The sequence below is a fragment of the Bos grunniens genome, chromosome 12 (genome assembly GCF_055505025.1).
Source record: "Bos grunniens cultivar Pamir isolate PY7600 chromosome 12, Bosgru_T2T1.0, whole genome shotgun sequence".
Classification (NCBI taxonomy): domain Eukaryota; kingdom Metazoa; phylum Chordata; class Mammalia; order Artiodactyla; family Bovidae; genus Bos; species Bos grunniens.
In genome coordinates, this window is record NC_141176.1 from 33,133,742 (window position 1) to 33,277,920 (window position 144,179).

General features: G+C 46.1%; 1 protein-coding gene and 1 long non-coding RNA gene across 9 annotated transcripts; both read right to left on the reverse strand.

Moving 5' to 3' along the window:
* Positions 1-9,356: 9,356 nt before the first annotated feature.
* On the reverse strand, positions 9,357-85,830 carry WASF3 (WASP family member 3). 4 transcript variants are annotated; one of them, XM_086329659.1, is made up of 11 exons: positions 85,693-85,830; positions 49,497-49,589; positions 40,967-41,109; positions 29,554-29,688; positions 27,359-27,512; positions 23,352-23,469; positions 19,329-19,504; positions 16,094-16,260; positions 15,020-15,283; positions 13,219-13,586; positions 9,357-12,426 (listed from the first exon to the last, which is right to left on the reverse strand). In XM_086329659.1, the coding sequence occupies exons 8-11, from the start codon at positions 16,168-16,170 to the stop codon at positions 12,269-12,271; spliced, it is 867 nt and encodes a 288-aa protein (XP_086185785.1). In that variant the 5' UTR covers positions 16,171-16,260; positions 19,329-19,504; positions 23,352-23,469; positions 27,359-27,512; positions 29,554-29,688; positions 40,967-41,109; positions 49,497-49,589; positions 85,693-85,830; the 3' UTR covers positions 9,357-12,268. The 4 variants fall into 4 exon arrangements, with proteins under 4 accessions (XP_086185785.1, XP_086185783.1, XP_086185784.1 ...); XM_086329657.1 differs by lacking the exon at positions 16,094-16,260 and adding an exon at positions 56,820-56,977 and having other exon boundaries at positions 85,693-85,817; XM_086329658.1 differs by lacking the exon at positions 19,329-19,504.
* Positions 85,831-125,843: 40,013 nt separating this feature from the next.
* On the reverse strand, positions 125,844-133,368 carry LOC147361646 (uncharacterized). Of its 5 annotated transcripts, none has more exons than XR_015138175.1 (4): positions 133,204-133,368; positions 127,185-127,373; positions 126,617-126,780; positions 125,844-126,165 (listed from the first exon to the last, which is right to left on the reverse strand). It is a non-coding gene; the product is annotated as an uncharacterized LOC147361646 (long non-coding RNA). The 5 variants fall into 5 exon arrangements; XR_015138174.1 differs by having other exon boundaries at positions 133,096-133,368; XR_015138177.1 differs by lacking the exon at positions 133,204-133,368 and adding an exon at positions 129,755-129,828.
* Positions 133,369-144,179: the final 10,811 nt, after the last annotated feature.

The following is a 144,179-nucleotide window of genomic DNA, read 5'->3' on the forward strand; positions in this document are numbered from 1 at the left end:
CTTGGGGGAATATGTCCCAGTTTCCTCCCAACGGTGGTGAGTGAGAAACACACCAGTTTGATGGAGGAATGAGAGATGGAAGCAAAGAAGGGGTGCGGGGAGGGGCCGCAGGAGCGCAGCTGTCCCACCACACAGCCGCTAGGGGGCGGCGCTTCCCCGGAGAAGCGCAGGGCGGTGCCCTCCGAGGCCCGGAGGCCCCTGGTGACCGCAACGCGCTCTAAGAGCGAGGCCAGACGCTCTCTGCATCCTGTCCGCCCTGCGGGCTCACACCGCGTGGGTGCCTCGGTGGACGGAAGAGGGGAGGTGGGTCAGAGCCGTCCGTCTCCCGAGCTCGTTCAGTACAGCGCTGTCTGGTCTCCCTGGAGACCCCATCCAGGGACTCCAGCCCGACCATCCTCCACAGGACTCTGGGGTGATGCAGTTCCATTCAAGGCAGGTTTCCAGATGGCCTCAGGGTTAAGTGCCAGCGCCCGGCTCACTCAGTCCCCAGAGGAACAGGAGATGCTGCTGCGGTCAGAGGTCGTGCTGATGCTGAGCCCCAAGCAGTGCTCCTGCCCAGATGACTCCAGGGGTGATTGTCTCTGATTCCACCTTGCTGAACCCTCAGTCACTTCCAGGGACCCCAAGACCACAGCCCCTGGGACTGAGGCTCCTCCATGGCGCTGTGAGGCCCCGGGTATGGCATGGGCGGGGGGTGCTGGTGGCAGCACCCGCTCAGCAGCTCTCTGTGCACGAGGTCTGAGATGCAGGTCCGCCTTGGGGTCATCATTCACACAGACCCACTCCCACCTCCAGCTCCCATGAGTCTGCCCCGAAAATGCCCACCTTCCCATCTTCCTGCCTGGCCTAGAGCACCAAGGGGGCCTGTCCACTGGCTGTGAGCATCTCTCACCAGCCGAAGGCCACCCGTGGGAGGGAGGGGTCAGTCCAGGCACCCGCACCAATCCCCAGGGAGGTCCAGGCCAGCTCCCTGCCTACACACGGCTCCTCAGACATCAGCGGGGCCCAAAGCAGGATGTCTTGACCATGAACCTTTGATGCCAGGATGGTTCCATTGTGCATAAACCTTCCAAACACCAGTGAAATGGGTGCGTGGACCCCCTACTCATCACCCTCCCCTCCACACACCATGTCCCTCTCCACCAGGGCTCTGGGGCTGGTGGAGTCGATTTGCTTGCAGTCCAAGCAGGCGACCAGCAGGTGGACCAGCAGGGCTTCCCAGGTGGTGCTAGTAAAAATCTGCCTGCAAATGCAGGAGACGCAAGAGACGCGGGTTCAATCCCTGGGTCAGGAAGATCCCCTGGAGAAAGGCATGGCAACCCACTCCAGCACCATCGCCTGGACAATCCCATGGACAGAAGAGCCTGGTGGGCCACAGTCCACGGGGTCACAAAGAGTTGGACACAACTGAGCGACTAAGCAACAAGGGGACCAGCTGGCCTGCCACCCACCATGACGAGGCCGTGTTGTCATTTTGCCTGGGTGGACTCATCTACCTCTGGGGTGCATTGGGGCCCCGACTTTCACTTTCCACCTTGAAGTCCTGCCTCAGCTTTCTGGCAGAGCAGCGGCAGCAGTGGGGTCTACCAGCTGCCCACCGAGTCCTCTTGCAAATTCCTGCTAGTTCTCCTGGCCAAGAGAGCAGAGTCCCACTGGGACGCCTGGTTTGAACCGCCGTCCTGGGACCCCTGGGGAAAACAGGTGGCCTCACTTTTCTCACCTGTGAAATGGTCACACCCCACTGCAGAGAATCGCCGTGTTCAACCTGACAGCTCACGCAGCTGTCCTAGTGTGGGGCCGGGCACGGGGAACTGGGGGTGGGGGTGGAGCCTGTTCCCATCACCCTGATTCTGTCCTGCTCTTACAGCTCCGGGCCCAGCACCTTCATCCCAGTGGGAGAGGCAGGTGTTCTGGCCACAGTCAGAGCAGAAAGGGGTCAGGCAGAGACTCAGGCCATGCGGACCGGGGGTCACGGGTGTCCCTTTAGCCACCCCCTCCACAGGCTTTCTCCATCTGAGGTGGACAGGCCCTCGGGGACACTCAATTGCTTCCCCCGTATCACCCTGCAGCGGGGGAGAGGAGCAGTCTGCTTGCCAGGCCCTGAGTGCCCCCCCCCCCAGGGCCCCGCCCCGCTGACTCTCTGCTGGACTACAGGGGACGCTTGACCTCATCCCAACTCCCGTGCCAGTGGCCCCAGGCCATGGTGTGGGGCAGGGGCGTCCTCCTTATCACAACCTAGCAGGCCTCTCACTGCCCTCTGTTAGCATCCACTAAGGAGCCAGAATACAGGAAGCCCCACCTCCAGTCTCTCTGCTCCGAGGAGGCCTCTATCCAACCTGCTTTTAGGATGGCTTCCTAGCCGTGGCCTTAGGATAGATGGTGTTGCTCCCTCCTTCCGGGCGAGGCTGGAGTGAGTTCCACGGCAGGGCCCTGCAGGGGTGGGCAGGCTCCAGCTGGCTCAGCCCCTGGCTCCCTGGGCCCCCAGGCTGAACACAGTATTCCTGATGAGCTGAGAGCCCACCAGTATGTAGATGAGTCTCTTTGGCCACTCATCTTAGCAGAGGGCAGATAACCATGTTATCAGGTGTGGGATCCAGCCGAGAATCTTTATTGTTCCCCATCTAAAGTGTTAGTTGCTCACTCGTCTGACTCTTTGCAATCCCATGGACTGTGTACTCCACCAGGCTCCGCTTGTCTATGAGCTTCTCCAGGCAAGATTACTGGAGCGGGTAACCATTCCCTTCTCCAGGGGAACTTCCCAACCCAAGGATTGAACCTGGGTCTCCTGTATCGCAGGCAGATTCTTTACCATTGCAGCCACCAGGGAAGCTCTTTCCCATTTAAAGTCAGTTACCAAATGGGAAGGGACACCCTAGGGCACCCCCCACCCTGGGACCAGCTAGGGGACCCACCTGCAGTCAGTCCTGCACCTGCAGACCAACTGGACTTAGGGAGACGAAGCTGCTTACCCCACTTCCCACCCCACATGACAGACCTCCACCAGCCCCGACAGAAGCATCTTTTGTAAAACATGTGACTCTAGAAAACCAAGGCAATGCTTGGCTTCCATTCCTGTTGCCGTCCCCCCAGGGCTGGGGGTTAGGGCCCCGTGCCTCTCATCATAAACTTGCCTCACATACCAGTTCTAAGGGCCGTGAAAGGGGGTGGGGCAACTTTTAAAAAATATATATATATTTTTAATACACCTTTATCTTTTGTCTCCACCATGCAGGGTCTTAATTCCCTGACCACGATTTGAACCCATGACCCCTGTGGTGGAAGTGTGGCGTTCTAACCACTGGACCACCAGGGAAGTCAAAAGGGGACTTTTAAGAGCAGGGTGCTCACACCTCCAGGAGAGAAGTCCTGGGAGCTTGGGGCCAATTCACACCCCTAAGCGTATCACACCAGCCCTGTCCCCACCCCAAGGACCCTACAGTGGTAGAACTGGAGCAGAGAATCAGACTCATCTCCCAGTCTAGCCAGGGCAGGACGAAGCTCTGTCCAATGAGTGGTGTCAACGGGGACAGCCCCTGGACAAGAGTCAGGTCCTGGGATTTTGTCCTCCAAGGTATTAAAGCCAAGAGTTCAGAGGGGCTCCTAAATTACCTGCTCTGCCCAGAACCATAAACTCTCCCAGGTGCTGTGTGCAGCCAAGACCCATCAGTACAAACAAACAAGGAGCTTGGGGGTGGGGGGGCGGTGATCAGCAGGCAGGTTTGGAGATTAGGGGACAGCCATCCTGCAGGAACATGTGAAGTTAGGATGGCCACTCTGCACCCCAGCCCTGGGGGTCCAAGATGAAGTTGCTTGGTGGGGGACTCTGCTTCTCCATGCACACCAGGGCTGCACACTTCCCTCCATCGGGCACTAGTGGCAGACAGCCCTGGACTGTGGGAGGGTCTGAGCTCCACGTTGAATCCACTTGGTGCCTCAGTGGGCTGGCCTGGGTCACTGTCAGAATGGTTGGGTTCTGATCAGTCCTGTAAGGGCAGGTGCTGAGCTCGTGTTTCTTGAACTCTGGTGTCCCCAAGCATCACTCACCTGGTGGGGTGAACTGCGATTCCAGGGTCGCCTGCACGAGGTTTGGGATGGAGCCCAGAAACCTGCATTTTTAACAAGCATCCCCAGGTAACTGTGGTGCAGGTGGAGTGGGAACAACGCTGGGAGAAAACTCAGACTCTTGGCTGGTAAGACCCTGAAGGGGACATGAAGGGCTCCTCCGGCAGCATCCAGGGACATCCTGGCTCAGACGCACTGGCTCCTTTATTAACTGCCTTGGGCCTCAGCGCCCCCAGTATTGCCTCAAGACCCGGTGGTGTGGCAGGGTCTGGACACAGAGGGGAGCAGAGCAGGGAGCTGCAAGCCAGCCACTGGAGGTTGGGGCAGTGCTCTGGAGGAATCCAGGGGCTCAGTAGTGACTCATTGCTCAGCTCGGCCTCAATGTAGCTGCCATTGAAAGTCTCTAACTTGCAAGTCAAACGAATGCCTAGGTTCCTGAAATGTTCAAAGACGTTTCAAAGCAGCTGAGAGGTAGCACCCTAACTTAAATCAAGATCGCAGTCTTGATTCCAAGAGGGTCCATTTCAAGCCACGATCACCTGCGCCCACAAAAGGCAACGCATGATCCACATAAATGCTGAGTTACAACTCCCATCTGCAGGACGGGAAGGCTGCATCCTCTCAAATTGCCTGACTTCGATTTAAACCGGTTTGGAGCCAGAACTGCCAGATCGCAGCCTAGAATGCTAAATGCTTTGAAATGTCATTTCATGGAAAGTACCACCGCTTGGTAGTTTTAAATTACTCTCAGGGGGCCTATTTTCTTCACGGTGAATCATCCACCAGTTCACCACCTCTAATCACGGTGCTGTGTTTGAAGCTAATTACTCAAATCACAAGCACGCAGATGAATATAGTGGGGACTTAGAAAGATGACATATGCAAATATTCACCACAGAGCTGCTGTGTTTTGCACATACACGTCCAGCAGGTGTCAGCTCTGTGAAGAAAGTGTACTTTGAGAGCAAATCTTTCTCATCTAAGTCCTTGTCAAGACACCACTACAAGTTACTCGCACCTGCAAATACGTTAGTCTGCTCAGGCTTTGACGAATCGGTGTTGGCACTGCCTTTGCTGAATATACAATGAGAGCACAGGGCAAAGCGGAGTAACAGTGTGAAACCTTCTTGGTCTAAAGGTAAGAAAATCAGAGAGTGATGATGTCACGCAGTGGTTCTCCAGCTTCTGAGTAGTAAAACCAGTGTTTCAAATGAACCCCTAATAACAGAATTTACATTTCTAACAGTGAAAACATTAAAGTGCTTTGGGGAACATAAAAATTTGAGACTGGGGTTAGGGCTGTGCAATTTATTAAAGTAATCTCAATTTCCACATTATTTATGTGCTGTGTTTTGCTTACAGCTTAGAGACTATCCTGATTCATAGACATAAGGAGATGCAAACAGCGAGTGTTTCAGAGCACGTTGTTCCTTAGTCACAGCCACGTCTGACTCTCTGTGACCCCATGGACTGTAGTAGCCCGCCAGGCTTCTCTGTCCATGGGATTCTCCAGGCAAGAACACTGGAGTGGGTTGCCATTTTCATCTCCAGGGGATCTTCCTTACCCAGGGATCAAACTTGCGTCTTCTGCATTGGCAGGTGGATTCTTTACCGCTGAGCCACCAGGGAAGCACAGCATGCATGCAATTCCTCTACACCGTGTACATATAAAGAGACCACACGCCTCACCACAGGGTCCTTGCAAAAACAAGTTTGCTTGGTAGAAAAATTGAACCACTGATCTTCTGTTATATTTTGGTATTTTAAAATGGTCTGCATTTTTTAAAATTACACTTAAAAATATTTTTTAAATAAACATTGCATCAGATATTTACAGAATGAGGCTCCTGGGAATGGAGGATGAACCCATGCCAGGCCAGTTCTTTACAGAAAACAATTATAAGCTGGACAAACTACACCACACAACTATTCCAGGCACTGGAGAGCAGTCAGAAAGACACTAGAGAAAGCTGGTGCTTGAAAGGAGAGAAGTTTGGTGCATTTCCTGTTTTTTAACTGCCTTTTTTTTTTTTTTTTTGGCATGAGGACAGACTTCATCCTATCAGGCAGGGCAACTAAATTTGAATAGAAACCCTGCAGGGACTTTCCTAGCGGTTCAATGGCTAAGATTCCAAGATGCTCTCAATGCAGGGGGCCTGGTTTGATCCCTAGTCAGGGAACTATATCCTACATGCATCAACTAAGATCTGATAAAACCAAACTTAAAAAAAGAAAAGGAACCCTGCAGCCTTGCTGGCTCACTCCAAAGTCTATTGGCTTAAAGAATAAGAGAACCAAATTCAGAGTGACCAGAGTAGACAGAAAGTGAGGGGGGATCCAAGAAAGAAGAACTGGAGAGGGGGCCCAAACGTTGTGTGTAAAACTGCACATCTGTGGTTGAGCCTGCAACCAGGCATGCACCAGGAAAGCTCCAGGCAGCCTGGCTAAGCTGAAAGAACCGAAAAGATTTCTGCTGCTACCCATTGTAAGGCCATTGAGGAAGCATTGGCAGTTTAATTCTAGCCACATAAACTCTCTTTTTAAAAAATTAGCACTTTTCAGAGGGACATAACAGAATCCAGAGTCTCTAAAATGTGTTATTCACCAAGTTTACGATATAATCCAATGCTGAGTAGTTTACGATCCAAAACTACTAGGCATCATGCACTCATCAGTATCAATAGAGACTGATCCTGGGAATAGCCCGATGTTGGGGATTAGCAGGCAAGGGTTTTTTAAGAGGTAGTGTACATACAAAGATATGAAGGAAAATGAGCTTTTAGTACATGAGCAAGTAGGAAATCTCAGGAAAGAAACTATTTTTTAAAAAAGAACAGCAAATTCTAGAATGGAAAAAAATGAATAAAAGATTAGATGAGCTTAAGAGCAAATTATCGGAGAAGGCGATGGCACTCCACTCCAGTACTCTTGCCTGGAAAATCCCATGGACGGAGGAGCCTGGAAGGCTGCAGTCCATGGGGTCACAAAGAGTCGGACATGACTGAGCGACTTCACTTTCACTTTTCACTTTCATGCGTTGAAGAAGGAAATGGCAACCCACTCCAGTGTTCTTGCCTGGAGAATCCCAGGGACGGGGGAGCCTGTTGGGCTGCCGTCTATGGGGTCACAGAGAGTCGGACACGACTGAGGTGACTTAGCAGCAGTAGCAGCAGCAGCAAGAGCAAATTATAGATGACCGATAAAGACTCAGTGAAACTGAAGATGGATACATAAAAATTATCCAACCTGCAAAACAGAGAGAAAGAAACTTTTAAAATTGAAACAGTCCCAGGCAACTGTGGGCCAGCACTAAAAGGTCTAACATATGTAGACAGGCAGACCTCAGAGACACTGCAGGTTTGGCCTCACATCCCTTGTAAGATAGTAAATCATATGAATTTTCCCAGTGTGTTCCCAGTGTTTATGAAAGTCATGTTTACACATGCTGTAGTCTATTAAAGTGTGCAATAGAATTATGTCCACAAAAACAATGTACTTACCTTAATTTAAAAATATTTTATTGCTAAAAAAAGCCAGAACAATTACAACAGTAACAACAAAGATCACTGATCACACACCACTGTAACGCACCATGAAAAAGTCTAAAATATTGAGAGAATTACCCAAGAGTGACACAGAACATGAAGTGACCAAACGCTGCTGGAAAAATGGCATCAGCAGGCACGCTTGAGGCAGGGGTGCCGCAGAGCCTCAACTTGAAACAAAACGCATCATCTGTAAAGAGCGATAAAGCAAAGCATAAAACAAGGTCTGCCTGTAACAGAGGGGTAAGAAGGTAAGTGTGGAAAGGGGCAGAAAATGTATTTAAAAAATTATGCCCAAATAGTCCCCAAATTTCATGAAAGACATACCTTTACAGATTCAAGATCGGTGAACCCCAAGCAGGATAAATACAAAGAAAATCCCAGCTAAGGATGTGACAGCATTTACCGTCGTCTCTTTAGATGAGACGCTCCCTGAGGGCAGAGACTGCCCTGTTTCTGTCTCTAGCAAGTAAGTGGCCTGCAGATGCCGATGGCTAACAGTCCCCTCTGTCAGCTAGGCGTCTGGCACAGTTCTGTGTTTCACACGGGTTATTGCATTTACCTTCTTCTTAAGCCTTCAAATATGTGTTGATGAAGACTCCCTTTCTGACGAAGCTCTGTAAATAAATTAGTCAATAAATATGTACGGACCCCTATGAAGCGCCAGGCGCTGTTGCTTGACAAACAGGCTGTAACAGTAAATATGATGCCCCTGCCTGCCCTGCTGAGGCCCAGCTGCTGGAGGACGCAACGTAGAGTGGGAGCCAGGCATCTAGGGACAAGTGCTGGAAATACGGAGTACCTGGCAAAATGCTTCATATTTAAAAAATTGCACACAGCTAACTTTTGGTAACAAAGTAACTCGGAAATCCACCATCTATCCAATCACTCCACGAGGAGCTGTGGAGGAGTCAGGGCCGACCTGGGGCTCAGACACACAAATGACCAGAGTCCTCGAAGAACACAGCACGTGGATAGCCAGCTTGGAGCAGCGGCCGCAGGAGCCTGGATGCCAGCCTGCTCCCCCTGAGGTGGCTGCTCTTGCCCCCTGACCTCAGCTGCCACAATCCCCTGCAGTGCTGACCCCATGTGCGGTGCAGGTCCATCAGAAACCTTCCCCGGCCAGCAGCTGAGCTTCACTCTGTTCTCTCCCACAGGAAACAGGGAGAACGCCCCCTTTCAAAGGATCATTTTAAGGAGTAGACGGAAGCATCTCAGAAGCTATCAATGCTCCAGAATATCAGTCACTACAATTGAGACTAGATGTGGTTAAGATGCCAGAGCATGCCAACCATGCCTGGGCAGGTTGCTTCCTGCTCCGGGAATGGCGCTTTCAAACTATACCAGTCCTTTCTCAAGTTACTCACAGAACCAACCTCAACTCTTATCTACACAAAAATTGTGTAGAAATTTAAATGGCATCCGAGCAGTATCTTTTATTATCTAATAATGGAAAGTGAAAATGAAGTTGCTCAGTTGTGTCCAACTCTTTGCGACCCCATGGACTGTACCAGGCTCCTCCATCCATGGAATTTTCCAGGCACGAGTACTAGAGTGGGTTGCCATTTCCTTCTCCAGGGGATCTTCCGGACCCAGAGATAGAACCTAGGTCTCCCGCATCACAGTCAGACACTTTACCATCTGAGCCACCAGGGAATAATGGAAAGGCTAATTAAAAACCACACCAAGCCCCAATTTCTATCCCCACCCCAAAAGGTTAACCATACAACACTGCAATAAGCAAAACTGTTTAGGGTTAAAAGTGTAATTTTATTTAGATGTTACTTGTACATAATCTATAGTAAGATATACAAACAGATAAAAATTGTTTACCAGGAGTTTTTTTTTTTTTTAATACCACTTTAAATTCAGTGTACAACAGCATTGGTAATACTGCAAGGTGACAGACTCTTGTTTAGAAAACAAAAATTACTTGCTACTCTGGCTGATACATTCCCATGAGTCTTCAATGGATGAAAATGTATCGTGAATTTCAGCTGCAAATTATTACAAAACTTTCACAATCTAGCCACGTGGTGCTCAGAAAAGATTTCGACATTCTAAAATTTTACTGAAATGAAAATGCTAATTCTCCAACAGTATACTTTTACTGAAGAAAAACATAAGTGACCAAATCTTATGGTTTTAGGGCTAAACAACAGAAAACTGACTACATCATATGCGTGCAGTTAATGGGTGGTTCTGAGTCGTCTTCTCATCCCTCTACCTGATCCATAACATGAGAAAAAGCTTGTAAGAAATTAGACTAAACAAAAAAATAACCTTACAACATAGAGCTTACTTTAAAATGTAAAATCCATAGACAGGAAGTATGCATTTAAATGTTTTTCTCCATTTCTCTCGTAAATATTTCTTGAAAATGAAAATGGACAGTTCAAAATAGTCACTTTTTCCTTTTCGTGTGCTATCGTATTAGAAAAAGTCTGGATTTCATTTTTAGAATAAATCAGTGCTGAGAAAAATACTGCGAAAAATAATCTAAAATGGATTTTAGTCCTTTTCCATTCTCTTAGAGGCTACATAACACATCAGAGCAAAAGCGTTTTCACTGGTCAGAACATCAAGTTGAAAATAACTTGTTGATTAAACTACAGGAAGACAACCAATACTTAACAGGCTCATGAATATGTATAAAGTGCCACTAATTTTACTGTGATAAGATATAAATAGAAGAAATCCTGACACGGATAGTAGCTTTATGCATTCTCTCCATCCTGAGGACAGAAGGGACATTACAAAAAAAGAGACAAAGAAGATTTATCAAACATAGGTTCTAGAAGGACACAGGTGCTTCTGTATCCAAAAGTAACACTAAAGACAAAATACTGTAAAGAAAGACAAAATATGACCACAACTGGTAAAAGTCCCAAGAAAATGCCAACATAGCTGGCCTCTGCACTGGAGAAAAAGAGAAATTAAAAGAGAGGAACTGAGGCGTTCATTATAACTACTCAGAGGCACCACAACGTGGTGAGGAGCACCAACAAGCATGCGCCTGAACAGCTGGTTCTAGCTGAAAAGACTCAGACAATCTGGCCTGGGCGCTTGGAAACAAGGGTCATACAGATCTGAGGCTCTTCTCGAGTTCCAGCCCAGGGGACTCAAGGCCCATCAGGCAGCCCTTACAGGATGACCGGGACCTTCCACAGCCCGTGTGTGTCCCTCAGGGACAGAGACGTGATGGTGGAGCAGCAGCTTCCTGGGGAGAACTCAGCAACCACACCCCCCACCCCCAGCAGTCAGGGTCCTGCTGACACCCTACATCCACCCAAACATCTCTGTTTTAGCCACAGATTCCTTGGTCACAACTGAGCATCACTAGGACCCGAGTTGCACACAGCAGAGAAGTCAGAACTGCTCGGGGGTAAAGCGTCTTTGTACATCTGTGAAGTTACACCTGAGATTAAAGCCTGGGGTGTTTTTTTCTTTCAAACAAACAGTTCACCTCCACCCAGCATTACAGAATCTAAGTTCTCATTCACAAGTTTCCTAGCAGTTTGTCTGGAACAGGAAGGCCCGCTCGGGGCTCACCTGTCACCACGTGGGAAGGGACAAGGAAGGGTCGACCTTCCCCTGGGGTACTTGGTCAAGGGTGGTGTGCCGACCACCAAGTGGAAGAGGAACCCGTGTGCTTCGAGGGCTGGGTCCCTAACTGGCCACAGCACCAGGGAAGGCGAAAAAGATGCGACAGTCTCCTCTCACCTAAATGAAGCTCTCAGAACTCAAGATCAGTTGGGGCCAGGTGCCACCTGGAGCCTTCTCTGTGGCTCCAAGGCCTCCACGTGGGCCCACCTGGGACGTGGTTCTGGGAGAGAGGTTGTACGGGCTCTGCTCCCAGGTCCGTGTGGGCTGGTTCCCCAGCTCCAGAGGCCGCCAAGGGTGCTGAGTGCAACCCCCGTCCCGACGACACCAAAGGAAAAAGGGCCGTTCTCCACTTTCCTTCCTACTGTGCTGCTGAAACCTCCTACAGAAACCACCAGCAAGCACTGACTCCATGAACGCCCGTGAGGGATCCTGCCTGAGAAGGGCCAAGTTCACATTTCACAAGGTCAGCAGAGAAAATGAGGTTCTTCAGCAGAGCCTCCAGAGAGACAGAGGCCACCAGCCATGACAGTGCAAGCTCAGACAGCTGAGTCTCCTACTTGTCAAATCTTTCTCTTGAGAACCAACTTCTTCTGAACACATTAAAAAAAAAAAAAAAAGTGGAAAACAGTATCGCTTACTGATCGGAAGACACTGGTCTGTCGCACAGTCCTGAATCTTGCAGAGACCTGACAACAGGCAGCTTCACAAACACACAGCAAGTCTGCAGGATTTTCAAGATTAAGGAGCGTAAACCCAAACAGCACTAAACGCGTTTGTGGCCGAGAGAAAGAAGCAAGAGGCTGTTTTCAGGACGATGCAATAGTTACAGCATTATTTCCTCGTGTGCAGCATGGTTTGCTATGTTTAGTGGCACTTAAGTATTACACAGTAAATACTGAAAAAACCCAGAAGTTTTGGATGTGCAAAAGCAATCTCACATTATTGATACAAAAGTGGCTAAGCTACGGGATTATAATACCACTATCTGGGTGCTGGGACCACTGACATTGTCGACACGCTCCCCCCGGCCCGGCCCGGCCTGCTGGGCGCCCGTCTCAGTCGGACCAGTCGTTCTCATCGAACTCCGAGTCGTCGTCCGAGTCGCTGTACTCGACGGCGATGCGCCGGGACAGGATGGTGGCCACGTCGTTGCCCACCGGCTCGCGCTTGGCCTCCTGCTCCCGCTGTTCTTGCACCTTCTTCAGCTGAATCCCTAGAGACACGAGACGCGGCTCAGAATGCAATCCCTCCGCTCGCTCCGATTTAAACAGAGATGGATCAACAAGCCTATTAGACTTTTTTTGGCCTACTGACGCTAGCATAAAACGTTTTAGAAACTGGATGGGAAATGCTTGGGAAATAGATGTTACAGGACCAAGAAAAAAAAAAAATGTATAGGAGTCGTGACATTCCTTAAGTGATGTGTTGAAATGTAAGATAGTTACGATTCCAGCACACATCAGCACCGAGAAAGAACATTCTAGAGCAGCACAGCCCAACCAGGGAGCCACCGGCCACCAGAGGCTGTTTCAAGGTTTCCAGTGGCCCCCTGTACTGGGACAATTGTGCCAACACGAGTGTTTCCGTCATGAAGACCATACTCCTGGTCGGCCTGCAGCTCACTGGCACATCAAACTAAAAATACGAAAAGGCTAAGACGTATCCTAGATATGAAAAACTAGTCTGAAAAACTAGATCACTGACAGGAGCTCATTTTCTTTAATTTATACTTTTGACCTTAGAGTAAGATGCAGTGAAAAAAAGAAGATCCAATTAATTGATGATCGTTTTTATAATCTATTCCTAGTCAAGTAAAGCTTTCCTGAATTCTCAGTGCTTTATCACCGTGTTTACTTGGTGCTGAAAAAACACATCAGCTGTTTTTAAAAAAAAAAAAACCGAGGCTCCTGTCACCCTCTCCTAAACGCCATCTGGTGGAGGTTGGAGCTGCTGGAAACCGAGGAGGCCATGGCTGGTGGGCCGCTGTCCTGGGACGGGCACTCACCCATCCGGATGGCGGCGAGGAGGTCGCTGCGGGCGTCGCTGACGGGCGGCTGCACAGCCTCCTGCCTCTTGGCTTCAGCCCCCGGAGGGGCGTGCATTGGGGAGGAGGAGAGCGAGGAGCCGGCACCTGGAGGGCCGGGCGGGGGCGGTGGGGGGCCTGGGGGCGGCGGGGCTGTGACCACAAGCCCACCGGAGGGAGGGTGGGGAGGGCCAGCGTAGGCGGATCCGGCGGAGGCCGGGAAGGGGGGCTGCAGGGGCACCTGGAGGGGGCAGACGAAAGCAGTTTGTGCGGAGGGGATCACGGGTGGGGGCGGGGGCGGTGGGGGTCCTGAGGGGCTGTAATACTCCGTGATCTGAGCCGGCAGCATCCTGTCAGAGACAGGAAGCAAAGAATCACTAGAGAGCAATGGCTGGTCCCATCCTCAGAGGGTATCCCCCACCTCGGAGACAGCAGCCCCACCCCCCAAGACACTGCCCACGCTGTCATGTGAAACACTGCAGGACGCAAACAACCATGTTTTGGACCACAGGTCATCACAAGTCACTGTGATGGGATTCAAGATGGTCTGCTGACGTGCACCAAATGATAACCACTGGAAAAGGTGACGTCTGCAGAGCGCTGGACAGCTGACTGCAGCACAAAGAAGGCAGGACAAGGCATTGTTACACGGGGGCATCTCAGAAAAGGTGCTTGGAAATCTGTCTTATAAGGGTTCTGAGGCCAATCAGATTGGCAAATTCTGTATTTTACATCCCGTCCCCATAGAAATTCCCCAAAGCCCACAAAGCCCATCAGAACATCCAAAGCTTCGAAAACCCCTCCAGCCAAGAACCTGCAGAGTTCTATTTAGCTGAGGGTTTTCCAAACCAACTGGACCACAAACTCTCTCTGCCTGACACTCAGAGCCTCAGAACACTCTGTGGGAACCCTGAGTTACAGATAACCAAATTGCAGGGACCGTCTAAGACCCTGCGGTCGGAGAGAAAACCTCTGGGGGCTGAGGGATGTACGTTTAGAGCGCCACCCTCGCTGCTCCAGAGTGGAGAAAACCCTGTCCGTGGAAACACGTGTTCAATCCCCTGGGTGCCAACTGGGAGGGACTAAACTCTTGAAAGACTGAGCTTAAGCCAAAAAGACTGCTTACCAAAATACAGGCAGTGCTTAACTTAATAAGCCCTTAACATGAGGATCTTTTTTTAGGAGATGTTTGAACCTTTCCCAAAAGACACAGAACAACAGGACCTGGAGGCAGAATGACATTTGGGTGCCCAGAGGCCAGGGCTACGTGCATCCACGTCTAAGAAGTCCTGTGTTGCTTATTATCGTTGTCTCCTTTGAGATTCGGATTCTCTGGAGCATTTGGGACCCGCTCACAAAACTGGCACGTTGTCCTTTGCCAAGGCCCTGGCTTGGTCATTCAAACACAAAGATAATGTGTGTTCACGAACATAGACACAAACCTGAGGCTTATGTGTAATAAAAGGGGAGCGGCGTGACCCTGCCTTTCCTAACAGAGTTTCTCATAACGGATGGTATCTGCACCCGCTCATTCCTGGCTGCATCCTAGCCTCCAGAGTTTGGCTCAGTGTTCAGTGTTAGTCCCTCAGTCATGTCCGACTCTTTGTGACCCCATGGACTGTAGCCCACCAGGCTCCTCTGTCTATAGACTTCCCCAGGCAAGAATACTGGAGGGGGCTGCCATTTCCTTCTCCAGGTTATTCAGTGACAATTCCTCATCACCCACCCGCAAGACCCCCATGCAATGGTGAGCCCCAGAGTGAGCCCAAGATGGGGTATTTACCCGTAGTCGGCTGGGGCCATGGGTGCGGGGGCCTGGGGGCCCTCCGTGGCCTGCGGTGGGGGTGGTGGGGGCTGCTGGGGCCTGTTCAGGGCCAGGTGCCGGGCCGAGGCCGACGGGGGCCGGAACTCGTGCTCGGGGGCCTGGGCTGCCGGCCCGTGGGACGGGCCGTCACCTGCTCCGTAGGAAGGGGTCCCAGGCTGCGGGTGCAGAGAGTGATTGGGGGTGGCCGGGTACGAGTAATCCGTGACATCCGATGCATGGGACCTGCGGGCCAGAGCCAGGGGTGGGAGAAAGTGGCGTCAGTTAAGAAGACTTCCCCCACCCCGGCCACCAGGCATCAGCGTACATTTAAATCAGAACACGGCAAGGCACAGAAATCACACGCTTATTCCCTGTACTATCGACAAGGTCGAGGCCCACAAGAGCTTCCAAGCACAATGCAATCATGACTTTAGCGGCAAAGCTCCAGGGTTACGAGGTTTCAGAGCCACAGCTGTGAAGTGCGTGGTCAGACAGACGGACAAGCGACAGACAGCACAGCCCCCTTCACAGCATCGCAGCGGACACGTTTGTAAGACAGGAGCCTCCAAGACAGGGCGCTGAACTTGAAAACGGCATCCAAGGTGGAAGATTTCAGCGGCGATTAAACTGAGAGCATATAACTAGACCTTAACAAATGGCAGATGAATCGGGGGGAAAAAAATGAACGGTAAGAACAGAGAAAGAAGTCAAGAATGAGGTGAGTGGTAGTTTTCTTGAACAGGAGAGATGTATTTATGGCCAAAAGAGAGAGAAGGAACACAGTGCCGCAGGCAGAAGCCCTCTTGCTGCCTCCAAGGCTTGCGGGAGAGAGAAACTCTGAAAGGGTGCACGCGTCTCCGTGTTAGTTGGCAGAGTTCAGAAGAATGCTGGGACCCTGGGGGTACCGCTGGGGGCGGGAAGGGCTGGGCAGCGCCGCAGGGCGTTAGTCACCCGGGTTATGGGACGTGTGGTCAGTACAGGGCAGAGCATCCTCTCGTGACGCCGAAGCAGGGGGCCGTGAGGGCGGGGACCGGAGCAAGCGGAAGCACAAACCCGGCGGGCGTCCTGTGCTCTGCCGCGCCCCCCGCCTGCTGCAGCTTCCTCGCGTCACTCATGAACTCAATGCCCATCTTCCTTCTCTCCCACTCTTCTCTTCTGGTCCTGACTTTTCTCACACTTATTTGCTGGCTTCTGTTGGGATTCAGCTTGTGTCTCTCTCTCTGAAGGGAAGAGGCAAACACACGTCGGGTCTTTGGAATTCAGACAGCAGCTTCCCCAGGACATCACTGCATAGAAAAGTTCTCTAAATGGCAGAAGACTACTGTTTTTGGTTTTTCTTTCCTTTTTTCTTCCCTAATTTCAATATAAACATAATTTGTAACTCACTTCCTTTTTCCCTCATGTACAGTATGAACTGTACATTATGGTGTGCATATGACTGTCTTTTGAACTATGCCAACTGTTGGCAAGGGAGTTAAAAATATTTTCAGTGGGGGAAGAATCTGACCTGTTCTTAGTTTTAGCGTATTTTAAAAATGTAGATACCTGAAACTCTGGATTCCCTGATGATGGGAGCGTGGCCCCGTGTGGGTAACTGTGTCATAGCCGGGGTACAACTTTCAAATGGAAACAAACTTATCTACAGGCTACAGAGTGCTTCTGATGGGGTGAGGAGCCGGGGCTGGAAATATCATGGCACGATTCAGAGCTCTGTTCTGTAAGGTTCGGGGTGATGGAGGGCCGAATGGAGGCAATGGAGGACAAAACTGGATGGAGGACAGATGCGAGCAGGGCATGCCCAATGTCGGGAATTACAGCAGGAGAGCCTGGGGGGCAGGGCTCTGTGACGGTGGTGGGGTGGAGTGGAGAGGGGGCTGACTGGTCACTCGAGGTGTCACTGCCCCTGTTCAGGGGACACTGGTAGGCTGGACAAGAGATGAGGAGGAGGGTGACTGCTGAGCGAAAAGGACCCCCCAACAGGAAGGCAGAATCAGCCCCAGGAGACATGGCACTCGTGTGAGCCCGGGCGGGTGGTCCTGAAGCTGCAGGGGCACCAGGAGTTATCTGTTAGGGGAAAGAGAATGTGGAAGAGTGAAGAAAAGATGGGACAGGAGGAAGTGTCAGCAGTGGAGACTCAGTGGGAGAAGCAAATGAAGCCCTCGGGGTTCTGCGGGAGGGCAGGGTCGAGTGGCTGCGACCCAGGGTCAGGCAGCTGCAACACCCAGAACAGGGCGAGGAAGGGGGAAGCACAGGGGCCGGGGGGCACCCTGCTTCCCGACTGATGTGGGGAGCCAGGGACAAGCATTTGATCAAGGCCCATCCTAAACGTATGCTTAGAATCAAACCATTCCTGATGATCTACAGAGTGAAAACTTATCATTAGTTTGTGTGATGAGCTGAAAATGTATTACTTACAAGAATAAATTATATACATACCATCAAACTTAATGCTCAAATTTCCCTCAGTTACCCTGAGTACATCCATTAAAAACCACGTTTCTAAATAACACTTAAAACAGGAACGTGCGAAAGTCGCTCAGTTGCGTTTGAGTGTTTGCAATCCTATGGACTGTAGCCCACCAGGCTCCTCTGTCCAAGGGATTCTCCAGCAAGAATACTGGAGTGGGTAGCCATTCCCTTCTCCAGGGGCTCTTCCCAACCCAGGGATTGGCCCAGGTCTCCCACACTGCAGGCGATTCTTTGTTCTCTGAGCTACCAGAGAAGCCCAGGAATATGAGACATTATAAAATCAAAAGGTAAATAACACAGGGCAGACTTCAATTTCATTAAGTAAAAAATATACACACGTACAGAAAAAAGACCAAAAAGAGAAATACACTAAAATACAAAAACAGTGGTTTCTCTGGTAATAAGATTATGAATAATTTTTTCCAAATATAAAAATTTAATCTTATTTTATAATAAGAAAACTGTTATACTTTCATAAAATAAAAAGTATCCAAAATAATTTAAGGGCTATAATCCATCAATTTTATACCCAGCATGGCACGTCTAATCTCAGATTCCAGAATGAATATCGATTAATTCAACTGAAAGATTTTTAAAAACTCATTTTTCCATCTGTACCTATGGAAAGACTTATGTATGGATTATTACAAAGTGTACGTTTTGCACGAATAAACAGTCAGAGCTTAGCTGGAGAAAACCGAGCAGCAGATATGACATCCTGGGAGCTGTCAAGTTCACGTACTTCTCACCCAAAGAACTATGAGCGGAAGTGTATCTTCAGTCTTACTTTCTACAGAGATAAACTGACACAAAGACTAAAACTTGAGGCTACAGCTCAGTTAAAGCTCCAGGAATTGTCAGATCATTACCTGATAACAGCTTGTACAGAAAAATCTAGACCCTGCGTCAGTCAGTGACCGGCAGCCCTTGTGGGGAAGTGTATTTATGGGAACTGTACCCACCGAGCACTAAGCATCTTCTGTACATTAGTCTGAGCTAAACACGGAGGTTAATACGCATTTTTTAAAACACAGATTTACTGCAAGGTCCAGGTTACTGCTGATGTAAGAATCCTCTATTCACGTTTTTAAATGCTGATGGAAGAGCCCACCTTTACAGAAGCAGAAATACGAAATTAACTGTAAATTACAATTACTGGTCAGTTCTTCCTGTCCAGTGAAGCCCTTTTGGGATAGATGCTGCTTAGTGACCATGTCTTTCACATCTGCAAGAAAACAGTTTTACTGAATTGCTAACAATTCTTAAATTCCTAAGAGAATTCTCCTCCTGCAATTAGAATACGTAAGATTAGCAAACTGAAAGGGACGGGGGGAAACTTTGTTCATCCCTTTTGGAAAGGTTATCAAGAAGAACAATGAAGTTATTCCTTGATCACATCAATCGCTACCAATCATTTCAGATACCAAGTGGCAAAGGAAAAGCAAAATTCTAAGCAAAAGAGGCAGAGAAAGAATGAAATGATTATCAAAATGAAAATGCCAGTTATGGGCAGGTACTAAGCCCAAATTCAGAATCAAGGTTAAAATAGTACATCTTGATTAGTAGAATGATTAAGTGAAGTCACAGATGGAAAATGATGCAAAGTAACCCAACACCAAACAAAACTAAAGTATTATTTCAAACTCAAAACATATGCAACACTCATCTTTAGGGAAAGTTTGGAAACACACTGTGGTCCATATAAACACAAAGCCGTGCTACGCTTCCACTTACAGGGAAGCCAAGCCCCGCTCACCCTCACAACGCATGCATGCACACGCGCGCGCGCACACACACACACACACACACATACACACACCTAGTGTCTGGGGACAAGGATCCTTCAGAAGACGCTCCGTGGTGTGCGCTCTGTGATAACCTGGTGTCAGGTCTAAGCTCTTTGTCATACGCCATCATATTCCATTCTTGGCGCCTGTTTCTGGCTTTTCTAACCTTTTTCACCTCCCGGGTTGTGCCATCTATACGCTTTTGCTCCTGACGTCCAAGGAGGAAGGCAAGCGTGCCGAGACAGAGGGAAGGAAAAGAGCAGGTTAGTGCGGTTGCCACGGCAGCAGTGAGCCTGGGGTGCAGACAGGGCGGGCCCCTTTCCATCACTCCCGGGTCGAGAACCTAACGCCCTCACCCAACTCAGACCCAACCAAGAGAACAGACACTGATTTAACACCAACAAGTAAAAGTTACTGTGCTGCAGTTTCAAGAGTTGCTTACCATCATTTTTGGTCAAGAATTCTCACCTCACTAAGATTTAGCTTCTTTTCAGTGTACGATACTTCTAGATCTATTTTATACACATGAAATACCTGCCTGCTCCAGAGACATCGTTTCCCACCCTTATACTGCTCTGACTTGTTAATGTGTAATTATCTGTCACAAAATAATTTTAAGTGTTCAGTTTCAAAAGGATTATTTCAGAATATTTGAGTGAACCCTGCAACTAGCTTAACACAAACTAAAAACAAGGTTAAGAACTTACCTTCCCTCTCACTCCTGCTCCAGATCTACTTTGCCAGTAAAAATGTCTTCAATAAATAACTTGGGTTCTATGCAGGTGCTTTTTTAAAGGTGAGGACCCTACTTCCATATGTGTTTATATGTCCTTCCTGCTCCCCTCGTGAAATCTGATGATCTTCGGGAAACCGATCTATGAGCCTTTAAGTCCTACGCCCCCCTTACAGCCCCTCCACACGTGGCTCTGCAATGAACAAATCCAGGTAACAAGATGTTCACTATGGCTGGGGCACCTGCCAAGCCCGGAAGGTATGAATGGAAACCAAGAGAGGACAGGTGTCTGCCCTCATGGGGATTGCGATCTCACCCAAGCTGAACTCCCAACTGTCAATGGAAAGGAACCATTAAAAACTACATTTTAAAATTTTAAACAAATGAAGATAATGCCTAATAACAATAGCGATAATCTTCACAACTGGAGGAGTCCTGTTAGGGGCATAAACTGGTCCAGTCCTGAGAGGGTCAAGAGCAAGAGGGTGGCACCTTTCAAAATTTTAAGTCCACACTGCACTGCTGGGAACTGACCCTGAAGAAATACCTGTACCTGAGTACAGGTACCCCTCCAGTGCTGTATCAGGGACAGTTTGGAAGCAACCTAAATACTCATTAATTCATTAACTGGTAAATAGCTCACGAAGTATCCAAACTTTGGAATATAATACAACTATTAAGAAGAACAAAGTACATCTTTATTATATCATGATATGGATATGTCTGTATCTATTGTACACCTGTATTATGAATGCACAGCTGTTACCAGAGGGCAGTTATGCCTGGGAAAGGGAGACACTCACCTCCAAATTTTCTAAACACATGTGTTTACTTCAGGATGGGTTGGGCATTTTACAACTGGTGTGTACTGTCTGAATGCTTTTAAAATCAAGAGAAAGAAAAGGAGGGAGATTTCTCCGGATTCCAACATACCTCCTGCTTGAGAGTCACTGTCTTCGACTAATTAATAGCTATCACCCTTACTTTTAAGAGATGAATGCTGAGCAGGTAGGGACAAGTGTGGTGGTATCTGCCACTCTCTTTACAATGGCTCAGCCTCCAATCTACCCATCAATGCACGGCCGACACACACACACACACAAGCTGACTATGATGTAACACTGACCCTGACACATCTGCACCTGGCTACGCCACCTACATGAAGACCCCAAGGCTGTCCCCAGCTCCTTTTTACACCTGGATGATCTCAGCTGCTGCTATTTAGAACGCTGCTCCATCCTGAAGCCCCACCACCTCCACGCACACACTCCGCTCAGCCAGCCTCTTCTATCTGCATCTCAGGGACAGACCTCCTCCCCTCTCCACATCCTCCCCCACGGTCACCTCGCCTCCTGCTGCCCACCCCCAACAAAGCCACCCGATCCCTCACTTTCCAGCTCTGCAACTTCAGCCTGACACCAACGTCGTTATTTGCATGACTTAAAAAAATGTTTTTACACCAGCAAACGAAGGAAATTTCATGTTCAGAAACAACGGATGTCTTCTCCCCAAATTTTCTAAACTAATTCTTCCTTCCCATGGGCTTGTCTGTTCCAAATAAGAGTGTGACTCCTGGGGTTTCTAGAATCCGGGGAAATGAAGGCTACCTTGCCTCGTTTTCTGTTCCTATAGAAAGCAGATTTTGTATTAAAAATGTCAAATTTCTTTCCCTCCTTATGAGTTCCAGAGGATGGCATGACTTTTTTTAATGTTTGTTTCCCCCACTCAACTCTCATCTCCATGAGGGTGACAGTCCTTTCTTTTACATCACAGCCTTTAGAAGGCATTCAAAAAAGAACCACTATACAAATGAATGAAGGAGAAATTCTCATCAGAATTTTATGTGTTTGAGGCACACAGGATGAGACAAAACCACCAAGGAAATGACAAATAATTCTGTACAGAGGGTAATCACACACAGTCGACAAGACTGCTTTCCCCTGAAGAACAGTGGTGGAAAAGTTAAATATTTTTGCCAAAATGAACACTGCTGCTTCGAGGGAATTCTGGGAGGCCATCTGAAAGGAGGCATGCTTTAAAGGAGAGAACTTGTAAAGTCTTGGGATTCTGCCCTGGTGCCATGAAGAGGTTTGGGGATTCAGAGCCATGGGCCTTCAAATCTCCGTTCTTCTTTGGAGAGATCAGCATCTTCCCATTCTGCACTTCAGTCCTTAGCAGTGTCTTTGCTTGAATATTGCTCCACTTGAACACCCAGCAACCCTTCCAAGATTCCCCATTAAATCGCTCCAACGGGATTCTCCAGGCAAGAATACCGGAGCAGGTTGCCATGCTGTTCTCCAGGGGATCTTCCCGACCTAGGGATCGAACCTGGGTCTCCTGCATTGCAGGCGGATTCTTTACCATCTGAGCCCCCTGGGAAGCCCCGAGAAGACCACACAGATGACAATCTGAGATATTCCCTCCCAGGATTTGAGGTACGTTTCACACCTGCAGTCTGCGACTGCCGCGCTCCCTTTCTGAAATCCTGTCTTCCAGTCTCCAGTCCTCTTCCATCCTGAACTGTCACTCCTGCGGCGCCAGCACCTCCTAGTTGTCTCAAGCCTCCAGGGAGCCGGCCCACAAAATGCTAATGAGCTCTTAACTCACACACTAAATGGTCATTTTTTAAAACATCATTCATATATAAAAGGCTTGGCAACTAATTGCCTTTGGAGAATTAACTGATTTTCAGTCATTTAAGTCTAATTTCTGGGCCCCAAAGAGACAATTTTCAAAATAGAAGTTCCTGAACCCGAGGGTGGGTTTGTCCCTCTAAGAGTGTTTGCAAGGCAGGCACCTCAGTTCTCCTGCCTACGACCACCCCACCAAAGGGAAGCAGCTCATTTTCAGGAAATACTATCCTCTCAGTGTGCTGACCACACATGCTTTTCCATCCGATACGAACCTCTCTCACCAAGGTCTTAATTACAGTTAGGTGGCAGCCCAACAATTAATAATGTTAAAAATGCCAAAAGCAGATAATTCTAACTGATATGGAAGGTTGACTGCTTTATGAAATTTGAAAGTGCAAGAGAAAAGTTATAAAATGCAGTGACAAAACTGAAATTTTTGCCACTACTTTTATGAAAGCAAAGCAAGTTTTAGAGAATAAATCAATAGAATTTATTGCCAGTAGTACTGTATTACTGTGTTAGATTGAATGGTATCTTCATGTGAAGAATGCAACCTCTAGAAAAACTTCAGCACAAAACCCAGCATCTCAACTGTTTAAAAAAATGTACGGATCTTTAAATCTCTAATTTCTAAGTCAGCATCTCAATTACACATTTATATGAACATTTCCCATACTTGAATTCTTTACCTTTTGACGTCTTTTCTCTTTCCTTTTGTCTTCCGTGTCCTGTAGCATTTTTTCTTTCCAGAGGTCAAAGAAATAGGAAGGATCAGTATAGAACTTCAGCCCATCCTTCTTATCATCTCTGTAAATCAATGTGTTACAAGTCAGGTGGGAAAAAAAGGTTGTATATTTTCATATCAGAGAAGGCAGTGGCACCCCACTCTAGTACTCTTGCCTGGAAAATCCCATGGACGGAGGAGCCTGGAAGGCTGCAGTCCATGGGGTCGCTGAGGGTCGGATGAGACTGAGCGACTTTACTTTCACTTTTCACTTTCATGTGTTGGAAAAGGAAATGGCAACCCACTCCAGTGTTCTTGCCTGGAGAATCCCAGGGATGGGGGAGCCTGGTGGGCTGCCGTCTATGGGGTCGCACATATGGGGTGATTATTAATGTTCATTTAAACTCACAAGATAACATCTGCATGAGGAATCTGAACTATCCTATACTCTCTGAAGTCTCCCAATTTTTCTTATTTGAAAAAAATGTGTGAACATGCAGTAACAGCAGTTTTTTCTAGAATAATTAAGTAAAAACTACTCTTGCATATTTAGATTTAGAAAACTGCTACCCCAAAATCACAATATGGCTCATAAACAGCAATATTTAATACCACAATTATTTCAAGGTATGTTCTGTTTATTCTAATGGGGGCTACATATAGAGATGGATGGATCTCTTAGCACATATATGTTCACTTCTATTCTGGAGCAACAAGGCTATTTGGATAAAAATTAGCAAGCACTCTGCCTTTTTTTAAAAATCAGGTTTGCCCAACATCTATAATTCAATTAGGAAAGGAGCAGAATATTCATGGTGCATACACGTAACTCGGATAGAAAGTGATGACCTAAATACTTTCCAAATGGAAAGTCTTAGTCACTCAGTCATGTCATGTTGTGACCCCTGGGGCTGTAACCCACCAGGCTCCTCTGTCCATGGAACTCTGCAGGCAAGAATACCGGAGTGGGGTGCCATTCCCTTCTCCAGGGTTCTAAATGGAAGTAACTCACAAAGAAAATTCACTTGCAGCTATTTAGTTTTCAAGAACTGCTATAATTACTATATATTAAAAAATATTTCAAGTCTTTATATGCTACTCATTCATCACAAAGTCAATAAAATGCAGCCAACATGGACGTGGACCCAAAGTTGTAATATACATCAATAGACAGCAAAGCTCAAAATAATCATGTTAAGAAGTGAACACTCTATCTGCTAATGCTTTAAAAACAGTATGTGACCTATATATTACCTTCAAGAGGAAGCAAAACATTTTCACTTAAAGACAGCATTTCAATTAGTCATTTGAGGCATACAGAGAAAGAAAAAAAAAATCAGAGAAATAAGTAAAGAGTTTGTGGCCCAGTAGTCAAACAAAGTGACATGAATTACTCGAGGGAAACTAGTCTTGAAGTCCCTGCTATGCCGGGTTCTCTAAGCTTCTCAGCATCAAATGATAAGCCAGGCTCTCAGGAGGGTGATCTGGCAATTCTCTGCCTGGAAGTCGCTAACAAACCAGCACAATCCACTCTGTACTTCAATTCTTTAGTTATTTAAAATCCTCTCTCTTCCCAATTTCCTAGTGACAAGCAACCTGCATTATTGGGATTTTACTGAAAACACTGTTGTGAAAAATATAAACTATTGCCCTAAGATACTACTAGGTTGTCAATATATTTGAGGACATAGAAAAACTGAGCAGCAACTTGCTGCAATTTTAAAATGTATAAAATGCATCTTCTTTTTTCAAAAGTGGAGCTAATACTTTGATGAGGAGTTACTACTTAATGGAACAAATATGTATAATAACTTAAGCAAACGTTAACCTTGACACCAGGATACAAGCAGAAATATTCTATGTTTATTGCAACTAAACACTTGACTTTTCAGTCACACTGTACTTATTTAAAACTGTGTTGTCACTGTCATATGTAAATCCAACTGCAAAAGTTTGTGTTTTTTCCTACCAAAATATTTCTGCATTAATAAAAAGTAGATTTGAGTTGGCATGACTATTTTTAAACACACTATTAAAAGATATTTTTCTTTTCTATAAAACTGAATATACACAATATATATGAGCATCAATTTATTTTATGCAATTAAAAATTTTAACCACCACAAATATTTAATCATGATCTTGATTAGTCAAATATGAGTGGTTCATTGAGTTTTCTGGGTTTCTTTTTTCCTTTATAACAAAATATTTAGTGAGGTTTCTTAGGAAAATTTTAGTAAGTTCTCTGGCTCTGGAATAAATAAAGCTGAAATTGCCCCCAGAAAAATGTCTGCTGAACAAAAGCAAATTCACAAGTTAAAGCATTAGGCTTCCCATCCCATCTCACCTCTAGCTTGTCACAGAGCCACGGTTTGAGTTCCCGGAGTCACATGACAAATTCCCACTGGCTATCTATTTTACATACAGCAGAGCGGGAGGCAGGACGGAGGTACAAGAGGGAGGGGAAATGTGTACACCTATGACAGATTCATGTTGATGTACGGCAGAAACCAACACAGTATTATAAAGCAATTATCCTTCAGTTAAAAATAAATTTTAAAAAGGTAAAAAAAAAATTAGGTTTACAATACTACTATTAATCTTTAAGTTGAGTATCTAAAGACTCCAGAAACATACATTTGTTTCATAGAAAAATGTGGTATCCTGATCCTCTCCCATCACAGCTTCCATGGAATCCCTATTTCATTTCCTGGAGCATCTTTCTGTCCATGCTGAAGAAAGGGATGCAGTCTGAACGACTACTTTCCCAGTAGAGCTGCAATAAAGGATGGATCCAAACATCTCCTTTTGGACCCCGAGAAAGGACAGGAATTCAGACCAAGAGAACCCCTGGGCACTGCCTGAGAAGGGCTACCAGACCCAGGAGAGCAGTAACGGACGTGGAGGACTCAGTGAATTCAGGAAGGTGGGGGCACCACCCAGTGGAGCTAATCCTGGGGGGCTGCGAGGATCACCCCCACCAGTCTAAGCTCATCAGAGGCTGAGGAGCGAGCTCTACAGGGGGTGAGAGATGGGGACGAACAGAGAATTACTGGGTAGGCCAAAAAGTTCGTTTGGGTTTTCCTGTAGCTGTTCCAAAAAACCCAAATGAACCTGTTAGCCAACCCAATACATGGAAACAGGAAAGAACTCAGTGACGCGGCAGCAGGTCGGAGAGGAGTTCTAAAGAGCGTTTTTAGTGTCTTCATAATAATTTTTGTACAGTTTATTTTTCGTTCTTTTTCTAGGAAGTTTGGTCCTGATAGAGTGTCCTACCAATTCAAATGAAAGGATACCTTCTTGATTCTATATTCACTCTTAGAAAACCCAACACTGCAGAACACACGTTTCTGAATTAAATAACACATGTCTGCGGGGCTGAAATGCTGAGACAGGTACTTGGCTGCATTAGAGATGAATTATGCAACTCCTTTAAACTTGACTTTGAACGTGAGGATCAACACAATCACACACCATTACTATGTAATGTGCCATCTTCTACTCACGATATCTGCATCTGAAAGCTAACATCAGAGCTCACACTTCCCTTGGTAAGCTTATCTGTATTTTGAAATACTCAAACTTTAGAAATTCTGTAAATCACTAATGTCATCGTGGTTGTTTTTGTTGTTGAGCTGCTAAGAGTCGACTCTTTTGTGACCCCAAGGACTGTAGCCTGCCAGGCTCCTCTGTCCATGTAATTCTCCAGGCAAGAACCCACTGGAGTGGGTTGTCTTTTCCTATTCCAGGGCATCTTCCTGACCCAGGGATCGAACCTGTGTCTCCTGCCTCTCCTGCATTGGCAGGAGGGTTCTTTACCATCTGTGCCACCTGGGAAGCCCAATTTCATCCTGGATAACACTGCAGTAATTATTCTCAAAGTCTGAAAAGATCTTTTCACCACACTGCCCACCTCTCTCAACTTACTTACCTGAGAGGCTCTGGGGACGCACCTGCACACAGAAGACCTACCTGTACGGTGTAAGGATGTTCAGAGGAGGCGGTTTATCGCTCTGGTTGTAAATGTCAGCAACAGGATTAGGAATGCTGTTCTTTGAAACCACCTGCTGGTCTTGGACTGTGGAACTTTTGAAAGCCTTTTTCATGTTGATATCCTGTAGTGACACTGTTTAGAGAAAAGTCCCCCAAGTCGGGTTATGTGGAAATATTTTGAACCGTTTAGAAACAAGTATAATTTGATTCACAATCATAAACATCTCCTAGAATAGCCGAATACATAACATCTATTCTAGCAGAATAATAGTACCTACTATTGTTCATTTAAAATCATGTTTACTAGTATGCACAACCCCTCCCTCTGATAAACAACAGTAATCTCTATAAATCATGTCTTTCCTTCTTTTGTGGCAATATAATGATTTCATTGAGCCTAATTATGAGTGCATCATTCTTTACTTAAATAGCATTTCTCAGAAACCACACAGGGATAAAGTTATGAGTGTAATAGGTATCGGGGTATCCAGGGGGAGGGGAACCATTCAAACAGTTAATACGTCTGCAAAAAATACACCAATGTAGAAAGTGTATTAAGTTTTTCTGACAGTAATATTAAGGAGAAATGGTAAAGCTTTTCAGCACACCTAGAGTTCTGAAAATTAAGCAGCATGATACAAATCTGCACTAAGGAGTCTGAGAGAAGCAGGCTATTTACACTCATTTCTTGAGTCTGAACGGCATACTGCATCTCAGGTATCAACTCATCTGACCTTGACATGACTTTCTGAGGTGGGTGTACAGGCACATTCACCCATTGGACCAATGAGGCTGACGGTCAGGGGTGTTAAATGACCTTTCCAAGACTGCCCAACGGAGTGGCAGGATCACATAGAGCACAGATTTCCTGACTTGGTCAAGGATTCTTCTATAGGAATATCCACCAAGGAAAGTCTTAAGGGAGAATACTGATTGGGAAGGGAATGTAAGGCTATATAAAATGTGCTGTAGAATCTCACGATGCTAACCTTTTCCAGGGTCAAGTTTATCACAAGCATCACAACTGCAAGAGTCAACAAAAAGCTGAATAAAGACAAATATTTTTAAAATCATTTTTTATACCATTTGAAAAGTATATGATTGATTTAAAATATTAAAACTCCTTGTCTGAATAGACCCAGTAGCTATTCAAACTTTTCCTTTTAAATAAAAGACACATTTTAAAATTAAATTAAAAAGAGCACATCTCTAACTTCCTACTTTCTGTTGGAAAAGTAAGAATGTTCATAACAAATATTAAAGTCTCAATGTTCTACACTTGTTAAATTTTTAGTTCACTAATCTAATTTTGACCTTTGAAACAGATCTGAAGATAAGAAAACATGTTTTTTTGAGTGATGAGGGATGAATTTCATAAATAACTACATTAAAAAAAACTTTCAGTTTTTATTAATACTGCTATTGAAGGCCTAGTAGAAAAATAAGATGCTAGGATCATTTTAATGCCAGGAGGGAAACTGTAACTGCCTATATAAAGGGAAAAATAATTTTTAATTTGAGTGTTTTCTTCAAAGTAAATATAAAATGGCACATCTTGATTTGGGGGGATAGTTTTTTTCCCCCCAAAATAGTCTTTTATTTGAAAGAGACAAAAAGCGAAAAATTTTTTAAGGGATTGTTGAATTTTAATTTTTTTTGAAACTATCCCAATTTCAGGGAACGTCATCAAAATGACCATCAGTTAACTTCACAGCACCTGTGGATATTAACTTTGTTTCAGAGGCCTGAAGCCCTTCATTTCTGGGCAATTAAGTCAGCAGGATCGGCTCAATTACTTATAATCGGTCCTAAGCGGGGCAGAGGGTACAGGGCTCTCTTAGCTGGACAGTATCTTTGGAGTGAGTCTGTGATTTTTCCGGTAAGAAAGTATCTTTCCAATAACTACCAGTAACCTCCATTAGGACTTCTAACACTGAATGCATTCAGAGAGTCCTTTAAAACAAATACTGCGTGTGTCGTTTATTTACAAATTGAGTGTGGTTCACAAGGTAGACCAGATGTGACTCTTAATTACTAAGTAACCCTGCGCTGTGGGTTTTTCCCCTTGCTTTTCTTCTAGGAAAAGACGAGATGAAGGAGGAGCGCACGACCTCAAGGAAGCAGCAGGGTGACTCCCTGCCCTCCTTCAGCATCACTCTCCAGGGATGACCTACCCTCTTCCACCGTGGAATCCAGCTGGGTGACCTTGACAGCGAGGCGATCAATCCTGTCCTGCAGAGAGTTTGCGCGGATGTAGAAGTTGTTGGCCTCGTTGAACAGCTCTCCGAATATGTCCTCAGCATGTTTGCCTGCAGAAGGCACCAACAGAAGGCCGCCTGTCAGAGGCCACACTCTCACCCAAGCCCAGCGCCAACCTCCGCACATGTGGTTTTGTGCAAATCATCACAAAATGCATCACTATCAAAGGCCTGTAGGATTTTTCAAAATTTATTAGGAATACTCACATGTATCTGAAAGTGACCCCAAGTTGTAGGATTTTTAAATGACCCAGATAATACAGAATTTTTACTATGAGCTTTCCGACCCCACCAAGTTGCTTCCCACTAAATTAAGCTTCTTTGGGAAAAAACTAGCTCTCATTTTGCATGCTTTACGCATATACAGTTCAGGACCTGAACTTTCCTTTTACTTCCCAAGTAAACAAATTTGATTCAACAAATCATGTTGGCTTCTAAATTCAGGGTTTTAACCTCATTCACAATCAGCAACGTCAGATATCTTATACAGTGCCTCACACTTCCAATGGCATTAAATTCTTCTAATTCATATTTCAAAATCTAGGTATACAATGCTAACTCTGGCCCTCCCTAAAAATCAGTATGTTGAATTCTGAGTTAAACTTTTCTGTACAGATCTCTTCTTTCCCATGAGTGCGAGACATACCTCCCATCTTCCTTAAAGTGTAATTAATAACATTTCTGAAAATTTCACAAGATCGGAATCAGTATCTGCTTTCACTCAATTTCCAAATCCTAACACCATTCCTTTACTCACTCAACAAACATTTAATAACTGCCTACTAAGCATGCAAGGTGCATTGGAGAAGGAAATGGCAACCCACTCCAGTGTTCTTGCCTGGAGAATCCCAGGGACGGGGGAGCCTGGTGGGCTGCCGTCTCTGGGGTCGCATAGAGTTGGAAACAACTGAAGCGACTTAGCAGCAGCAGCAGCAAGCATGCAAGGAGCATGAGTGCTAGATGCTACGGCATGAGTACGTTTAGTTCTTTAAGAAACGGCTAAACCGTCCTCCAGAGTGGCTGGACCATCCTGCGTTCCCACCAGCAATGAACGAGAGCTCCTGTTGCTCTCCACCCTCGTCCGCGCCTGGTGCTGTCAGTGTTTTATGTTTCGGCCGTTCTGATAGGTGTGTTTTATCTTGTTTTAAGCTGCGTTCCCCTGAAGACTGTGATGTGGAGCATCTTTTCATGGGCTTGTTTGCCATCTGCACATCTTCTCCAGTGAGAGGTCTGTTCGGATCTTTCGCCCATTTTTCAAACAAGTTGTTTATGTTTTTTATTGCTGAGTTTTAAGAGTTCTTTGGATATATTTTGGATAATGGTCCTTTATCAGATTACGTCTTTTGGAAACATCTTCTCCCAGTTGTTGGCCTTCTCCACAATATCTTTTATAGAACATAAGTTTTTAATTTGGATAAAGTCCAGCTTATCAATTATTTCTTTCACTGTCATGCCTTTTTAGTACCGTATCTAAAAAGTCACAGTCATATCCGAGGTCATCTAGATTTTCTCCTTTGCTATCTTTGAGGAATTTCATTGTTTTACATCTAGGTCTACGATCCATTTTGACTTAATTTTTGTGACGGGTATAAGATGCATTGGTTTTATCTGCATATTCTATCAACTTATTACTCAAAAGAGAAGAGAGCCTGAACCTTCCCCGAAGAAGAGTCACCTGGAGCGAGAATAACTGTAACGCTTTCACCGCGCTTTACAGTTTACACGGTGCTCTCACACTCACTCTCCTTAGTCTTTGCTGTGAACCCCGAGACTATCACCTCCACGGGAGTTAAGAACCACCTGTGCCCACTGGGCGTCCCCAGCTGTCCCCACCTGGGACAGAGCCTTCTGGCACCACCTGTATGATGACTGAGAACTCATGAGCCAAACACGGAGCCACTGCTCCCGCCTTCTAGGTGACTAAGCTGAGCACCAGGTGGTCCGTCCAGACACCGTGCCGAGAAAGTGGGAGGAACAGATGAAACGACAACGTGGGTCTCCTATCTTCTGATTCCCTGCCTTAGCACGTACTTCCCTCAGCTTTCTTGGCTAGAGATCAGCCACTTCCCATGAATTATCTCAGGTCATGAGACACTTGGAAATGTCCTGCTTACTTAATAAAATGGACTGAAATATTCTGCTGCTTCAGTGGTTACTCCTAGATACTGGATAAGCATCTCTTAAGAATTGAAAATCTGTATAATTTCATGAATTCTAACAGTGTAACTGTCTTAATAACAGGAATGCTGTCTGAGGAAGTAAGATTAAGAAAGGAATCAATGAACACCACTAAAAATGGGAGTGGGGACTTTGACTTCTTATCTCAGTTAAGCAGTAGCTCGTTTCTCCTGAAGCTGAAAACCTGCGATGCAGCTCTCTGGAGTCACCTGAAATACTGCCGACAGTCCCCACTCACGCGATATACAAAATGGTTCCAAAAGGCAAACCAATTTAAAAAAAAAAAGAGTCTTCAGATGAATTATGCATGCTTTTAAACACTGTAACTAGATGCGGCGTCCAATGGTAATGGATGTTTGCTGCCTTTATTATGAACTTCCCGAGCAAGCCTTGTGTGTCTAATTACCTAATAGACATCTCCATGCTGGTGTCCTGTAAGAATCGCAATCCCTGGACAAGTTCTCATAGGAGCTCATGTTCCCATTAACTCAAACCCACACCTCTACATGCAAAGGCATGGTCCACCCGAGATGAAGCCGCAGAAAGAACAGAGTCACCGTGACTGCTCCCTCCCTCCACTGGCAGACACCAAACCTCTCCTGCGCCCCACCCACTGAGCTTCGGCCCTTCCTGTTTCTCTCCTGAATTACATCAACAGCTTTGTTTTCCTGGGTCCAGATTCACCTTCCATCCTTAAATCTGCACATCAGGATGCTGCTATTCCAACCCTTCACTGCTCCCGTCATCTCAAGACCAAACCCAAGGCTCTGAGCAGGCATGGGGACCCCGTGCACTTTCGCTCTGTCCTTTTTCTGGGCTCCAGCAGAACACACTGCCTAAACCCTCCCCACTTGCTCATAGATGCTGTTAGTCCTCTGCGTGTTCAAACCCCTTCATGCTGTCACCTCACTCAGAAGAAGAGATGAAGGCGGGCAGTGACTCAGAAGGTTCTGCCGGGTCCAGTTCAGTGAACTTCCGGGCCCATCCCCTGCTGCCATCTCCCTCGCACGTTCCTGCCAACCAAACAGCCCTGCGGATGCTCAGACACGCCTGCTCCTGCCCAGGCTTTCACATCTCCTGTACCTCCCGCCTGGACCACTTCTGTCACCCAGGTCTAGACCTAAATGTCATCTTCCAAGGGAGATGTTCTCTAGCTAAATGGCAATCACCTCTCTGTATACACACTCACAGATGTAAACAAACCCCCACACACCCCCCACCCCATCCCCTCCCTGCTATGTTGTTCTCTGAGCACTCACCGCCACATAAGTTATACACTTGTATTTAGTGATCCTGTTTCCAGCCTGCCTCCTTCCACAAGAACACACGATCCAGGACAGGGGGACTCTATGCATTGCTACATCAATCGCCAAGGTCTAGGGCGTGTCTGGCTTATTGTAGGTGCTCAAAAAGAGATTTGAAGAAACGAACAAAAATGCACACACTTAAAACTCATCCTTCGGGAAGCAGACTGGGGTCTGTGAGATCAGAGGCCCCTCCCTGTGTCCTCAGATACCCAGAGGACATCTTAGTCACAGGACATATCCTACACCCCTCCTCTTGGCTCTTTTATACAAGTCCTGTAAGGGCATGGGCCACGCCTGTGGTCTCTGCACTGATTGTGCTAGCCAGTGCTCAGCATCTCTTGAATAAAAACACATAACCTGTACCAGTGTTTTCTCATCCACAAGGACACAGCCAACAAAGGCTCCCAGCTCAGGTACATTTGGAAAATGCTGGACTAGAAAGATGAAACATGTATACGCCTCAGGCGTCTCAAAATCTTTAACATGCCCGCGTGTGTTGGGGTTCCGCAGGGCAAGCACTGTGGACATCACATTTTCAAACTGACTGGTTTTGAAACACCAGTAACGCCTTTCAGACCGTTTTCTGAAGCCCGTGTGGGAAGACGCCTGCCCATTCAGCTGCACGACCTGGAGACAAAGCGCCGTGTTCCAAATGGTTTGGATTCAAGTCTAGCAGCTGTTTTTTTGGAATGTCAGATGTAATCAAAATGGAACCAACTAATTTTTTTCTACTTGACCATTCATGGTTTAAAAAAAAAATTCCAGTGCAACTCCAAGAAAACCCCTTTCCCTTCAGCGCTGCAGAAATCTAATTAATAGCAACAGTGTGTACCACTGACAACTCAGGCATGGACAGCACAGCCTCTTCCTGAAGCGACTTGAATGTTCTCAAAACACACTCTGCAGATGCTAAACAGGCCAAAAAGGATCAATATCACGGACCCTCCACCTTCACTGCTTAATCCTATTTGAAAAAACACAACAGACACTCTACTCCCTTTGGAAGTTCTCGATTTATAAAAACAAACAGAAATTAAAGACTTGCAAACTTAATCTTCTACTAGCTGCTGGAAGCTGACAAGTGACTAAAGAGAAGAAAATAGGAGGAACTATATTTTCTGATGAACGAGAATAAAGCGTTGCAACCACAGCACTCAGTTCTACGAACAGTAACTCGTTCGAAGAGCTTAATTTGACTCACTCTTCCAATGGCAAGTCCGATAATAGCTGAACCGAACTAATTCTGAATTAAAGACCACGAAGAGGTAAGTGCCACTGATTCATTCTTAACTGACAAAGAACCAATTAGGGATTTATCTGTACCACACGAGTTTGAGTCCAAGCTCAAAAAATCTTGTTGGGAAGGAAGGGAGCAAGGAACGGGGCAACGGGCAGAGGGTGATCTCTCAATAAATGAGTATTTGGTAGGAAGGATGCAGACAGGTGTCAGGGGTGTGTGAAGCAGGCAAGAAGCGGGTAAACCCAGTCCTGGAATCACCACCGTAGGCAGATGGGGCAGGACGTGCCAGTGCAGAGGCAAAGCAGAGGGCTGAGATGGCAGAAGGGGGATGTCTGGTTCTCCCGGAATAGCTTTTATTTTCCCAGTGAAATAAGCAAATCATTCGCTCACAATCTGGGATGGGGGGCTGCAGGGAGAAAAGATGTGAAACAGGCAGGAAACTAATTAGTGTAGGAATTACAGCGTGACTGCCGAGCAGCCCTGAACGCCCACCTGAGGAAGGCTGCTGATTTCATGTCCCTCTCCTTTTCTGACACAAGCACTTAAAGATACAAACTTCCCTCTGAGCACCTCTTTACATAAATCCCACAAATACACTGGTGATTCTGTGTGTTCGTTACCGGTGCAGTGAGAGTTTGCAATTTCCTTTTTGGGTTCTTCTTTGACCCAAGGATTAATTTAGAAGCTGCCGTTTGATTTTCCAATATGTGAGAACTATCTAGAAAGATTATTAGAATTATTTTCTCATTAACATCATGGTCTTGGTGGTATAAGTCTCTTCAAATTATTATTTTATGGCCAAGCGCATGCCCCATCTTAGAGAGGGAGCGTTAAAAGAACGTATATTCTGCAGGTGGGAGTTTTGTGTTCTACAAACATGGATGAAGTCAGCCTAGCTGGCAGTGTCGTTCAAACCTCCCATATCCTGGTAAGTTGTGATCCTTGGAATCTGTCTTTCCCAGTTCTGGGGCAGTGGTTTGTCCTGTGACCTCAGTTCTCTGATGATCTAAGAGAAGCTGCTGAGATCTTTTCTTGTGCAGGTGGGTGGGAGTTCCACGTCTGGAATGCCAGGCTGGGGTCATCTGTGGTTCCTGCTTCTTTCTGTAACTTCTCTTTTTCTTAATCGAGTGTCACGCTTTTCTCCCTTCCCATGAGTCTCCTATTTTTGGCTGGATCACGTGTGTAAAAGGCTGGTAGAGGATGAAGCAGACATAGTAGACCTACCCTTATGAAAGGCCCTGTGTCAAGGAGGAACACAGCTGAGACTGCTGATTATCACAGTCATGGACTGATAGAAGAGTGGTGTCATGGTTTGGACAATCTTAGAAAAAAACATTAAAAACCTTGAAAATCTTCCCTCAGTGTTTTTAGGTGATAATAACAGTGCAGATCACAATGATCAGAGAGACACCTGTAAGTCACTTATGATACATTACCATAGGCCTATGAACTCATGAGATGGGAAGAACACAGCTGATAAAGGCAGAGAGGTTTGATGGCTGGCTCTCCACGTGAGCTAGGAAGAATTAGTCTGCATTTAAATCTTGCCACACTGCAGTCGGCCCGGGGCAGGGAGAGGTGAGAAACAACCCTGGTGTCATTACTTCTGTTGAGGAAACACTTCTGATGCTCTAGGTGAGTGATGGGTTAGGGAAAACACTTCAGTTTCCAACAGCCCTGTCTTTGTGAGGAGGGGATTCTTCTACTTGCCTCCAATTCTGTGGCCAACAGAGCCTTACTTTACATATACAGGTACACAGGAATGCTTACCTCCTTCACTGGCTTTCTATTTTTATCCACAAGAAATGCAAACATGTATCTCAGTTTGAGGCAGTAAATTTTAAAAAATTCATGCTGTTTCTTCTAGTCAACTCTGTCTAGTACATAAACACCTCTTCTCTTAAAGCACCCTTAACCTAGCCTGAACCTGCCTGGTGATGAACTTGTGATCTATCTCTTGAATATATTATGTTTAATCTTCCCTTTTTCCCCTCAAATATTCCATTTGGCTAAAGACATCCAAGAAATCTATTCAGTGCATGCCTTCAAAACACTTAAAATCTCTCTTCTGACTAGAACTGCACTTGGTATAATCAATTAACACAACCCTGAACTTCAGATCCAATTACATAAAGCAAATGTGTTATGCTGCAAGCCATCAAGGGAGTATTTTCATTCAATTTAGCATTTGCTTTGATATGAGACATAATACATAAAGAGTATTAATAAAAATACTAATCACTAATTTAAAAACTGAGAAGAAAACAGACTTCCCTTCTCATTTATACAAGTACTCAATGTAGAAATTAAATGGAAAATAGGTTTTGTAATAGTTTTTTTTTAAGAGACTCATGTTTAAAACTGATACAGTCTCAAAATTTTTATACCATTGGTAAGGATGATCTTATCTCTGTGGGAGGAAGCTTGATGACATATAAGATGAAAGAAATCTTTTTAAAAAAAGAGAGAGATGCCAAAAAAGATTTGAGATGTCAGTACTAGTTTTATACAAGAATTATGACAGTGTCTCCCCAAACAAACAAACATATGTATGCCCAACAGCAAGATAATGGTTATTCATGGTATATCAATATAATACAGTAATCTCTAGCTATTAAAAATGTATCTTAGATGCTGAATATATACTGAGTATAGGCTACAAAACCAGATGTATGAGAAATCACTTTTAGAATGATATATATGAACCATTATCAATGACTTCCTGTGATTAATAAAAAAAATTATAATTTTTTCCTTTCATGTTATCCTGTGCTAAGTTCTCTATACTATCTTATTAGTACCATCAAATATAACCAAAAACTCTGGGCAGGGGGTACCTAAGGTCTAATTCCTTTCCTTGTGCCATCTTGGAGGCCTTCGTAAGAAAGGAAAAGAAAGCTATTACTGCAAGAACGTAGAGAGAGAAGTGGAAACTGGCTTGGGAGGCACAGAAATGGATTTGACACAAATGCTCTGTCTCCTTTTTAAAGCAAATTCTATTAGAATTACATTATAATGTCAGAAGGAATTTGATTGCAAGACACTAATTTTAATTGAGCAACTAGGTGATAAGAACAAGAGCACTCAGATCATTAATCAAGGAAAATGATGAAAAAGCACTCTCGATTCAATGTTAATTGCTACACTAAACTGCCATTATTTGAAGGGAAAAAAATCAATACTCCATTGCTGGAAAACCAAGTAACACACTAATTTTTTTCCCCCCTCACTGAAGTAAAGTTGATTTACATATTATTTTCATTTCAGTTATATTACACAGTGATTCAATATTTTTACAGGCTATATACTGCATTAAAAGCTGTTACAAGATAATGGCTATAATTCCCTGTGCTGTATTAGAAGATTCTTGTTGCTTATCTGCTTTATACACAGTAGTTTGTATCTCTTAATGCCACGCCTCTATCTTGCCCCTCCCTCTGCCCACTGGTAACCACTAGCTTGTTTTCTGTGTCTGTGAGTCTGTTTCTGGTTTGCAATATACATTCATTTATTTTCTAGATTCCACATATAAGGGATGCACAGTATGTCCTTCTCTGACACTTATTTCACCAAGTATAATACTCTCTCGGTCCATCCACACCGCTGCAAATGGCAGACTTCCATTCTTTTTATGGCAGAGCAACATTCTACTGTGTGTATGTGTGCGTCTGTAGCCCACTGTCTCTATCCATCGGTCGTCAATGGACAGTCAGGCTGCTTCCATGCTCAGTGCTTGTAAACAGTGCTGCTATGAACACTGGGGTTGTTGAAAAACGTTTTCAAGTTAGTATTTACATTTTCTTCTGGATATAAATCCAGGAGTGGAATCGCTGGGTCACACGGTAGTTCTGTTTGCATTCTGAGGGACTATTTGGTATCTATTATCCCCTCATGACACTGAACTGTCCCCCCACAGATGTGAAGAGAACCAGAGAGACACCAGAGGTGCACCAGACCCGAAAAGACCAAAGAGACGCCTTCTGGCCCTGGCTCTGTTCTTTCTCCCCTAGACCCACGAGACCAGTGCTTCCTAGCCTTTTTGACACCAGGGGACCGATTTTGTGGCAGGCAGTTTTTCCACGGATCAGGGGCAGGGGGCTGGTTTCCGGATGATCCGACACACTACAGTTTCTCTGCTCTTTATCTCTAATTTAACATCACCACTGACCTGACGGGAGGTAGTGGTCTGCGGCCCAGGGGTTGGGGACCGTTGCACTAGAGAACTAGTGACTCCAGATTAGAGGACACCCTGGTTTCACCCTGGTTTTCACTGGGCCCACCTGGATAGCCCAGGGTAACCTGCTTCTTGTGAGGTGAGTTGACAAGCAGCCTCAACCCTCTGCCTGCCAAGTGACACAGCACACCCGTGGGTCCCAAGGGTGAAGATTCGGATACCCTCGGAGGGGCTGCCCTCAGTCTGCCCAAAGGGGACTCCACGGAACAGACAAGACCGTGTGGGCAGCTCCACTTACAAACAGGCCCCACAGACGCGACTGACACAACACTGTACACGGAACACGGCACGATGATTAAAAACCGTAATGGTTTATGTTGGTTTTCCTCACTTAGACCCCATGCCCACAGACGTTTCAGGCATACAAACAAGAGACTGAAAAGCATTCTTACAGAAACACATGAAGGCACACAGAAACACGTTCACCCTTCAATAATCTACGTGGTATCCTCCTGTAACATGAATCTACACATTTTATCAACTGCTGCTAAGTCGCTTCAGTTGTGTCCGACTCTGTGCGACCCCATAGACGGCAGCCCACCAGGCTCTGCCGTCCCTGGGATTCTCCAGGCAAGAACACTGGAGTGGGTTGTCATTTCCTTCTCCAATGCATGAAAGTGAAAAGTAAAAGTGAAGTCGCTCAGTCGTGTCTGACTCTTCGAGACCCCATGGACTGCAGTCTACCAGGCTCCTCCGACCATGGGATTTTCCAGGCAAGAGTACTGGAGTGGGGTGCCATTGCCTTTTCCAATTTTATCAACAACCCCTACCAAAAATCAATTATAATTAGTTCAAACTCCAGAAGAAATCTATTTTGAAACACATTTTAAGTAATTTCCAGGTTACTCTGGCCTCAGCCAATGATTATAGGCATCATATATCAAAAATATATCCATAACAACACAGTACAATTCTTTTAAAGAAAAAGAAAAATACTCATCTGTTGTGTTTCTTCTTCAAAACAAATAAAAGCACTTGAGTTGTTGTTTTTTTTTTTTTTAAACCACTCTCCTGTGCTTGAGGCGACCAGGATGTGAAATTTCATGGAGGATTTTCTCATTATTAACAGAGGTTCTGAAAATTTAACTGTGAAAACCTGTCACCCAAAATGCAGTGTGAACCATCTAAACCGAAAAGGAGTGGGATGAAGTGAGAAAATAAGATCACGATGTGAATGTAAAAGTTAGGCAGAAAGACTGCAACTTCAAAAAGCTTTGGAGGAAAAGCATTTTCATGCACATATGAGTCGTAAGAAATGGAGTACTTCTTGTGTATCTCATACTAATGTTCAAAATTGGAAAAAAAGGGAGCCCACTCCTTATGCTTGTGTTTGCTTACATGTCTGTAACCCATGCATGTGACGAGTACATGGCACTGAATATGTGTCACCAGCAGCTCACTGCTGACCTCCATTCGGAATCAGTACCTGCACTTTAACCTTTAGAAGGTTAAAATCAGCAAGTCTCACTGGATCCTCAGGCTGGATCCTCTGATTCATTTGAAATCTTATTCAATCAACAAACACGTATCGAGCCTCCACTCTATGACAGTCACAGCACAGTTCTCAATTCACTACATTAAAAAAAAAACGATTAGTCCTGTGCAAGTGTAATAAATAACTCACTTTAAAAAAACAACTACCAATTATTTTATCCTTATGTATAACAAGCTTTTAAAAATAAACACTACTTTAAACTACACATTTGGTCTTATTTGCTGCTACTGCTAAGTTGCTTCAGTTGTGGCCGACTCTGTGCGACCCCATGGACTGCAGCCTACTGGGTTTCTCCGTCCATGGGATTCTCCAGCAAGAGTACTGGAGTGGGTTGCCATTGTCTTCTTGGTCTTATCTGCTGCTGCTGCTAAGTCGCTTCAGTTGTGTCCAACTCTGTGCGACCCCAGAGACGGCCGCCCATGAGGCTCCCTGGGATTCTCCAGTCAAGGACACTGGAGTAGGTTGCCATTTCCTTCTCCAATGAGTGAAAGTGAAAAATGAAAGTGAAGTCACTCAGTCATGTCCGACCCTTAGCGACCCCATGGACTACAGCCTACTAGGCTCCTCCATCCATGGGATTTTCCAGGCAAGAGTACTGGAGTGGGGTGCCATTGCCTTCTCCGTTGGTCTTATCTAATCATCTGTAAATCAGTCAATTCCAACTTGATCACACCAAGCCAGTGTCAGCAGACCAGAGAGGGCAGATAGCTCATTTCATGCTGGGAAATTTTCAGGAGGGAGGAAGGCTCTTTCCTCCAAAGCCTCTTCTTTGGACAATCCCAGAACTACTGAACCGAAATCACTTGGCTAAAGTCATTAAAATTAATACGTCACTGGTAATCAGAAAGGAGGGAGCCCGAGGCGAGGGGACTCACTCAGACTGCTCAGCTGGCGGATGATGGCAGCCAGGGTGCTGTTGGTCACACACTCGAGCTCGCTGGTGATGCCCTCCGGCAGGGCCCCCCGGCACAGGTGCCGGGGCTCGATGTTCCTCTTCACTAAGGGCATGGCTCACGATCTGAAAATGAAAAAGATGGTTTCAGAAGCTCACAGTCCCAGTGTAACACGCCTGGAACTTCGACTCCCTGGAAAGTCGACTCTTGCCCAGGAATCCGCCTTATCCTATTGCTTCTGTGTGAGCAAACCGGCTAAACATGCAACAGATGTCGAACTACTTACATAAACGTTACAGATTTCAAAGATGTACGGACAGCACATCCTACTTTTATAGAAAAATGATGTATGCACAATTTCTAGTTAAGCATGACAAAAATAAAATCCTTAAAATTATTTCCCATCTAATTTTGCTTACTGTACAATTAATCTAAACCCAAATTTTTCCTGTGATTTTACTCATTATGCAAGAAGATGCCTGCACATTGGCATTTAACTCCAGTAGTACTCTTCATTACAATTCAAGTCAAATGATTAAAGAATTTCAGAATCATATCAATATGCTTTCTACTTTCAGGCAACTTTCCTATCTTCCAATAACTCATCTAATCTCTTTTTAAAATTCCATACAAAAAATAAAATAAAATTCCATACAATGAAGCTCTTCAGTTATCCTATAGCATGATTAACTGGAATACCTTTTTTCTTAAAAAAAAAAAAAAAGAGAAAGAAATTATGGAAGCAACTCCACAGATGTTTAAAACAGTATGAAGTTCTCAGAACATCTCTTTCTGTGACCATCCCTGTCCATGTGAACCATCTGGAAGATGTCTTTTGGGTGAGCAGCCAACTAAGTGAGACAAACACAATTAGTCAGTTTTTCCAGATATCTTACTGCTGGTGGTTTTCAGTTGAATTTTGTTGTGATCAGAGGGCATGCTTTGTCTGATTTTAATTCTTTTAAATCTGTTTTGTTTTATAGCCCAGAAAACGGTGTGTCTTGGTGAATGCCTCACACATGCTTCAAAAGATTGTGTATCAGCTGCAATGACTGACGTGGCTGCTGAGATGTTCTGTATCCTTAGCTGATTTTTAATACACTCGTTTCATGAATTACTGAGAGGGGTGTTGAAGTTGTCAGTGATCACTGTGGATCTGTCAATTTCTCTCTTGAGCTCCATCAGTTTGTGTTTATGTATTTTGAAGGTCTGCTATTGAACATATACACAACATTTAAGATTCCTGTGTCTTCTTTTTTAATTTATTACCTTTGGTTGCCCTGGGTCTACACTGCTGCTCGTGGGCTTTCTCTAGTTGTGGCAAATGGGGGCTCCTCTATAGCTGTGGTGTGTGGGCTTCTCATTGCAGCAGCTTTTCTTGTTGCAGAGCATGGGCTCCAGGTGCACGGGCTTCAGCAGTTGCAGCTCTCAGGCTCAGGAGTTGCAGTGCCTGGGCTCAGTGGCTCTGCGGCATGTGGGGTCTTAGTTCCTCAACCAGGGATTGGACCTGCGTCCCCTGCACTGGCAAGAGATTCTTACCCCCTGGACCATCAGGGAAGTCCCCACTGTATATTCTCAGTGAAATGACCTCATTATCTTTCGGTGATACTCCACTTTTTCTGGGAGATCGCAGTGCTGACTTCCCGTGTTTGGATCTGTGATCACGTTGACAGGTATGTAGGAATTCTGTCCTCAGAATAAACATGATCCCAGCAGAAGTGGCCACACAGAGCCCGTGCTCTGACTCTGCCATACTGTCCACTGTGAAGGGCAAGGTTGTGGCTGGTCCCCGGTTTTACAGCACTCCACTTGCCAGCTGATGTCCCCAGGAGGTCACATGTCCGCAGTCAGAGGGGAAACCTGGGCTTCCCCAAGGCCCAGCCCGTTCCATGACCTTCTACACTGACACCGCCTGGCCTCTTCCTAGTTAAGTTTCAGATGAAAGTCATGATGAAGTGAGGGGCGAAGCAGGGGAAGGACCGTGGATGGTTCATCAGTCATGGTTCATTGGGATCAACGTCCAGGCTTTGCTACTAGAACATGGTCCGTCCACTTCTGCAGGATGAGAGACAGAAAGGCACCAGGGTCCTGCCACTAATACCACATAGTCTTAACCGAGATGGGCCTCAGGTTCCTCTTCTGATTGACAGAGCTACTGTTCTTGCAGGGTCCCAAGCTCTCATAGGCTTTCCTTCCTCCCAGTGAGATACACTTAGCTGGCCTCCAGAAATATCCACATTGGATTCGCCTGCATGCCAAACATCTGCGTTTTGATTATACTTCAGCCAGTGGAAATGCAGAGAATAAACATCAAAAAATAAGACAAAAATCCCTTTCCTCAAGGAATTAAAAGGTTCAGTGAGAGAGACAGGCATATAAATGAAGTTACAATCCAGGGTGACAAGCGCTAGTTTAAGGTATTTCTCATTTCCTGGGAAGTGAAAACACTGGAAAGACTTCACTGGTTGGGGAAGAAGGGGTAGGGGCAGGGTTACACTGCATCGCCAACCCCATGCGTGGCACACGGAGGCCACTCAGTAAACATCAGGGGGGTGGAGGAGTGCAGTTCACAGCCATGGCTTAGAAGCAGATCAGAGGTATAGTGGTGAGCAGAGCTGCCTTCAAGACTTAGAAGCAGCATCACATTATTTATAAAAAATCATCCAGTCTTTCCTCAAAACCCTCTACAACTAAATAATAAGTATCTCTGGGTGGGGAAAGCAGAGTTCTGTCTATGGACTAACACAGTGATACATATGAAATGGTTGTTCACCTTTCCTTGACACGTGGACCCTTCAGGTGGATGCTAACACCCAGTTCTAACTGAAAAGGCAGAGAACGGAGGTCAAGGATGACATCTCTGCCCCTACGCGTTCACCACTGGCTCCTGTCTCATTGCTTGTCTGCTATAAGAAGAAGCCCCAGAGCCATTAGTCATTAATCATGAAGGAGACGCAAGCTGGAACCACTAGGAGGTGGCGGGCACACCTGTTAGAATGGACGAAGGCAAAACCACTGGCCACACCGAAGGTTTGGTAAGGATGTAGGCAGAGCACAGTTCTCTGCTGAAGGGAATGGAAAACGACCCAGTCACTATGGCAGTCTGGCAGGTTCTTAAAAGATTAAACACACACTTCTCAGGATGACCCTAGGATCTACTCCATGCCTGGGAACTCATGCAAAAGTAAAAGCACACGCCCCAAAAAAGACCTGTACACGAACGATCATACACCTTCATCTGTAAAAGCCAAAAACAACCCCAGAATAGAAACAAGCCCAAATTCATCAACAGGCGAGCAGATAAACAAACAGCACTTCTCAGCAACAGCAAGGAATGAATCACTGATCCGGGAAACAACGTGAACGAGTCTGGGATGATCATGCTGAACCAAAGTCAGACCAAAAACAGCACAGCCAGAAGGACTCCATCTATGTAACTATGATACTGTGATTTACAGTAACAAATATATATATTTGGTCTTCCTCTCCATCGATGGCACAGAGCTCCAAAAACTCTCAGAATTCCTAAGTGACAAGAACTATAAAGGTGTCTTTTGCCACAAACAAGCCAACCCTGCTGAACTACACCTGTGGATGTTAGTGAAGTGACTCCGGACCCTCCCTAAGGATGGGGGGCTGGTTACCAGGGGAACCAACCCAGTGAGTAGGAGGCTGGAAGCTTCAGTCCCACCCCCGAATCCCCAAAGAGAGGACAGGGGCTGGAGGCTGAATTCCATCACCCATGGCTGATGTCCTAATGCACCATGTTTGTCCTGAAGCCTCCATACTCCCAAAAGGATGGGGTTCAAGGGCTCCCAGCTTCATGCACCAGATGCATTTACATGCCAGGAGGGTGGTGTGCCCCACGCTCACAGGGACAGAAGCTCCAGGGGCTCAGGACCCGCAAGACTTCGCCCTTTGTTCTCATCATCAAACTGCTCATCATATCCTTGAAGGTCCTCCTAACAACCCTGCCGTGAGTCTGGTGGGAAAACTGGCTTCCTGGGCTCTGGGCACCATGAAGCTCAGATGGGGCTGTGGGAACCTTAAAGTTACAGCTAGTCGGCCAGAGCGCAGGTGACAAAGGAAGCTGGTGGGGCGTGGGCAGGGGGTCGTGGAGGGTGGACCCTTCACCTGTGGGGTGACTGCCCTCCACCAGACACATGTCGGAACTGAGGTCAACTGCATGCCCGGAGGCTGGTGTCACCTCCATTGGAAACTGCCTGCCATTGGAAAGCCCACATGTCTGGTGTCAGACGAGGAAGCGCAGACACACACGAGAGTGCTTCCCTGTACAGTCACGTTCTGGAAAACAAACCCATCTAAAGAGACGGAGGGAAGATCGGAGGCTGCCTGGGGAGGGTTGACCGAGGCCAGAGGAGCCGTCCATGGTGACGGTGTGCGAGCTCACGTCTGGTCTGTGCTGGTGGTTTCGTGGCCATGTGTACGGGTCAGAGTTCGTCAGATGGGACATCTCAAACACGCATCCCTTACTGTTGGTCAGTTACGCCCAATAAAACTGCTTAAAACTGGATCCATGGGGGTGGATGAGAGATGCAGAGCAGAATACAAATTGGGAGATGCCTGGAAATGTATTCCCTATTTAGATTCTGACATGATGGTCAGGTAGAAAGAATTACTGTCAGCCACAGACAAGAGACAAAAGACTACAACAGACCAAAAAAAACCACACACACAGAAAAAAGATAAATTTAGCAACTCATTGGGCATGGCTCCAGAAAAGTAACACAAACGGCCACGGTTAATGGCTCGGTGAATCCGGCAGACAGAAACGCTAGCTCGGTTCCGAGGAAAAGTTTCCTCCTGCAGAGCTCCCTCCTCCTCAGGGGATGCGTTCCCCTCTCACCGGGCCCCAAGTCAGTACTGCAAAGAGGGTGAGCACCGAGCAGAGGCAGCTGCTCTGCCGGGCCCCACCTCCCTCCCGCACTGCAGCCGGACAAGCCGGACCACTGAGCCGAATCCGAGTTCTTCCACTAAACCCCAGTCCTCACCTACAACACAGAAGCAACAACCCCTGCTGCTCACCTGCAAGGGCTGTGATGAGACTGCACACCAGCAAGGCCAGGAATGCCGAAAAGTGGACCCCAAACCCCCAGACACTACTCCTGTGAAGGAATCGAGGCTTACTTGACACACTAAAGAACTAGCCCCATCCCTCCCTCTCCTATTTAATTGGACAGGAATGGGGGGACGGTTTATCAGCACCACGACCGGGCTGTGACTGTGATGAGCAGGCCAGGCTCACGAGCTGCCTTCTGCCGTATTATTACTGCAGTATTCATTAGGATCCACAGTAAGCGTCTGTTACGTGAATGCTCTTTTAAATAAAACTAAAATAGTAAATTTCTGATTCGAAGTACAATAAACATGTGACCTACAGACACTTGACAAACACAAGATTAAGCTGAGTGGCCACTGCATTATTTTCCTAGGAACACATGAAGAAGCTGAAACCATCGAGAAACCTCACACTTTAAGACGTGTGAGGGAGACAGGGCTTTCTGAAAAACATGAATCTCCAAGAATTCCCAGGGACTCAGACTCTACTATATGACCTATGACCTCAAGGTTTAATTCTCAAAAGGCTCTAGTTTTTGTTTCTGTTCACTCACTTGACCATAAATTGAGAGTCTTCCTGGAGATAAGTCAGCATCTCCTCTTCTTGTTAAGAAAGATGCAGCTCTCCTTTTTCTCCACCCTACTCCTTTACAGCAACCATCTGAGAATGACATTCGCCAAAGAAATTAACAAAAGTCCAAAATGCATTAAAAATAAATTTAAGGTCCTGGAGGAAATGAACTATAAGATACAAAAGCAGATCATTTGCCAATCGTGTAAAGAAAACACTATCGGCATAGCCTGAAATATCAACTTGTACCATATAAAATTACCATTTTTGTTGGTCAAAAATAGCCAAATGTTGGTGATTCATATGAATGACATAAAATAAGGTCAAAATAGCAGTAAATCTGTAGAACCTATCAACTGTTCCCCAGCACACATGCTACGAATCTGTAGAGTCTCTGTATTTTTAGAAACCAAAAGCATCCTGATGGCAGTATTTTTGGCAACTAGAAGCTGTGCTCGTGAAAGAAAGTTAAGATAAACTGAATGGCTATTTTAGTTAACTACACTCAGTTGTTTGCACTATGAAAGCAGGAAGAGATGTACTAGTGAAATATCTAAAATTTGCAACACTCGGTCTCAAATAGCACACCTGGCATCTTGTTGGTTCCAACACAGTACGAAAGGTGGATTATGATCATCTCCAAAAGGATCATTCGGGTTTCCAGGTGATGCAGAGTCCTGCCCCAAGGCCACAGAAGCTGAGGCCAGTACTAAGGTCATCTCCAGAACTGACTGGGCCCCTTGTAACTGTTGCCAAATAGCCCCCCTGATCCTTACCAGACAGTTTTCCTGACTCCAAATTAGGCAAAAATGCCCATCCCAGTACTGTCCCTATAGCACCCTAACCAATCACCTAATGCCACCCTTTCAGCAGGAATTTTCTTTGTCTTTAAGCTATACAAATTGGCTCAGTTCAGTCGCTCAGTAGTGTCCGACTCTTTGCAATCCCATGGAATGTAGCACGCCAGACTTCTCTGTCCACCACCAACTCCCAGAGCCTACTCAAACTCATGTCCATTGCATCGGTGATGCCACCCAACCATCTCATCCTCTGTCATCCCCTTCTCCTCCCGCCTTCAATCTTTCCCAGCATCAGGGTCTTTTTCCAATGAGTCATTTTTTTGCATCAGGTGGCTAAAGTATTGGAGTTTCAGCTTCAACATCAGTCCTTATCCTTTAGGATGGACTGGTTGGATCTCCTTGCAGTCCAAGGGACTCTTAAGAGTTCTCCAACACCACAGTTCAAAAGCATTCCATTAACACCCAAAAAGCACTGATTTTCCCTGGTCGGTCAGGAGGTCAGCCCACTGCACTCGTGGTGCCCACATGATCTCTGCTCTTTGTTCTCAATAAACTCACTCCTTTCTGAAATGATCTGTGCCTGGAACTTCTTTTCCAACCCGAGTTCGGACAGGTCATTTTACAAAAAATCAACCAAAGAAACAAAATCATAAAACTGATGATGGTAAACTGGTTACACATGATAAATGGGAACATGTTATCAATACATATATAAGCATTTTATATGTCATTGACACCCACTACAACTTTATAGGCTGGCAGATAAAGATAAACTTAACAGATTAAGAACTCAGGGCTCAAAAAAGTAACTTATCCAGAGTGACATGACTAGTAAGTGCAAGAACTTCAACTCCAAACCAGCTGTGGCAGGTGCCAAAGTCTTAGTATGTTTCTGCAACTAACCTCCTCTGTCAGCATCACCAAGTGAGGGTCCATGGTCTCTGAGGTGCTCTGAGGAAGGTTTTCCAATGTTTTCAGCAGCTTATCAAGATGGTGTGTGTGTGCTAAATTGCTTCAGTTGTGTCCCACTCTTTGCAACCCCATGGATTGTAGCCTGCCAGGCTCCTCTGTCCATGGGATTCTCCAGGCAAGAATACTGGAGTGGGTTGCTGTGCCCTCCTCCAGTGTATCCTATATTATTACACAAAACATGTCGGTATATTCTAACAGGACAGCAAGCATACAAAACAACTGTTAACTCCACCAAAGCTAAGTGACAGTTATAACAGAGTTAACAAATAACACTGTTATAGTCTCACAGAATTTGAGAGGACATCTAAACATTGTTTCAGATAGCCTTTTTCTTTAAAAAGCAAAGGCTATTTAATGAAATTGAAACCAATGCGTAACTTTTAAGTACTATACGCAGCTTTCCAGTTACATTAACAGAAAGAAGAAAAATGCCGAAATAAGACCTCCCAATAGATGATGCTGACTTTTAACTTTAAACTTAAAAGAAAATAGTAATTTAAACCCACAAGTGATATAAATGTGTTGCCTTGCTTTTGTGAGTTTTAGATCACAACCACAGAAACCAAAATGTAGTAGATAGTACGGGCTGGTATTCAACAGCGACTCTCAGCCCCTACCCTCCCTGCTGTATCAGAGGCTAGCAGGCGAACCCACATTTCTGAGGCCCCTGGCGAGGGGAACCCTGAATTTGCTTTCGACTCTTTCCCTATCCATATACCTTATATTTATTTTTCTTGCTTAGTTTCACTGACTAGGACGATTCTGAAATAAATGCGCAAAATATACAGGGGAGAAAATGAGACTCAGTTTAATGAGTCAGCAACTGCATAGCCACATTTATGGTTCACATAAAAATTAACAGGAAATGAATATATCAAACTTCAGTTTTCCTCTTTCAAATTCTTACTGTTGACTAGGAACAAAAGCTTGATATATTGCCTGGCTGTTAATATTTATATATTAAACTGTATTAATATTTAATATTTAGAAACATTAACATACTTTATCCTATTCTATTTCAAATTAACATTCTGAACTACAATGTTATAGAAATTAAATGGCTTTAATGATGAAATGCACACACTCTTACCGTGTAGCTGTTGACTTATGGGTTGCAGAAATGTCCCCTAGGTAGCATCACCACTGGCTCAGGTATCAGTAGTAACAGCAATCAAAATTAAAGCTAAAAAGGAAAAAATAAAATTAAATACCGGCAAGCAAAATGCATTCGAGTCTTCAAGAAAGTTTAAAATTCAAATTTCACATTTTGATTATTTCATCAAGGGAGCTCTAGTCCCAGAACTAGTTCTTTTTTAATTAGCAGGGAGCTAATAAGGAATGTGCATTCTGGTATGACTCCCACTCCTTTTCTTGGAATAAGCTCTGCAAGTAACTTCAAGGACTTGAGTAAATAACAGCCAAAGGGAAGAAACACAAAAGCCCAGTAAATCACAGGTCTGTTCAGTGGAACTGCTCACACACACTGCAGGCTTGTGACCGCCCTCAATTAATGGAATACCAACCCTTTGCACAAGAACTCTTATTTCAAGTCCATAAAAATCTTGGTGATTACTTCAAAAATATTTCAATAGTACATATGGGGATAAAACAGTGACAAAGACTCCATGTGGGCCGAACTAACCCTAATGTTTCCAGGATGACTGAGAGTAACAGCAAGTCTGCAAAGTCACCTGAAATTAAACACTGTTCACCAAATGCAGTACCAAAAACAGTATAGCTTCCCACCAGAGTTACGGTTCACTGTGAAGAATACAGTTAAGAAAGGTATAGTGAACAAGCATTAATTCATCCAACAAAACTTTTCCAAGTACCTGGCGTAAGTTGGCCCCCCCCTCTTTTCAACACTGCGGACACAAAAATCACTGAGAAGACACCTGCTCAACCCTGTGAGGGCGGCCGATGCTGGCAGATACAACACAGCACAGTAGATGCAGGAAAGGGCAGAGCGGCCCGGAAGTGGGTGGAGTGGAGCAAAAGCTTCCCAGGAGATCAGGGGCGGGTGGGGAGGGGTGAAGCTAGGAAAGGAGGCCCAGGAAAGGACAGGATGCAATGTCCTTAGGGAAGGCGAGCAGCCCGAAGTCTAGAAAGGGCTGTGTTGTGAGCTGTATGTGGGCCGGCAGATAATGCACACCCAGAGTTAGGATCATCACCACCCTTTTGAAAGTGTGGAAAAAAAAAAAAATAGATCGTTTAATGACACTCTGATCCACACATGTCCTCCTAGTTTGCTCACTTAAAATTAACAGCAGCACATGACTTTCTTCCCCTTTCTCAGGAGCAGCTGTACGGCGGATGCTTGATTATGCAAAATTAAAAATGACTTTTCCCTAAGTCATTTGCATAAGTGATCATCCTATTTTCAAAGACAGAGAAGTATCTCTGGGTTTTAGATGATCCGGGCCAAACTTCCCCTGAACCAGATCACCTCCCAGCATGTATGTTTCACTTTGGATAAGGTTATTTCATGTATCTGCTAGCCGTGCATAAGGGCAAGGCCAGTGTCCACACACGTGTGTCTTGGGTGACGCTTTGTATTTACAGCCCTCAGTTACCTTTTCCTTCGGGAAACACAAGTGTGGATTTCCCCATTCGTGTGAAAGGCTATGCAACTAATATTCTGTTATTAGTTATCTAGTGGTAAATGTCTCACTGAAGACTAAGCAGAATGCTAACATGTCACTCACATTTAACTCAACCTTCGCGAGGCAGGACAGAATCATGCTCCGTGCCGTTTCAATAAACAAAGAACGCTACCCACCATCCAACCAGCAGCCACGGCAGCTGCCCTGACAAGTCAGCCCTGAGGGGATTCAGAATGGAGAAAAACAGGAGACCGGCCCTAAGCAGTTAAGACAGAGGATGAAGGACTACGTTCCATGAGCCCAGATCCCTGCATCTTCCCACACACAAAAAAGCACTAAAATCATTATCTTGAGACGTCTGTCTTTTATGATTGCTAGTGACCTTCTGATGTTCAACTACATGTTTGTTCATTTGGAGCAGTTCCTCAGAGAAACTTCGAGGCTATCTCGAAGGTTCTAGTCCTCAGTAGGGCACACCCCCCCACTAAATGAAACATAACTCCCAACTTTCAGGCTACGTGGTTTTCTTTGGTTGACACAGGTAAACACCCTCATTAAAAAAAAGAGGAAACTGGGGATAGGAAGGTGTCTTGTCCAGACGACACGGCTTTGGAGAGGGAGAGTCCGGACAGGCGGTCTGGCCACCACCATCGCTCTTAGTTACCACATCACACAACGTGCATCACAGGACCTCCTCAGGACATGCACACATGCATTCTTCTTTCCTACTGAGTGGCCAACACTTCTAAGCTAAGTTAGGAGCTGTGAAGGGCTTGAAGAATTAACTCGGCTCTGTGAATGTGCTGCCTCACTTTACAGGGGAATGTGAATCTTTAACTCCTTGGAAGTTACAGGTGAAGACTGTGAAGTGTGAAATGTAGCGCCTCTACAGAGAGATGTCACACTAGCTCAGGGAAACACAGTTATATGCTGCACCATCAACGCGGTAGCTCAAAGGTCTATGTCCCTCGGTGAAGCCCTGGCCATGGTGCTGAACACGCCGCTCTGCAGCTACTCCTGGGAGCACAGTGCCCTTCACCTCCTGCCAACAGGCGTGGGTCTGTGATGGTCCCCACCATGAATGCCTCTTTTCTTCTGGTTTCCGTGCATCCAAATTTGCTCCAGCCTTCACAGTGCAACCTAGAGTGGCCTCCTTCACCCACCCATTCCTCCCTCTGTCTGCTCAATGAACATTTACCTGCTGGGGTGATGTGTCAGGCTTCATGTGTGTGTCCCCACCCTGTCAAGTCAAAGCCCATACTGCACCCACAAGAACCTCTTGGTACCCCAGAAGAAAAGTCCTATTGATGAGGAATCAGCATTCAATGTGACAACGGTATGTGTGTGACATAGAGAGCACGAGGGGGGAGTGACAGCCATGGGGAATGTGGGAGGAATTCACAACCTTGGTAACACCACAGCCTTAATTCAGATGACAGATAACCAAGACCTACAATGAGACAGGGGAGAAGTTTTTAATGGGAGTGAACTTGAGAGGCGTGGGTGCTGGGTGATGGAGCAGATGGGCACTGGGGTGTCCCAGGGGTAGGGGTGGGCCTGGGGCAGAGGCAGCACTGCCTGGCTCAGCTCCTCCATACACACCCCCGCCCCACAGCAATGGACGCGCTCCACAGATGGACACTGGTCCATGCATAGCCTGAGCCACAGACAGCACTTGAGTGATTGCTTGACCTTGACAAGTGTTACAGAGGAGCTGAGTTTTCCATTTTATTTCTTAATTAACATTAAACAGCAATACATGGGGCTTTCCAGGAGGTGCCAGTGATAAAGAATCCGCCTGCCAATGCAGGAGACACAAGAGATGAGGGTTCAATCCCTGGGTCAGGAAGATCCCCTGCAGGAGGGCATGGCAACCCACTGCAGTATTCTTGCCTGGAGAATCCCATGGACAGAGGGGCTATAGTCCATGGGGTCACAAAGAGTCAGACACAACTGAAGTGACTTAGCACGCACACACTCAAGTGCACAGCAATGCATGGCTAGTGGCCAAGAGATGGAACAGTGCAGCTCTTAACGCTGCAGGCTTGTGATTCTGAGCTGAGGGGTGGTCACCAGATCTGGGAAAGGGAACACCAAGAGAAAGGCACGCAGACATGCAATTTTTTGTTGAAAAGATGGATGAAGAAGTCAAAGGACAGAGGAACAAACTGAGTGAGCTTAAGGACTCCTCCCTGTAAAATCCCACCAAGCTGTGGCTGTCCTTGACCGGTCAGGCCTCCAGCAAAGTTCCTCAACATGGGGGCATCAGAGTGCACTCATGTTGGCACCAGATCACAGCCTAATCCTTAAAACACTGCTATTAACTTAAAATCCCTTATCCTGTGAAGTACAAAAAAAGAAAAGGAGGGGGGAGAAAAAATAAAGAATAAGGAAAAACTATTATTTTGAAACTACAGCAAGTCATAATGTAGATCAAGGATAATCAACGGAGCCAGGGTAAATATCTGTCTAGAAAGATATGTCTTTTTCTAAAAAAAGGAGGCAGAGAAGAGAGAGGAGAGTGGCTTGATCCTCAGTTCAGGCCATTTCAGATACATTACAGGCCACTCAGCTTCTAAGCGGTTCAGCTGAACTTGGTCTACACTCTTCTGTGAAAGACATGATTGAATTTACTTACAAAATAACGCATTTTGTTCTAAACAGCACTTTAAAAGGTCAATGATAATAAAGCTGTCCCTGGGATTTTGCCCTTTCCTCTTAGTTCCTACAACATCCAAAGTCAACACAAAAAAAGGAACTCTGTGATGTGAAAACATCTAACCTGAGAACAGGTTGTGTCTAAATAACTCACTGGTAATCTGCCAATAATTAACCTAATCTGATTGTATCAGGATTTGTTTACTATTTCGGTCCCTGCCATCCCGCCTAAGCTTCTGAATTCCAGTTTTCTGGAAATGGGGAGCTGAGTACATATGACACGCACACGTGGTCCAGGATGGTGGTTTCTGCACTGCATTCCGGGGCCACCTTCCTCCTCAGACTCAGAGTCTAAGTTCCTCTCCCTCTAGGAGATCACAGCATCAACCATCTTCACTCTGCACACAGCAAGCTCTACTTACAAGATGGTGAGCACCCTGGAACATGCAGACTCTATCATCTTCAGAGAAACGTCTCATCAGCATGTCTAACAGGAATGGTTTTAGCTAGAAGTGTGTGTCTAACAATATGATAAAACAGCAACCTCTGTGTTGCTCCGCCTGGCCTCTCAGGTTGGTTATCTGAGCTTCAGCTCCCGTGGCTGGAGTCATTTCACACCTCTCAGGTCAGGGCCGCTAGGGACACACTTAGCTGGCCCCACAGCCCAGCTCAACACGTAGGGAGCTCCTGTGTAGAAGTGCCGAGGGGTACACATGGTCCTGGTGCCCTGTGTGTGTGTGACACAGTCCTCATGCCCTGAAAGCTTCCCCTGAGGAGGAACAGGGTGTGTGTGTGTGAGAGAGAGAGAGAGAGAGAGAGAGAGAGAGAGAGAGAGAGAGAGAGAGAGAGAGACACGGTCCTGGTGCCCTGAGAGCTTCCCCTGGGGAGGAACAGGGGTGGGTGTGTGTGTGTGTGTGAGAGAGAGAGAGAGAGAGACACACGGTCCTGGTGCCCTGAGAGCTTCCCCTGGGGAGAAACAGGGTGTGTGTGTGTGTGTGTGTGTGTGTGTGTGTATGTGTGAGAGAGAGAGAGACAGTCCTGGTGCCCTGAGAGCTTCCCCTGGGGAGAAACAGGGGTGTGTGTGTGTGTGTGAGAGAGAGAGAGAAAGAGAGAGATACAGTCCTGGTGCCCTAAGAGCTTCCCCTGGGGAGGAACAGGGTGTGTGTGTGTGTGTGTGTGTGAGAAAAAGAGAGAGACACAGTCCTGGTGCCCTGAGAGCTTCCCCTGGGGAGGAACAGGGTGTGTGTGTGTGTGTGTGTGTGTGTGTGTGTGTGTGTGTGAGAGAGAGAGAGAGAGAGAGAGAGAGAGAGAGAGAGACACGGTCCTGGTGCCCTGAGAGCTTCCCCTGGGGAGAAACAGGGTGTGCGTGTGTGTGTGTGTGTGTGTGTGTGTGTGAGAGAGAGAGAAAGAGAGAGACACAGTCCTGGTGCCCTGAGAGCTTCCCCGGGGGAGAAACAGGGGTGTGTGTGTGTGTACATGTAAGACATGGTCCTGGTGCTCTGAGAGCTTCCCCTCGGGAGGAATGGGGGGTGTGTGTGTGTGTACACATAAAACTAGCAGCATGAGAGGCACTGCTGTATAAAACACAAAAATAATATTGGCTGACATTCAGAGCCCACTCCCAAATAGGCACACTCATTTAACAATTAACAAACCCACATTAATTATATTATGAGGATGCAGATGAAGAAAAATTGTCCCAGTTTTAAGTATTTGTTCATTTAAAAAGTATGTATCACAGATTTATATGCTAGGATCATAAAAACAATAGTTTCTCCCCCTTCATTTCATGATCAATGCTGCTGGTGCTACTGCTAAGTCACTTCAGTCATGTCCGACTCTGTGCGACCCCAGAGACGGCAGCCCACCAGGCTCCCCCATCCCTGGGATTCTCCAGGCAAGAACACTGGAGTGGGTTGCCATTTCCTTCTCCAATGCATGAAAGTGAAAAGTGAAAGTGAAGTCGCTCAGTCGTGTCCGACTCCTAGCGACCCCATGGACTGCAGCCTACCAGGCTCCTCTGTCCATGGGATTTGCCAGGCAAGAGTACATAATCAATAACTACCCAGTATAACAGGAAGACAAAATGATCAATTCTTGATACAACGCGGCTGGCTGTGCAGAGAGCCACGGCTGGCCCATACCTCTGGGCTAACAATCCCCAGCCGGAGACTCAAATAACCCAGATGGAGATCTGGGCCACATCAACGCCTCACAATCCATTCGATCACTGAGCGTCTTCCTACGACATATAAGAAACACAGTCACGAATCAGGTGGAAACGAGGCCTGAAAGCGCTATGTGGCCAGAGCGACCCGCACAGTGTCCTGGGAGGATAGGACCAGCTGCCGCAAACAAGACAAGACTTAGATGTGTGTGCGGAATAAAGTGACACCACAAGACTGATTCCTGTCCTCAGAGGTACAGGGACGATGCCAGGTCAATATAGACAAGTGCTCTGCCACCACCTAAATATGAAGGCATCATGAGAGGGTCAGAAAGTTCCCAGGTCCAGAGCCTGCTCATAAAACAAAGCGTCTGTCCTCTCTGCCGAGGTCTGGGCAGCTACTGGAAATGCAGTGGCTGGAGCAGGAAGGGCCAGAGAGCCACTCACTGCTCAGTGCAGGCTCCCCTCTGGGTCGCCTCACCCCTGGGTGCTTCTCCTGAACACTGCCCAGGCAGGGGACACTGTAACCTCTCGTTGTGAACACCTGTATTCAGTTCAAGCCTGCATCTTTATCACTTCAAACCCGTGCTCTCTGTCTGCCCTTGGAAACCAAAGAATCCACCTCAGCCACCCCTCACCTCTGCAAGCTTCCAAGGATCTGAAGGCAGGGGAGGGCTCCCAGCCCCTCTGGCCTTCCCCAGGTGCTCCAGTTTGCCCTTCACAGATGCACGTGCGTCAGAGGCACTGGGGGCCGCAGTGCACCCTCCCATTAACGCGGCCAGCCTGCCTGCTCCGTTGGCTTTTCCTTGGGGTCCCCGCACGATGAGCACCACACCACACCACCCCACCCCACAGGGTGGCACAGCCAATTCCTGGGCAGGCTCCACAGGTTTCCCCACCTGCCCCTCCTCCCCACCTGCATCTCCCACACCTGCCCTCCCACCTGTACACCCTCGGCCCCCCTCTGACCAGAGTGATCACTTACATTGCTAGCTGCAGGTGGAGCCTGCCCCCTCCTCTGTGCCCACCAAACCAGCTGGGCAATGCAAGATGGCATGGTGTGGTGGGCTCTGGAGCCAGAATCCAGCTCAGACTGGGCTCCCACTTACACCCTCTAGGGCAGGTTATTTAAGCTTAAATTCCCTGGAATACAAAAATGAGACCAAGAATCAAAGGAATGATCCCTGGGACAAGCTGGCCTCCCACAAGGTAACATCGCCCCGAGAGCCTCCATCACTGACCCGGTGCTGGCCCTGCCTGGTCCCTGGGCACTGTGACTACCCCCCGGGCTGCGGGAGGGTCACCTCATCCTTATACCCCCAGGGTTTTACACAGAAAGGAGCTCAGAGACCTCCTGAACCATCCTGGGTCCAGAACAAAACAAACAGTGAACCAGTAAATGAGCACACAAGAGTCTAAAACCATGACGATCGAAGAAGCCCGGATTTAGGTCTGGTCTTACGTCTGCCTGGTTATTCATTACCACAGCACAAGATACCCGAGCTGCTACTGCGAGACCAAAGAACTCAGGCTGAAAAAGTTTGGAAATTCACAGTAAACAATGAGTTTTCAAAGGAAAAGTGGATTTTCTAATTATTTGTTGCTTCTGCCAACTATGACTGTTAAGCATTTATAAATATATATATAATGTTTTTAGGGCTTCCCAGGTGGCACTAGTGGTAAAGAATCTGCCTGCCAATGCAGGAGCCGTAAAAGACACGGGTCTGATCCCTAGGTCGGGCAGATCCCCTGGAGGAGGGCACGGCAACCCACTCGAGTATTGGAGAATCCAATGGACAGAGGAGCCTGGCAGGCTACAGTCCATAGGGTTGCACAGAGTCAGACACGACTGAAGCGACTTAGCACATACATATATAACCTTTTTAACACTCACGGCAGAGAGGTCTGGCTGTGGGCAGCCACCTAAGTCCTAAAACCACTCTTCACTCCCAAAGGTCTTTTAATTCCTGGTACCTGGCTCAATGCTTGGCACACAAGCAATGATCAAAAGGCATTTGTCAAATAAGTGAACTTTCCCAAATGCCTTGGTTAAAAAAAAAAATCATACTGCATCTTCATGACCTACTTCAGCCAGGTGCCTCGTGCCCTGGTGTCAGTCCCGTGGTCACCACCCCAAGGGCTGGGCTCCGCCCAGGGGAGTGGCAGGAGAATCTGGGTCAACAGAACCCCCGATTCAATGCAGCCCAACAGTTAATGAGCTTTTGCAGAAGGGGCATAAAAGACAAAGTAATAATAACTTGCACAGGATAAAATAAGGCTCCCAGCTCGAGCAGAGATTGCTGACTGGGAGCAAGTTTTCAGAGAGCTGTTTAGCAACGTTATGGAACAATCCACAACCATTAGATACAAATGTGGACCGGGACCAACTGGCAGCTGTGCGCCCTGTGCTTTCACAATATTCACAGGCAGCCGGAGAACGGAAAAAACAACCAAGCCGCAGGACCGAGGCAGGAGACAGAGGGACGGGCCTGACCATCGTGGAGGGCCCGAGGACAGGCAAACAGGGGGACGCCCGGGACCCCTGAGCGCTTCTTCCAGAGCCCTGCAGATGACACAGTTACCACGAGCTTACCCATTAAAGACATCCCAAGCATTTTTTTTAAACGTCCCTTCTTAAAAAGGGGACACTGTGTCCTTGGCTGAGGTCCTGGCTCTCTCTTCTTGTTTGTGACCCCCTCGGGGATGACAGACCGACAGTTCTGGGCAGACCCTGAGGATAGCAGTCTGAACCCTGAGACAGAGTCAACTCAAGTAAAAAGATTTTCTTGCCTACACAATGTTATATTTTTCTCTGCTTTAATTACTGAATCCTGTAACTGGGATTCATCACTGATTCAAACAGATGCTAAAAATAGTCTGTTCTAGAATGTGGAATGAGAAGCATCGTGTGATTTTGCTACTAAATGGACTCTGTTTTTTTCACAGCTCAGTAACTTACTCTTCAGATATATTTCCTCTTTTTATTAACCAAAAATGTAAAACCCTCCAGATTCACATTAAACATTAATTTTCAGTACTAATTATGTATTTGTAAGTTTGTAAGATCTCAGACATACACTAACCTTACTAAAAAGCAGTCTCTGACTCCTTCCCTCAATGTCTAATCATGACCTTCATCAAACACCTCTGATTGCAAGAATACAACCTCATTTACATATGATGAATGAATTAAAACAGAGCTGTGATCCAACAGGCTCCTGCTGCAAATGGCAAATTATTAATAACACCTTACATCTGAATCCATGGTGCCATTTACAAAGGGCTCTCACATAAATCGTCCCGTTTAATCTCTACAACGAGCATGATGCCAACAAGCAAGGCAGAAATTAACAAGCTTACCCATGAGGAAATGGGCTACAGGGGTGCACAGCATGGAAAGGTGGGAGGGGGAAGGGCCCTCCCAACATCCTCCTCACTGAAGTCCCACCTAGTATAACATTTCCTAAGCACCCCCAGGCCAGCCCGCTCACCCCCTCCTCCGGCTTCAACAGAACTCAGGACAAGCACCCAGGTAAACACCCAACGCCTCTTCTTCCCACTGAGGTTTCCCTCTGGACGCAGAGGCTCTGTCTTCTCACCTCAATGAGAAGCTCTGGAGGGTAAAAACAGAAGCTTACATTTCATGCTGTCTAGAGTAACACCATGCACACCACAGAGGACACTGGACCAGTGTTACGACATCTCCTATAAAGAAACCGTCGTGGAGACCAAGGTCCGAGTTCACATCCCAACCCTGGTGTGACTCTTGGCTTTGGCCTCGCCTTCCTCACTGCAGCTATGTTAGAAAGTCCATCCCAGGCCATCATTAGTAAATATAAAGGAGGTTTCCTTAGCAATGATTCAAGTTGCTTTCACCCTTATAAATGGTCCCTGGCTTTTGACTGTGTGTTGGTTCTTGAGAACCTGGAAACCTGACCATGGTGTCTATTTCCTTGCTATGACCCACCTGGATTCCCATATGCCCCTGGCTTCTGTCCATTCCTTTAACTTCCAGCCCCACCTGTTCTCTCAACCCTGACTTTCTCTCAACCCTGACCCTCACATGGACCACAGTCGGCCCCTACAGGGACCCACAGAGTTTCTACAATTGCCGGAAAGCGTGGGTACTTCTTCACTTACACCTTGAGTCCTGCAGGTCCAAGCTCCTTCAGGAGAAGGACAGATGTAACTCAGATATGAGGGCAGTCACTCTGGCCTCCTCACAACAATATCCTTCCTCTTCAAACTCGGACTGAACAATATTACAGCCTCCCAAATTACCACACAGTCAGCAATCAGCATACTGCCAGACACCAAACAGGCCATAACCAAATTAGGACTACTGTTTAGTTTCATTCAATATGCTGAATCTTAAATTTGGATCAAAAATATCACATAAATGCACAAAAATACTTAAGAAATCTGCACCTTATCAGATGGAAATAGTGGATATAAATGCACAGCAGAGGGCTGGGTTCTTCCCATCACCATGACAATTTTTATGTATTCCAGAATGAAAATCTATTTCAAAGCTTTCTGTCTACCACTAAACCTGACATAAAGATTTCACGAGCAATTCAACAAGTAACGTCAGTTCTTTTTCTCCCTGGGGACAGAGTATAGTCACAGCCGCTATAAAAAAGGGGTCCATAAACGCCGCCCCCCTCTCCCAAAGGGGACCTGTTCATGCAAACAAGACAGATACACGCAGCTATCACAGTTTACGATGCGTCCACATGCAAGTCTCCCGAGCCCCCGGTCACACCCTGCAGTAGCCACATCTGAAACACACTGAGGAGGAAAAACACAGCCCATGGGAGGAGACAGAAATAGGGGGGAATGATAACCACCCAGAAAGACAGGTGAAATTTCAGTCACCTGGAAAGTAGCTCATCACTAAAGAGGAAATGGGAAAGAACTAAGAGTGGCTCCCACACCCCCAACCTTCACTTGTCTCCACAGGGAACAGGGCAGGAGGAGCAGGTCGTGATGGAAAGGGAACACTTACCAGCCTGGAGGAGGAGACCCCCAGAGCCCCAGTGAACAGAGCTGAGCCCAGAGTAAGAATGTCAGGGTCTGAAAGCACAGCCGTAACTGGGTGGGCGGAACAGAGACCTTGCAGGTGGGAGGCCAAGGGGATGAACTTGGATGAGAAGAGACAGCCTCTGAGAGCAAGCGCCAGCAGAAAGGGGCTCCCCCAAAATGCCACTGGGGGTAGAAACTGTTATACTTCTGTTGTCAGTATATGTTAAGAGCCTTAAATTATTTAAATGATTTCAACTAGCAATTCTTTATATATATGGAAGTGAAAGTGAAAGTCGCTCAGCCGTGTCCGACTCTTTGTGACCCCATGGACTGTACAGCCCACCAGGCTCCTCTGTCCATGAGATTCTCCAGGGAAGAATACTGGAGTGGGTTGCCATGCCCTCCTCCAGGGGATCTTCCCGACTCAGGGAACGAAACCAGGTCTCCTGCAGTGGAGGCGGATTCTTTCCCATCTGAGTTACAACGTGTCACTATATATATGCTGCTGCTGCTGCTAAGTCACTTCAGTCGTGTCCGACTCTGTGTGACCCCATAGACGGAAGCCCACCAGGCTCCCCCGTCCCTGGGATTCTCCAGGCAAGAACACTGGAGTGGGTTGCCATTTCCTTCTCCAATGCATGAAAGTGAAAAGGGAAAGTGAAGTCGCTCAGTCGTATCCAACTCCTAGCAACGCCATGAACTGCAGCCCACCAGGCTTCTCTGTCCGTGGGATTTTCCAGGCAAGAGTACTGGAGTGGGGTGCCATCGCCTTCTCTGCACTATATATATAAATATATTCTAAAGGAGTAAACACAATGTGGGCAAAGATTCGTGTGGGCAAAGATTCGTATACTAAGATGTTCCCCTTAGTGTTATTTAAAATAATAAAAACAGAAGAAATAGGACAAACAATTTAAAGCAAATTATGTAAGATTTGTAAAATAAATTATTAGGCAACCACCTATGTTGCATTTTAGAAGACTTCCAAATTACATGGTCAAAGTTTTATGACACGAGATTACATGGAAAACATACAAAATAGTATCTACAGTATTAACTTATGAAAAAATTATTTGTTGGGTATCTACTATGTACCAGTGCCTAGGTCCTAGGGACCTAGTAAAAAATGCAGTAAAAGATATAATTCCTTGTTTTTGTGGAGCATGGATTCTACTGGTAAGCATCCCAGAAAGGGTAAATAAATAAATCTGCAAGAGAATCTCATGTGAAATTAATGCTAACGAGGCAAACGTTAAACAGATGATATAAGAGTATCAGCTATAAAAAAAAATCTGAAGTTGACTTAAAATGTAAAGCAAAAGCCAAAATGTAAAATAAAAACCAAGAGCGAATTTCAGGTGACTTAATTTCAGGTCTAGAAAAATAAAGGTGGCATTAAGACAACTGAAAAAGCGTCTGGGTCCTTTATGGTTTACCCTTCAGTATCCCCAGCAGGCGAACTTACAGGCTCTGACCTCTCTCAGCCTCAAACATAAAACTCAGGAAGTGCAGGAAGGCAACCTGCCCACGGAGGCCTGGGCTTTGCCTGTGGCTCCCAACAGCCTGCTCTCCACTCAGAAGGTAGAGCAATTCTGTCAGCAGGGGAGCTGGATCTCGGTCTTTCCTGATCGGAAGCTCTCTAAGGGCTGGTCACCTCACCCAGGTAAAAGCCACAAGCCTTACGATGACCTGGGAGAGGCGCCTGGCCCGTGTCCTCTCCCCCCTCCACCACGCTGTCCTCGTCTCTCCCGTCTGACTCTGGCCACCTCCCTGTCCTTCAGGGACTCCTCTTCCCTCAGACCCCCTGCCCCCTTCCAGTGTGCACCTGTGTGTAACTGACTAAGTTTCCTCCTCCACTGCCCGCTTCTCCCATTAGTGTCAGCTCAGCAGGGGTGGGGCAAAGATTGTTTTCACTGTCTGGTTCACTGATGAATCCCCAGTGCCCAGACAGCACACAACACATAACACGGGAGTCAATGGCCAGCCTGCTTTAAGTCTGTGTGGCATTTCATCCCTACTTTTTATACAGAAGAAACTAGAGAATTATGAGACTATCAGATTTTAGATGTATTTATTTGGAACTTTTCCTCAGTGATCTCATCTAGATCTGCCTTGTACTTAGGTCTCAGCCAGATTACTTTCTACAAGTAGATTTTCAGGGGATATTTATGGTTTAAGATCTACATTTAAAGATGAGATCTGTAGGAAGAAAGACATTTTATAAGAATCATCAACTTATGGCTTTTAGTTTCCCCCTCAAATAAGAAAGGTCAAAATTTTTCTAAAAAATGACTGAAGTGAAAGTAAATGTTATGTTACATCTTTTTACAGAGAGTGAGAGATGGCAATCTTACAATTAAAAACAGTAGTCAGAAGATGCACCCTTTTTTTTTCTGAGTCTGATTAAATGGGGAAGAGAGATCTCAGCAGAGGATCACAGATAAGAAAAGAGCAGGGTAGAAACCCAAGCGTTCCAGCCTCCAGCCAAGAACATCCGGACGGTGTCTTGCTGGCGAGGACGGACAAAGCATATTAATGAGAAATCCTGTTGTTAACGCTATTCAGATGTGGGCTCAGCACCAGTTTCCCCAAACGGAATGGGTTTCATTCACAGGGGAGGGAAAGTTACACACACGAGAACAAAGGCGTGTTTACATTCCCCATTCACTGCTGTAACCTGAGCTTATGAGGCCACTTTCACCCGCACTGGCAGAAATCCAGGAAGAGGTGGTGGTGGTCAGTCAAGGAACCAACTTGGGGACAGGACGCTGCCCTGCTCCAGTTCAGTGTGAGAGGCATGACAAGGGTGTTCACCAAGGCTAAAGTCTAAAGAATCATCTAGCCAAGCAGTGCGAGTCTAACCGCGTCCAAGATCACACAGAGCACGAGGTCTAACACTGAGAGGAAGACGGTGCACTCCACCCCAACCTTCCCCAACGAGACTGTTTTTAATATAACTGCAAGAGAAATGCATATACACGTCTGCCCAGCTCCGTGGTGCTTTGGAGAAATAACCAAAGGGGAGATTTAAATACCAGATATATGCAAAATCATTCCCAAAGGATTTTTACTCTCGGCATTCAACCAATGTTGAATCAGCAAGACGCCTCCTACACAGGCATCTGTGGACACCACCACACCAGGTCAACGTCTCTAACTTTCATGGAATTTTGTCACTTGCGACACAGGTAACTGGCCAGACCATACAGTCCCTGCTGCCTGCTGCGTGGTCATGGCTATAGTCCTACTGATCACAATTGACCTGTCGGTCCCGGGGGTTCCCACCAGGCGCGCTCACTTCCTTCTGTGCTCTGCTGGCACCTGCCCGCTCCCTCTGCCCAAGCTGGTCCCGAGATGAACCACTCCTAGTGCTGTATCTGATGCCTGACAGAACAAGCTGAAACTCTTCCCAAACGAATCCTCTCACAAAACAGAAGACTCCCTGCAGCCCAGGGATTCGTCCGAACAAAAACAGGGAACTAAGGGAACTAAGTCACGCTCCATCCAGTGATTAACAGAAGAGCAGGTGTGAAGAGGACTTGCCTGTGGCTCAGACAATAAAGAATCTGCCTGCAATGCAGGAGATCCGGGTTCAATCCCTGGGTCAGGAAGACCCTCTGGAGAAGGGAATGGCAATCCACTCCAGTATTCTTGCCTGGAGAATTCCACGGACAGAGGAACTATGTCCATGGGGCTACAGTCCATAGGGTTGCAAAGAGTCAGACAAGACGAGCAATGAACACTAGGCATGAAGTGCCTAACCTCACGTGACATCCATAACTGCAGAGAAGAGTCGCCGTGCCATACGCTATTTTCACTTCTTATATTAGCAAAGGTTAAGACACAAAAATCTACATGCTGGCCAGGGTGGGGGAACAGACACCCTGACACTTTACTGGCACACATATAAGCTATAAAGGAAGCTTTTTCAGATGGCAAAGGGTGCCCAAGATCATATTAGAATCTAAGGAAAAAATATGTATTTCCCGGGTTTCCCTGGTGGTTCGGTGATTAAGAATCAGCTTTGCAATGCAGGGAACCTGTTCGACCCCTTGTCCGGGAAGATCCCACATGCCCTGGGGCCACTAAGCCCATGTACCACAACTCCTGAGCCAGGGCCGCAACTAAGGCAGCCCACAACTGCTGAAACTCCCACACCTAGAACCCGTGCTCCAAACCAAGAGAAGCCTCCGCAAGGAAAGCCGGCACACCCCAACAATAGTAGCGCCACTCACTGCAACTAGAGAAAGCCTTCATACAACAATGAAGACTGAGCACAGCCAAATATGAATAAACAATTATTTAAAAATTATTTCCCAAAAGGCAATCTGTGATTGACAAAAGACACAGAAGTCAGTTTGGATAGAAACACGGAGAGTTAATTTGACACCCCTCACACACACACACACACACACACACACACGCTCCCCGGCCGCAGTGTGACCAGGACGGACATGACCCACAGTGGGCTGGTTGGCTTCCCTCCCAGGACCTGGGATCTGAGACTCTGATTCTGGCTGACCCCCGTCATGTGTGCTCCAATGAAGGAAACACATCAAGGGCTTTACCGACTGAAGTCCCACGTTCCTGGCATTTCCTCTTCCTACTTAGCACACAAACAGCATCTGGATCCAGTCAACTGACTCCCAGTTTGAATTTTCCAAATGTAGGATTGTTGCTGCTGTTTTTCAGTTGCCCTGTCTTGCCTGACTCTTTGCAACCTCATGGACTGTAGCCTGCCAGGCTCCTCTGTCCATGGGATTCTCCAGGCAAGAATCCTGGAGTGGGTTGCCATTTCTTTCTCCAGGGCATTTTCCTGACCCAGGGACTGAACCCTCAGTCTCTGCAATGGCAGGCGGATTCTTTATCACTGAGGCCCCAGGGAAGCCATACTAAGATTATTTTCTTATGTTCTTGTTTTTGGTAAACTCCCTTCTTTAACCTTTCTAATTTCATGGTGGTGATTTAACAAGTTTATCTGATGACTATATTGACCCCTATGATTCCTGTTTCTTAAAGAGACTGTGTCTGCTGTAACTAGATTCAACTCATCCCAAACCTCATCCTCCACTTCAGAATACCATTCTGATAGAATTATAGGCTTTTTTGTGGCTCTTTTTTTTAGGTTTTTTTCTTTAAGTCCCATAACAATTTTAAAATCAATGAAGCCCGAAAGTAATTTTCCAAAGGGGGCAAAAAAAAGAAATTGTCGTCTCCTCACTTTTAAAACTCACTTTAATGGTAACTGCTATTCACCGATAAATGAAGGCCAATCTTCTCCCATCATTTGTTCCATTATTTTCCAATCTGTTACAGAATCCTACAGAGTATAGATGTGATGTGCCCTTCAAAATGTAAACTCTGGCTCATCTGAGAATTAACACAGCCTTGATTGTCTCCTCCCATAATCATTCCATCCAAGGCTTTCTCCGGCCCTAACAACGAACGCTCAGAAAGGGAAGAACACATATACATACTTATTTCAATCATAATAGTCAACTATGACAACATAAAGAATGCAAGCTTTCAAAGCACTTAATTCTGCTGAAGATGCAATTGCGTTACATGCTTCGAAAATAACGCACTCCCCCATCCTGTTTTTAGAGAACTTTGAAAATCTAGACAATATGCTTCCTTTCAAAACACCAACTGCTTACAGAGGAAAAGAAAGAAACAGACAAATGATCTTGCCAAGAACCACTTCTGCAGTTTCTTTTGCTGGAGTAGCCCTTTCAGCGACGACAATGATGTAAATTCAATCCTTGATGGGGTTGATGATATACTACCTCTCGTTTATCTAGAACTGAATTTTAGAACAAAAAAGAGCTTACAGGACTCTAATTCAGTTGTTTCCAACCTTTGCAAGGACGAGCACCCCACTTTGATGCTAAAAAATGTTAAGGGTTCTTACAATAGTTGTGTCTAGTGATTGAGAAAGTTAAAAAAAAAAAGTGAGTACACAGCCAATTCTTTAAAAGCACCTGCAAACAGTTGTAAAATAGTAAAACGTGAATCCGATTTTTTTTAATTACAAAGCCACTTAATGTCAGAACTAGATTTAAAATCAAGTCTCTAGGCTAACAACACAGATGGGGCCCTAAGAATCCAGAGTGTCACTCATCACTGAGGAAGGTTTTCGGTAAGCATGCCCAACAATCCTCTTAGGAACAAGACAAGCCGATTTTAAAGTTCTTACGGGAATACAAGCAGAGATGTGAAATTCTGAAAAAGAAGACTAAAGAGCTGATAGCATCCCCATCAGACACAAAGACACTAAAGCTACAGTGATTAATCGTGTGGTGCTGACTTCTGAGTAAACACACCTATGACAGAGCAGATTAGAAAACGCAGAAAATGACAAATACATACACATCTAGGAACTCAGTCTAAAATGGGTGAGGCATTTCAAACCACTGGAGTAAAGATTATTATTAAATGCTACTGTAACAACCCATTAGGGGGTTAAAAATCCACTGAGTCTGAACCCATCCTTTATAGCAAAAGAAATTTCAAATAAAGCCAACAAAGGACTGAAACAGAAGATTTTTTTTAATATGTATCTTGCAGTGGAGAAGGTCTTTCAAAAAAAATGATTGAACAAGAAGCCAAATGTTAAATTACTTGAAAAAATCAAATATTACATCATTACTGAAAATCCTATGCATGCACTGTCAGTCATGTCCAACTCTTTGCTACCCCATGGACTGCAGCCCACCAGGTTCCTCTATCCGAGGGATTCTCCAGGGAAGAATACTGGAGAGGGCTGCTGTTTCCTTCTCCAGGGGATCTTCCTGACCCAGGGTCAAACCCCAGGTCTCCTGCATCTCCTTCGCTGGCAGGCAGATTTTTTACCACTGAGCCACAATCATTTGAAACATGATTGAACAACAGAAGTCAAATGTTAAACTACTTGGAGAAATCAAATATTACTTCATTATTAAAAATTCTATAAACAAAGTCAGAATTATGCACTAGACGAGGCCTCCTTCAGAACACGATTCCAACCAGCGAACACACCCAGGTTTTCTGCCACTGGTGCACAGCACTCCTGTCTGCTATACAAGCCCAGATCACTCAGAAGATAGACAGGCTTAAAACAATAAAAAAAATAAAAAAATAAAAAAAAAACCTAAATTTCACACAATCCATGGGAACAACATCAAAACCTTCTCTCTTGCCTGGGCCTGGGAAGTGAGGTTTCTAGAGCACCGTCCCCAGCTACAACCTCCACTCGCACTGGAAACCATCAGCCACACAGTAAATCTTTCATTTGGCATCTGGGGCCACAGTTGGACTTAACAAAACATACACATGGCAAAGCAACAAGCATTGTTGTTGTTGTTTTTTTTTTTTTTCAGAATAAGCCTGCTCTGGGGTGTACAGTCTGACGGTCCACATGCAGACTCAGCAGTGAACACTTCCTGATTTATGATGTCCACAGACTCGACTCGGTACCTGCTGTAAGTTGTGACACCAAACTCTAAGATGGAGAAGAACCAGTCCTCTGCCTTTGAGAAGCTTACCGTCTAACTTATTAGCCAAACAAACCATACGCATCAACAGGAGCAACATGTGTCATGTTTCAATCTTCTCACTTCCCCATATGACCAAATAAAGCAAAACAACTGTTATCTAATGTATTAGTTATAAGCAAATCACTTCTAACCATGTGTTTCTTTTAAACCAGTTCATGGCTTACCTAAGTGCCTCGGCCCCAAACTAGAAGGCACCACAGAATAGCCTCTTAGCTGAGTGGGGGCTCCACTGGCATGGTAAACAGCTGGGTGGGTGGGTGGGTGGGTGGGTGTGTGTGTGTGTGTGTGTGTGTGTGTGTGTGTGTGTGTGTGTGTGTGTGTGTGTGTGTGTGTGTGTGTGTGTCTCAGTTGTGTCTGACTCTTTGTGACATTGGCAGGGTAATGTAAACAGCTGTTTTGTGTGTGTGTGTATGTGTCAGTCACTCAGTCGTGTCCCACTCTTTGTGACCCCATGGACTGTGACCCACCAGGCTCCTCTGTCCACTGGATTCTCCAGGCAAGAATACTGCAGTGGGTTACCATTCCCTTCTCTAGGGGATCTTCCCGACTCAGATTGAACCCAGGTCTCCTGCATTGCAGCTGCTATTAGTATTTAAACTCAACCGTTATTCAGTATCACATAGGTCCTGAAACCATGGAATTTTTACTTCTTGTGAATTCTTTCCCCTTTATCCATATCCTGTTTTCCTCCAAGTTTTCATCCATTCATTCTCTTTGACATGAAAATAGCATTTGCTACAATTATGTATTTGCTCGCTTCTGTCGATTTTTGCCAAGTTTTTTTCCTTTTGTGCTTCCCATGCTATCACTTTGGAGGATATTAATGTATTTCATGATGGAAGCTCTGATTCAGAGGGAATTTGCTTCCCCCCACCCCACCATCACTCCCCAGAGAATGGGAGACATTTCTCCTTCGAGACATTTCTCCTTCGTGTCCTTGGCCAAACGCACCAGGCACCAGCGGTTGGAACTATCAAAGGAGAAACTCTTTTCATCTTTTTCGTTTACAAAGTCTTTGAAACAGTTCTGACTTTCTGTAAGGTCATCTGCAGGGCAATTCTGACTTTGCAAGAGATTCCCAAACCTCTTCTCCTATGTGTCCCTTCAGCAATCAGAGTCTAAAAAGATTCCTGAATGACTATTTCATGTGCTTCTTCGCTGCCCATGAACACTCCCCATAAAGCTGAAAAAGATTTTATAAGTTCCTTATTTTAATTTGAGGAAATGACTGAACTCAAGACAAAGCATCCTTTAATCTGGTAGTTATGAAGAGATGAATGAAATTATAAGTCAATTCCATTAAGCTGTCCTTAATAATTTCTGCAATAAATAATTCTTTGGTTAACAACCAGGACTCTCAATATACTGCAGTGAATATATTAAATGTAGATTAGGTTAACAGAGGCCATATAGTCTTAATTTCAGACCCCATGACTAGTTTCATAAAAATTATGTTCACTTCCTAGTACTGGAAATTAAAGTCACACTTCCACTCCAAAAATAAGTGCTCCAGAGAAGCACTCTTAGCAAATATTTCTTGTGAATTATAAGACAACTTCATTTGCCACAGTCAGGGATTTTCATAGTAAATATCTTTAAAATCCTGAGTGTTTCATTTGTATTCCAGCAGAAACCATCCAGCCCTCAAGAAAAAGGACTAAGAGAAGGCTTCCCATGGCAAATAGATGGGGAAACAGTGGAAACAGTGGCTGACTTTATTTTTCTGGGCTCCAAAATCACTGCAGATGGTGATTGCAGCAATGAAATTAAAAGACACTTACTCCTTGGAAGGAAAGTTATGACCAACCTAGACAGCATATTCAAAAGCAGAGACATTACTTTGCCAACAAAGGTCCGTCTAGTCAAGGCTATGGTTTTTCCAGTGGTCATGTATGGATGTGAGAGTTGGACTGTGAAGAAGGCTGAGCGCCAAAGAATTGATGCTTTTGAACTGTGGTGTTGGAGAAGACTCTTGAAAGTTCCTTGGACTGCAAGGAGGTCCAACCAGTCCATCCTAAAGGAGATCAGTCCTGGGTGTTCATTGAAAGGACTGATGTTGAAGCTGAAACTCCAATACTTTGGCCACCTGATGCGAAGAGCTGACTCATTTGAAAAGACCCTGACGCTGGGAAAGATTGAGGGCAAGAGGAGAAGGGGACGACAGAGGATAAGATGGTTGGATGGCATCACTGACTCAATGGACATGGGTTTGGGTGGACTCCGGGAGTTGGTGATGGACAGGGAGGCCTGGCGTGCTGTGGTTCATGAGGTCGCAGAGAGTCGGACACGACTGAGTGACTGAACTGAACTGAACTCCCAGTCTGTTAATGTATGGGTCCCCTGTCATTCAGCCATGATAAAGTGCCTTTGTTATCATGCTCACTGGACCTCCATAATCCTGCAAAACCAAGGGTGTCTTTGCTTTGCTTTTCTGGAAGGGAGGGGAATGATAGGAGAGCACCAGAGGTATCATTTAAAAGTCAGAGATGTAAGGAAACAGGAGGCAAAAATGCATTATCTTACAGGAGGTCAGGGGCTTCCCTGGTGGTTCATCAGTAAAGAATCTGCCTGCCAGTGCAGGAGACAAGGTTCAATCCCTGTGTGGGGAAGATCCCCTGGGGAAGGGAATGGCAACCCACTCCAGTATTCTTGCCTGGAAAATCCCATGAACAGAGAAGCCTGGTGGGCTACAGTCCACGGGATTGCAAAGAGTCAGACATGACTGAGCACATGGACCAGGAGGTCAGAGATTCACTGTGCTGAGCCCAAAATGAACTGCACTGAACTGAGTTCTCAGGACCTTTCTGAGATCTCTTTCTGGTGAGCCGTGGCTTCTGCACACCCAACCTTTCCCAGCCACTGAGGGGACAGCCATCCTCCTGATGCCTGTTACTACCTGCGGAAACTGAAATGGTCCTGACGCAGCCGCCCAACCACAAAGGCAAACTTGAAGAAAGCAAGAGAGACTCCGATAGACGGTCATGGCTTTAAGAAGGGACATCCTACTGATGTGATACAGATGAGGAATGGAGAGGCGGCCCAAAGCCACAGGACAGTGTGTTCTGGGCCATTTCCCCGAAAAACTGCTCAAAGAAACAACAAAAGCAGGAAATAACAAATTCACAATTTAAAAAGCAAATACAAATACTTTTTAATAGAATGGGCTTCTCTGGTGGCTCAGACTATAAAGAATCTGCCTGCAATGCAAGAGATACGGGTTGTATCCTTGGGTCAAGAAGATCCCCTAAGGAAGGGCATGGCAACCCACTCCAGAATTCTTGCCTGGAGAATCCCATGGACAGAGGAGCTTCACATGCTGCTGTCCATGGGGTCGCAGTGTCGGACACAACTTAGCAGCTGAACAACACAACAACAACAGGGAGAGGGTTAAAACAGCCTTGGTGGTGGTGGTGGTTTAGTTGCTAAGTCGTGTCCGACTCTTGCAACCCCATGGACTGCAGCCCGCCAGGTTCCTCTGTCCATGGGATTTTCCAGGCAAGAATACTAGAGTGGATTGCCATTTCCTTCTCCAGGGTATCTTCCCGACCCAGGAATCGAACCCAGGTCTCCTGCATTGCAGGCAGATTCTTTACCGACTGGGCTACAAACTAGCCTTAGGATGTAGCATTTACTGTTTCTGCATGGGGGAGAAGGAAGGACATTAGATCAAAAAGTTTTGGTCAACTCAAACCTCTCTGGGTTTACATGTATTCAACTTTCCTAAAATGTGGCTTAACTCACTACTGTTCATATCCCCAGCACTTCAGAACTTCTGGAAACTTAAATTTAAATGAAACTTGCTGAATCTTATATATTTCAGTACTTGAGATAAATCAAATTTCACTCAATTCAGGAAAATAAATCATATTCCATCCATCTAGATAAGGAAGGGTTTCTCATTTCACCAACAAACCAATGCTTGTAAAACAAACAGAATCTTTAAAAAAAAAAAAATCTGAAATTACCAGAAATAATTTGAGGCTGACACTAGAATTACGGGGCAGAAAAAAGACGACAAGGTGCCGAAATCCAACACTTCAGAAATAATATTTCAAAGCTAACTAAACCTACAAAAGCATATGAATCTAATGCTTGGCTGCTTTTATACAAAGCCCATTGAAAGGGATTCCATTCACTGAGGTTCTTTGAGATGTTCCTGATAGAAACAGAAACTGCACATATTTTTAAAATACATTATGCTATAGCACTTCTGAGGGGGGAAAAAAACATGAAAGCCAACTTTTGGACACATTCATATTAACAAGAACCTATCCTAATAACTGCTCTAAAAGGATAAACTGAAGAGGTTATTTTCAAGTGCCTTTCATACTGGAAACCCAAAAATACAGATAAGAAGTGACTGGAAATACATGCATCTCTAATTTTCAACAGCTAAGCTTCCGAAAGGCAGTCAATCCAGAAATCATGTGTTTTTCAGGCAAGTTTCAGTTTCATTTTTCTCTGGGCTCATTCATTTGCTTCTGATGACCATGCATAATCAGTGGGCATGCTAACTGTTAGGAACGGCATCTCCTGCTGGAAAGGGTCATCACAAGAATATGTGCTCAGTTGCGTCCAACTCTGTACGACCCCATGGACTGCAGCCCGCCAGGCTCCTCTGTCCATGGGATTTTCCAGGCAAGAATACTGGAGTGGGTTGCTATGCCCTCCTCCAGGGGATTTTCCCCACCCAGGGACTGAACCCAAGTCTCCTGCATTGCAGGCAGATTCTTTACCACTGAGCCACTGGTGAAGCCCCTCACAAGGGTACATACCATCTCTAAAGATCATAGTGAGGGATGGATGCAGGGTGACGAGGATGCAGAGAGAGTTACCTTTTTCTTTTTTTTTTTTCATCCCCCCCCCAAAAGTTCAGAGACAAAAGAAAAATGGTAAAATAGGCAAGGTGATAATATATATGAGATTTTGTTATATCTGGAAAACAAACCAAAATACAAATGTTCCCTCATAAAGAACTATTATTTTCAACCTATTTCCTATCTTTTGTACTTCGATTTAATGTTTGTCTGGAATCCATGAAACATTAAAATACTTGAATTTTATTTGATTATATCAAAAATTATTCAATAAAAAGGAAGCAAAAAATTATAGTTAAATAATTTGCTTATAATGGATCATCACCATCTTCCCCCTTCTCTAGCTTGGGTATTTTATTTACTTTTGTGTTTTAATCTAGTTTCTCTCTTCTTGCTATACAACAGTTTCACAGTAAAAAGACAGTTCCAGACAACTGTCATTCTAAAATTCTATAGTCTAAAACACATTTATAGATCGTTTTTCAACAGTAAGTTAAGTTCTTCCTAGCTGGTAGAAGATTAACAAAACTGACACACCTTAGACTGACCATGAAACAAGGAGAGGAATCACAAATCGGTAGAGTCAGGAATGAAAGAACAGACATTGATCACTACTAAGGATTACAAGGGAATACTCTGAAGAAGGTTACACCGCTAGACAATTTAAGATGAAAAGGGAAATTCCTAGAAACATATAAATTAACAAAAGTGACTTAGAGAAAACCTGAATAAATGGACAGCAAGTTAAGAGACTGAATTAGTAATTAAAAATCTTCCCACAGAGAAAAGCTCAGGTCCAAATGACTTCACAGGTGAATATCTAAAAAGAAATATCAATCTTTCACAAATTCTGCTACAAGAGGAAACACTTCCTAACTCATTCTATGAACCAGTTTTACTTGAAAACTGACACCAAAGCCTGACAAAATACCACAAGGAAACTATACATCAATATCCCTTGTGATTAGATGCAAAAACCCTCAACAAAATATTAACAAATCAAATTAGAAACATACAGAGTTACATATCATGAACAAATTGGATTTATCCCAGGAATGTAAAATTAGCTTAACCCCGCCAAATCAATTAGCACAGCATGTCATATTAATAAAGGACAAAACTACATGACTGTCTCAAAAGACATAGAAAAAGTCTTTCACAAAATCTAATACCTATTTGTGATTAAAAGCTTCCAAACTAAGAACTGAAAAAATGTCTTCAACCTGATAAAGGGGATCTATGAAAACAACTAACATCTTACTGAATGACAATGCTTTCCCCTTAAAATCAGGAAAAAGGCAAAAATGCCCACTCTTACCACTTCTATTCAATATTGGAATGCAAGTTCCACCAGGTACAGAAAGGCAAAAAAGAAAAAAGAGGAGATCATCCAGATGGGAAGAAGAAAACTGTCAGTCAATTTCATGACTAGAGCATGTCATGATCCCATATGTAGAAAGTCCTAGGGAATCCAAAGTGACATGCTAAAACCGAAAGACAGGTTCTCCAAGGTCACAGGACACAAACCAGCACAAAGCAACTGTGGTGCCATGAAACCAGAAGACGACTGCTTCCTGGCAGGAAAGCAACGACAAACCTAGACAGCGTGTTGAAAAGCAGAGACATTACTCTGCCAACAAAGGTCCATATAGTCAAGGCTGTGGTCTTCCCAGTGGTTGTGAGAGTTGGACCGTATAGAAGGCAGAACGCCAAAGAATTGATGCCTTTGAACTGTGGTGCTGGAGAAGATTCCTGAAAGTCCCTGGGACTGCAAGATCAAACCTGTTAATCTTAAGGGAGATCAACCCTGAATATTCACTGAAAGGACTAACGCTGAAGCTGAAGTTTCAGTATTTTGGTCATCTGAGGCGAACAGACGACTCATTGGAAAAGTCCCTGATGCTGGGAAAGATTGAGGGCAGAAGGAGAAGAGGGTGTCAGAGGATGAGATGGCTGGAAGGCATCACCCATGCAATGAACATGAACTTGGGCAAACTTCAGGAGATGGTGACGGACAGGGAGGCCTGGTGTGCTGCAGTCCATGGTGTTGCAAAGAGTCGGACACAACTGAGTGACTGAACAACAACAACAGGTGAAAACAAAGGTTTTTCTTTGTAATTACATTAAAAACATTTAAAACAGATTCAAATGGCCTCTTCCTTTTCTTTTTCTACTTAAATGTTTAAAACTTTTTTTCTTGGAAATATTTCACATCTACAAAAAGGTCCACAGCCCCCTAACAACTTTTAGAGAATTACCATGAAGTGGACAAACCCAGGTAATTCACAGAGATCATGAAGCAGGGCACTGCCAGCACCCTCAGATGTGCCCCCCATGCCCGCTCAGGTGTTAATCCTTTCTCATTCCCAAAGGAAATCACTTCCCTCACTAACACCTCTTTTTAATTTTATTTAAGGGAAATTTTGCAGTTATGAATTCTGTTGTTTAGCATCTTCTGCCCAACATTAAATGTATGAGATTATCATTGTTATTGCATGGAACATAAAGTTTTCCATTTCTATCTCTGAATAATACATGAATTCACCACAATTTACTCAGTCACTCTACTGCTGATGAACATCTAGGCTGTTTCCAAAGGGCTATTACAGCAATGCTGTTGCGAACACCACCGTACCTGCATCCTGGTAGGGTCGTGCATTTCTGCTGGATCTATGTACACACAGAACAGAGACTCTGGCTCACGTGGTACGTGGATAGTCAGCTTTAGTAAATAACGCCTGACAATTCTCCATGTTTGTGACAGTTTGCACACCCATGGGTCAGGGATACGAGTGCCCACTGCCCCACTGCTCTGCATGCTAAATGCCTCTGTCTGGCCTTTTCCACTTTAGCCAATCTGATGACTCTACGGTGGCATCTCAGGATTACTTCTATCTGTGCTTCCTGATTCCTAATGAATTTAAGCTTCATGTGTTCACTGGCCATCTGTATGGCAATACCTGTACATTTGTAAAATACTTATTCAAATCTCTTATCCATTTTTCTTTTGGATCACACATCAATTCTCAAAAAGACCATACTTTCCAAACTTTCTGTATGTAATACAATCAAATGTCTACACATTTTTGGTTCTGTTTCAGGGCTTTCTATACAGTTTCATTAATTTGTTTGCCTACACTTGTGCCAATATTGCACTGTCTAGAATATATGACTTTATAAACTCTTGATATCTGATAAGTCCTGCCATCTGTTATTCTTCAAGGGTGTCTTGAAATTCTTTGCTCTCTACATTCATATAAATCCTAGAAACACATAAACATAGCCAATTTCCACACCCCCAAATTTTTTCAGGCTATGGACTAGAGTTGAAAGGAATCTATATCAATTTAGGGAGAATGGACATCTCTGTAATATTAGTCTTTCATTCCATGAACATGGTATATTCCTTCTTTACTTACCTGTTCCTTGAATTTTCTAAATAATTTATAGTTTTCTATGTAAAGTTATTGCAAATTACTTGCAAGTTCTACTCCTGTATATTCAGATACTTACTGTTGTTATAAATAGGACCTTTATTAACTTCATTTTCTAATTGTTTATGGCTACAGAGAATCTAGCAAGCAGGCTAAACACACATCTTAAGTCTAATAACTTACACGTAATTTTTTGGATGTTTATACATACAAAATAGTTTTGTCTGCATGTACTAAATTTTCTCCTCTTCCAACTCTTGTATCTTTTATTTCTTTTTCTTATCTTACTTCACTGGCAAGAACCCACAACATAATGCTGAATAAATGTGATAATAACAAGCATCCATATCTCATTTCCAATTTCAGAAGGTCACTTTTTATTATTTCGCCACCAATATGACATCTGCTGCACATTTTCTTACAGATACTCTTCCTAGTTTGCTTGAAAGTTTTTCATCACAAATAGATATTAAATTTAGTGTTTCCTGCATCTAATGGTGATTGTCTAGCTTTTCTTCCTTCATTAACATGGTGATATACACTGGATTTTGAATGCTAAACCAACACTGCATTCTAGAATAAACATAAATAGCACATAATATATTATACTTTTATATTAACAGATCTATTAATTTTTAGGATTTAGCAAGCATGTTCATGAATGAGACTGCCCTTTTATTTTTTTCCTTGTAATATCCTTGACAATATTAGATATTAAAATTATGCTGGCCTGGCAGGACTTCCAGGCTCAGAGGATTTTTGTCTACCTAATTCCAAATCTCCCCATTCTCCCTCCAAACCATCCACAAGAAAAGTGAAAAATCCACCTATGACCATGCCTTCCAGCATTAATAGAGAAGGCAGAACACAACGACCTTCAAATTACTTGTTAAGTAGAGGAATAAACTGAATTCCAACAGCGCTTCCAACACACAGCACCTCAAGCCAAGGTGCTTCTCGTGTTGTCACTGACACCTTGCATTATTCAAATAAGTCCCTCGCATCTAAAACAACGACCTGGGAGGCACGGAGGCTCAAGTGCCGCTGACAGTACAGGTATTGTTGTTTTAATTCCCAGTCCTCATGGAGTTTTGATTCTCATTATTTATGACAGCTTTATTATTATGAGTATCTCCTATAAGTTAATTCAAACCCTTATGTAATGGGGGAACAAGAGAGATAAGCCCCCACTGTTTCTGTCCAATAAAATCATCAAGTATCCCAATAAATATTTGGAGAGAGTACATATTCCATTTAAACAAAACTGTACTTGGAACTTTCACTTATACACAGTGGATCTAAGTTATTTTGGTGTCCAAAAAAGAAGAAAAAAAAATGCTGAGTAAATATTAAAATACAGGGCAATATCATTTGTTTCAAATGAAATTTGACAATCATTAGCAACCAAATAGCTGAAGAAATAAAGCCACAAACTTCCAAACTGTGTAGCAGGAAATAGTAGCCACAGATGTGGCTTAAAAGAAATTATCTTCTAAACCCTTTAATGCCTAATCGCTAATACAATTCTTTCAAATGATGCCCTAAGGTTTTGTCATGTCCATAATTTTTTTTTTTTTGGAGAAGTAGAATGTCCAGGATGTTCCTGGACATCCTGGAGATGGAAGAAGTTTTTAACTAACCTATGTGATTGCAATGGACAAACAGTGCAGAAGATATGCATTTTTAATTAGGCTCAGGTAGGGACTTCACTAAGGTTGACAAGCCTGTTACCATTCAAAATTACAATGCCAATTTGTATAAAGAAGTAATGTTTTAATAATCTTCCTCCCTGGGATATCTCAAAGAACAATTTCCACTTCAGTCAAGGCTTTGGAAACAAAACTGTTTGCCGTGTGTAACTGAAATCCGAAGACAGGTGACTGGGGAGTTTGGGGGATTCTGTGTATTGCCGTTTTTTAAATCAATAATCAAGGTCGTTAACTCTAAAGGGTGTACAAAAATGAGAGACAAATCCTACGGAAAACCAAGAACGAAGGTATGTTCTAAATCTACAGGGTCGGTTATAAAATAAATTAGTTTTCTACTGTTGAAATAGATGAATGTCTTGTATTAGAAAATTACAATCATGGTACCAAAATTAAGAATATATTTGAATCAGTTCTAATGAGGTGGATGAAACTGGAGCCTATTATACAGAGTGAAGTAAGCCAGAAAGAAAAACACCAATACAGTATACTAACGCATATATATGGAATTTAGAAAGATGGTAACAATAACCCTGTGTACGAGACAGCAAAAGAGACACTGATGTATAGAACAGTCTTATGGACTCTGTGGGAGAGGGAGAGGGTGGGAAGATTTGGGAGAATGGCATTGAAACATGTAAAATATCATGTATGAAACGAGTTGCCAGTCCAGGTTCGATGCACGATACTGGATGCTTGGGGCTAGTGCACTGGGACGACCCAGAGGGATGGTATGGGGAGGGAGGAGGGTTCAGGATGGGGAACACATGTATACCTGTGGCGGATTCATTTTGATATTTGACAAAACTAATACAATTATGTAAAGTTTAAAAATAAAATAAAATTTAAAATTAAAAAAAAAAAGATATTACTTTGCAGAAATGGAAGGTGACTCTGTGGCTCCCTTTTCCAGGCTACGGACAGCCACTCTACAGGATGAGACCAACAGGAGCACACGCTGCTTTGTCTCTCTCCCTGCAACTTTCTGGTTAATGCCACCCCACTTTGGACTGGATGCTTGGCTCTCTGTTTAGGTACTATTCCTTCCAGGCACCACAAGGAGTAATTTAAATCCCTGAGCCTCTCCAGAAGCATTCATTCTAGCCTGAGGAAAGAGTTACAATGTCAGGCCAAAGTGGAAATCTGCCCAGGTAATTCCCTAACCCAGCACTACATAAAGGAACAGGTGAAAACCAAAAAACAAGGTGTCATATACTATTTTGAGACGCTGAAAGAAAATAAGTGTGATGCTAGCAGGACAAAATGACTCCAATTAAGTTTTTAAAATTACACAGTAGGGGTAGTGTTCTGCTTAAGTCATGAATCAAAACTGATGACATTCAGTCAATGAAAATATATTTTTTGAGGCTCTTCTATGTGCAAGGCATACACTATTTCATTCATTTAGTGGACAAAATATGGCCACATGGGCTCTGGTTCACAGTCAATCACATCCATACCTTTACACTGCCAACAGAATTTCACTGAACTGTTGACAAGCACAAAACGGGGACCGGCACTCAGGGAGAGGATGGTAGGAGATGAACTAAAATGGAACTGTTGCCGTAGATAATAAAGTCTTTGGATTGGGACTCCCGTGGTGGTCCAGTGGCAAGGACTCCGTGCTCCCAATGCAGCAGGCCGAGGTTCAAGCCCTGGTCAGGGAACTAGGTCCCACATGCCACAACTAAAGACTCCACCTGCCGCAACAAATATCAAAGACCCTACATGCTGCAACGAAGACCCGGGACAGCCAAAATAATACAAATAAATATTTAAAAAAATAAAAAACTTTGGATTGTACTGGAACACAACTTTTAAGGTCCAACACTGTCAGAAGTACTCAGAGATCAAAGGTCAAGTTGGCTGGTGGAAGACAATGAGTGTTACCCCTTTGAGCTAAGGCTATGCGCTATCGTGGTCTTTGCCTGAGGTCATCTGACAAAGCCAGACACATCTACCAAGACAGGCACCACCTGTCCGGTTCCTGCCCATCAGGAGTTTATAGATGATGAATGAGACAATTAAACCCTCTGCCTCACCTCTCTGGCTTTAGAGAACAGGAGTTTGGCTGTATCAATCCTGTCACCACCAGTAACTATCATGATACATGGTAGGCATCCAAACACGAGGGGACCTTCTGAATAGAACCAGAAAGCAAAAACTAAAAGAAAGAAATTAAAATAAATAAAACATTGAAAAAGTTCAAGAATATGTAAATACAACTGAAAACATCTCTACATCAATTTCAAGACCGTTGTTCCGGAAGGTCAGAGGGCACCCCAACAACAGGCATAAGAGGGAAAAAAATCTCATTTGTAAAGTCTTGAGAAATGATCCCAGATGCTGAGCTCAGAGTCAAGGCTCAGAGGCTCTGCTGCTACTGCTGCTGCTGCTGCTAAGTCACTTCAGTCGTGTCCGACTCTGTGCGACCCCAGAGACGGCAGCCCACCAGGCTCCCCTGTCCCTGGGATTTTCCAGGCAAGAACACTGGAGTGGGTTCCATTTCCTTCTCCAATGCATGAAAGTGAAAGTGATGTCGCTCAGTCGTGTCCGATTCCTAGCGACCCCATGGATTGCAGCCTATCAGGCTCCTCCGTCCATGGGATTTTCCAGGCAAGAGTACTGGAGTGGGGTGCCATTGCCTTCTCCATCAGAGACTCTAACAGACTTGAAAAAGTGAGAAAATACCCTGGGGTGTTTGGGATATTTAAAATTTTTTTAAAAATAAAAAGTCAACAGAGGTGAAGAAGAGCTAACCTCAGAGACAGGAGGCATGGTCCAGGGGAAAAACAGATCAGGGTGATTCCAAAGATCCAGAGTGAAATCTGAGTATGGAGAATATTCTAATTGAAGGATATCTATTAAGTTAAGGGGGAGGGGCTCTGATTGGAAAAAAACAAGACTGGCCTTGAGGTCAGTGGCCAAGAAAGCACCGCCAGGAAGGGGCAGCCAGAGAGTGGACGTCACAGATAATGTGACCCTCCAAGGACACCAGGACCCGGGAAAATGACAAGGCTGTGCACACAAATACCCACCCTTAGAAGAACCACCTGCTGCAGGAAAAGCGTGCCTTAAGAGGAAAACAGCATCTTAAGAAGACTGCTTTTAGCAAGAGAAACTTCTGACAGTATTGGACCTTAAAAGTTGTGCTCCAGTGCAATTCAAAGTTGTTTTTTTTTTAATGTTTATTTTTATTTATTTATTTTGGCTTCGTCGGGTCTTAGCTGCAGCATGTAGGGTCTTTGATCTCTGTTGTGGCAGGCGGAGTCTTTAATTGCGGCATGTGAGTTCTAGTTCCTTGACCAGGGATTGAACCTGAGGCCCTGCACTGGGAGCAGGGAGTCTTAGCCACTGACCAGCACGGAAGTCCCAATCCAAAGATTTGACTACCTACTGCAACAGCTCCATTTTAGTTCATCTCATAACAATCCTCTCACTGAGTGCCGGTCCCCGTTTTGTGCTTGTCACAAAACACAAAACTCACCCTGGACTAAGGTTCCTCTCTAAGCGAAGGCCCTTCTCTCATCTTCAAAATCTAGCCTTCCCTGACTGGCTTCACCCCCTTAGCTCCATCACCCCTCAATCCACAGCAGTAAGGCTCCCTTGAGATGCCTCCTGCCAAAATCAGTAATTACATCCTAGGGCTAAATCCAACAGAAACCTCGAAACCATCTTCCAACGGCATGTCTGTCTAGCACCCTCTGCCCCTTGGTCCTTTAATATGCTCAAACCCCTCCAGTAAAAAAGAAGAAAATGCCCAGCTTCGCCTACCCTCCTCCATCACCCTTCAGCACCACACTTCTGGCCCCCGCTTACAAGGAAGCCCCTCACAAACCGGCTGCCTCGCTCCTATTCCCGTCACCGTGTCACCACTGCCATTGCCTCTGTGATAATGACCTGGCTGCTATCATCCCCCTTGAACGATGTTTCACTGGATCATGGTTTCCCAGACACCACCCATGTCCCCAACTCCCATTCTTTCAGTCTCGACGTGGCAGCCTGCCTTTTAAATACGAGGACCCCGCAGAGTCCATTCTCCTCACTTCTCTTCTCGCTCTACACATGCTTCCTGAATAACCCGATCTACTCCACAGCCTCCGCTGTTAACAAAGGCAGAGGTTCCAGAACTTTCTCTGCTCACTGCACCCTCTTGACTGCAACCAGAAAATACCCAGCGAGTAATGAAACCCTTAGCTACATGCAAGTAACAAGTATCTACTAGCACTTCCATTTGAAAACAGTGCACTTCTATTGAGAGAAAACGGGTATTTTACTTCACTGTTAAATAAACCATGAACAGCCCACATGCCTGTGAGGAACAGCTCACAATTTCTCACACCTGCAGTCGGATTGGATACCTCTCCCCCAACCCCTTTCCTAGCAAGCAGGGAAGTCCCAGCTTTGCAAAGACAACATCATCAGAAGGAATTTGGTAGAAACTCTGGTGGAAGCAGTCCTTGGGTGCTAAGGGCGGACAGATGTTTGCACCGCTAAGGGTCCTTCAACAATTTAATCCCCACAGTCTCCCTGCGAGTTCACTGTGGCAAGTAGTTTGGGAGCCAGTGCTGAGAACTCTCAAGTGCGTGTCTCCTAGTCCAGACACCTCTCAATATCAGGATCCCAGTGCAGCCACTGACCGATGCGCCCTGCAGGCACCTTGAACTTGACAAGGTCAGCATCTTCCCCAAGGGAATGGTTGCTACTTCCTGATCTGGTATCTAGGGACAGCAGAGCCATCCACCAACCAACACCCTGCATGGCCCTGTCCGCTCCCTCTCCTGACACACACACAACCCTGTCCTACTCCTCAACCTCCCCTCCCTCCAGCCTTGCCCCACTGCCCGTTCTCCAAGGACGCACCTGACCATGGAGAAACAGGACAGGACTAGGGCGCCAGTAAGAGGAGGAGAGGAGACTGCAGGCTTTCTACTCCACTGATCTCTAGAGTGATGTTAAATTTATTATACAATATGCATTATTTATGCAGTGCTGGTCTAGGATATTCCAGTATTACCTACCTAAAATGAGTTGGGGATAAAGAACCAGCCCTGAAGAGGAATGCAAAGGTCCAAATGCCAAGAGCATTTGGAAAAACCATGTGCTGAGAAACAAGGATGGAAAAGAGAAGTTGAGCATTTGCAGTCTGTCCAGCCATGTGGAGGCGCTCCCAAGAAAATATAAGGAATGACAGTCACCTATGCCTGGAAAACACAATCTCGAATAGCTATCCTTCAGAGAAAGTTCTGGGCACTCTGAAGGACCATCAGCAATGGCCCAGGAGCTCAGATAACTCTGAACACTTGAAACAGGCAACTGTTTCAATCAAAATGTTCCAATAACCAAAACGTTTCTTGCCACATGCAGATCTCCACAGGAAGAAGGGTAAAGCCCACCTACAAGGACACACTGGGAAGAGGAGGGATGCGCTAATGCTGGCAGGACTGCTCAGCAAAGTGTGTTTTTCCACCTTTATTTTCAGAATTTCGGAGAAGGCAACAGCAACCCACTCCATTACTCTTGCCTGGAAAATCCTATGGACAGAGGAGCCTGGTAGGCTGCAGTCCATGGGATCACTAAGAGTGAGACACGACTGAGCGACTTCACTTTCACTTTTCACTTTCATGCATTAGAGAAGGAAATGGCAACCCACTCCAGTGTTCTTGCCTGGAGAATCCCAGAGACAGCAGAGCCTGGTGGGCTGCCGTCTCTGGGGTTGCACAGAGTCGGACACGACTGAAGCGACTTAGCAGCAGCAGCATCATTCAGAATTTGTAAAAATGGTGTAGAACATCAATGACTATTCGGTCAATAAATCTGAGACAGACAGAGAAAACGATGCTATAATGCAACTTCAGGTCAGCAACCAGAAGGGCAGGAACAATTTTTTATAAGTAGATAGTTCTAGAACAAGCTTTTCACTGTGGTAAGAAAACAGAGACTACAGGTCAGATGGTAACTACATAAAGCCAACCAAACTTTCCAACCTAGTGAGCTCGAAACGTCTGAAAAGACACAACTCTCATGAATATAAATTAAGAAGGTCTTTAAAAATGAAGAAAAATGAGTCTGACTGCGGCTGTTCTTAGAAAGGAGCCCAGACACACAATGAGAACTGCCTATGGGAAAGACCAGGCCAGCTTCCTTTTGTTTAACCTCTCAAGCAGATAAAAAGAACTAGCTTTCAAGAATCTCCGCATTGTTTCACGGCTAGAAAAGGAAAGTTGGGTGAAGCAGATACAAAAAGAAGCAACCAACCTTCAACGGAATTTGCCCTAGAGGCAAAAGAAATGTAAGTCAATTATAACACTTTGAACCTAATTTTGATAGAGAAGCAGACATTTTAAACTTTTGGCAAACCTCATTTTTTTAAAGATGCAAAACATTTCTAATGGCTGGCTCCTCCCCTTAAAAAAATGTGGATTCCAGTTCTTAAGTATCTCCTGCCCCACGAGACACTTGATTTGAAGCGCTTCAAAAGCTAAAGCAGACCTTTTAAAGTGTCAGCTTTTAAAAACTTAGTAATTATTGCTAGTAGTGACTGAGTATTTAAAATTCACCCCCAAATGAGAAAGAATTCCTATTCCGCCCAATAGCAGCTAAGAAATGAGATGTTCCATTCATCCCTTAAGCCCACGGCTGAGTTTCTTAATAATTAAGAACTCTGCTCTCCACCAGGGAACTCTCCCTTGCAGAGACTGAACCAAGAAGAAATCGCCATTGCCCGTGAGCCGGCACACCGAGAGGGGCAAAGGCTTTCCCCCCGTGCCGAAGCCCCGGGCCCAGCCGGCCCCGCGGGGAGAGTCTCCCCGGAGGACGCATCCTTGCCCAGCGACCCCGCAGCCCCGCGGCCCCGCAGCGCGCCACTCCCGGGCTGCCGACCCCTTCCCGGAGCCCAGCCCGAAGGCCAAGGCCAGGACCGTGACCTCGGGTTCCCGCAGCACCCGGGGAGGGCCGAGCCGAGCGGAGAGGGCCGGACCCCGGGCGGCGGGCACGCGGGGACCGGGCCAAGGTGCGGTGAGGGCGCGCGCAGCCCGGAGGGACGCGAGGATACAGGGCGCCGGGCAGCCCCGCGCTCGTGTGTGCGGCGCGGGCCGAGGCCCGGGCGCCAGCCCTGCGGCCGGGAGGCGCGTACGGGGGCCAAGGGCCGCGGAGCGACCGCGGGAAGCCGGCGGGGAGGATGCGCCGGGCCGCACTGGGCCCCGCCGACCGCCCAGGCGCCCGGGCGATGCAGCAAGTTCACTTGGCCGCGGGGCTGCGGGGGCCCGCCTCCGCCCGGCCCGGAGCCGGCAGGGATCGAGGCCGGGGACAGAGAGCTGGCCGGCCGCAGCGCGCACTCACCGGTCCGCGCCCCCAGCTCCATGGTCCCGCCGCTGCCGCCCCGCACCTCCCGCACCGCCCCGCACCGCCCCGCGCGCAGAGGCGCCGGCGACGCCGCCTCCGGCCCGGCCACGGCCGCGGCCACGCCCCCTCCCGGTGGGGGGCCCGGCGGAGCGGGGTGGGGCCCAGCGCCGGCTTCACCAACCAGGGCCCGCTCGTCGGCCGCGGCTCTTGGATTGGCGGGCGCCTCGGCCAATGGGAGCGCGGCAGGAGCGCGGCGTGTCTGCGCCGAGGGGCGGGGCATTGCGGAGGAGGCGGCTCTCAGCCTTGGTCCTCCGACCCGAGCTTGGGGATGAGGCTCTGACCAGAGTCCCTCCCCCGGGGGGATGGACAGGTGAGGACGCTTTGGGCAGAGTTTAGTGTGGGGGCCGCGCATCCTTTCCACTTATGATGGGCGCACTGCAGTCCCTTCGGGTGTCCTCCCCTAACCGAACCTTGTCGGGCTTGGAGGGATCTTGCAGACAGAGATGCATTTACCTGCGTGCTGCAGAGTTGAGGGCTGGCCGCCCTGAGAGGATTAGAGCCGTGCCCGCGGTTGGTCTTATGCCCTTCTCAAATCCTTTACCGGCCTCCCTGCAGAGCCTTCTCATCTTCCTTTGCAGATGTTTTCCCTTATTCCCCCAACTCCAGTCTCCCTCTTTCCAAATGTGAGAGAATCCACAGTATCTATTAAACGCAGGGTACGCCTGAAACTACTCAGCCAAGCCCCGTGGCAGTGGGACTTGATGACTTAGGGATAAACTTAAGGAAAGAAAAGAAGGGGGGAGGAGAAGGGAGGAAAGGAAGACAAAAAAAGAGAGAGAGAAAGCCAATTATGTTCTCCCAGGTCTTGAAGGATGTGTGGATCATAACAAACAGTGGAAAACTCTTAAAGAGATGGAAATATCAGACCATCTTACCTGCCTTCTGAGAAACCTGTATGCCGGTCAAGAAGCAATAGTTAAAACCTTGTATGGAACAACTGACTGATTCAGGACTCAGAAAGGAGTATGATAGACTGTTTATTGTCACCCTGTTTTTTTTAACTTGTGCAGAGCACATCATGAGAAATGTAGGGCTGGATGAGTTAAAAGGTGGAATCAAGCTTGCAAGGAGAGACAACAACAATTTCAGATATGCGGATGATACCACTCTAATGGCAGAAAACGAAAGGAACTAAAGAACCTCTTGATGAGGGTGAAGGAGACTGAAAAAGCAGGCTTAAAACTAAATATTAAAAAAACTAAGATCATGGCATTTGGCCCCATCATTTCATGGCAAATAAAAGGGGGAAAGGTGGAAGCAGTGACATATTTCCTCTGCTTGGGCTCTAAAATCACTGCGGATGGTGACTGCAGCCATGAAATTAGAAGACAATTGCTGCTTGGCAGGACAGCTACGACAAACCTAGACAGTGTGTTAAAAAGCAAAGACATCACTTTGCCGACAAAGGTCCCTGTAGTCAAGGCTATGGTCTTTCCAGTAGTCACATACAGTTGTGAGAGCTGGACTGTAAAGAAGGCAGAGTGCCAAAAAATTGATGCTTTTGAACTGTGGTGCTGGAGAAGACTCTTGAGAATCCCTGGACAGCAAAGAGATCAAACCAGTCAATTTTAAAAGAAATCAACCCTGAATACTCATTGTTAAGGGGAACTTCAGCTGAAGCTGAAGCTTCAATACTTTGGCCACCTGATGCAAAGAGCTGACTCATTGGAAAAGACCCTGATGCTGGGAAAGATTGAAGGCAGGAGGAGAACAGGGTGACAGAGGATGAGATGGTTGGATGGCAGCACCAATGCAATGGACATGAACTTGGGCAAAATCCAGGAGATGGTAGGGGACAGGGAAGTCTGGGAGAAGGAAATGGAAACTCACTCCAGTATTCTTGCCTGGAGAATCCTGTGGACGGAAGAGCCTGGTGGGCTGCTGTCCATGAAGTCTCAGAATCAGATACAACTGAAGCAACTTGGCATGCATGCATTGGAGAAGGAAATGGCGACCCACTCCAGTATTCTTGCCTGGAGAATACCAGGGACAGAGGAGCCTGGTGGGCTGCTGTCTATGGGGTCGCACAGAGTCGGACACGACTTAGCAGCAACTTAGCAGCAGCAGCAGCAGGGAAGCCTGGGGTGCTACAGCCCATGGGGTTGCAAAGAGCCAGACATTACCTGGCGACTGAACAACAACAGCTTTATTCTTTTGATTTACCAGTAAGATCACTAAATCCCAAGCTCAAATCCCAATAAGGAGTTCTAGAAAAACTAACTTAGGTTGTCTTTACAGACATGTGATAACTATCCACATCTCATCTTGCTGGTAACAGCAACTACATGCTAGGAAAAATACATAATAGTTGATAACAATTTTAGCAATGTTTGCAGCACTGGAAATGCAGAAGAAAAAGCATGCACCCCTCTTTATGTGTAATCTATTAACCTACATTACTTCCAAAGGAAGGGTTTTTGAAGCTCAATTTAAGGTGACATATATTTAGTTTCCATATCATGGCAACATGAAATATTCTGGTCATTCATAAAGTAAACAGGATATTAGTGAATTATCATAGTGCTCTGTATTTGAAGTATTAATACCCAAGTGATAAATTTCTGCTCAATTCAAAGCTGAATTGGCATTCAAGTGAAAATGTTTTTTCTTCATTCTGTCTTCTCTTACCCAGGGGAGTAACTTCCATGTCTATATTTAGGTCATTGATTTAGAATTCAAAAACATGAAGGCATAGATTACCCAGAGTGTATTTTCAGGACTGCTAATCATATTTGCCTTGCTCCTCCTGGCTTCAGTGACCACCCCCCACCACCGTATATAAAGTGCTGCTACACTTAATTTACACCTTCTATTAGCTCTTAATTGTACTATCCTTATGTGTGCAGAGTTGTCTCCTAGAAGTTGGTCTGATCTCAAATTAGATGGTAAATCCCATGAGGGTAAGGCACTTACTTTCTACTCCTGTTTCCTCACTGCATAATGTCTAGAGCAGTGCTGGAACATCCAGTAAATATAAGCCTACCCTAGTGCTGTGTCCATAATGTAGAAAATTTTCTTCAAATATAGTACTTCTGTGATCCAGTCCTTCAGATAAAATTGCTCAGGGCATTTTCATTAAGGGGCTAATGCCTCACACTTAACAGAGCTTGAAAAATGTTGCCAAATCAGGAGTCAATTGGTTGCCTGTAACAGAAACTTGAGTCAAGTGTATAAGAGTGAGGAGGGGTGAGAGGGGGTGTTTCTTAACCATATAGTAGCAAGTCTGGAGTCAGCCTGGGGCTTCTGCCTCAGCTCCAGGGTGTCAGTGGGTGTCAGCCTCCTTTTCCCCATAGTCTCTGCTGTCCTTGAACGTGACTCTGTCTTCGTCTCACATGTGCCTGCTCCCCTCTGGACATTGTCTCGTACTCTGGAAAACGGTAGGGGGATGGGTAAAGGATGCAAGAGCAAAGAGATGACTACCAACTGAATCTTCCCCTTAACAATCTTTCTGGGAGGTCCCAACCACCACCTTCTGCCTGCTTCTGATTGGCCAGACATGTGTCACACTGACCACCCCTAGATGCCAAAGAACCTAAAATGCTAAGTAATGCAAGCCCCGGACCTTGTCGGCACCGGTGTTAGGGCTCTAATAGTGAGGGAAAAGGCGAACACAGTTTCTGCCATGGTTACCCAGTCTCTTCCCTCACTCTTCTTTATTTATTCATGAGATGACCCACTTTTTAAAAAAAGTCATTCAAGTCTCAGTAAGAACACAAACAGCCCAGTGTAAAACTGAGCAAAAGGTCTGAAGAGACTCCTCATCAAAACAGAGAGGGCAATATTCATGACATGTCAGAGACCTGTAAGTTAAACAATGAAATACTACAGCATACCTTCTAGAATGGCTAAAATCCAAAAAACTAATAATAGCAAACCTGGAAAGGATGCAGAGCACCTGGAGCGCTCATCCCCTGCTGGTGGGAATGCAGAATGGTCCAGCCATCTTGGAAGGCAGCATGGTAATTTTCCACAAAGCTAAGCAGAGTCTGACCACGTGATCCAGCATGTGAACCCCTTGGTATTTACCTAGACGAGTTGAAATAAAGGTCCCCATGAGAACCTGCATCCATGCGTTTGTTTACATTCGCCAAACACTGGAAGCAACCAAGATGTCCTTCTGTAGGTTAATGGCTAAACAAACTGGTATATCCAGACAATGGGATGTTATTCAATGATAAAAAAGAAATGAGCTATCAAGCCATGAAAAGATGGAGACAAATCTGAAACATATACAGTATTGCTAAATGAGAGAAGCCAGGCTATATACTGTATGATTCCAACTATATGACATTCTAGGAAAGGCAAAACTATGGAGACAGTAAAAAGGTCAGTCATTGCCAGGGATTAGGAGGATGATGGGGTGTATAGGCAGAACATGGAATTTTTAGGGTAGTGAGACTGCTCTGTATACTATAGTGGTAGACACATCATTATATATATATATATGTCAAAAGTCCATAGAATGTAGAACCCAATGTATAACACAAAAGTGAAATATCCTGTAAACCACAGACTTTAATTAATAAAAATGTATCAGTATTGGTTCATTCATTGTAACCATACTAAAAGATATTATTAGTAGTAGAAATCATGTGAGGGGGTTGGTTGGGGAGGGGTGCGGGTGATGGATGTCTGGCCATCTATCTACAGCCCTCTATGAACTATCTGCCCAATTATCATGTGAGTCTAAAACTGTGCTAAAGAATAAAGTCTATTAATCATTAAAAAAATAGGAACCATAGTTAACATAATGATGTCAACATAATGAAGCTATCATAATAAAAAGAAAAAATTTACTTTGAAGGAGTCACCTTTGTTTTATTTATGGACTTTGAATGCATTCACAGACAAATTCTATTACCCTTCTGCTGCTGCTGCTGCTAAGTCGCTTCAGTCGTGTCCGAGTCTGTGTGACCCCAGTGACGGCAGCCCACTAGGCTCCTCCGTCCCTGGGATTCTCCAGGCAAGAGTACTGGAGTGGGGTGCCATTGCCTTCTCCTACTGCTAAATCTTAAAAAATTCTTCACATATACTTTTTTGTTATTTTAGATTTAGTTCTGGGTAAAAGATTCACCAATTGTCTGCCCAGTGCCGCTTTTTTTCCCAATCTTTATCAGTCTCTCTCTCCCTCGCTGAATCCCCTCCTATTTTATCTATCTCTGTCTATCTCATCTCTCTGTCAGCATGCATGACTTTTTTTCCATTCAACCACTGAAAGTGAATTGCAGACACCCAGACACTCTACCCTTAATACTTCAGCATGTGTCTCCAGGAACAAAAACATCTTGATTGTTCTACAAGATGGGCTCATGGAGACTAGGCACCACTAACTACTCAAGACTTCATCATTTCCTTTTTTTCCCCTATAAATATTTGTCCAACCTGATATACAGTGCCCTTATCCCCAGGAACTGAAATCCTGCTGAAGCAGTAAAGTTAAGTTTGGGAGCACCGGAGGTGATGATAAAGCATCGTGCTGAAGAGAATCCTGGTGATGCGAAGTGATCAGTCATTCGTGTTCCATGAAATGATGTGTGTGGAGCACGTGGTGCAGCCAGGGCTGTGCCCACCAGTGAGCTGAATGCACGCTGCCCGGTGTTATTATCAGGACAGCTGAACAAGCTCTCAAGTATATTCCTAATGAGATCCTCACAGCTATATTCTTCAAAGTTTTTGAAATGTGCCATCTTTGTTCCTCTTTACCCTTGCTGGTCAAATTCTTGGATAAATTCCCAAAGTTAAAGTGTAGGCAGTTTTAGTGTCCTCTTTACTTTGAATCAGATGAATCTGAGAGTGATAACACCCTGATTTTGTGAGACTCTTTATAAATGAGATACTTGCTTGGTGATGTGCTTAAGTTCTCTTTATCATTATTAAGTCCTTAGTGAAAAAACAATTGTCATTCTTTTTACTTAATAGCATGTCATCTTACATAAAAATTATAAACTGTTTTGCATTAGGAAGTGAGTTCAGTCCCACTTTGTGCAAAGCCAAGGAATGAGAGTGGTTACTAATTAAAAGAACATGATTAGAATATGTAAGAAATCAAATTAGAAGAGCACAATAATTGTCAACACTTTTGACATGTTCATCTGTCCTTGTTCTCAGGATGAAGTGTAATAATGACTATAAATACCTCAGTTCTCAAGAGTTAACGTAGCTCCATACATAAATCTTTATAAACATGCTTCACTTACGCTAGCTTTCTGTTGAAGGATAGTATCTATTTTTGTCTTGACACTACAGTGAGATAAATATACACATCTACGTGCCCACATCTCACAAGGATAAAATCTACCCCAGAAAAATGAAGCGCTTTATCTTACAGTGGAATATTAGCTCAATTATCTTGTGAGAGCAGGGTGGTATATAATATCAACCTTATTTTCAAGTGAGGGGAATTACATATGGTGATAATAACTAACATGTATTGACAATTCATTATTTGCAGTGAGATGTGCTTGTTATCCTTAACATTTATAACATCTTGTTCAGTACGTGGAATTATGCCCATTTTACAGCTGGACATGGAGAAATGATGTTATTTACCTGGGGTGATATTTTAGTGCTAAAGCTGTTTTTCCAGTGAACCAGGACAATGGTGAAAATTGCCATGTGCACACACTCTTCCGAGACCACATCCAGTGCTTCTGCCATCTGTCCCCTGCCCTTCTTTCCAAGTGCCACTATGCAAGCTGAGGTCACTGCCACCACCTTCTGTACTGTGACAAGTATTTCTAATACTGGTCCCCTGGCTCCAGTCCCTTTCTGTCTTCACACAATTTTGTGGGTGGTTTTTAAAATTCCTATGAATCTGATTGTATCTCTTCACTGCTCACAAACCTTCCAAGGCGCCTATCATCTACAAGATTAAGTCAAATCATTTTCTGGCTCCAACCGGTTTTCCTAAAGCATCCCGCACTCGCCCGCATGCCTGGGCTGTCTGATACCTGTGGTGTCCCCTTCTGCCCCTGGGAAGCTCGCCTTTCGCAGGCAGCTCGATGTCACCCTCTCTGGAGCCTTCTGGCGCTTATTCACCTCCGCCTCTGTGCTCACCTGTGTACCTTCCTTTCCTCCCGCAGCTACTTCACTGGCCCCCACCAGACAGGGAATCCTTAGAGGGCAGCAGCTCATTCTTATCTGTCTTGAATCCCAGGCCCCTCCACATGCTAGGCATTGAACTAATGCATGTTGAATGGATTTCATGACAGCAGAGGAGTAACTCACATCCGAGAGATCCACAGAGCACTGAAGGACAGAGGGCTCCGAGGCACAGGGCTTAGACATTTTCATGGTGAGTGGGTGGAAAGTAGGCTTCCATCCCCCATGAAGGCCATGAAGCTGACGGCAGTGGGAGCAGGAAGGGTGAAGGTGTCAGGATGGTGGGCAGCCTGGCCACGCATGGCCTGGGGCTCCCACCTGCTCCAGCGCTGCCCCAGCCCCACGGCCCTGGTCACCTTCTCCTGACCCTCATCTGCTAGCCTCGCAGTCTGACCTTGCTGCAGGGAAAGCACGTGGATCTGAAGTTACCTGGCTGCCAAATCTGTTCCTGAAAGAGAAGCACGGGCCATAACTAAACGCCATTTGTTGTCTGCTCACTCTGGGCCCTGAAGCCTGCAAGGGCAGCAGGGATGGGCTGCGAAGGATGTGAGTTCTGGAATTAAACACTTGGGACCTGCACTCCTGAACCCCACTCACTCAGGGCAGTAACCATGTTTCTGAGGCCCAGTTGCCTCATATAAAATGTGCATAAAAGTGGTTGTACTGGCTTCCCTGGTGGTCCAGTGGTTAAGAATCTGCCTTGCAAGGCAAGGGACTCTGGTTTGATCCCTGGTCCAGGAAGATCCCACAAGCCAAGGGGCAACTGAGCCTATGCACCATGATTACTGAGCCTGTGCTGTACTCTGGAGCCCGGGAGCCCCAACTGGTGAAGCCCACGCACATTAGAGCCCATGCTCTGCACCGAGAGAAGCCCGTGCAATGAGAAGCCTGCACACCTCAACTAAAAAGTAACCCCAGATCTCTGCAACTAGAGAAAGCCGACACTCAGCGCAACCAAAAATAAATAACTTAAAATATATATATACCCTAAAAAATGTACCCTAAGTATGCATATGTCCCCTCCCTCTTGAACCTGCCTCCCCTATGTATACTCACAGCTGACTCAAGAAAACTTAAAACATAAAATAAAAATAAATTTTTTAAAAGTGGTTGAACCCTTGCCAGTGTTCAGGAAATGTTAATTATTCCTCTTCTCCACCCTCTCTATGTCCAGAGGACACTCGATTTATCAGCCCTATTCCCTTTGCCACCTGAAGGAATCCGGTCTTAAGTCAGTATTTTATAAACAATACAGAAGAGTTATTTGGAAATGCCTGAACCAAACCTATGACATGGACTCAAGTTAATGGTAAGTATTTAAACAAGCAGTAAATAGGGTACAGGATGGACCTGGGTGTTGCAATGAGGAGGTTTTTTTTTTTTTTTTTTTTTTTTTCTTTTATCAACCCTGTAGTTGATATTGCTGAGGGTACAGGCTGGTCCAATTAGACTCATAGGGAGTGTGTTAATCCCTAGCTGGGATGGGTGCTTCTTTTATTAATAGATCCACATGCACTGTATTTTCGTATCATCACAAAAACTGAAGAGCGCTTGTTTCTTTCTTTCTTTTTTTTTAAATTTTATTTTATTTTTAAACTTCACAATATTGATTGGTTCTGCCATATATAGAAATGAATCTGCCACAGGCATACACGGGTTCCCCATCCTGAATCCTCCTCCCTCCTCCCTCCCCATACCATCCCTCTGGGTCGTCCCAGTGCATTCAGTTATTAAACGACAGTCTTCATTTTACTGCTCGGGTTATTACTGTGACTAATTTGCTCCTGAAACATGTTTACAGATCTCTCATGCACTGCAGACTGCACAGTGACCGGCTAGAGCTGCTGGGGCCATTTTCAAATCTGTGAGGTTGAGTTAAATAAGACATTGGGTCCTTAACAGGAAGTAACTGGCTCCCAGGTGGATGCTACCTGAGGGACGTGCCTTCATTTCCAGATGCTCCCTCTGACCATCAGAGCTGGGAGTTTTCCCAGTTAACTATTGCAAACCCATTTATATGTGGGTTATGATGCAATGGCTTTTCCTATAAAATTTAAGGGCTTCCCTGGTGGCTCAGACAGTAAAGAATCTGCCTGCCATGCAGGAGACCCAAAAGATCTTAACAGATTTGGGAGTTTAAAAAAAAATTATTTTTCCTTAGAAAAGCCCTTGAAAGTAAGATATTTGACAGATGAGGCATGGGAGGCTCAAGGAAGTTAAATATCTTGCCTGGGGTTACAGAGGACTTTTATTTTAATAAACCTCAGAAGATGTCCTAATTGCCTTAGCTGCCAGTCTGAGTCATCCTAGGTGGAAAGGCTGTTTTTCCCCTCTCTTTGTGATTCCCACATCACGTTCACTAGCCCTCACTACTCATAAACAATCATCAAGTCTTCCGAGTTACTGCAAAGCACTAATGATATTCAACAACTTTTCTAAAAGGAGACGTAAGTTGCAAGGTGTTCTGAAGGATGCCAAGCCAAGAGCGGTGTTCCTTCCTGCCCAAGAGTGGCATCTAGGGAGGGAAACCCAGGTGTGTTATCAAATTCAAACCTTGTAAGTCAAGGAAGAAAGGTAGTTAGTTCTAGGGGAGAAGTCAGTTATAAATTAAATTCCATTGGAACATCGTAGAGGGGGATATAGATTCATTCGAGCAGAAGCATGGAAGAGATAACCTTTAAGTTGAACCTTCAAGGGTAGATGTCATTTTGGAAACAGCAGAGTTGGGAAGAAATGGGAAGAAGTGGTGGAGAAGCCAGAGGAAGAGATTAGGACTTATCTCCATTGGGTCATTAAGGTCTTGCTAAGAAATTCAGACATCACTGCATAGATGGCGAGGACCCAGTGGGGGTGGTTGATCCATCCAGCCACATATGCGAGCGAGCAAACTGGCCAGCGACCCGGGGAAGGGTTGAAAGGACTTGCACTTGTGCTTCGGGTGGACTTCTGCCTTGTGGAGTGGAGGTGGGTTGAAGAGGAGGGGTTGGAAGTGAGTTACTGAGTTCTCACAGCTGTGACAGGTAACAAGGATTCAGAGGTTACACAGCAGAGGGAACAGAGAGGAATGGCGGGTGTGGGGCGTGGACAGTGGTCTGGCCCTCGGCGTTTAGCCCTGGTCTGGAAGGAGGAAGAGAGGAGGTTAAGATGTCAGGGACTGAGTCAAGGTTTCAAGTTTCTGGCTAAGCCAGGAGGATGTTATTATAAACAGAGGAGGCTGGAGAAAGAGCAGGCTGGAAGACATATCTGGAGTTTCACGGTGAACACTAAGGAAATTCACTGGGTCCTGTATAGATGGAAAAGATAGACATCTACAATCAAAAATACACTGGTGTAAGGACTCCCTGGAGGCCCCCTGCAGGGGCCGCAGGTTGGGTCCCTGGTTGGGGAATAAGGAAACTGCATGCCTTGTGGTGAGACCAAAAAAATAAATAACAAATAAAATCTATCTATACTATTTACTCAGTAGTTCCTTTCTGCAAGAGGAAAAACAGAAATAAAGGCAATTTTTAAAAAATACATTGGTGCATAGATGAACAATGAAGTCCTACTATATAGCACAGGGAACTTGTATATGTGTAACTGAATGACTTTGCTGTACACCAGAAACTAACACAGCACTGTAAATCAACTGTACTTCAGTTAAACATATATATATGTATGTATATATTTTATACAGGCACAGAGGTTGACTTTTTAGACTCTGAAAACCTGAACCATCTCTCTGCAAAGCTGAATATGAGGTCAGTGTGTGTTAAACCAAGTGATCTATTATGACAGCTATTAATAGAGTGAAACCTTACTCTCCAGGGAAAATCAAGCAATTTTAGATAGCGTCATTGATTGACACTGACGGAAGACTGAATGACTACACCAAGCCTACGCAGACTATCTTAATTCACCCAAACAAAGGCCCGTTCTCTGAGGTGTCCTTGCTGGTTTCTATTTTGTCACTTGTTCCAATGTGGACAAGAGTCAGGAGCGTTTTACTTGCACTTAATGAAAATGTTCAAAAATTAAAAGTCTCGGCTGCTGAGGAATTTGCAGTTTAGTCGAGAATATCAGGAGAAGCAAGCGGACTATGGCAGTCAGTGTGCACACACTTCCAGAAGTTTCTATGAGAAGCATCTTAAGCAGAGAAGCTGAAAAAGGGAAAATGATGCCAGAAGCCTTCTTGAGGAGGAAACTCAGGATGAGCAGGAATCAGTAAGCTCAAGCAAAGAGCCACCTGTAGGCAAAGTTGAACCAAAAGCAAAGGTACCAGGGTGCATGGTGAATTCAGGTAAATATCACTGTTAACTCCGGACAGACCCAGAAAGCTAATGTACATAAAGTGTGTGTATGTGTGCACACCCATGTCAGTGTAGGCATAGGAGAGAGGTGTGGAAAGGTTATACAGAAATGAGGCAGGAGGCAAACTGAGGCAGGTCCTATTCATGTAGCCAAATTATTTACTTACACATTATATGATTACAAAGAAGGTTTAAAGGATGTCATAGCATATATTCCACAAAACAAGGTAAAAAGACTAATGAGGAGGGCTTCCCTGGTGGTTCAGCGGTTAAGAATCTGCTTTGCAATGCAAGGGACACTGCTTTGTTCTTTGATCTGAGAAGATTCTGCATGCCTTGGAGCAACTAAGCCCTTGGAGCAACTAAGCCTGTGCCCTAGAGCCCAGGAGCTGCAACTACCGAGACCACGTGCCACAGCTACTGAAACCCGAGTGCCTGGAGCCCGTTCTCCGCACCAAGAGAAGCCACCACAACGAGAAGCCCGCACACCGCAACGAAGAGTAGTCTCTGCTAGCCGCAGCCAGAGAAAAAACACGTGCAGCAACAAAGAGCCAGTGCAACCAGAAACAAATAAATAAATAAATCTTTAAAAAAAAAAAAAACTAACGAGGAAATTGAAGAAGAAACATGAGGTCTGGACATGGTGAGATGAGGGTGAAATCACAAGGAGTAGTTAAAGGTGGACCATTTATTTGGTTCTGAGTTTCCTAGCTGCCAACCTAAAGAAGAATGACTCACAAAGCTGATTACATAAAAAGAATTCAGTGGCTCAGAAGAAACAGTGGCGCCTGGAATGTAGAAAGGGTTCCTGAAGGTTCGCAGGGTAGATGTTTTGCTGATAGGAACATGGAGCTAGATAAGTAAAGACCTGAGGACAACCATCTTTGTAAGGCACCAAGTGGGATGAGAGGCTGAGGGTGCGGCTGCGTCAGGAGCCAGGCCTCCCGCCCCCTCTTTGCCATCCGGGCTCCTCTCCTGCCATCTGGGATTAAATCAGCATGGGAGCCAGACACCCACATACACCCAGCAGAGGTGTTCTGGCTGGCCAGCATTGTGTTTTCATTATCGTTGCCTTTTGTTTTAACTCTTCTCCCACTATTACCAAACCATTTGTAAAATTTTAAGATATAGAAATATATTTTCTATATAAAATACCGGAAAAAAAAAAAAACTACAATCCTGATCAGAAATGAGCACTATTCATACCTGCTTTTTATCCTGGATACTAGCTCCAGTGACAAATACACCAGCCCCCTCATGTTTCATCCTCTTCTTACAAAGACATGGGTCATCTTGGATTAGGGTCCCACCCCAACGGGCTCATTCAACTTAACCCTCTCTTTAGTGACTGCATCTTCCAATACAGACACATTTTGAAGTACTGGGGTTTGGGACTTCAGTACATGAAACTGGGGGGGACACAGTTTAGCACATGACAGCATCATTCATAAAGTCTAACTGGAAAACATTGGCTTCAGCTTATACTGTATTCAGCAGTTCCTAATCTCATATCTGCCCAAGTATATACAAAAGATCTAAGATCTACCGCAGGCCTGCTTGTAACACCCTCCAATGGCAGAGTCTTTTAAGAAGGATATGATGGGGGTGGGGGGTTTACATCCAGCCCCAGGAAACAAAGTAGAATTGGAGGGTGAGGGCAGTGCCAATCCCCAGCCCCAGATCTAGAATGCTTGTTTTTTAAGGATTTGTTGCAGAACTAGCCTTTATGTCAATAACAATTGCTGGGATCTTAGAGATTGATTCTGGCAGGCTTAAATATAGCTACAGTTAATGACTTATAGATTATTGCAGTATAACTGCCCTGTAAAAGCCGTTTCCCACTCAATTGTCAGTGGCAACCAGGAGAAGAGGTCAGGCTCAGCCAGGCTGGGCAAACCAACAGTACCACAGTCTTTCTGTAATTCCAGGTGTTTTGAAAGAGAGAGAATTGTCAGGCAGGGGCCATTAAACATGGTTCTGATATCAGGACAGAGGACTTGAGGCCCCGAGGCTCTGGGACCGGGGGGCTCTCTTTGTTTAGTGCTTCCCCATCATTCCACCTGGGGTCCACACACCGCCTCTCCTCCTTGTCCTAGAATTGGGTGTTTAGATCTGACATTTACAACTGCATGAATCTATTACTCCCCCCACGTCAGCCCCCATGCAACAGTGGTAGTTTTTTGTTGCTGTTCAGTCACTCAGTTGTGTCCAGCTCTTTGCGACGCCATGAACTGCAGCAAGCCAGGTTTCCCGGTCCTTCACCATCTCCTGGAGCTTGCTCAAACTCATGTCCATTGAGTCAATGATGCCATCCAACCATCTCATCCTCTGTCATCCCCTTCTCCTCCTGCCTTCCATCTTTCCCAGCATCAGGGTCTTTTCTAAGGAGTCAGCTCTTTGCATCAGGTGGCCAAAGTATTGGAACTTCAGCTTCAGCATCAGTCCTTCCAATGAATATTCAGGACTGATTTCCTTTAGGATTGATTGGTTGGATCTCCTTGCAGTCCAAGGGACCCTCAAGAGTCTTCTCCAACACCACAGTTCAAAAGCATCAATTTTTTGGTGCTCAGTTTTCTTTATGGACCAACTCTGTACCAGATTCAAAATGAAGTCATTGTCTCTTTGAATGATCTCTATTGTAATTTTTCAATTCTAACTGGAAGCTAAAGGTCTTCTGAATCAGTAAATAATCCACCTTCATTTCCAACAACTTTTCCCATTTGACCCACATAGTTTTCCAGATTTGCTTTCAAACTAAGCAAACATCCATCCATCCATCCACTCATCCATGCTTTACTTCCTCCCATATGCACAGAAGGGTCCCAAGAGCCCAGGTGAAATGCTTCCAGAAAAACAAAGACCCAGGTCAAAGTCAGGGCAGATCCCTTCCCACCACCTCTGTATCACCCCAGCATGCCACTGCCTGGACGTGACTCAGAGAAGTGGGGCTCAGGCCGCAACACAGGGACCCATGAGCCATGACGCCCCAAAGCCCTGTGCTACTCCCCTTCATGTCTTCATTTTCTTTGCCTACTTTACAGACTCCAACATTTTAGCCCAATTCAGAAATTCTTCATCCTGTTAAATCTGTAGGCTCCTCATGCTGTACTCTACTTGTTGCCTTCCCAAAAAGTGACACTAAATAAATGTCACAGGCCACCAATCTATAAGCATTTGCTGAGCACCTGGTCTACGCCCAGGGCAACAACAGCCCTTGCTGTTGGGTTTTAGCTTTCAATGGGCTTTGGGCAGGAGGAGGTGGGGAGGGCTGGTTACCCCAGATGAAACACACTCGATATGTGGACTTGAACCCTCCTCCTCACATCAGTGTGTGAGGTTGACACAGCTTCAGGCAAAGAGGTACCCACCTCGACAACTACTTCTCACTGGCAGGTTTCGTTTTTGTTTTGTTTTTTATTTTATTGAAGTATAGTTGATGTATAGTAATGTGTTAGCTTCTACTGTACAGCAAAGTGAGAAGTCGTTCATGCATATAGCTTCTTGTTCTGTCCTTTTCCATTACGGTGCATCACTATATTCAGGACACTGAATAGAGGTCCCTGTGCTCTACAGCAGGACCTCGTTGTTTACTCGTCCTACATGTAACAGCTTGTATCTGCTAATCCCAAACTCCCCATCCACCCCTCCCCTTGGCAACCACAAGTCTCTATACCTATCTGTTTCTGTTTCGTAGATCGGTGCATTTGTTCCACATTGTAGATTTCACCTGTAAGTGATATCACACGGTCTTTCTCTTTCTGACCTCACTTAGTATGATAATCCCGAGATCCACCCGTGTTGCTGCGAATGGCATTACTGCATTCTTTTCTATGGTTGAGTAGTATTCCACTGTAATGGCAACCCACTCCAGTGTTCTTGCCTGGAGAATCCCAGCGACCGGGGAGCCTGGTGGGCTGCCGTCTCTGGGGTCGCACAGAGTCGGACACGACTGAAGCGACTTAGCAGCAGCAGCAGCAGCATTCCACTGTATATGTGTTCCACATTTTCTTCATTCGTCTGTCAATGGACATTTAGGTTGCTACCATGTCTTGGTTACTGTGAATACTGCTGCTGTGGACATAGGGGTGCATGTATCTTTTCAAATCATAGTTTTGTATGGATATATGCCCAGAAGTGGGATTGCTGGATCATACAATAGTTCTATTTTTAGCTTGTTGAGGGTCCTCCCTACTGTTCTCCATAGTGGTTGCACCAATTTGCATTCCCACCAGCTTGCTGGCAGGTTTCCATGCCGTCCTCCAGTTAAGATTCTGTGACTCCCCAGCAAACAGAAGACAAAAACATTTGAGAAGCAAGTATGGTCTAGATGGAGATGATTTACAGTTTATTTGCCAAGATGTGTAGAGGTAAATCTAAAACAAAACCCTAACAAGTTTAGCATTTTCCTTCTCCAAATATAATGTGGCTGACTCCAGGCCAACAATATAGCCTCACGCTGATCAGCACACTTCCTCGTGTTCAAATGTGCCCAGAACGGCAACCATCACTGCTCAGCAATGAGACGTCATCCCAGTCTTTTGTGAGTTTGTGGCCAGATACTGGCTTCTTCAGACAACCTGCAATCTTACTTACAACTGACCTTGCAGAGAACAAAGTTAATGGTGGAACTTGTCGAAATGGTGAACCTTTACACATAACCAAAGGTCATATTTTTTTCCCCCAAAGATCATGTTTTGAATGTGCAATTAATCTTCCTCATAGGTGTGAAGCAACAAGTGAAGGACAGTTGCCATGAAGCAGTGAAGGTGAGCATCTCACAGGTGCCCAGCCGGGAGATTCCAGGTAGCATTTTTGTAGGGCAAACTGACTGTCTTCAAAACGTGCGATGCAACTCAGATAATTCATGGAAGGCACGGCATAGTTTCGTGGCATGTGGTTCCCAAAAGGAGCAAAACAAGTGCCCAATTAACTGACAGAAGGGAGGCACATTCAGGGAACCTGGTTCAGAGCGACAGACGGACGCAGGGGAGAGTGGAGCCACTGCAGGTCAGAGGCTCAGAAAAGGAAATCTTGAGTAAAGTATGTGAGGTTTGAGATGGAGTTGAAAGGCTAGATGGAGGACTTTCCGGGCAGTCCTGTATGGTTAGGGCACCGGTTCAATCCCTGGTCAGGGAACTAAGATCCCGCATGCAGGGCAGCTTGGCCAAAAAAAAAATAAAATGAACTAAATTTCTTTTTTAAAAAAGAAAGAAAGGCTAGGCGGGACTTTGGAGATATAAAAAGGAGGAACCCAAATGGTGTTGGAGTGCCAGGTGAGACACACACCCCCATCCAATCCTGTCAGCCTTCTCCCTGTAGGATTTAACATTGATTGCATACTTACTACATACCAGACACCATGCAAAGTACTTGTTACATAAATAATTCATTTAATCCTCAAAATACTCCTCAGATTATCCATAAAATAATCTGAACCCAATTTTTTCATCAGACAAACAAGGCAGAGAGAGGTTAAGCAGTTGGCCCAGGATTGCACAGCTGTCAGATGACGGGCTGGATGAAAACCAGGCTAGCTGTTAACAGTCACAGTCTTAAGAACCCCTTCCCCTGCCCTAGGGAGCTTGGGCCCCACACTTGGGGACTTGGCTTGACTCTGCTTGGGGCCAGGGCTCACAGCTGGCCTCACCCTTGCAGCAGAGAATCGGGACTCTTGGAAATACATTTTTAATTTATAAAAATACTGTCTTTTGGTTGTTTTTCTTACTAAAAACACAATACTTATCAGATGATAGAAAGAAGAAAAGTAAAAGACTTCCAGAATATCACCACCTCCCACCCCAAGACAGTTACTCATAACATATGGCTGAGTTTCCTGAAAGACTCTCTCTGTACATACATACCACACCCCTGGGGTTATTGCACAGATACAAACTCCCTTGCAATCTGCTTTTTATCACTTAGCACTGACACAAACATCTGTCTGGATCAATAAATATTTATCTATAGCCTGATTTATCATCTCCTAATAGGGAGTTGGGTGCAAAGCACATGGGTGGGGGAAGGGGTTGTTTGGGGTCTGAAGCAGGGAAGAAGGCCCTGGAACGGATGGAATGCAGGATGAAGAGGCAGCAGAGGTGGTCAGGGGCTCAGGACTATCAACCTCGTCCAGAGTGGGCAGAGGACATGGTAAATTCAGCCTGATTCAGAGCTGCCCTGGGAGCAGGTGCGGCTGGCAGACTTCTGAGTGCTGATTATGAAACACCGGGATGGAGCAGGACTGGGGCCAGGACCGACGTTCCACCTTATTCTCGGCACCCATCTGGGCTTGACAGGTAGTCCTGCCATGGCTGGAAGTCACAGATCCATGGTTGGGAGCCCCCTCTGGTCTGCAGACTTCCTGTCTGTTGCAACTTGAACATTTCCACACACCCTTTCACGGGACCCCCCCAAGCCTGCTCTGGGCGTCAGTGTTTTCACTCAGAAGGCCTCAGACACCATGCTCTGCCTGCCGGGCGGCTGTCCTTCCCACTCCTGTACCTTACCTGGACCCATCCATCCCTCCCAGGGCCTTTGCACAGCTGGAGTCAGCCAGGCTGACCCACCACATCCAAGGACATTGCAGGAGAATGCCAGAGTGCAGGCGGGCTAGGCAAGGGTGCCCCACCGTGTCTTGAACAGTGGGACAAGGAACCTGTTCACCTCAGAAGTAAAAGGAGAGCCACAGAAGGTTCCAGAGCATAGGCCCTGAAAGGTTCATCTGGAAGTCTCATGGAGGATGGATGATGGGGGAGATGACCAAGCAGTGCTTAATTTTGACTTCTCTAGCATCACCTGGGCAGTTACTGGGCTGCCCATCTTCAGAGACTCTAATGTAAGTGGTCCCAGGGAGGTATTTGTTAAATACCATGAGTGGTTTAACCGGGAATGGGGAGTCTTAAAGAAAGGACGTGATCCCCAAAACACTATTGAGTGGCCTACTCATTCTTTTCCAAAAGCAGCCAGCAGAAAGATATTTTCGGGAACGAGTTCCTCCCTGGGTCCCTGGCTCCTGGTCTCACTTTTGCATTAGTTCCTGAATCTGGTAGCCACTCTCAGGCCCTGCCACCCTCACCTCTGCTAACCAGTCCGCACTCACCTGACGCTTGGTCAGCCACCCTGACACTCAGTAACTAGGCCCGGCTATGCCTCCAGATTCTGCATTTGCCTCCACAGTTGATATAATCAGCCGTTATTTTCCCAGCAAGCCCACACGCCCAGACCATGTAGAGCAGATAGGAGTGTGTGTGTGTGTAGGGGGGTGGTGTATGTGAGAGGCATTACAAAAGGAAACACTCAGGGCTCCGCAGCTGATTGAAGCTGACAGGCTACAATTGAAGAGAGAAGAGCAAGATTTCATTGAACAGCCATGAATTCCTGCAGCTGATTAACATTTGCTGAGAACACAGAGTTTAAAGTCTGTAGGAGGAAAAATATCTCCTATGTCACACGTCCTGGGCTGTGGGAGGGTGTGCGTTTCCGGCAGCAACACAGGCGTGGTGGTTGACAACAGGAGGTGGGTGAATTGACAGGTGTGGAGAGCTGAGCTGGAGCCCATCGGGAGGAAAGATGATAGAAGGAGATTAGTAAAGCCGCAGTGCGGGGATTAGAAGCAGGCGGGAGCTCCCACTCCTGAGATGGCAGAGCGAGGCTGAGGCTCTGCGTGGAGGAGGGTTTCAGGCTTTGACCTGAGCCATGATTTGAGCAGAAGGAGTCTATTGTAAGGATTTTCCCTCCCGGTATAAAATGAAATGATTAAGAGGGTGCATGCTTAATTTTTAGATGTCCTCCGTGAGTGTGGTGATCCAGAAGGACTCAGTTTGGAACTGGCTCATAAGACAAGGAAATTCTGGCCTGATTGGAACAGACCGGTGTATTCACTGGGGGAGAACTTGAAGTCAGCTCTGAGACATTCTGGTGGGGGTGGGGGGACTCCACGGGCCCACACAATCCCCACCCAGGGACCTCAGCCCTGAAACTCAGCACTTTGATATTCATTTCCTCGTGTGCCTTCCCATTTAGTCCTCTTGTTAAAATTCAGACACTCGCTTTTAGAGGTAACACATTAAGTACATTTGCACCAAGGTGTTAATGATTTCTCAGATCTCCTTTCCTGATGACAGAGTGTAGAGTAAAGGGTAAAATCATCAGAAACTTGGATTACAAATCAGAAAGAAGGAGAGGGAGACAGAGGGAGGGAGAAGAGAAAAAAGAGAGTTATTTGTATACCAATGTCCAGAGCAGCATTATTCACTGCAACCAAAAAGTGGAAGCAACCCAAGTTTCCTGTAGGGAGTGAATGGATAAAGGAAAAGTGGTCCATCCATACAGTGGAATACCACTCGGCTTTTAAAAGGAAGGAAATCCTGACGCACCACACATAGATAAACCTGGAGGACATTGTGCTCAGTGAAATAAGCCAGTCACAGAAAGACAAACACTGCACGATTCCCCTTGCGTGAGGTACTGAGTGTGGTCAAGCTCTAGGGACAGAGAGTAGGATGGTGGTTACCAGGGGCTGGGGGCAGGGGGTGGAGCATGGGTGTTTAATTGATACGGAGTTGCCGTTTTGCGAGATGGAAAAGTACTGGAGATTGGTTCTACCACGGTGTGAAAGCACTTACTGCTACTGAGCTACACACTTTAAAATGGTTGCTGCTGCTGCTGCTGTGTCGCTTCAGTCGTGTCCGACTCTGTTAGGAAGGGAAATTTTATGCTATGGGTTTTGTTTTAAATAAGGGTAGTGAAAGACAAAAAGAAATGTCTGTTTTGAAATTTTGCACAGAGCAGGCTCTGAATGGAAATTTTTGGGTTTTATTTTTGGTTTTGTTTTGTTTTTTTTAAGAGACAGAAGGGAGAGATGTGCTGTAGTTGTTGCTTTTCTGTCTGGAGTGCCCACCTCTGAATTCCTATTGGTGGGTTAAGTCAGGGTCTCTTTCACCATCGATGTCAAGTTCAGTTCCCACAGACTGAGCACCTCCCACTAGGTCCGTGCTCCTGCAAGTCCTCATTTGTAGGGACCACTCTCCCTATTGTACAGAGGGAGAAACTGAGAAACCAGCAACTCCTCCAGGATCCAAGAGCTGGCCTTCGGTGAGCTCCCGCTTTGGAGAGGTTTCTGTGTTTGTTTCTTGGCCCTAGTCAGTATTTGTATTTCCCACATGGTCTTTATTCTCCTGGATTACAGAAAACTTGGAAGTGGAAAAGAAGAGGCTTCATAGATCTCTTTGAGAACAAGTGCGGGACACAGTGTGAGCGGAGGAGGCCAGTCAAAGACAGGCCACTGTGTGCCTCCGCCGGCCGGCATCCTGCCGCTTCACCTCCACTCTGTGCACCCAGTTCAAGCCCAGCACAGGCAAACGCCCCTCCACGTGAAGACGCACACGGGCAAAGCTAGCAAACAGCCACGAGCTCTGGCGCCAGGGAGCGAGGACTTCTGAGCTGGTCGCCTTCCTTCTTGCAATCTCATGAGGGCCCCACAGCAAATAACCGTGCTTCCTTGTGTTTACGGGCTTCCCTGGTGACTCAGTGGTAAGAATACACCTGCCGACGTAGGACATGTGGGTTTGATCCCGGGGTCAGGTAGATCCCCCGGGCAGAGGACATGGCAACCCACTCCAGTATTCTTGCCTGGAGAATCGCATGGACAACGGAGCTTGGCGGGCTACAGTCCATAGGGTCACAAGAGTCAGACAGAACTTAGTGACTAAAACACCACCACCACTTGTGTTTACACGTTAACACTTGCCAGTAGAGATGGATCCTCCCCTCCCCCTCCCCCCTACCTTCACTCCTACCCAGGCAGACCTCCCACTGGTTCTCTCTGGACTTAGGTCAGAGCCCAGACACTGCCCTACAAGGCTCTACTGAGGTGGTTTTGCCCCCTTCTAGCCTTCTTCCTCTTGGTAGACACACAAGTGGCCAGATCCATGTGTATATCAGTGCGGGAGACTGGGTTTGAGCCCCAGGTTGGGAAGACTGAAGGCCTCACATGTGTTATCTCCTCTGATTTGTAGAACAATCCTCCAAGGTTGGTACTATTGATCCCATTTTACAGATGAAGAAACAGGCTCAGAAATGCTTCAGAGTTTGCCCATGATCACAGAGTTGGCATGCAGTGGTCAGAAAATGAAACAGGCCTGCCTGACTCCAAAGCCAGGACTCTCAAACTTGATCTGTCCACTTGGCCAAGTGTGCATCCCCAAATACTGCAAACCCTTCTTTGCTTATTTTTTGGTCAGACTGCACATCATGTCAGATCTTAGCTCCCCAACAAGGTATCGAACCTGAGTCCCCTGCATTGGAAATAGCAAGTCTTAACCACTGGACCACCAGGAAGTTCCCACAGATGCTTCGTAAAACCCTCCTTGACCTTACCTCCCACTCCCCACCCCCGCAGGCATATCCTTTGACTTCTCCTTCCTGCCTACTTCGTTAAAACCTGTGTCCTCAGCGCCCACAGTGGGGCAGGCCTGTGAGGGGAACAAGCCCTCTGTCTGATAAGTTGGAACTGTCGCTCCCTCAAGGGCAGGGCCTGGGTTATGTTTTTGTTACTGGCCCTCCTACTTCACAGGTGACTAGATCGACCTGATTCTCAGCCTGGAGGCCAATGGTTAGGAGAAGGTTTATTTATCCTGGGGCCCTCTCCCCTTTTTACAAGGTTTACTGGAGGGGAGGTTCTTCTTTCTAAATCCTTCATGCCGCCCCCACAGAACAGGGCTGTCCAGGATCAAGCTCAGGGCTGCAGGTGTAGACCCATCCTCCTCCCACCAAGATCAATGTGATCCCCAGCTGGTCATTTCTGTGAACAAATCCTTTGATTTAAAATTGTGTTAGTCCAAGACCAATCTGGCCGCCAAATGACGTCTAAGAAGTATCTTGCTCAAACTTGCTGTGAACCGACTGCCTGAGCATCGGCAACAGAGAGAAAGCCTAGAGCGCTCCCTTCCAGCAGCCCTCGGCATTAGGAACGTGCAGGACACGTGGTGACTGGCTTGTCCAAGAGTCCTGCCAGGGGTGCTCAAGGTGCCCTTGTAAGAGAGGGGACAAGAGGGTAGCATTGACATAGATACACTACCATGTGTAAAACAGACAGACAGCGATGGGAAGCTGCTGTAGAGCACAGGGAGCTCAGCTTGGTGCTCTGTGATGACCTAGAGGGGTGACATGCGGGGTGGGGTAGGAGAGAGGTCCAAGAGGGAGGGCATATATGTATACATATAGCTGATTCACTTCATCGCACAGCAGAAACTAACACAACATTGTAAAGCAATTTGTTGTTGTTGTTCAGTCATTAAGTTGTGTTCAACTTTGTGCGACCCCACGGACTGCAGCACTCCAGGCTTCCCTGTCCTTCACCATCTCCCAGAGTTTGCTCAAACTCATGTCCATTGAGTCAGTGAAGCCATCCAACCATCTCATCCTTTGTCGTTCCCTTCTCCTCCCGCCTTCAATCTTTCCTAGCATCAGGGTCTTTTCCAGTGAGTCAGCTCTTTGCATCAGGTGGCCAAAGTATTGGAACTTCAGCTTCAGCATCAGTCCTTCCAATGAATATTCAGGACTGATTTCCTTTAGTATTGACTGGTTGGATCTCCTTGTAGTCCAAGGGACTCTCAAGAGTCTTCTCCAACACCACAGTTCAAAAGCATCAATTCTTCTGTGCTCAGCCTTCTTTATGGTCCAATTCTCACGAGTACTGGAAAAACCATAGCTTTGACTATACAGACCTTTGTTGGCAAAGTGATGTCTCTGCTTTTTAAATCGCTAAGTTTGTCATAGCTTTTCTTCCAAGGAGCAAGCATCTTTTAATTTCATGGCAATTATCCTCCAATTAAAAAAAAAAAGATGCAGTTTCAAAAAAGGGGGGAGGGGGGACAAATGGCCAAGAGTTTTCCCACAACATTTGCCTTTTACTCACCCCACACGCATGAAGAAGTCCAGCCCCTATCCTGACCCTCTAGAGACCTGCTCAGTCACCCAAGCTGAGTCCTGGGTCTTATCGATCTGGTCAAAAGAACAAAATGCCGGGTGCCAATGATTCTTCCCCTGGGCAGGAGCCACAGGGAAGCTGTGTGAACTCTTTGGGCCCTGAAAGTACCATTTACCAGATTATAGAACATTCAGAGCACCTGAGTGAGTCATGGAATTAGGTCCTGACAATCTGGTTCCATGGAAATGCATGAGGAAGGATTTAAGCAGCACATGGAGGCCTCGCTCTCTATTCTGTGCCCGAGGAATCATGTCTGCTTTGTGAAGTGCTGCAACCCAGGGGATTTAATCCTATTTTATAAAAATCTTCCAACACCATTCTCCTGATAAACTGTTAACAGGTCACCTGCAGTGAGTACCAGCTGTTTGGCTCTTGCCCACCTCAAGCCATTGGTGTGGAAGACTAACCAGCCCTTAGGGACGAGAGCTTAGACCTTGGCCGATACTTCCTTTGTAGACATAAGCTCAGGGCTGAGATGTTTCTGTCTGTCTGTAGGGAAACACCATGGAGCCACATCAATTAGTAATTTAGGTCCAAAGCTTTCATTCCATTTTCCTTCCACTGAGACATGTTGAATTTATGAGGCTGGGCTTACAGAATAAATGTTTCCAACATCTCAAGGGAAGCTCTTTCTTTCTTTCTTTCTTTTTTTTTTTGCTGTGGACTATTTTTAAATTCTTTATTGAATTTGTTATAATATTGCTTCTGTTTTCTGTTATGGTTTTTTGGCCAAGAGACATGTTGGGTATAGTTCCCTGACCAGGGATTGAACCTGCCTCCCTGCATTGGCAGGTAAAGCAGTCTTAACCACTTGACCACCAGGGAAGTCCCCTGGAAGTTCTTCTTCTTTTCATTGGCCATTTTGTATTGCCTAAATTCTAGACACTTCAGATGTTTCTTTTACGTTTCTTTATTTTTAAGGCAATATTAAAACTTGTATTCTCATTGAGTTTCAGTCAATAATTCTTCCTCCGGAAAAAATGTTCCTCAGTATGCATGAACAAATGGTGGTTATTCCTGGAGAATGGAAGAGGGAACCAGGTTTGAGGGTGATGGAAAATGGCATTTTAGTCTTTCTCTGTTGAATATATTCTACTAACATACTTACAAATTAAAATTTTTTGTGTTGTTCAGTTGCTCAGTTGTGTCTGACTCTTTGCGACCCCATGGACTGTAGCACGCCAGGCTTCCCTGCCCTTCTCTGCCTCCCAGAGTTTGCTCAAATTCATGCCCATTGAGTCAATGATGCTATCTAACCATTTCATCCTCTGCCATCCCTTTCTCCTTTTGTCTTCAACCTTTCCCAGCTTCAGGGTCTGTAAGTAAACATAAACAATGTGAAAAAAGTAACTGATTTGGAGGCTGTCACTGCTTCCCCCAACACAGCTAAAATAAAGCTGTTCCATAGGTCCCCACAGCCTCCTGAGGAATTTATTCCATCTGTACCAGCCATTCCCTGCTGCTGCTGCCCAGCCAGGCCTGGATACAGCTCCAGAACACTGGGAACCTCCATTTCCTGGCAGTTGTTTCTGCCACAACCTTCAGGGTGGTGCTGGCCCTTCCCAGGGGCTGCTGCCAACATTCCCAGCACTGCAAACTCTCTAGGAGCCCAAAGAGCTTTCTGTTGCCTTCATGCCGCCTCCCAGCCCTCGGTCCCTTTCTTTTGTGCGTGAACTGAGGACAGTATTCCTCTCCCCAAGGTCCACCTTAGCCCTTGGTACTGGGATGAGCACCAGATACTACATTTTCTGCTTCTTTTCCTTGACTTGACTTAGGAGGTCACCTGGTTCATTGTCTGCTCCAAGAATCTTCATAGTGTTTCCTTGGAAGACCTTCTTTCCCTTGCAAATCACTCAGGAAGAGAGTTTGGAGAACAGTGGATCATCCTTGGCCCCACATGCAAATAGCTTAGATTCAGTCATATATGCTTACTTACACATGCATGCAAGAAAAAAGGTATGTGTGTATTTGAAAGTGTAAAACCATATTTACGTACATAAGCAGATGTACTAGTGAATGCACAATTCAAGTAGAGATTCAGGCAACCACTAAGTGCAGTGCCCAGCTCATAATCTGACCACTTGTTGCTTTTAGAATTTTATATTCCTGGAGTCCAGTACATTCTCATTAACAGAGTTGTGAAGTGAGTGAGTGAAAGTCACTCAGTCTTGTCCGACTCTTTTCGACCCCATGGACTATACAGTCCATGGAATTCTCCAGGCTGGAATACTAGAGTGGGTAGCCATTCCCTTCTCCAGAGGATTTTCCCAACCCAGGGGTCAAACCCAGGTCTACCGCATTGCAGGCGGATTCTTTACCAACTGAGCTATGTGAGCTATTATAAGCTAACATAATTGTAGCTTATAATAATTCTCAATGGGAGACATTATTTCAATATGTTTGGAAAGATCTCCTCAGGCCTTTAAATATTGCTATTAAAAAAAAATCCTTGCAAATGTCATCAAGGAGTTAAAAGATTTCAAAGTACCAGGGGGTTATTATGAATGCCATTTTACAAGTTAAATTATACATCAGGGTTATATATAAGGTAAATAGTAAGAAATGATGGTACAAAATTCAGTAACCAGCCAAAGATTTATAGAGGAAAATATGGCTGAATGTTCATCTCATGTTTTCAACATTCCTGTATCCACTACTTATACAGTAAATATATATCCCTTTATAAAACGTATCTATGTGCATAAATGAGAAAAGCAATGAAAATGTGCTAAAACAAAGGACCTAATGGGACTTTCCTGGTGGCTCAAATGATTAAAAAACCCACCTGCAATGCAGAAGGCTCAGGTTCCATCCCTGGGTCAGGAAGATCCCCCGGGAGAAGAAAATGGCAACCCACTAGAGTATTCTTGCCTGGAGAATTCCATGGCCAGAGGAGCCTGGCAGGCTATAGTGCACGGGGTCCCATTACTGCTTATACAGTAAATATATTTCTTCTTATGAAACATATCTATGTGCATAAATGAGAAAAGCAATGAAAATGTGCTAAAACAAAGGAACTTATTTGATTTCTTCAAGAACTCATTAAATTAACTTCACTTGGTTCTTAGGGTGGCTAAGCTTGGAAAATCAGGTTCAAGAACATCTGCTTCCTCGCAGAAAAAGAATCTGTAATTCAAGGCAAAAGAATACAAAATAGAGACAAAATGTGCTGTGGATCATTTAGCTGGAACACACAGGCATATCAGGTTTGGGAGTGGGGGAAAGGAGTGTGTGTGTGTGTGTGTGCATGTCTACCTGCATCTTTAATTTGCAGAGGCTTGGCTCCCAGCATAATCTGGACACCCAGCAGCAGGAGATGGCATGCTTAATTACTTAAGAGACCCAGAGAATAACAGCAAGATCTTTATTAATGGAGGCGTTTCTTGCTTCTTGTGCTTCTTTCTCTGGTAAGCTGATTATCATTTATTGGTGCCAGTTTGTCAGGACCATGGACAGCTCCACCACAGCGGGGAGTCTCTTCTCTGTCTCCTCTCCCACTGGTAGAATTTCAGAGAAAAACAGACCTGAAAGCTTAACTATTTTCACACCTTCACTGTACAGATGACAAAATGGTTGCTCACAGAAGTTAAAGGACATGTTCAAGTCACACGTTTAAATCCAAAGAGCAGTCTCTCCCCTGACATAGCGGGGGATGAAAAAGTACGTGAATGGGTCTAAATGGACGTTCTGCCTCTTAGTAGCTCTGTGTAATTTGGGTTTCAGCTTCCTGATTCTGCAAAATGGGTGTCAGGATGCCTTCGGTATACAGAAGGGAGCTTCAGAGTGAAGCCTGTAAAATGCTGAGCTCAACCTGACAAAAAGCAAGGCCTCCATAAACAATAGCCGGGGATGAAATCAATACACCCCACATACCACACTGAGAAATAAGTGCAAGACATCACGCAACGTGGGGTTGGCTTCCTGAAATGAGTGAGGCTGAATTCCAAAGAGCCTGGAGTTCTACCTGACTTGTTTCAAGTCATGTTGTTGTTGTTTAGTCACCGTGTCGTTCTGACTCTTTGTGACCTCATGGACTGTAGCCCACCAGGCTTCTCCATCCAGGCAAGAATACTGAAGTGGATTGACATCCTCTCCTCCTGGGGATCTTCCCAACTCAGGGATTGATCCTGCATCTATTACATCTCCTGCATTGACAGGCAGGTTCTTTACCACTAGCGCCACCTGGGAAGCCCTCTACAATGGAAACATAATGGCAAAATCCAGCATTTCAAATCTTATAACATGAAATATGTTTTTAGTGCTGTCAACTTTTTCCCTTCACTGGAAGAATACATCAGAATGAGGTCTTTTTAATGTAGCTAACAACAACAAAAAAAAGGGAAATCCTCTAGAAGTACATTAAAATATACATCACAAAGCCCTATGCTGGGCCAACAATCACATTGGAATGCTCATGAAAGATTAAGATACAGATGATCACCAAACCAGTCTGGAGTGTGCATTTGGGAGTTTTTGAATATGTGATTAATGTGGATGATGACTATGGACTTTGTACATGCTTGTCTACTTTTGAGCCATGTTACCTGATTTGTTGCATAAATTTCACATCTAAGGCTTATTATACAGAGCATAGCTAATACTAATAAGGATTTGTGTGTAAATTTTCATCCTCAAAGTACTCAGTAAGCATTAATTAATACATTAAGCCCCTTGTTGAAAGAGATGTGCTTTGTAGCCCTATTTTTAGAGACTCAGGACTCTACACTTCACCTCAAGGCAGTAAGGGAATTAGTGATGGAATGTGGTTATCTCAGTGTGTAAAATACTTATCCTCAAGGTGTGTGCAAGCACACACGTGTGTGTGTCTATGTCCTCCCTCACTCTCTTTAGCTTTATCTCTCTTTTCTTCCTCCCCTCCTTTTTTTTTTCTCCCCAGTCTTAAAGATCAGCAGTTTGGAAACAAGTTAGATTAGGAAGAAATCAGCGGAAAAGAAAAGAAGTGAAATGGAAAAGAAAAAGTATCCAGTCCATAAATAATTCATATTGGCTTGTATAACACTTCACTTTCCTGCCCATGATTTACTACTGTTTGATTTGAAATGTTAACAGCTATCCTGCATTGAGTGACTTATATGTGAGGCATTGTGCCAGGCAGTGTTCCAGGCAAAGAAAGGTTTTTTTTTTTTAATGGGAGAGACAGGGACTTCCCTGGAGGTCCAGTGGTTAAGACTCTGCACTTTCACTGCAGGGGTGTGTGGATTTGATCCCTGGTTGGGGGAAAAAGATCCTGCATGCAAAAGGGCACGGCCAAACAATAAAAAAATTTTAAAAATAAAATGGAAGAGACAAGCCTTGGCTTTCCAGGGATGTATAGCATATTGAGGAGACAACCTCAGAAATAGCTGTGATGTCCTGTGGTAAATGATATGGCAGCTGTACCCAGAGCGTGTAAAGTCATCATAGAGAAGGAGAATTTGATCTAGTCCGAATCAGTCATGGGAGAATCCCTAGAGGAGATGCGAGCTGGGCAAAGTCTTATGAGATGAATGAGAGCTCCAGGGTGTAGAGGGGAGAGGCCTTCCAGGCAGGAGAGCAGCGTGCTGTGTGTGTGTGTGTGTGTGTGTGCGTGCACGCGCGCGTGTGTACGTGTGTGGTGGGCGGGAATGGCTGGGGCAGAGGCAGGTGGAGGAAGCCACAACACTCATCTTAGTTGCAGGGCGATGATCAAGGCACAGAGTAGGAGGCCTGGAATTGGGAGTGAAGACCGAAGCCTCCATAACTAAGGGGAAGCCATCGTCTCCCTCTATCGGCTCTGTGTCGGCCACATTGTACAATCTGATGGAAAGAAGCTGCGTTCCTGAATATATTTTCATAAACAAAGCGTGGGGCATCCATGAGACAGAATACTACTCAGCACTAAAGAGGAAATGCTTCTGGTATACATATCATGCTTGAATCTTGTATGAATTATGCTAACAAGTCAGGTTGAAGTCAGTCAGTTGTGACAGTCCTACGAGATGAATAGACTTATTAATAGTCAATACATTTTGTTTAAAGATATCTATTCCTTTAGAGTCGGAGAAGGCAATGGCATCCCACTCCAGTACTCTTGCCTGGAAAATCCCATGGGCGGAGGAGCCTGGTAGGCTGCAGTCCATGGGGTCGTGAAGAGTTGGACATGACTGAGTGACTTCACTTTCACTTTTCACTTTCATGCATTGGAGAAGGAAATGGCAACCCACTCCAGTGTTCTTGCCTGGAGAATCCCAGGGACGGGGGAGCCTGGTGGGCTGCCATCTATGGGGTCGCATAGAGTCGGACACGACTGAAGCGACTTAGCAGTATTCCTTTAGAGTAAAAACTTTCAAAATGTCTAATCGCTTTGGAGGAATATATTTATCGGCTTTATGTATAAATGCAGTATAATGAGCATATTTTATCCCCTTGTTGCTTCCACCAGGCCTGCCCATATTCCTTTTGTATCAGGTTGGAATGGGGTATGGCTGGGCTCTTGGGGACTTGAGAAGACAGGGCTCTCTGTCTCTTCTGTGACTGGTCCCAGGATGCTCTGCTTGTTGAGGACTTTCATCTGCTTTTAGGCTTTGGTTTGGTTTTGTCTTTGTCTCCTCCTATTCTTTCAGGCTTTTTCATGTTCTTGTCTCTAGACTTCTGAGTTCTTCCTAAAGGTATTTCTTATGGGTTGTGAGCTGAACACCAGATAACCAAGTTTGTTGGAATTCTATCTAAAAATTCACGTCTTTGTCTCAGATTGTGTGACATCTTCTTTTAACTTTTCAGAAGTGGTCTAACGTCCTTCCTAGGTCTTGGCAGCGTCATGTGCACTTGAGCTGGCCATCTAACTGACTGCCAGAAGTGAGACGTCTCTGAGACGGTGGAGAGTTCTTCATGGGTATGACCAGCTGTCTCCCAGGGCTCCAGAGTGTGAGGTTCGTTTATACCTTTCGCTGTGTTCTGTCCGCCTTATCAGTGAGTCCCGGGGTCTCAGCCCATGCTGGCTGTCCCATGGAGCGGCTGTCAGGAATTCTTTCTTGTCTTCCCGGCCTGACGTTCTGCCGGATTTGTGACTCTCATGGAAGACAGCTACCATTTATCTTCCTACATCTCCATCTAGATCCAGAAAGATTCCCTAATTTGTCAGAACTCATTCACAGCCATCACAAAACTCAGGGCCCATAGACTGGCAAGGCAATTTTTTAAATGTCAAAAGAAAACTTGTCTTGAGGACCAAAATTAAACTTGAGCAAACTGGCCCGTGAGATGGAAGCCCTGGGCACTGGCTCTAGTTCGGTTGTGGCTCCTTGGGGGCTGGGGCCATGCTGGTACCTGAGGGGAAGATGCCCAGCCCTCTGTGCTTTAGTTTAATTGAAGTGACGATTCCTTCTTGTTTAACTCTGAGCTGAGCAGCACTGCGGGGACCCTGAGTACTTGCTAACCTCTGGCCTGTTCATTGCCCAAGCCTGCTTTATAGATTCCTGAGCACATCCCAGTGGACCAGGGAGGGAAGGCTGAAGTGGACAGGTCATCCTTGCAGCCACATCTACTGCTATGTCCACTGGAACCACAAATACTTCCACCCTCCATATCTTTCCCAGGGTACCTTCAATCTCACATCCTTATGCTGTCAGTAAATATGGAAAAAAGATATGTTTGCAGTTTACTTTATGCATATACTAGGGAAGCCCAGGTGGCTTAGTGGTAAAGAATCTGCCTGCAATGCAGGAGACGCAGGTTCAATCCCTGGGTTGGAAGATCTCCTGGAGAAGGGAATGGCAACCCACTGCAGCATTCTTGCCTGGGAAATCCCATGGACAGAGGAACCTCGCGGGGTACAGTCCGTGGGGTTGCAAAAGAGTTGGACACAACTGCGTGACTAAACAACATGGCCCAAATAAGTTCAAGGCAGGACTTTTATGCAAAGCTGCAGGCACCAGCTGGCCCTAGTGGTGAAGAATCTGCCTACTAATTCAAGAGACCTGGGTTTGATCCCAGGGTCAAGAAGATCCCCTGGAGAAGGAAATGTCTACCCACTCCAATATTCTTGCCTGGAGAATTCTGTGGACAGGGGAGCTTGGTGGGCTACAGCACACGGGGTCACAAAGAGCTGGACACGACTGAGAGACTAACCTTCACTTTCAACGCATGGATGGCAGTGGCCCAGAGAAGCCACTCAATCTTGCTGGGCTTCAGCTAAGAGAATGAAGACTCTTAAGTTCCGCCAGCCCTCTGGGTGACCCATCGTAAAAGCTGACACCCTTGCTGCTGGCTGACCTGGGTTGGGATGCCAGAGCGAGTGTTAACGTTTCATGTATGTTTGTCTTGGCTCCTCTGTTGGACGCTCCCCAACAGGGCCGGGACCAGGCTGCTGGCATTCACGCGTGTGAGCCATCATTTATTCACGTGTTCACTTAGTGTAAACCCAGCACTCAAGGGATGCCTCATCTGGTCATCAGCCTGGCTTGCCTCTCTCCTCTGAGCTAGAATAATATTACCCCAATGTCCTTGGGATGCTAACCATCATGCCCTAACTCGGGCTGGCAGCGTGGCCTCTGGGGGCAAGGCTGAGGGTATTTCAGACGCCTTCAGACCCCACCTCTCCCTTTTCAGCTGGGGGAACACTGACCTCATGTTTCTTTGCACCGCCAATGGTAGCACCATTCAACACTGTTGACTTAAGGGGAACCCCACGCTCATCCTCATGGCCCCCAATCCCTCAATGCCCAGCTGACTTTGAAGCCACCCTGTGCCCTGTGCTGTATCTTAATTCATGGTTAGGAGCGGGTGATATCACCAAATTTTTATTTGATGACTTCTGTAGGTCCCATTTCGTACAGTTTTCTCAGGAAGAAGCCTCTTGTGAGCCCCCTGTCCTGATCTGCACTTTCCTCTGTGACCTCCTTAATCTGGGATTTCTCAGCCTGTTTTCTCCGCAGCAGGGGCTTGTCTGGTGCCATCAGAGGGGACCTTAATTGGAACCTAGAGCTAAATTCCAATTAAGAATTGGAAAAAGACTGCTCTGCGGAAGCTGCTGGGGGTGTGAGGAAGGAAAGGAAAGGAAAGGCGACGCTCCCATGCTGGATGGAGGCTCAGAGTCAGGAGTCCCTTTACTTCCGAGTGGCTCCCGCATCCATGCCCCTCTCGTTCAGGCCACCTCCCTCCCCTGCTTGTCCTTTCCCAGCCCTCTCCCTCCACCTCTGACCATGGGAGACAGGACAGGCAAGAAAAAGAAAGAGGAGATTGGGGATGGGGTGGACGCAGAGGAGGAAACCTTACTTCTCCTCCCCCAGCCCACCCTTCAGCTGAAAAACAGCTCCTGTCACCTTAACTTAACTCTAACCTCCCCAGCAAGCCTTCTGCACAGCAAAGCTGCTTTTAGCATTTGCTCATTCCAAGCTGAGATGGGAATTACATGGGAAAGCACTCTTATTTCTTCCCTCCCATCCTGGAGGAGAGACTCATGCAAGTAAACAAGAAAACGTTAAGAAAACAAGAACAAGCCCTTCAGTAGACTGTACTCGTAGATGCCCTAAGAGATTCTGTAAAATACAGCCGATCAATGAATCAGAAAGAGAAAAGAACAGAAGGCAGAGAATACTGAAAATAGTACCTGCCTGTAAACCCCGGAATGCCACTCACCTGGGATGTGCCAGCTGGTGAGGTAGGAAGCCAGCTTTGAACAAGCACACCTACTGCCATTTACATTTTAATTATCACATTTTATGAGGCTGTTACATCTTAATGAAATACAAATTTGTTTACCCAAAGTTCTCTTTGCCATATGGCTCAATAATCGGGCCTGTCTCATAAGCTTCACAGGGTCAGGATGGAAAAGAATGATCTTTCATAATAACACAACCTTCCAGAAGGATGCTGTCCAGCCATCATCCCAGAGGTGGGGTCCAGCCAGCCTCGGGAGAAGGCCTGGAGGGCTTAATTGTCATTTGAAAAATGTCTCTTCAGAAGACCTGTCCTCCACTGCTGCTCTCAAAATGTGTGAGGGATCTGAATTGATTTACAGTGGACAGAAAATAATAGAAATCACCCTCCCATCTGTCAGCGAAGGGCCACATTTTCTGTGTGTGTGCTCAGTCATGTTTGACTCTTTGGACCCCATGGATTGTAGCCCACCAGGCTCCGCTGTCCTTGGAATTTTCCTGACAAGCAATACTGGAGTGCGTTGCCATTTCCAACCCCAGGGTATCTTCCCAACCCAGGGATCGAACCGGAGTCTCCTGAATTGGCAGGCAGATTCTTTACCACCGTGCCATCTAAGGTTTCCCATTCCTAACAAAGGAACATGTTATTTGTCATGATAAAAAAAGGCATTAGCTTTCTTCTGAACAGTCTTTGGACTCTGTGGGAGAGGGAGAGGGTGGGATGATTTGGGAGAATGGCATTGAAATATGTATAATATCATATATGAAACGAGTCGCCAGTCCAGGTTCGATGCACGATACTGGATGCTTGGGGCTGGTGCACGGGACGACCCAGAAGGATGGTATGGGGAGGGAAGGGGGAGGAGGGTTCAGGATGGGGAACACATGTATACCTGTGGCGGATTCATTTCGATATATGGCAAAACCAATACAATATTGTAAAGTTAAAAAATAAAATTAAATTAAAAAAAAAAAGAAAAAGGCATTAGCTTTCTTCTGAAATGGCATATTTTGTGGGGAGACAGAAGGCTCCTTCTTTTTTTGAGGAGGAAGCTTTCTAATAAATCCAGCATTCCCTCCCTTCCTTTAGAAATTTTCACCTGGAACTATCACCAACATCCTATGATAAACTATAATGGAAAAGAATATTAAAAAAAGAATGAATGTATATGTATAATTGAATCACTGCTGCACAGCAAAAATTAACATTGCAAATCAACTATACTTCAATAAATTTAAAAAAATTTTTATTGGAGGATAATTGCTTTACACTATTGTGTTAGTTTCTGCCACACATCAAAATGAATCAGCCACAGGTATACATGTTTCCCCTCCCTCCTGAACCTCCCTCCCCGCTCCCACCCCATCCCACCCCTCTAGGTTGTCACAGACACTGGATTGAGCTCCCTGAGTCACACAGCAAATTCCCACTGGCTGCCCGTCTTGCTTGTGGTACTGTATGTTTCCCTGCTACTCTCCCCATTCGTCCCACGCTCTCCTTCCCGCACTGCGTCCACACGCCTGTTCCCTGTCTGCATCTCCCCTGCTGCCCTGCAGATGGGTTCATCGGTACCATCTTTCTAGACTCCATACGCATGCGTTAATATACAATATTTGTCTTTCTTCAATAAAATTTTTAGAAAATTCTCTCCCAGTGATCTTCAGAATTAGTCTGAAGACTCAACAGGTGAGTAGACGTTACCAGCTTGAGTTCTCCACAGCTTTCTGGTTTCTTCCGTCTCGCCGTTTTCACATTGTCCCCTGCCTGTGTTAACAGGAACGGAAAGGCCACCTGCAGAGCTGGGGTGTCTCAGGGCTCAAAACTGCGCCCAGGACAAATGGCAAAGGCCTCTCTGACTCACCCCAGAATTGGGCTGTAACTGCCATTCCTGTTGTCACCAAAGGCACACCCAAAATTAGTCCCAGCGGCTAGAAAAGAGACCAAGGGCCAAAGCATCATTGGACCAAGGGTTAAGGAGGTGGAAGGCAAGAAGGCACAGCCAAGCTGATTCTAACTCCGTTGTGGGAAGGTGACCCCGGGAGGCAGGCCGGCCCACAGGAGCGAAGGGGATGTTCCTGAAGGCCTGGGTCAGGCAGGGGCCCCAAGGGCCCGCCACTCCTTCTCTGCCCCTTGGCAGTGCTTCCAGGGACCCTGATGATGACAATGGGGACAAAAGGCGTTTTTTATCGTTCGGTCAACTTTGCAGTCACATCGCACACACGTTGCATCATCGTGAGGCAGGCTGGGTGGCTGATCACAACCAGCTAAGAGACAGAAACCAAAGCTGAGAAGTTTCAGTGATTTTTCCCAGTCTCATGGCAATAAACTCAGAACTCCAGTTATCTAGAATATATAACTCCAAATCCTGTGTTTTTTACAACACCAAGTTTTCTTTCTAAAATCACTCAAAAAAAAAAAAAAAAAAAACCACAACACCCCTAATATTAGAAAAGAGGGCTGACCTTTTAGGAATGTCTAGTCATCATGCTGAGTCGTGTATCTGGCCAGTCAAGGGTATGTTTTCGATCTAAGGTCATACATCTCATGGTCTTCTGTTTAGACTTTTTATTTGACAAGTTCAAGGTTGCCTGGAAACAGTGAGCAGAAGAAATGAAAAACCAATATCTCCTCTTTTTTTAAATCCCTAAATGTAATTGAATTTATAACTCACATGGGAATTCTGATGTTAAAAGTCTATTTTTACCTAGCCTTCAGAAAGGCAGCCTTCCTTCATTTCAACAAAACTTATGTGAAATGACTTTGTAGATTCACAAGTGCCTTGGAAATCTCACTGATGGCAATAAAGGTTTCTATTAATCAGACAATGCTGTGTACTACGGGGAATGGAACACAGCCTCAAGCTGCCTATCATCTAGTTGGGGCTGCGGACATGGAGAGCCATGAGGAGGCTGCTGGACCAGAAGTCAGAGAGGGAAAATGATGGAGCTTTTCCAGACATATTTCTGCCTTTTTAAATACTCCTCAACCCTTTCCTTCCTCTCTTTAATTTCAAGGACCATCCATCCATTCATCCATCCATCCATTCATCATCCATCCATTCATCTATCTATCCATCCATCCATCCATCTACTCAGCTTGTCCATCACTAAAAGTTGACTGTGTCCAATAGAGCAGGAGCCATCCTTGCCTTTTTGAGGCCACCTCATTGATTTATGTTTCCACTAAGGCATCAGTTTCTAGTGTAGGATACCCCCAAACTCTTGACTCAAAATTTTCATGACACGGGTGAAATTTCATTTCTTCCCTGAAGACTTCCTATAACCCCCCAATGTCACCTAATGAACCAGAAAATGGTAGAATCAGAACTTTCTTTGAACTGGGAGGAATCTTAATAATCATTTCTTTTTACAGATGAGGGAACTGAAGCCTCTGAAATGAAGATGCTTTTCCCAGGGCCACCAGCTGTTGGGTGATGGATGCGGTCCTAGAAGCCCCCTCTTCTGCCAACTGGGCACCCACAGCAGCTGGGGTCCCGGGTGGGCACTGCGAGACGGCCAAGTCCTTTCCACCTCCCTAACTCCTTGTTATTATTTATGTCTGATTTCCAAATGGTGCTGATCGGTTGTGCTAATATACTCTAAAGATTTCTGCCCAACTGCAGTCTGGCTGACCTTTCTGTAATCTTCCTTTGCCAGATTCTGGGAAAGATCTAAAGGGAAATTAACAATGATGTTGAGTTTTTTTAAGGTTAAAACCTTGATTTCAGGTTTCAAATCACTGCCTTTTTATTTAAGCTTTGAAAAATTTCCAGAATTTCCAGGTTTTTCTTATATAGGAATATCCTGCTTTCAAAACAACCCAAGCAACTACAAAGTGGCTAGAATTAACCTGTAAAATAATTAATAGGAATATTATGTGATGCTCAATTCAAGACATCTTCAAAGATGAGCATAGCTATGTTCCAAACAAGGGATTTTTCCCCCATCTTCTCTGTAATTTAAGGTTGCATGGTTAAATAGTATAAACAACTCACAGTTGCAAAAAGGAAGTTGGAGACAGACTATAATTTCACATCAAATACAATTCCAAAGAGGTCTATAATTTGTGAGAATGGTATTGTTTCTCTGATTCTTTCCTTATATATCAGCTTCCCCTTAACACAAACCTATACAAAGGATTTCATGTTTTCAAGTATTAGCATCTCCTGTGAAAGAATGAAAGAATTCTAACTTTGCCCGCACACCCTCAGTTTCCATGTGGGTCAGCAAGATAGACCCTATTACCAGAAGCTTCTGGGACAGCTTTAAATTAAGCAAGATAAAAAAGAGAAGTCTTGGATGGTCTTTTGCTACCAATAAATCTGGGCATATAATCGTTCCTATGTTTCATCAGAGTGCAATTCAATTGCATATGCAGAGTGGTGGCCTGAAATTTACTGGGGCACAGAAGAACCTGGCATTTAAAAAATACCCAAATGAGGCAATTTTATGGTGCAGAGTTTCTAATGGCAAAGATGCCAAGAGCTAAGGAGGTTTCCAAGTGTTCTCTCCTCCTAGAATTCCGGGGCTATGCGCCACTGAAGCCGCTGGGGTGGCCTGGAATAAGTGCCAGGAATAACAAAGCCAGGGCAATCAGAGGCTGATGATGTGGAAAAACACACTTAAGCAGAACTGAACTACACGCCGGCTTCAACCTTTATGGGGTCAGCACTGAGCCTTTGGAGCGAGGCTGGGGGCTGCCTGAGGCTGTTGGCGGCAGGGGGGGTGGGGGGGGGGTGGCAGGGCAGGGAAGGGAAGGCAGGCAGGTGCCTTCAGACAAGGTGGAGCCAGGATGGAGGGACAGCGTGGATAAGACAGAGCAGTGCGTTCTTCTCTTCCAAACTTCCTTGGAATTCAGATAGATCTTTTTTAAGTTCAGTTTTTAATATTTTTTAATTTTTATTTTTAATTGGAGGATAACTGCTTTACAATATTGTATAAGTTTCAGCCATACCCGTATTTAATTTTTATTTCAAAATAAATTTCACATTTACAGAAAAGTCGCAAGAATAATACCCAGACTTTTCACGTACCTTTCACCCACATCCTTCAAATGTTAGCATTTAAAAATTTTTTACATTTGATATGGGAGTATAGTTGATTTACAATGTTGTGTTTCAGATGTACAGAAAAGTGAGTCATTTCTACAAGGCAACCCTTCTTTTTCAGACTCGTTTCCCATAAAGGTTGTTACAGAAGATAGAGTAGAGTTCCCCTGTGCTACATCAGACAGATCTTGAAAGGGGAAAAAAGTTCTAAAAATGACGAGGAAAAGGAGGGGGCACTGTCGAGACTGAGCAGCGGGGAAGCCAAGCTGAGCCTCCAGCTGATTCTGGGGAGGGGATGAGGAAGCCAGGGGGACCTCAGGAAGCTGGGTTGCCTTCAAAATTGAGACTGAGGGCACTGCATTTCAATATGAGATGATGTTCCCGGCCACCTGTTTTAAAAAGAAGGTCAAGTACCCCCAAGACAGGCCAGAGCCAATTAAGCTGCTTTTCTTCACCTTCAAAGCCCAGGATAAGACAGGCCTTGATATTTAACTACCGGTTTTTCTCTTTTCCCTTTTCCCCAAGTGGGAAAAACCCCCACTTTAGCCAAAATGGTAAAGAACTCTCCAGATTGGCTGGCGTGGTGAGGGTGGGGTAGGGTGGTGATGGTGGTGCCAGTTCAGTGCTGATGTTTTAAATGCTAATACCACTTAAACAAAACACAACAAAAACCTCTTTAATCTGGTCTTCAACCCAGAAACCAACAAACCTGTGGAATTCCCACCTGTAGGCGTTTCTTTAGATTCCCAGAGCTGCCATAGCAAAGCACCACAAACTGGTGGGCTCAGAACAACAGGAACGGTTATCTCCCGGTCCTGGAGGCTGCAAGTCTAAGATCAAGGTGCCAGCCAGGCCTTGATGCCCCTGAATCCTGCATCCCGGCTTCCAATGGCCTTAGGGCTCCTGGGCTTGTAGACGCTTGGCTCCCCTGTGTCTGCAGGTCATCTTTCGTCTGGGTGTCTGTGTCCAATCAACCCATTTTCATGAGTACACAGTCACAATGGACTGGAGCCCACCCTCACGGCCTCATTTGAACTTGATCACCTCTGCAAAGGCCTCATCTCCACACAAGATCACATGCTGAGGTCCTGGGGGCTCAGGACTCCAGCGCATTTTTCTCGGGAGACACAGTTTAACATGTAGTGGGGCTTGGGGTGACGGTGTGGATGGAGGCACAATACTCTGGCCTGACATGCGTTCACTGGAGGCTGTGGCCGCCCTGAGGGTTCTCCAGAAGCACCATCGAAGAGCCCAGGGTCTGACCATCTCCAACCCTCTCCTGCAGGTTCTGTGCTTTATTTTTAAAAATTGAAGCATAGTTGATTTACAATGTTGTGTTTATTTATTTTAAACTCTTGGCTGCCCTCTGTGGCATGTTTGGGTTCTGGTTTCCTAAACAGGGATCGAACCCGCACCCCCTGCTTTGGAAGGCAGAGCCCAAGCCACTGGACCACCAGGGAAGTCCCCTCTCCCATAGGTCTTGAACTCAACCTGCAGGTTTGTTTTTCCTCCCTAGGGAATCCAGCTTCAATTTTAAAAGAAAAACTAGTAGAAAAATGGGGTTCACATACCTTCCACTTAAAGGTGACATATTAAACACCAACTTTTTAATCTCCTTTTTCTTCCCATACCCTGCTAAGATGATACTAAGGCAATGAGAATTATTCCTAAACTATTAATAATGGTTCCAAGCATATGACACTCAGGAAACGGGAACACTATGAAGTAAAAGGATTGGGGGTTGCCAGGGGTTGGGGGAGGAGAGAGCTGAATGGGCAGGGCAAAGGCGATTTTTAGGGGAGCGAGAATGTTGCGTAGGAGGCCATATTAGGGTATATGTGTCACTACCTGTCTGTCCAAGTCCATAGAGTGTGTACCCCGGAGAGTGCTCCCTGCTGTCTGACTATGGGCTCCGGCAATGAGGGCATGTGGATGTGGGATCGTGGGTTGACCGGAACATCCCTCGGGTGGGGATGTTGATAGCCGGGAGGCGGTTTACAAGAATTCTCTGCACCTCCTGCTCAATCCATCTGTGAATCTAAAACCACTCTAAAGATAGTTTATTAAAAATATTAACCCCAAAGACAAGGCATACAGAAAAGAGGGAAACTAAAGGCTGTTTGGAAGGTTCACATGAGGTGGAGTAGTGAGATGAAGGAAGCCGGGTGGGCAGGGCGGCGAGATGACCGGCCTCGCAGCCTCGGTGGATCAGCCCTGTAGGCTCGGCGGTCTCTGGGGTCCCCGTGCACGCCGGTGGTAGTCTTGAGCTAGGGACTCTTTCCTTCCAGAGAGAAGCCCTCCGCTGGGCTGGCTGCAGCAGGACATGACCAGCTCCCAGGTGGGGAAGGAGGCTGGAGAAGGTACCAGGTCACCCACGTCATGCCCAGCACTCAGGGTCACCTCACCCGGCTCCAGGGGGCATCCCTGAGACAGACCTCCCCTCTGCACCCGACCTTCCGGGGCCCTGCTCTTAGCTTTGCCCCCACCCAGCTGGCTGATGGACCCTCAGCGGGAATCACCTGCTCCTTCATCTGCTGGTCCCCCTCCCCCACCTGCTCGCTCTCCTTCATGCTGTGAGCAGATGACCACTGACCAGTGTCAGAATCCACACACTTGTTTGGATGGACGTCCAGAGTATTAAGGGACTTCCTTTCTGGTCCAGTGGCTAAGACGCTGCACTCCCAATGCAGGGGGCCCAGGTTGATCCCTGGACAGGGAACTAGATCCCACATGCTGCAGCTAAGACCTGGGACAGTCAAATATTTTGGAGAAGGCAATGGCAACCCACTCCAGTATTCTTGCCTGGAACATTCCATGGACGGAGGAGCCTAGTGGGCCACAGTCCATGGGGTCGCAAAGAGTGAGACATGACTCAGTGACTTCACTTTCTTTCTTTCTTTTCCAGAGTATTATGTTTAGTGACATAAGTCAGAGAAAGATAAATACTCTATTATCATTACTGGGATCTAAAAGATGAAAAGAAGGAATTGTAAGGAAACAGAAACTGGACTCAAAAGTAGAGAACAAACCAGTGTTTACCAGTGGGGAGAGGGAAGTGGGGAGGGACAAATAGGAGCTGGGGGATGAAGAGGTCCCAAGTACTGTGTGTAAAACGAGTAGGTGACGGTGATGGAGGGACTGTATGCACAGCGAAGCAGTAACTTTATCAAAATGCCGAATCACTGTGTTGTACACCTGAAGTTAATACAATATTGTAAATCCGTTTACAAAAAGAAAAAAATCAGTTATCAAAAACTCCAAACACTTGTAAAAAGGTGTATATTTGGAGATGTCTTACTGGTGGCTCCTTCCACTCCCACCCACCCCGTTCCCCCACAGGTAACTGTTTTATGGGTCTTTCACTTCTCACCTGCCTCTCTTAGTCCCTTCCCAGGGAGGGAGGTTCATAGTGAGGTGTTTATGCTTCCCCACTCTGCTAAACGGGTTTCTTCTTATTTCATCTTTCAAATATTTCTTGAAATATTGTCATCTGCTCTCTCATTTTCTTCTCCTTGTGCATTTATACTTCAAAACATTTCTTTATTGTCATTTTAGTGACCTCGTGAAGGAAGGGAGAAAAAGTCAGTAGGAGATTTCATTCCTGCCCGAACCCTCATGCTCTCTTTTAACACTGAACAAATTGTCAAAAAGAACTTAACCGGAAAAGAGGCCACACTGATGTGTACAGTTTGCCACTTCAAAGGCCGACACTCACTGAACCATGGTCAGGCCCAAGTACAGACCATGACCAGCTCACAGAATCCCCCACCCCACATTCCTGACCCTCCCCAGCCCCAGCCCCCGTGAGTGGGCTGTAGGCTAATGACCATCACCAGGGGAAGCTGGCTGAAGGGTACAGGGGCCTCTGTCCTCTTCCTGCAATGACATGTAAATGTATAATCATTTCAGAAAAGGCCTATATATATTCATACATATGATGAATTACATGTGCATCAAAATGTGAAACAATTTCTATACTTTTTGTGATGATCACAGTCACACACCAGAAAAATCACTTGGAAAGGCACATGTCCACCACTTGCTATCTGTTCAGAAAATATGGTCATGGTACATTTGTAAGAAAACCTGGCAGACGAGGGAAGGGGGAGAATTCAAACTCTGTGGATACTATTCACATCTCCATTTTAGTGACAAGAAAAGAGAGGTGTTCTAAGATGCCCAGGGTCACACAGCTTGCATAGATGTGTCCTTGGTTCCTATCCAGTCTGGTCTTACTTCCCCAGAGACACTCACTGGTGACCCATCTAAAACCACCTTTAAACCTTCATGTTCTCCTGTCCTAGCCTGTTATTTTCCTCAGAAGTGGTTATTATCACCAATACTGTGTTAAGCACTCACTCGTGGTCTTCTTATCATCCATCTTCTTCCTCTTACCCCAGTATATAGACCCCAGGAAGGGTTTTGTCTGCCTTATTGATCTTATTGATGCTGAAGCTCCAATACTTTGGCCATCTGATGCAAAGAGCCAATTCATTGGAAAATACCCTGATGCTGGGAAAGATTGAAGGCAGGAGGAGAAGGGGGTGACAGAGCATGAGATGGTTGGATGGCATCACCAGCTCAATGGATGTGAGTTTGGGCAAAGTCTGGGCGATAGTGAAGGACAGGGAAGCCTGGCGTGCTGCAGTTCACAGGGTCGCAAAGAGTCAGACACAACTGAGAGACTGAACAACAACTGATCTCTCATCCCCAGTGCCCATAAAAATGCCCGACACATAGTAGGCTTGCAAGAAATAGGAGGTTAATGAAAAATAATCAAGTTTTAAAACAAAGGAAGGCATATGATCCTTAAGAGAAAAATAGCTCTATAGGAGTGCCCCAAAATAGGATGCCTTCTCACTTGGCTTGATACCAGAAGCCAGGGAAAAATCATTCTTCCTCATTATGGATTTTTCCTGAAACCTTAGGCTGGGTGTGTATCCAAAAACCATCAGAATGCTTGTAGGCAACATAATATTAACAGGGCATCTAGCATTTCCTACCAGCTTCATGACCTTAAAAATTTAGTAGTTGAATTCGTAAGTGTACCAATGGCTATGATGAAATCTACACCATCGCTGAAAATTCAGCGTTCCTGGTTGGTGTGTTCGAATCCCCTCCAACCTCTGCAGACAGCTGCCCGTGTTGTCTTCGTTCATCTACTGCAGGGGCACTTTGAGCACATGCTGGACCCCTTGTCCTGAGCATGTAGACCCATTAGTTAAGACAATATTCCCCTAACTGTGGTCCATGTAAGAAAATATTTTCCTCAGAAAGAAATCATTTATTTTCGTGAACTTGAAAAAAGGTAATAGGACATCCCTTGTGGTCCAGTGGTTAAGACTTCTCCTCCCAATGCAGGGCGTGTGGGCATGGTCCCTGGTTGGGAAGCTAAGATCCTACAATGCCTCGCAGCCAAAAAAGCAAAACATTAAACAGAGGCAATAAATATTGTAACAGATTCAATAAAGACTTTAAAAATGGGCCACATTAAGAAAAAAAACTTTAAAAAATTTTAAAAAGAAAAAAGATAACTGATATTGTCATGAGTTGGCCCAAGGGAGCCTGGGGCTGTGGTGCTGAGTCCCTGTGATAACTTGACACAGAAGGTCATTTAGATGTAATCAGTTTCCAAGGGTTAATAGTACTCAACTTTGAAGTCATTCTTTCCACACCCCAATCCTTCTGACACTCTCCCCTCATTGTAGGCTGAGAAAAATCATTCCCAAGCAGAAGAAGGAGAAGCACAGGCCCCCGGAAGCTCACCCCTCAGAGGCAAATCTAGCTCGTGGAGAAGAGCAAGGACCCTCATTCTGTCTATTGGGATGGGTTGCTCAACGCTTTTGTGCCTCCATTTCCTCATCTCTCAACTGGGGATACTCACAGCACTTACCCAATAGGGGTGCAATGAGGGTTGAACAAGTTGATACATGCACTTACCTAGTAATCGTTGACTCTTCCTGTCTCACTAGAACTTAAGCTTCCTGAGGGCAAAGATGTGGTCTGTTTAGGGGACTGCAGGGCCCCAGTGCCTACTCAGGAGTGACATGTGGTGAGCACTCATGGAAATATTTGTGGCATGAATGAATAACAAATTCTAGCATAGCATGGATCTGTGCAGTAGCACAGTAGAAAGGGTAGCAACTGTATCTCTTGAAACAATGATAAGGGCTTCATAGTTAGTATCTGAATTTAAACAATCACACAGGAAGAATCCTTTCTATGATTGGCAAGTCCCCACTGATAGAAGGGAGTTGGCCCCCCACCCCCTGCATCCCCCTCCCCAGAATGGCACTGGGTACGAAACAGCACATGGAAGGCAAAGCATCAGAACCAGGGCAGCAGATAAGAAGAGTGACCTTTGGGACTTCTCTGGTACTCTAGTGGTTAAGAATCGGCCTTCCAGTGTGGGGGAAGCGGGTTCAATCCCTAGTTGGGAAATGAAGATCCCACATGCTGAGGGGTACCTAAGCCCACGCACCACACTCCTGACCCCACACACTGCCACAAAGGCCCAGCACAGCCAAAAAAAAAAAGAGCAGTGACCTTTCCTCGGTCACTCCTGGATAAAGATATCAGTTCCCCAGGGAGGAGAGATTCGATGTTAAGAACAAAACAAGGTTCCAGTTTCCCAAATGCTGGAGGACAACCAGCCGGCCGTGGCATCTCTTTCCCCAGCTCCAGCTTCAGCTGCCCCATCCCGTGATCATCCCATCCCTCACCGCCCTGACTCCTGACTCCTGGGTACGTCCTGGTTGTTTAACATGCGGTTCTGGTTGAGGACTCTGATGCTACCAACCAGCTCAGAGAACAGCAGGAGTTCCAGAAACCACAGTTTTATTAGCATCACCTAACAAGCAGCAGCTGTGGCAGCGACTACTTCACGCTGGGCGGACCCTGGGAGACTCGCTGAGTCTCTGCAGTACCGCGCCCTTCACTCGTGACTCTCTTTGAAGTCAGGTAGCCGCCTCCTAGGTCTGGAGGAACGAACTGTCTCAGGGAGTCAGTGGAATATTTTTCCTTTGGAAAGTTACATCCATATTGTCTGCTATAAAAATTTAATTCTGGAACCACAAATGTAGAAATTATCCATGATTCTGCCAGTCTTCTGCCATCACTGTTTTTTAAGTACATACTGATATTTTCTAAGGTCTTTTTTTTTTTTTAGTTAAATTTAATCTATTTATTTATCTTTGGCTGTGCTGGGTCTTTGCTGCTGCCTGCGGGGTTTCTCTGATTGCGAGCGAGGGTGACTTTTCTTTGCGGTGCACAGGTTCTCATTCCATGGCTTCTGGTTGAGGAGCACGGGCTCCAGGGTGAGTGGGCTCAGTAGTTATGGCACACGGGCTTAGCTGCTTTGTGGCATGTGGGATCTTCTCAGACCAGAGATCGAACCCATATCCCTTGCATTGGCAGGTGGATTCTACCACTGGGCCATCAGGGAAGGCCCCATCACTGTTCATGTAGCAAAGTTGATGGCGGGTGTGTTCCCCATTTCCAGCTAGTACACAAATGCCGTCAGTTTTACATCCTGAGTTTTCCTCCGTGAAGTCAGCATCTTCTTATCATTTGTAATGGCTGAATAATATTCCCAACAGGGGTTTATAGGGCTGGCATAACCATTCCTTTTTTATTTAAAGTGTTTACTGTTTATGACCAACCTAGACAACATATTAAAAAGCAGAGACATTACTTTGCCAACAAAGGTTTGTCTAGTCAAGGCTAGGTTTTTCAGTGGTCGTGTATGGATGTGAAAGTTGGACTATAAAGAAAGCTGAGCACTGAAGAATTGATGCTTTTGAACTGTGGTGTTGGAGAAAACTCTTGAGAGTCCCTTGGACTGCAAGGAGATCCAACCAGTCCATCCTAAAGGAAATCAACCCTGAATATTCATTGGAAGGACTGATGTTGAAACTGAAACTCCAATCCTTTGGCCACCTCATGCGAAGAGTCGACTCATTGGAAAAGACCCTGATGCTGGGAAAGATTTAAGGCCGGAGAAGAAGGGGACGACAGAGGATGAGATGGTTGGATGGCATCACCAACTCAATGGACATGAGTTTGGGTAAACTCTGGGAATTGGTGATGGACAGGGAGGCCTGGCGTGCTGCAGTCCATGGGGTCGCAAAGAGTTGGACATGACTGAGCAACTGAACTGAACTGAACTGTTCTTTCACGCTAATAAGCAGTGCTATCATAAGCACAGTCCTGAATGTAGATTTTTCAGGATTTGGGATTACTGACTTTGGCAAATTCCCAGAGGCAGACTGGCTTGCACACTGGTGTGGGGAAGATGTTGACCTTTTCATCAGGGACCAAACAAGCTAAGTTGTTTTGGGAGAAAATCAAGTTACCCATTTCCAAGAAAGCCCTAACATAACTATTACTATTTTTTAAAAGCTTTAAAGCAAATATTCATAGGGAGGCTAATGATGAAGCAGAATGCAATGAACCCGGGAGCCATGCTTCTTGGCTCCGAGTCAGAGCAGATTCCTACTCACCCTCTTGTTGTTGTTGTTTAGTTGCTAAGCCGTGTCTGACTCTTTGAGGCCCCATGGACTGCAGCCCACAGGCTCTTCTGTCCATGGAATTTTCCCAGGCAAGAATACTGGAGTGGGTTGCCATGCCCTCCTCCAAGGATCTCCTCCTCCCAGGGATCAAACCTGTGTTTCCTGACTTGGAGGCGGATTCTTTACCACTGAGCCACAGGGGAAGCCTGTCTGCCCTCCTGTCTGACTAGTAAATGGAACGTGGTGAGTGTGGCCCCCTCTCTCTTAGCCCAGAAGCCCATCATCTGTATTTTGCATCAAGTTACAGAGGAAGCGGGGTCTGTTTCACCCTCCCCCGACTTCGTTATCAAAAGCCCCTTTTCATGAGTATCAGCATCACCAATGAAGGCCAGGGTTGCCTCCAGACCCAGGCAGGCCTAGGGACCTCACCACTCTTCCCCTGAATCACACCTTCCTCCCAGAGCTCAGCCCCTCCCCCTCCCCCAGCACTGGGGAGAAAGCTGGGCTGCAGGAAAGCTGATTCCTCCAGTCGCAACACCAGGGATGGTTTTAATTACCTGGGAGCTCCTTCCCCAACCGGCTGTGGAAATAAAACAGGGTCAGGGAGGTTGGGGACCAGCTGTCACACCGTCTGTGCCTCAAACAATGGAAATTCATTGGCTCTGTTCTTCCTGCCCCGTCTGGCCCTTCATCTAGGGGTGTCTGACACCCCATCCTCCAAAAATACCCCCCTTAGGGCCCTTGACACTCTTCCTTTGGCAGGTTATTTACTTTGGCAAGAGGAAATGGCACGGGTCACCCAGTCTGAAAGAGGCGGGCGGGATGGGCTGGACGTGGGACCTGCAGGCGCCAGAAACGTCAGTCGGCCTGGTGACTTACAGCGACTCTGCATCCAGTACGTCTGCGACGCTGGAAGCCTTCCTGCCTTCTGCTTTTCTGTCTTTGATTCAGGAGAAAAGAAGAGCGGGCGGAAAGCAGAAAGGAGGCGGAGCCAGCCCGGGGTGGGAGGTGGAGGCAGGGGGGCGGGGCGGGTGCCTAATGGTCTCCTGCAGAGCATTGGAGAGGCCGAGGTACCACCTGTGCTCGAGCCTGGGTGTTGTGTCCCCACAAAATTCTTACTCCAGGTCCCAACTTGGGAGGCGATGAGGTCAGGAGCGGGGAGCACTCACGGATGGGATTAGCGTCCTTACAAAAGAGGCCCCAGGGAGCTGGGGTCCCGGGGGTGGAGGGGAGAGTGACCACGTGTGACGCAAGGAACAGAGGTTCATGAGACACCGGATCCTCTGGCGCCTCCATTGTGGACTTCCCGGCCTCCAGACTATGAGAAATCAATATCTGTGTTTTTAAGTCACCCAGTGTTTCTGTTACAGTCGCCCGAACAGACTAAGACAGACACTTAAAACCAGTGCTGGTGGCCTGAGCTCGGAGCAGGCAAGGCTGGGAAATGGCGCGGTGCAGAGGGTAACAGGCCTGACCGGGGCCCACTCTGCCTCTCACACCTCGTGCCACCCTGGGGACATCATCACTCAGGCCCTCGGGGTTGGGGTGTTCATCTATGGGACACACTATGCAGAGCGTTGGGTGATGCTGTCTTGGAGCTGCGACACCCACTGTTAGGTGCACAGGGGCCTTCATTCCAGGGGCCATCACCACCCAGCCTCTCAGGCTGTTCTGGCAGCGGGCTTCCTGATCCCGACAGTCAGTCCCATCTCATCTCGTAATAACAGCGCTGTCACATCCACACCTCTTCATGGACCACGGTCAGGGGGTGCTGAAAGACTGGCAACGTTGTTCCTGCCGGGAGGGCTCCTTCCCCAGGGAACGCCCATCAACCGAGCACACAGGGTTGCATTCTGTTGCTATTTACAGCTCGAGGCACTTTCTCTCCCCAAGGCTCCCTGCTTCCGCGGTTCTGGTTGCATTCCAGAGACATGGCATTAAAACCGCACAGAGAGGAAGAACAAGATGCCTGGCTCCACATTACAGCGAGGCCACGCCGGGCGGTAGACGGGCTCTTAGCTCCGAGGGCCTGAGGTCCGGCTGGCACCAGGCAGGGGTGCCACCAGCCCCTCACCCGCCTCAACCTGCTGGGCTCCGGTCTAGAAACACCATCTGCCATCCAGCACTTCCCTTTGCTACTTCAGGTGTGCTTTGGGGTCTTCTGGAAGAATGATGTTCCGTTGTGAACACAGGGCGAATGAACATGAGCGACTCTGCATCCAGAAGTGGCTCCTCTGGGGCAGTCCATCCTCAGGAGAAGAGGAACGCTTAGCCCCCTGAGTTCAATGAATCCGCTGCCTGTTAGGCTGCTCACAAATTGCTTGGCTATCAAGGGAGGACTGGGGTTTAAAGCGTCTTTTACTGGCTGCCAGCCACAGTTTCACATACTACTGGAATTCGATATTAGCAACGACTTCTTGGAGACAGGAAGTGTCTGAAATTGCTCTGTCTAGAAAAATGCGGGTCGATGGATTTCTTAATAAATATGTAGGACGAGGACTTCTGTGAGTCCGGGCTGACTGATGCCAAATGGTAATTAACTTGCCTGCATTCTTGGGTTTTCAAAGCCAAGTGGGAACAACTTACAAAACGAATGAGTGGGGAACCGCAGGCGCTTGCCAGAGCTGCTCCTGCTGAGAAGTGAGCTAGTGAAGCCTTCAGGCTCATTCACTTCCTCCCAGGAGCCGTGTGTTTCCTGCGGGTGATGCTGGAGACAGGAGGCCAGCTCTGGAGGACTTGAACTTGATTTCTTTAAGGCGACTAGAGATGAGGGCCTGGCCATGTGTTCACCCAACAGTGTTGAGTGGCCATCGGTACCGCAGACACAATAGGTTAGATTTAGACCAGAGCGGACTATGGAGGGTGATCATTAGTAGCCTGGGGCTGGGGCAGGAGCACCTCAAAATATGTGTGGTGCCATGTAAGGTGACGCCCGGGGCTGTGGGCTGTCCCTGGGCAGATGAAGGTGGTCCAGGGAGCAGTACCACATATACAGAGGCCCCAATGTCTGAGAGAGCTTGTGGGCAACAGAACCGAGTGTGCGCCCGGTGTGGGGGGAGCAGAGGAGAGGGAGGGGGTGGCTGACACAAGCCAGGCCGGCACTGGGGGTCTCGCCGGGGCACTGAGTGAACCTGGACTTTATTCTTGAGCGAGGTTTCTCGGCACTGGCATGGCTGACATCGAAGGCCAGATGGGTCTGTGTCGAGGGTGGGGTGGGGTGGGTGGAGGATCGTCCTGTACACCCTGTGGGGCACTCAGCAGCGTCTCTAGCTCACGCCCACAGGATGCCAGCAGGAGCTCGCCAGTCATGACCATCGGAAGTGTCTCCAGACATTGCCAGATGGCCCCCTCGCCCCCAGTTGGTGGGGGTGGAGAAATCCCCCCTGTTGAGAACCCTTGTTCCAGGGGCCATGGGGAGCCGCGGAAGGGTCTTCAGCAGCACCCGGGCCCCGAGAGCAGGCACACGCATGGTGTGGGTTTACAGTTGTAATTCCCACCTCCCTTTCCTCTGCTGGGTGAGCTTCTTGTGCGCATGGGGCACCGCAGGAGAAAAAGGACTTGCTGCGTTTCTCCTCAGAAACTGAACCTAGAAACGAGCTTCTTGTGAGCATGGGACACCACAGGAGAAAAAGGACTTGCTGCGTTTCTCCTCAGAAACTGAACCTAGAAACAGTTTCCTCTTCTGATGAATCAGTACACTACCTTCATGACGCAAGAGCCCTGAACAGTTTCTGAAAGCTTAGAATCATTTTTGCATTTGAACTCCATCAGCCTCTCTGGGTGAATCCTAGTGAGTGACCCCAGGTGAGTGAGACAGCAGGTGGGCGGCGAAGATCTTGCACATCTCCGTCAACCCGCCAGGGGGCAGCAGCTTCCCAGCTCTAGCTATGGGGCCATGACGTCGGATTTTGGAATTGTTCGAGAAAAACAGGAAATCCAGATTTTGGTGTAAAATCTCCCAATGTTTAATTAGTAAATTAAGATGCGGATAAGGCATCTGCCAAGTTCAGTCAAATCATCTGGGGGATCTTTTCTGCTCAAGGGCCTGTTTGTAACCTCCCAATCTGTGGTTTTTGTTTTGATCTTTAGAAGAAAAAATGTATCCTTTTTCTTCTTTTTGCTCTGGTTTTAACTATTTTAATTTCTTTTTTTTTCTTTAAAGTAGAGGATTGTGTTGTCTGTCTCCTGTTAGACCCACACAAATCCACTTCCATCTTCCCCCACCTCACCCTGCGTCCTGGGAGCACTTGGGGGTGTCGCCAGGTGACACTGGCAGGGTTGAGAGGAAGGACGTGAATTGGAATGACCCACCAGGCCGCCCTCCCCCTCTGCTGACCCTCGTGCAGGAGCGGGCTCGGGTTGCCCGCAGCACCCTCTCCAGGGCTGGAATCTGCTCCCCACTCCTGCCCTTCTAGGGCAGGTCAGCTAAGGAACCCTGACACCGTCACTACAACCTCGTGTTTTCCTTTGTTGCTGTTCAGTCGCTCAGTCGTGTCTGACTCTTTGTGACCCCAAGGACTGCAGCACGCCAGGCTTCCCTGACCCTCACCAACTCCCTGAGCTTACTGAAACTCATGTCCACTGAGTGGGTGATGCCATCCAACCATCTCATCCTCTGTCTTCCCCTTCTCCTCCTGCTTTCAACCTTTCCCAGCATGAGGGTCTTTTCCAATGAGTCAGTTCTTTGCATCAGGCGGCCAAAGTATTGGAGTTTCAGCTTCAGCATCAGTCCTTCCAATGAATATTCAGGGCTGATTTCCTTTAGGATGGACTGGTTTGATCTCCTTGCAGTCCAAGAGGCTCTCAAGAGTCTTCTCCAGCACCACTGTTCAAAAGCATCAATTCTTCGTTGCTCAACCGTCTTTCTGGTCCAACTCTCACATCCCGCTCGCTCGTGGCTTACAGTACTCCAGGAGTACCCTTGGGCTACAAGCACAATTAGATGTGGCCTGCTCTTCAGGAGCTCTTGCTGAGCAGGAGAGTCAGAGTCACATCTCAGGCAGCAGGTAGGTGGCCTCTCAAGTTAATGTCAAGGAGAAAATCAAGCACGATTAACACTACCTGTGGGGGAAACAGTCCCTCGGGGAGTGGTACCTTGGCGTTTGAAACCACGCTCCCTAAGTAGCAACAGCGCAGCCAGCCCCCCACAGCAGTGCACAGATGGCCGCTCAGCACGGAGGAAGCACTCAGCGTGGCTTGCATTCTGAGGTCAGGCTGTACAGAAAATATGGTTGTTGCTCGAAACGTGGGTGTGAGAGATGCTCTCAGCGTGAGATGCTTCCAGCATGAGAATCAGAATGGGTGCACATGTGCCCAGATCCACACTCCAGGGCATATGTGTACGGTGGGGAGGGCCGACAGAGCCCACGCTTTGTACGCATGGTTTTCCTTGAGTCCCTACAGTTGAATTCACTTGAGCTAAATGCCTACAGGGTGGGATTCGATTGCAAAATGACCAGTATGGTGCCACGTGGCAAAGGCAACGCTCTTTCAGAGAAGGTGAGACAAGTCAGGAGACAGACACCTCTTGCCCACTGTGTATAAACCAGAGTTAAAGAGTAAAGCAGAAACGACCCCAAACTAAGACATTCAAAGGAACAGCAACAACAACAGCAAAGAGGTTAAGAGGGACAAAATGTTAAGATGTAAATTCAAAACGATGTTTTGTTTTTATGGAAAATATGATTAAATATGATTAAATATGATAGGTGAAAACTAAAATGTGGATAATCAAAGCATGTCAACATAAAGAAATTAAAATGATTTACAAATCATGATAAAGGGAATTTTTAAAAGATAAAAGTTGAGGCAAAGATAAACAACAATTTTAAACAGTGGCTGGAAGGAAATGAAGGCAGTTAAAGATGGATAACAATACAAACCAAAGACCAGAGGGAAACATAAAGACTAGAAAAGGAAAGTAAGCAGTAGTTTATGTGCAAACGGAGAATATTTTCGAAAAGTACCCAAAAGGAAGGCTCTTCAGGGGAAGGTGATTGAAAGGCCAAGGCAGCAGCTGGAAGCCAGGGGTGAGACCAGGACTGTCCTCTGACCACGATGCCTGCAGTGAAGGGGTCGGCTGGTGCTGTGGACCCTGGAGCCCAGGAGGCTCCCCGGGCCTCAGGCCAGCCCGTCTGTCATCTCTGCTTCTCCTGCAGGGCTGGCGTGAGCCTGGACGTGCCTTCTGAAAGAGCTGCTGCCGCCAGTCAGCCTGAGTCTGCCTCGAGCCCCAGGGCCCAGGAGCCCCCACTCTGGGAGGCAGTCTGTCCCCACCACACCCTCCACCCCCTCTGACCACTGCAACGGGATGCCTGATGCACACACTCCTTCCAGGGCACAAATGTCATGGAGGGGGGCTGAAAGGAAAGCCTAGAGTGAGAAGGTGGGCAAGAGAGGGAAGAGGAATCATGACGGGTCCATACTGTGTTCTTGGTGCTGCACAGATGCTGCTTCTCTTAGGGACCCTCCTGCCAGCCACCATGTGAATTGCGGCATTGTGCCCATTGCACAGATGTGAACCCGGAGGCCCGGGACCCTCTGCCTATCCCCTCTCTAGCCTCTGCAGTTCTGGTGCTCCGTGCTGATTTCAGAGCTTTCCCCATTGATCCTCAGCTCCTGGCCACACTTGGCGTTGTATTTACGCTCTTTTCTGCCCGTTCATTCTGTGCTAAGTCACTTCAGTTGTGTCCAACTCTTTGTGACCCCATGGGTGGTAGCCCACCAGGATCCTCTGTCCATGGGATTCTCTAGGCAAGAATACTGGAGTGGGTTGCCATTTCCTTCCCCAAGGGATCTTCCCGACCCAGGGATCGAACCTGTGTCTCCTCTGTCTCCTGCACTGGCAGGCGGGATCTTTACCACTAGTGCCATTCTGGCCACAGTCAATTCTGACATGTGCTCAGCTTCTCTCTTGATACACATGTCTTACACAGACATTCTGTACCCTGGTGTCAAAAGATGGAACCTCTGGCGTCAGATTTCATGCCACCCCCATTTTGCCTACTAAACATGAGAAAGCCCCCCAGGAGCCCCTAAAAACCAAGCTCCTTAATTTCCTTTTTGCATTGATTTTTAGATTGTTAAGAAATCCCCACGCATGAATGGAAATCATCTCAGTCTATGATGCTGAACTTTCAAAGAAGGGGAAGAGCCTTTCGAGACTTGAACTGTTAATAATTGATGTCAATAAACAGCATAGTCTTATCTTTTTCTGACAATTTTTTTAATATAAAAAAGAAAGTGGGTGAGTGCTCTGTCGTGTCTGACTCTTTGTAACCTCAGGGACTATAGCCTGCCAGGCTCCTCTGTCCACAGGATTTCTGAAGCAAGAATGCTGAAGTGGGTAGCCATTTCCTCCTCCAAGGGTCCTCCTGATCCAAGGATCAAACCTGTGTCTCCTGCTTTGATAGATTCTTTATCACAGATTCTTTATCAATGAGCCACCTGGGAAGCCCTTTAAAAAGAAACCATGTAGGCAAAAAAAGAGTTAAAAATAAAGACTAACCTCTAGAAAATAAGCACTTTTTAAGTTTGCCCTCTAGTGGACAGAGGTAGAAATGCATATAACCTTGAGAAAAACGGATGCCTTACTGATATCAGTCTTACTGACATAGAAAGTACAGAGTGGCTGCTGGGGACATCAACTGTGGCCCTGCACACTCACACTCGAATAAGACTGAGTTTGGATATGGGTCTGTAAAGGGGGGATTCAAGGGGTCCTAATGCGATCTGTCTGGTGTTCTTAAAACACAGAGAGACCCCAGGACCATGGTGCACAGAATGACCAGCTGAGGACCCAGGGAGGACCCAGGGAGGAGGCGGCTGTCTGCAACCCAGGACAGAGGCCTCAGGAGAAACTCACCCTGCCCACACCTTGATCTTGGATGTCCAACTTCCAGAACTGTGTTTAAATGTCTGCTAGTCAAGGCTATGGTTTTTCCAGTGGTCATGTATGGATGTGAGAGTTGGACTGTGAAGAAAGCTGAGAGCCGAAGAATTGATGCTTTTGAACTGTGGTGTTGGAGAAGACTCCTGAGAGTCCCTTGGACTGCAAGGAGATCCAACCAGTCCATTCTGAAGGAGATCAGCCCTGGGTGTTCTTTGGAGGGAATGATGCTGAAGCTGAAGCTCCAGTACTTTGGCCACTTCATGGGAAGAGTTGACTCATTGAAAAAGACTCTGATGCTGGGAGGGATTGGGGGCAGGAGGAAAAGGGGACGACAGAGGATGAGATGGCTGGATGGCATCACCGACTCGATGGACATGAGTTTGAGTGAACTCCTGGAGTTGGTGATGGACAAGGAGGCCTGGCGTGCTGCGATTCATGAGGTTGCAAAGAGTCGGACACGACTGAGCGACTGAGCTGAACTGAACTCTTTGCATGTTCCACTAACGCAGGTAGGTGGTGGGTGGAGGCACCTGGTTTCAGCTGCCTCCAAGGGCAGAACACTAACCCAACCATGGCAGGCCTGCTGCAATAGCCCCAGTAAAAGCAATTGCAACCTTAAAAAAAAAAAAAAAAGGCTGCTGTTTCAGCCACCCAGCCCTTGGTATTTGTTACAGCAGCCCTCGCTGACTCACACAACCAGCACTTGCGAACAAGCATCCCCACTGACAAGGAGGTTAAACATCTGGGTACCACCAAGCATCTGTTCTCTACACGTGCATCCTGCCTCCCACAGGGCTGACGGCCGTCTGACTTCTGTGAAACCCCCGCCAGGTGCTGCATGAGGAGGGCAGGCCCCTCATAGAGCTACATGATACCACCTGCTCTCACCCCAGCTGGCTTCCTCGTTGATATCCACACACCCTATCTATATATGCTGCTGCTGCTGCTGCTAAGTTGCTTCAGTAGTGTCCGACTCTGTGCGACCCCATGGACTGCAGCCTACCAGGCTCCTCCACCCATGGATTTTCCAGGCAAGAGTACTGGAGTGGGGTGCCATTGCCTTCTCCGATACATGGGTGTATGACAAACATGTGTAACATTTGACATGGCAGAAAAAGAGGCAGATCCGCAAGGGAAGAAAATGTGTCTAGTGCTTTCCAAAGTAAAACCTACATAAATGTGAATATTCTGTTTTATTCCTCTGGGTGCACTTTCACTGGGGAATCTAACATGATCTGTAATGGATGCATGTTCAAGCCATTTCCTCACCTGCCACCTTGTCAGGGAAGCGCTATTTTCATGAACTGCCTTCCTTTCAGAAGGGTGATGCTTCCTGTATCAGAAACGAGCCATGACCCTGTGGGTGAAGCCAACACAAGTGATGATAAAGTGGGTCCCACAAACTGGGAGCACATTTCAAGGGGACTTTTCAAGCCACCTGTGCCAACAGCCGATTCACTTGTCCCTGGTCCTGGCTCCTCTCTGCGGTCACCCCTCTCAATATGTCCTTTCCAGCCTCAGCATCCATCTGTGAACTCTCGTTGGCCAACACGTCACCCTCCCTCCAAACACACGTGCTGAACCCACTTCCCTGTTCAGGCCCTGCTCGCTCCTGGGATCGGGCTCTGCCCAGGATCCAAGACACCCTGGCCTGGGAGGATGGGGATGCATGTTAACTGTGTGTAAATACAATCGCAGAATTGAATTTGACCCTTTTCCAACTTTAGGAAATTGACATCCATTCTGAATCATTTTGCTTCCCAAGTGCTTCAGCAGTAAAGAACCCACCTGCAAAGTACCAGAAGGGGCAGGAAATGTGGGTTCGATCCCTGGGTAGAGAAGATTCCCTGGAGAAGGGAGTTGCTACCCACTCCAGTATTGTTGCCTGGAGAATCCCATGGACAGAGGAGCTTGGTGGACTACAGTCCGTGGGGTCACAAAGAGTCAGACACGACTGAGCACACACACACCTGAAACAATGTAAATCAACAATACTTAAAAAATTAAAAATAAAAGTCAAAAAAATTTTAAAAAGCATTCTGTTTAGATTGTCAAGAAAATATGAACAAGTAACTCTGGTGTCTCTGGCCTGGATGCTGGATGAATCTGATGGGGATGGAGGAGCTGTTGATCAGAATGAGCCCCACTGAGTCCTGAGACGCCAACCCTGGGCCAGGCATTGGGAAGCATTGAGTGACAAATGGCCCCTTTGACAACAGGCTTTCCTGCAGCAAAGGCCTGGGACCACCAAAGGGAGTAACGGGCTCCACTCATGCGGCAGGAGTGCCCTCTCTGAGTTCTAGCCTTTTCTGGTGACAGCCCCTCCTTCTGACCCCCGGCTCTGACCTGGGAAATATAACCACCCAACCAGACCTGGCAGAGGGACCGTTCCGATGTGCTGAGTAGCCAACCGAGAATAACTCCGTGTCTCTTTCGCTATTACTTCACTGTCTAAACTCCCCCGGAATTTTCTTGAATACGTAAGTATTTCAACAAATGTGTTGCCCTCTCTTCCTCAAAAGGACACTGTAAGAGCCTAGTTTAATTTAGTTCAGCCAGAAGGAAATGGCAACCCACTCCAGTATCCTTGCCTGGAGAACCCCATGGACAGAAGAGTCTGGTGTGCTGCAGTCCATGGGATCACAAAGAGTCAGACATGACTTAGCGACTTAACAATCAGGTGCTTACGTTCATCTAAGGGATCTGTCTGTCTGTCTGTGTTTATAATGCTTCCCCCAGCCCTGGAGACTCCATCTTTGCAGTACAAAAAAACGTAAAATGTCTCATCAGTAATTAGAACATATATTGAAAAAATAATATTTCAGATATACTGGCTTATATTAAAGTCAATTTCACCTTTTTTTTTTTTTCGCTTTTCTAGTACCACTACTGGAATATAGAGAAGTCCACATGACTGGGATGTTTCTATTGGTCAGTGCTGGTCTGCAGGGCCCTGCATGGTCTGACCCTGCTGGCTCTCCTGGCTTCATCTTCTCCTCTGCCTCACCTGCTCATTCCCACATACTTGGCTCCTTGATGCTTCTTCAAGGCACCCAACAGGTTCCTGCCCCAGAACCTTGGCACTTGCTGCTCTGTTACATACCCACCCACATGGTTGTTCCCTTTCCTCCCATTTCTACTCCACGGTCACCTGCATGACAGTGGTGACTGTCTAAAGTGCCTCCCTCTCTAAAAGGTCACCATCACCTCCCAAATTCCTACCTCTCTCCCCTGCTTTACTGTTCATGCTTAATATATATCTTTAGCCAAAATTGTGCTCATCTATCTTGTTTATGATCTGTGTCCCCATCAACAAGAAAGCTGATAAAGGTGGGGCTTTTGTCTGTTTTGTTCCCAGCTGTACACTCTGTACTCAGAAAGAAGAACAGTGCTTTGAACAGAATAACATGTGATAACTATTTATTGAATGAGTGACTACAGAATGCAGGCTTTTAGCCTCAGAGTTCTCACTCCAAATGCGAGAAGTCAAATATATATAACAGATTAAAGATGGTACCATGGTGCAGCGAGGGGGGAAGCAAAGGAGAGACCAGAGGCGGGGGGGGACGAGGGTGAGAACTTGGCCAGCTGAGGAGGCCTGGCCCCAGCCAAGAGGCTCCATATGCACTCAGTCCTGCTGTCTGATGGCAGTGGGGGTGGGTGGAGGGCGGAGCTGGCTAGAAAGGGGGAAATGAAGAATTTATATTTTTCGAAAACTTTCTATAAGATTTGTGGGGCTCACTCACTGAGACCAGCCCTTGGGGCTTTGGCTTGTCTTTGCAGTGTGATGGAACACAGTGGAGGAAGAATGGCCTGGCTCGTAGGGCAAGTGGCCCAGAACTTGCTGCAAAGCCCACTGCAGAAACACCGATTACAATTTGTGTTGAATCCTGTCCCCAGCGAACCTTGTTCATGTAGCACCTCAAAATGCATCCAGCTCCATCCGTGAATGAATGAACAGACAAAA

Bases quoted from the DNA above. Each gene is read 5' to 3' on its own strand.
- WASF3 (XM_086329656.1), bottom strand. From the start codon at position 41,099: ATGCCCTTAGTGAAGAGGAACATCGAGCCCCGGCACCTGTGCCGGGGG. The intron at 29,689-40,966 runs GTGAGTCCCCTC...TGCCTTCTGCAG, and splicing joins CCGCCAGCTGAGCAGTCTGA to GCAAACATGCTGAGGACATA. The intron at 23,470-27,358 runs GTAGGTCTTCTG...ATTGATTTACAG, and splicing joins AACATCCTTACACCGTACAG to AGATGATAAGAAGGATGGGC.